Source organism: Musa acuminata, chromosome BXJ1-9 (assembly GCF_036884655.1).
Source record: "Musa acuminata AAA Group cultivar baxijiao chromosome BXJ1-9, Cavendish_Baxijiao_AAA, whole genome shotgun sequence".
NCBI lineage: Eukaryota > Viridiplantae > Streptophyta > Magnoliopsida > Zingiberales > Musaceae > Musa > Musa acuminata.
The window spans coordinates 16917235-17061413 of record NC_088335.1 but is presented as its reverse complement, the minus strand read 5'-3'; the positions used below and the strand labels follow the sequence as shown (position 1 = coordinate 17061413).

General features: G+C 42.3%; 4 protein-coding genes across 11 annotated transcripts; 2 read left to right on the top strand and 2 right to left on the bottom strand.

The window, feature by feature from the left end:
- Positions 1-39832: 39832 nt before the first annotated feature.
- On the top strand, positions 39833-43416 carry LOC103998404 (probable linoleate 9S-lipoxygenase 5). Its single transcript, XM_009419873.3, has 8 exons — positions 39833-40153; positions 40226-40515; positions 40778-41021; positions 41089-41430; positions 41513-41706; positions 41788-42092; positions 42163-42426; positions 42501-43416. Exons 1-8 carry the CDS (start codon positions 39973-39975, stop codon positions 43246-43248), a joined length of 2568 nt encoding a protein of 855 aa, XP_009418148.2. The 5' UTR covers positions 39833-39972; the 3' UTR covers positions 43249-43416.
- A 93-nt stretch (positions 43417-43509) lies between these two features.
- LOC135593395 (heat shock 70 kDa protein 8-like) lies at positions 43510-48213 on the bottom strand. 5 transcript variants are annotated; one of them, XM_065083385.1, is made up of 3 exons: positions 48035-48213; positions 47127-47199; positions 43510-45510 (listed from the first exon to the last, which is right to left on the bottom strand). In XM_065083385.1, the coding sequence occupies exons 2-3, from the start codon at positions 47132-47134 to the stop codon at positions 43743-43745; spliced, it is 1776 nt and encodes a 591-aa protein (XP_064939457.1). In that variant the 5' UTR covers positions 47135-47199; positions 48035-48213; the 3' UTR covers positions 43510-43742. The 5 variants fall into 5 exon arrangements, with proteins under 5 accessions (XP_064939457.1, XP_064939458.1, XP_064939459.1 ...); XM_065083386.1 differs by having other exon boundaries at positions 48040-48213; XM_065083387.1 differs by lacking the exon at positions 48035-48213 and adding an exon at positions 47285-47302.
- A 2191-nt stretch (positions 48214-50404) lies between these two features.
- Positions 50405-58185, bottom strand: LOC135593393 (cyclin-H1-1-like). 4 transcript variants are annotated; one of them, XM_065083382.1, is made up of 15 exons: positions 57916-58185; positions 57761-57846; positions 57462-57512; positions 57077-57155; positions 56840-56955; positions 56692-56765; positions 56269-56389; positions 56108-56176; positions 55885-55926; positions 53751-53828; positions 52995-53053; positions 52805-52889; positions 50996-51084; positions 50827-50904; positions 50405-50700 (listed from the first exon to the last, which is right to left on the bottom strand). In XM_065083382.1, the coding sequence occupies exons 2-14, from the start codon at positions 57818-57820 to the stop codon at positions 50829-50831; spliced, it is 999 nt and encodes a 332-aa protein (XP_064939454.1). In that variant the 5' UTR covers positions 57821-57846; positions 57916-58185; the 3' UTR covers positions 50405-50700; positions 50827-50828. The 4 variants fall into 4 exon arrangements, with proteins under 4 accessions (XP_064939454.1, XP_064939456.1, XP_064939455.1 ...); XM_065083384.1 differs by having other exon boundaries at positions 57930-58185; XM_065083383.1 differs by having other exon boundaries at positions 57761-57832; positions 57930-58184.
- Positions 58186-79271: 21086 nt separating this feature from the next.
- Positions 79272-82326, top strand: LOC135593392 (amino-acid permease BAT1 homolog). The gene is made up of 8 exons (XM_065083380.1): positions 79272-79602; positions 79685-79945; positions 80429-80447; positions 80517-80736; positions 80809-80990; positions 81126-81415; positions 81495-81624; positions 81701-82326. Exons 1-8 carry the CDS (start codon positions 79460-79462, stop codon positions 82046-82048), a joined length of 1593 nt encoding a protein of 530 aa, XP_064939452.1. The 5' UTR covers positions 79272-79459; the 3' UTR covers positions 82049-82326.
- The last annotated feature ends 61853 nt before the right edge of the window (positions 82327-144179 follow it).

Below are 144179 nucleotides of genomic sequence, written 5' to 3'. Positions count from 1 at the left end.
TTCACTTGTAATTAGGATTAGGATTAAGAGATAATCCTATATCCTGGTTAGGGGCCAACTGGGCCCAAAATTAGACTTGGTTTGGGCTAAATTTGAAGCCCAACAAGTGAACCGAAGGGTCTGGCGGTGGCACCGCCAGACTGGGCGGTTGCACCGCCTGGGCTGGGCGGTGGCACCGCCAGCATCGGGAACCCAAAGAGAATTCAAATTTTGGAGCCCAAATTTGAATCCTCTTGAGGCCTATAAATACCCCTCAAATCTCAGCTGAGATTACAACTTTTTTTAGCAGCAATTGTTTGAGAGAAAGGTCTTAGAAAAGTCTTTGCTAGTCTTGTTTTCAATTTGCTAGTGTTCACCTCCTTCTTTCTTGCTGAAAATCTGTAAGAGAGTGAACCGCTTGTAAAATGTTGTTAGAGGGGTATTTACCCTTCCCCTTCAAGAGATTTGCTAGTGGAAGGTGGGAGCCTCATCGAAGAGGGGCCTCGCAAGTGGATGTAGGTCATTTGACCGAACCACTGTAAAATCGGCGTGATCTCTGGTTTGCATTTACCTATTGTCATTTACATTACTGCAAACCATTTGCACTTTAATGCTCTACTTCTTTGTCTCCTTCTTACTTATCTCTTCAAGTTAAAACGCAATCGAAACGGTTTCAAACGAAAACGTTACTTTTATCGTACGAAGTTTCCGAAAGTATTTAAATCGTCAAAAGTTTATCACACTTTACCGCTGCACTAATTCACCCCCCCCCCCCCCCCCCCCCCCCTCCCCTCTTAGTGCCGCTCCGATCCTAACAGGACTTTACGTTAGGTTTCAATCTAATCCTAAATTATCTCATCTTAAAAGTGTTAAAAGAATATTTAGGTATTTTAAAGGAACTCCAAATTTAGGATTGTGGTATCCAAAATCTAAAAAATTTGATTTAATAGCTTATGCAGATGCCGATTTTAGCAGATGCAGGATAGATAGAAAAAGTACATCCGGAACATGCCAATTTTTAGGACATGCACTTGTTTCTTGGACTTCCAAGAAACAAAATTCAGTTGCACTATCTACGGTAGAAGCCGAATACATTACTGCAAGTGCATTCTGTGCACAAGTTGTTTGGATGAAAAACACATTAGAAGACTATAAAATTCCTAGTGCCATATGTCTCGCCAAAAATCCAATCAGCACTCTAGAACTAAGCATATTAATATTAGGCATCATTTCATACGCGATCATGTCCTTAACAATAATGTTGTTTTAGAATTTATTGACACAAAGCATCAATTGGCAGATATTTTTACAAAAGCCTTAAATGAAGACCACTTTGAATTCATTAGAAGGGAACTAGGCATGTTAAATTGTCCCTGAAAATAAGCTTGTTTGAATATATTTTCCGAAAAATGTCTCATCCTTTTCCGTTCTTCTATGAATTTGACTTCATCATTCTCCTTCGATTCAAAATGACATATTGAAGTACAACTTATTATCTTAACCTATCTTGAGTCAAACATCTCTGAAAAACAAAAGGGGGAAGAAAGGATTTTTTTTTTTTCTTCTTCCGCAGCATGCCAGCGGTGGCACCGCCAGAACCGGTGGTTGCACCGCCTGAGCGCTCGGGCGCCAGGCGGTGGCACTGCTCGGTTTGGCGGTGGCACCGCCCGAGGCACCCTTTAAAAACCGAAGGGTTAGGGCCGACGGTGACACCGCCCCCAACCCGTGAAGGCCTCCCTCAAACTCTCCCAAAATCTTCCTAACTCTCATTCTAACCTCTAGAAGTCTTGGAGAGGGATTCTTCTTGGTCCAAGCTCTCCATCCTCCAAGAAACACTCCATAAGGTAAAATCTTTCCTTCCTCTTCTTGTTTTACCTACTCATTACAATTTCATATTTTTTTCCCTATCATCTTGTCTAGATAATGGCTCCTAAGAGATCAAAAGGGAAAAGGATTGAAGGAGATTCATATGACTATGATCTTTTTAGATCCAAAGAAGATGCCCTTAGGTTTCCAAAATTTGAAACAAAATGTATCCATAAGGGTAAACACGTTGATCTCGATGAACTAGGAGACTTAGAACCCATTAGGTGGTTTGCTCATCTAGAGGCCCTACCTCTCCTACAAATAGATGAACCAATTTATCCTAGGTTAGTTAGGCTCTTTTATGCAAACCTATGGGTAGATAACGATAGCCTAAGTACTTACCTTTTAGGAACACAAATTAGGATTTCTGATAATACTATTTGTGAACTAATTGGAATCACTGAAAAAGATAGGGGCTGCTATTTTAGAGGTAAATGGAATGTTAATATAATCGGAGCAACTTACATCGAAGCTGTCGAAACTATTTTTACAAACTCGGACCTCGAAATAATACCCAAGAGTTGCGAACACTTACTACCTTTTAACTCTAAGATTCTTCATCATATCATAACAAGCATACTATTCCCTAAGCAATTTCATCTTGATGAAATGAGTCTAATAGAGATAAGCACCATGTATTGAATTATGACTGGTCAATATAACTATTTTGGATACTCAATACGGCAACACATGCAGGATATTACAGCTAAAGATACTATGTTGCCATATGGGGGGTTAATCACTAGATTTCTTCTTGCCTATGACATTTGCATCCTACCCAATGAAGAAACAATTCAAAGTGATAGATATAACATCATCAATAAAAATCTATTGAAAAGACTTAGGTGCACATTTAACAATGGAATATGGGTAAGGCAACCTAGAAGGACTGATCCTATTCCTCCACCAGTAGAACAACCAGAAACACCAATTTTTAGGGGAAATGAATCTCCTCCTCCTAGTCCCTTTGGCGCACCACCTTTAGCTCCTGTTTCATCCTCTGAAGGACTCATTATGGCGGAACTGTCTCAGATCAAATTCCAACAAGACCAACTCAAATCGCAGCAAGAACAAATTCAACTCCAACAAATTAAAATTTTGAAGGAACTACGACAAATGAATCAAAAAATAGATGTTATGTATCAGCACTATGGATTACCTCCTAAGGATTAATTGATGTATCTTTTTATTATGTTCTGTTTACTCTTAATATCAAGTTCGAAGCTTGTCATCTTTTGAACGAAAACTGAACTTTCTTCTTAGATGTATTTTTAAAATTCTGGATATATGCTGATTTTTTTTCTGGACGAATGCAGATTTTTTTTAGATGAATTCTGGATAAATATTTTTGGCAAATTTGAATGATTAATCTTAATGCTGGATTTTTTTTTCTCTATTGATTTGATGATCACAAATTGTGTGTTTCAAAGTCTCATCTCCTTTTTGTTGATGACAAAGGGGGAGAAAAGTGATGACTTGTACCATTTTGATAGCATGATTTATATGAATTGCAAAAGCTTGTGTGATACGAATGTCTTATATGCCTTGCAAAATCTTTGAGAATATCGCAAGATTGGTTGATCATATGAAATCATGCCTTACATTTATATCATGAAATTCATGTTGAAAATCTTTATCTCCTGTCGTAGTAAAAATTGTCTCTTATCATTTTGACTTGAAAATGATTTTCATCGAAGTTTCGTATTTACTTATGCTTAATGAGAATAACAATAAGTTCAACGGTCAAAACTTATCGATTTATGCTTGAATTCAATGGGATGAAATTCAAGTGTTTTTATCTTCTCATAATATGGCATATAGATAGAGGGAGTTATATTTAACTCTGTCATCAATTGATTGTCATCATCAAAGAGGGGGAGATTATTGAATCTCGGATTTTGATGATAAAATCAATTGATGGGTTAATTGATCTTATCCATATTATTGAGTTAAGTGTGCAGGATTAACTACTATAACCAGAAAATAGAAAGCAAGAATACCGGAGTCAAGTTCAATGGACGTTTAAGAGTCCGAAGAATCGTCGGAGATGTTGTCGGAACCAACCGAGAAGAAATCAGGAACCTGTCAGAATTTTCAGAAGTTCGCCGAAGGGATCGGCGGAGGTTCGCAGAGATCACCAAGAAGGCTCGGCTACTCGTTGAAGTCGTCACAAGATCGGGATCTTACTGGGAGTCCGTTGGAAGAAATCCGAGGGCATAACGAAAGTCCACCGGAAGTTCGTCGGAAAGCTTGCCGGAACGAGACTCGAAGTTCGCGGTTGAAAACTTGCTTGGGATGTTTTTAGTTATGTAGTTTACATATAATTAGGATTAGGATTAAAAGATAATCCTATATCCTAGTTAGGGGCCAACTAGGCCCAAAATTAGACTTGGTTTGGGCTAAATTTAAAGCCCAACCAGTGAACCGAAGGGTCTAGCGATGGCACCGCCCAGCACCCGAGAGCCAGGCGGTGGCACCGCTTGGTTGGGCGGTGGCACCGCCAGTCCACTGTCAGTGTCAGACACTGACAGGCGGTGGCACCGTCGGCATCGGGAACCAAAGAGAATTCAAATTTTGGTGCCCAAATTTGAATCCTCTTGAGGCCTATAAATACCCCTCAATTCTCAGCTGAGATTACAACTTTTTGAGAAGCAATTAATTGAGAGAAAGGTCTTAGAAAAGTCTTAGCAAGTCTTGTTTTTAATTTGCTAGAGTGTTTACCTCCTTCTTTCTTGCTGAAAATTTGTAAGAGTGTGAACCGCTTGTAAAAGGTTATAAGAGGGGTATTTGCCCTTCCCCTTCAAGAGATTTGCTAGTGGAAGGTGGGAGCCTCATCGAAGAGGGCCTCACAAGTGGATGTAGGTCATTTGACTGAACCACTTTAAAATCGGTGTGATCTCTGGTTTGCATTTTCTTATTGCTATTTACATTACTGCAAACCTTTTTAAGTGCTTCATTTCCTCATTACTTTTGCTACATATCTTTATGAACACATATTTAAGTTAAGCTTTTTAAGTTCGGTTATTATCATATCAAAAGATTTGTCGAAATGAAAATTTTAATCCGCTGCACTAATTCACCCCCCCTCTTAGTGTCGCTCCGATCCTAACATTGAGAAGGTGAATCACAGTAGCTAACTCAATGCAATGAGTGCAAACACTTCGAGTGCTTCAGAAGTATGAGCAAAGAGCAGGCAAAGGCTAGTAATCAGATCAATGTATGGAGTACAACCCTTGAGGAGGCAGGCAAAGTCAAGTAACCATTGTCTTCTCAACTCTTACAAGAATGGGTGAAACTGAGTACCCCAATTCTCTTATCTATCCAGCAGAGTACCCCAATTCTCAACTCTGCACAGGTTCGAAGACCCTTCGAAGATATTAGAAGACAATAGTTGTCAAATCCTCACCAATGGTGATTAGTGCTACTGAGAGTAGATTATCCGCTTCATTTCCCAACAGAATATCAATCGAAAGTGGAAGTGATGCGAATCTACTTAGAAATGACAACTAAGTGAAAAAAGAGTCAATGAGCAAATTTTGTAGAGGAAGGACCCAAAACTTCAGAAGTTTACGAGGTGATGCTCGTTAAAGCTCCAACTAGTATCCACCCAGTTCAAGCAACATGAGGCATTTGAGAGACTAGCGCATAGTAAGGATGGTCTTTTTCTTCATCTAGAGGATCCGTAGGAACCAACAGGGATCAACTCAACTCAGCTAACCCCACACTAGAGTCGGAGTCATTGGCGAGTTGAAGTAGTATGGTGGATCAAAGGTTCGACTACTCAAAAACAGCAGCGGAGAGTAGTTGAGAGCCAAGAGGCGCATTGCAGCTGGAGCAAAAGATTAAAGACTCAGCAAAGGTGAGGAGTTACAGTGTCGGCAAAGGCTTCGACGAGGATGTCGAAGGAATAAGTGGGGGAGAATGTCACGAACAAACTTCTTAACAGGATGTTTGATGTAATGCTTATGTATGTCCATGTCTTTTGGTATGTTTATACTTTGCACAACATGTAGAGGGGTGGCTGAAGGCTTAATAGTCCCATTTTAGTTGGGTTTGGTAGCCGCTTTAGGCTTGTAAATAAAGGTTGTATCATGTGGACACTTGTGAGAGATTTTCGATCTGTAGTGGACATTTTGACCCTTTGTTGTGCAACTGTTCAGAGCTTGTAAAGTCTGTTTGTAATTTGCATTGTCTATGAATTGTTTTCGGAATTGTTTACTTGTGGATCCCGAGTGAGGCATTTTCTTTAACCCGTTTTCTCTTTTGTGGATCCTAAGAGACCATGGGAGGCTGACCTTTATGGACGGACACGCAAGGGTGCCGCACGACTTGGGCAAAACTAGCTAAATCCGTGACATAGTGGAGCTACTATTGCATTAGATGCATATTATTTTGTTTCTTCTATTATCAAAAATATTATTTTTATTTTATATTTGGTAGTTAATGGATTTAAATTAGTTTTGTAGAATAACCGTTATTTAATATTATTAGATGATAATATTATCACGAGAGCAACATTGCAGAATGTTTTATTTATACTAAACACTATTCCATATATCATGAATGAAAGTGTGTCCCAAGAGGAAACAAGATGAAGTGAACAATGCATATGTGAGGCATTGCAGGCTAGGTCATATCCATGAGAGAAGGAGTCAAAAGTTGCTGAAGGATATATACCTAGATCCATTCGACTATGAGTCATATGTAACTTGTGAACCTTGCCTTCATAGAAAACTAACCAATTCTCCATTTAGTGGAACTGGAGAGAGAGCCACTGAGTTATTAGAACTCATACATAGTGATGCATATGGTCTCATATCAACTCTGGCCATAGGTGGTTACTCCTACTTCATTAATTTCACTTGCGATTTCTCTATGTATGGATATGTGTACTTGATGAAGTATAAGTTCAAAGCCTTTTAAAAATTCAAGGAGTATAAGAATGAGGAAGAGAACCAGACTGGAAAGAGTATTAAGACTCTTCGATCATATGAGGAGGTGAGTACTTGAGTACAAAGTTTACCTAGTTCCTCAAGGACCATGGGATTCTATTCTAATGGATACCACTTTGTACACTTTAGCTCAATGGTATATCAGAAATGAGGAATTGCACACTATTAGACATGTTACGGTCCATTATGAGTTTCTCGATTTATCCATCTTATTTTGGGGATATGCCCTGGAGTCCACAATTTACCTTTCGAACATAGTTCTAACTAAGTCGGTAGTGTCTACACCATATGAGATATGAAAAAAGAAGAATTCCGATTATAAGATTGTTAAGATTTAGGACTGTCCTCTCCATTTAGTGGAACTAGCGAGAGAGCCACTAAGTTATTGGAACTCATACATATTGATGCATATGGTCTCATGTCAACTCAGGCCATAGGTGGTTACTCCTACTTCATTACTTTCACAGATAATTTCTTTATGTATGAACATGTGTACTTGATGAGGTATAAGTCTAAAGCCTTTAAGAAATTTAGAGTATATGAATAAAGTAGAGAACCAAACTGGAAAGAGTATTAAGGCTCTTCGATCAGATGAGGAGGTGAGTACTTGAGTACATAGTTCACCCAATTCCTCAAGGACCATGAGATTCTATTCTAATGGATACCTCTTTGTACACCTTAGTTCAATGGTCTATCAAAAATGTGGAATTGTATACTATTATATATGGTATGATCCATAATGAGTTTCCCGACCTACCCGTCTCATTCTAGGAATATGCCATAGAGTCCACAGCTTACCTTCCAAACAGAGTTCTAACTAAGTCGGTAGTGTCTACACCATATGAGATATGAAAAGGGAAGAAGTTTGATCTTAATATTGTTAAGATTTGGGACTACCCTGTCCATATTAAGAGACATAACCCTGAGAAATTGGAATCTAGGATAGAGTGGGGTAAGTTCGTGGGATACCCTAAGGAAACTTATGAGTATTATTTCTATCACCCTAATGACCAAAAGGTCTTTATAGCTAAGAGGGCAGTGTTCCTTGAGAAGGAACACATTCTTGGTGGAGATAGTGGGAGCATAATAGAGTTGAGTGAGGTTAAAGAACATAACTCAAGCACCATTCTATAGCCTGAGTCTATTCAAGTATCTAACACACAAGTTCAAACTTTACTTAGGTCCAGTAGAGTATTTCATCCTCTTGAGAGATATGTAGGACATATTAGATAAGAGAATGTTGAGATTATTCATCCTCAGACTTATAAGGAGGCTACTATGAGTATAGACTCTCGGAAGTGGCAAGAAGCTATGAATTCTGAGATGAATTCCATATATTCCAATTAGGTTTGAAACTTAGTATCGTACCCATTGGTTGCAAGTGGATCTTCAAGAAGAAAATTGGAGTAGATGGAAATTTAGAAACCTATAAAGCGAGGCTAGTGGCTAAGGAGTATCGTCAAAGACAAGGTGTTCACTATGACGAAACCTTTTTACCCGTAGCCATGCTAGAATCCATCCAAATTCTATTACCTATTGTAGCACACTATGATTATAAGATTTGACAAATGGACATAAAAATCATATTCCTCAACGGCAACCTCGAAGAGGTGTATATGATGTTGTTGGGAAATCTGGGGTGATATCACATACACAGTAGAAGAATAAAAAATAAAATCATAAAATTCTCATAGAAAAAGGTTTCTTATCATTGTGCAAAAGATTAGCATGAAAAAACCGACGAAACCGAAAAATTACGCATATAAGAAAGATGTGTTATCTAGGGAGATCGTATATACCTGAAAACCTATAGATCTATGGGAGAGGGTAAAGGAAGTCAACTACCCTCCTATCTAGTAGTGATCCACATGGCAGGGGCTACAAAGACACTCCTCAAATTGTTGCCCAAATCTCTTCCACGCAACCAAGAAGGGGCTGCCACTTCTTGCTATCCACACACCCTAAATAGGGGCTGCAATATAAGGAGGAGAGGGAGAGAGGATAATAGGAGGAGGCAGCTAAACAGAACCCAGCCTATAGCCCTTTTGTTAAGATCGAGGCGGTAGAGGGGGGGGGGGGGTGAATTAGTGTAGCAGATAAAAATAATGTCGGTTCAAAATTTCATTTCGATTAAACCCATTTCGAAAAGATATTAACTTGAAATCATATGGGAGCATAGTGAAAGCAATAAGAAAGTAAAGTGGTTTGTAGTAAAGGTAAATTTCTAAAATAAAAATGCAAACTGATTTATAGTGGTTCGATTGTTGTGACCTACATCCACTTTTGATTCCTCTTCCGTTAAGGCCATCAGCTTCCACTATCGATGTTCCTTCAATGGGTGAAGATCAACTACCCTTACAACTCAATTCTTCATTTGACAGGTTTAGGAGAGAACATTTACAACCCCCTTCACTCCTCTCTTAAACAAGACTAACACTTACAGCTTGAGAGGAGTTCTCACAAGATTACAACAGCGTTTTTGTTTCTTTTTATTCTCAATTCTTGTGCATGTTAACCAGGGATAAGAGAGGTATTTATAGGCCTCAAGTGGATTCAAACTTGGAGCCTAAAAGAGTCTTATCCTCGATTTTCGGGGTACTAGCAATACAGTCGCCTATGTTGGGTGATACCACCACCTACAACACTGACACTAGGCGATACCACCACCTAGTCTAGCGGTACCATCTCCTAGAAGACTTTGTCTAGGTGATACCACTGCCTAGACTAGTGGTACCACTACCTGACATTGGGTGGTACCACCACCCAATCTTGCGATACCACCGCCTAACACAGTCTTGGAGACTGTGTCTCATAGACTAAGCCACCGATGGTGCCACCTATTGGGTCACTATTTAGGTCTTTCACTTGGCCTAACATAACCCAAACTTGGGCCCAATTGGCCCCTAATTGAGTTGGCCCAATTCCAACCCAATTATGTGCCAACTACGAATTTGAAGGCATACACTAAGCTAAATAAGTCCGGTAAGTCTAGGTTTCTTCCGGCGAACTTCCGACGTTCTCTCGGTAATGTTCCAGCGGACTCCCGGCAAGCTCTTGGACTTCACGACAATCTTCTTAGCGAGTTCCGATGAGCTTCTTTGGCAAGCTCCTAGACTTCTCGGTCAATTCCGACAGAACTTCCGATGAACGTTTAAACTTTCAACAAACTCTCAAACTCCCAATGAAATCTCGTTCTTGACTCCAGGACTTTATTTTATTTTATGTCATAATCGCTATTGTAATTAATCATGCACACTTAAAACCTACTTTAATCTAAATAATTATTACATAGCTTGAATTAAATGTTGTCTAGTACGTCATTGGTTCATCGACGCTTCATCCGATTCTTCAGCGCATCGTCCTCTCTTGCGGCATATTGTTCAATCAGCTAGTTAACCTCCGCAACTTTAATTTCCTTAGTATAATTTTCACTCTTCTTAGCCCGATGCTCGTACCCATAGCCCAAAGGCTTATGTCGATATGTCGACCGATCCTCTGGCTTGACGTCCAATCTTCTGACATGTTCCACTCCGGCCCAACATGATTCTTCCTGCTTTAATTGTCTTTCCTGATTGAAGCTTCATGCGTCACTCAAAATGCAGATCAGTTTATAAACACTATCAATTGATTTCATCATCAAAATATGAGATTCAACAATCTCCCCCCTTTTGATGATGATAATCAATTGATGATGGAGTTAACTTTAACTCCCCCTATCAATATGCCATATTGATAGAACCTTGAATTCAAGTTGAATTCAAGTCAAAGCAATATTTCATCATGAATATTTTTAAAATATAAAATCATCATTACATGCATGATTCTAAATCATCATTCATAAATATATCATACCATGCATGATCATCATCGTACCTTCTCCCCCTTTGTCATCAACAAAAAGGAGAAGTGCATCTATCAAGTTTTAGATATATGAAAGCTTAGCAATTTAGCAAATTTTTTATGACTTTAGAACATGCAAGCTAGTGAGTTCTTTCTTCTCTTTTGAGAAGTGCAAGCTAGCACTCATAGACCTAGAAGTTCCAGATCTAACACAAACAGTCATAGGGAGTGGCAACCAATTTATGAGGGCTATTGAGTGTCAATAAATGATCATTCACTCTCGGTGTCATGAGAGAAATATCTCATATGTTATTGCTTAGGCAAATCCCTAGCTAGGGTCATTCAGATTGAGAGAAAAAGAGTTCTCCAAGAGAATCTGATTTGAGTGAGACTCGAGTAGAAACCATATGGGCCTAGCAACACCATGCTTGATAATTGAGAATAGATATGTGTTAGGATCAAGAGCACTAAGAGGGGGAGGGGGGGTGAATTAGTGTAGCGGAAAACTTTCGACGATTAAAACTACGTTCGTACATTGAAATCCGATTTCGACGTAAAAGTCGTTTCATGCAGATAATAACTTTGAAAGCTTACGGAAATATATTTAAAATAAAGTAAGGCAGGAAGTTTGCAGTTAAGATAAAAATCGTAATGTAAGCGCAAACTAAAATATGATGTTCGTACGATAAAACCGATTTCTAACGTAAAACCATTTTCGGAAACTTAACTTGAAAGTGAGTTCGTAAAAGAGCAGAAGGCAGTAAGCTATTGAGGAGGTTTGCAGTAAAGGTAAAATGCTCAAAGTAAATGCAAACCGAGATTTAAAGTGGTTTGGTCAATCTTGACCTACATCCACTTTTGGCTTCCTCCACCAATGAGATCACCGATGTCCACTAGAGGCCTTCCTTCAATAGGCGAAGGCCAACCACCCTTTTACAGTTTCACTCCTTTTGACGGGCTTAGGAGACAACTCTTACAAACTTTTCTCTCCTCTCGCGAAAGATCAAAACTTGGAAAAAGAGGGAGGAGAACTTCTAGCCTTTACAACACTTTTGAGCTATAAAAATCATAGAGTAAGATTGGATTTTCAGTGCCCTTTCATGCAGGAAAGGGTGGGGTATATATAGGCCCCAAACTAGTTTGAATTTGGAGCTCAAAAACGTCTTTTCTTGGATTTCCGAGGTCCTGGCGGTACCACCTCCTGACTAGGGCGGTACAACCGCCTGGCAGCTCAGAGACTGAGCTTCTGGGTGGTGCCATCGCCTGACAGGGGTGGTTGCACCGCCCAGTCTCACTCGGAGACTGAGCCCTGGCGGTGCTACCGCCTGTCAGGGGCGGTTGCACCACCCAGTCTCACTCGGAGACTGAGCCCAGGCGGTGCCACCGCCTGCCTAGGGTGGTTGCACCGCCCAGCTTTCCTGGGAGACCCTCTCCTGGGCGGTGCCACCGCCGACCCTAGCGGTGCCACCGCCTAGTAGGAATTCTGGTCCGAATGGGTTAATCCATTCGGCCCAATTTGGATCTGTCAACGGCCCAATTGCCCCTAGATTAAGTTAATGGGATCACCTCCCATTCCTAACTTAATCTACATGCTAACTATGACAATTCTTAAGACATTTACTATAGCTTGCTCCGGTGTGTCAATCGCTTCTTTCGGCGAACTTCCAGCGAACATCCGACGAACCTTCGACGATGCTCCGATGGACTTCCGGCAAACTCCTAGACTTGCGACGATCCACTTGGCGAGTTCCGACGAGCTTCTTTTGGCAAGCTCCTGGACTTCTCGGATTTGTTCCCGTAGAACCTCCGATGACCGTCCGGACTTCCGTCGAGCTCTCGAACTCCCAATGTGATCATAGTCTTTGACTCCAGCTCAACTCCTACTGCATGTCTTACTTTCATCGTAGTTAATCCTGCACACTTATCTCAACATATGGATTAGATAACAAATGATAATTAACTTCATCATCAAAATCCGAGATACAATAATCTCTCCCTTTTTGATGATGACAATCAATTGATAACGGAGTTAACCTTAACTCCCCCTATCTATATGTCATACTTGAGATAAGTCATTCTTGAATTCAAGGCCTTTGAAATCAATAGACTTATTGATAAATTAAGAACTCTTAACCTTGTCAATTACTCCCATCATGATTCCTATCATGAAGTATCTTACTGAAAATGATGTCAAGACTTGACATTCATTCTCAAGTTTTACATTTCGAATATGAATGATTGTAGTAGTTCAACATAAGATATCAACATGTAAAATTAAGATACAAGTTCTTGATATCTTAATATGATGCAAAAATGGCATAATGCAAATATGGCAATCATAGTTATCATCGATTCATATATTTTCGATGATGCAAGCATGGCATAATCATAGCATCAATTCATATATCTCTCCCCCTTTGTCATCAACAAAAAGGAAAATGTATAAACAATTTTTAAGCATAAGTGCAGTTTTATTCATGTCATAACTAGGTTCATGTCATTTTCTAACAGTGAGTGATAGGATACCAATTATGCAAACATCTCAAGGAAAACATGACATGGAGATAGCTTTTAATACTTCTTCCTTTTCATTTGTTATTATCTTTTTGCATGAAGGAGGAAGGCTATTTGTGATACCAGCTATTTGTGAGTTTACTTTGAATGAAGTTAAAATCGAAGAGAGATTAAATCATATTCCATTTTTACAAGGATCAAGATATGTATGTGAAACAAATCCTTGTAAGTAAAAACACTATCATCCATATTTCAAAAAGGAATTTACACGCAGGAATCATTTTATCAAATTCATTTCTCAAAAAATATTTTTCACATGATAAGTGTATGAGAGATGTTTTTGCTAATTGATTCCATATGTCAAAAATCAATGATGAGAATCAAACTCGATATACATATGCTTATTAAGTTCGGAAATGGATAATGTATCGAGAAAATCCAATTGTTAGGATACCACTAGTTAAGAAAATCCGAAAATGAAATTAACACTTTCATGCATTCGGACAAGACTATAGTATAGATTTTCAAATACAATCACGAAGACAAAACATGCTCATTGTTATGAAAATTTTTGTATCCAAAAAATATAATTTCCAACATGCAATTTTAGGCATGTAATGGCAATCAAGTGATTTGATCATTCAATCAATAATGTCCGAAAAATGATTTTAACAAGTTTATGCATTCGGACACATTAACATTCCTAATTCTCTTCTAATGAAATCAAATTGTTCTTCGCTTAGAGGTTTTGTAAAAATATCAGCTAGTTGATGCTTAGTATCAATGAACTCTATGATTACATCATGATTAATGACATGATCTCGTATAAAGTGATGTCTAATATCAATATGTTTTGTTCTTGAGTATTGAATGGGATTCTTTGTTAAACATATTGCATTTGTGTTATCACATTTAATGGGAATGTTTTTAAGATAGACTTTATAATCTTCTAAGGTGTTTTTCATCTACACAACTTATGCACGGCATGCACTAGCTGCAATATACTCAGCTTCGGTTGTTGATAGTGCAACCGAGTTTTGTTTCTTAGATGACCAAGAAAAGCATACGTAATTAACTCAAAATTCTTAGATTTTGGATACCATAATCCTAGATTTGTGGTACCTTTAAGATATCTAAATATTCTTTTAACCGCTTTAAAATGAGATATCTTAGGGTTCGATTGAAACCTAGCACAAAGTCCTACACTGAACATGATATCTGGTCTAGTTGCAGTGAGGTAAAGTAAACTTCCTATCATACCCCTATAAGTTTTTTAATCGAAGCTTTCCCCACTTTCATCAACTTCTAACTTAGTGGAGGTGGTCATAGAAGTGTTAATAGCTTTTGAGCTATTCATATTAAATCTTTTAGCAAATCTAAGGCATATTTAGTTTGACTAATAAAGATGTCATTGCTTAGTTGCTTAATTTGTAAGCCTAAGAAAAAGGTTAATTCTCCCATCAAACTCATTTCAAATTCGAGACTCATGGTTTCAGCAAAAGATTCACAAAGAGATTCATTCGTAGTACCGAAGATAATATCATCAACATAAATTTGAACAATGAAAAATTATTTTCAAAATTTTTGATAAACAATGTGGTATCGACTTTGCCTTTTGTGAAATTATTTTCAATAAGAAAAGTACTTAATCTATCATATCAAGCCCTTGGGGCTTGTTTTAAACCATAGAGAGCTTTGGTTAATTTAAATACATGATTAGGGAGGGTTTTATTTTCAAATCCGGGAGGTTGTTCAACATAAACTTCTTCAGAAATAAAGCCATTAAGAAAAGTGCTTTTAACATCCATTTGAAATAACTTAAAATTGTTATTACTAGCATAGGCAAGGAGCATCCTTATGACTTCTAATCTAGCCACAAGAGCGAAGGTTTCTTCGTAATCGATACCTTTTTCTTGGTTGAAACCTTTGGCCACTAATCTAGTCTTGTTTCTAACCATGATACCAGATTCATCTTGCTTGTTTCTAAAGACCCATTTAGTACCAATAACTAAATGGTCATTTAGCCTAGGAACAAGCTTCCACACCTCATTTCTCTCAAATTGATTTAACTCATCTTGCATTGCAATAATCTATGAATTATCTTTCATGGCTTCGTCAATACATTTAGGTTCAATTTGGGAGAGAAAAGCGACGTTGGTACAGAAATTTTTAAGAGAAGAACATGTTTGAACCCCCTTAGATGTATCTCCTAGGATTAGCTCCTTAGGATGAGCATCTACATACTTCCAATCCTTGGATAAGGGTGTTTCGGAAGTGGATGCATCCAAGTTGCTAGTTGGAGAAGGGGTTTCATTTAAATTCAAATAATTAAAATTAACATCATCATCAAAATCATTTTCCTTGATTTCGGAAGTCTCATTGAAAACAACATGAATGGATTCTTCTATAATTAAAGTTCTTTTATTGAAGATACGAAAAGCTTTAGAAACCGAAGAATAACCAAGAAAAATTCCATCATCGGATTTAGCATCAAATTTTCCTAAGGCATCTTTTTCGTTCAAGATAAAACACTTACACCCAAAAACTTTAAAATATGAAACATTGGGTTTTTTATTTTTCCACAACTCATAGGGAGTTTTGGTGAGTGTCTTACTAGAACTCTATTCAAAATATAGTATACAGTGTTTACGGCTTCGGCCCAAAAGTATTTGGGTCGGCTATGTTCATTTAACATGGTTCTTGCCATTTCTTGTAAATTTCTATTCTTTCTTTCTACTACTCCATTTTGTTGAGGATTTCTTGGAGTGGAGAAGTTGTGGTTGTATCCATTAGATTCACAAAATTCTTGGAAATCACGGTTTTGAAATTCTCCACCGTAATCACTTCGAATTGACGAAATCATAAAACCCTTTTCATTTTGAACAAGTTAATAAAACTTGGTGAAATATTTAAAGTATTTATTTTTGTGTTTCAAGAAGTAAGTCCATGTGTATCTACTATAGTCATCTACAATGATAAAGGCGTATTTGCTACCTCCTAGGCTTGATGTAGAGATTGGTCCGAACAAATTCATATGGATTAATTGTAAGGGCCTAGAGGTGCTTATTTGATTCTTAGATTTGAAACTACTCTTAGTTTGTTTTCCTAATTGACAAGCATCACACACATTATCTTTGATGAACTTGATATGAGGAATTCCTCGTACAAGTTCTTTGGATGATATTTGAGTGATTAGTTTCATGCTAGCATGACCTAATCTCCTATGCCAAAGCCAAGCATCCTCATTCAAAACCGAGAAACACATTTCATTGCAAAGATCATTGATGTCAATGGTGTATACGTTATTCTGTTTTAATGCAATCATAGATGTGTTTTGGTGTAGTTTTTCAATGATGCAAGCATTAGATTCGAATTTGACGATATATCCTTTATCATATAATTGACTAATACTTAAGAGGTTATGTTTTAAACCATCAACTAACAAAACATCGTCAATAAAGAAGTTGGATTTGTTACCTATAGTTCATTTGCCAATGATTTTACCCTTGTTGTTGTCTCCGAAGGTGACATAGCTTTCGTCTATGCTAGTGAGCTTAGAGAATTGAGATGGATCTCCGGTCATATGCCTTGAGCATCCACTATCAAGGTATCATCTCTTGCTCTTAGCTTGTGATGGTGAATGTCTCTACAAGAAAGGATAATTTTTAGATACCCATTTACTTTTGGGTGCCTCAAAAACTGATCTACATTATTTATTATGTTGCATAGAGTCTATCATGGTTCCTTTAGGAACCTAAATCAGTTTGTTCGGACTAATTTTCTTAAATGGACAATGATATGTTTTATGTCTATGTTTGCAACAAAAGTTGCATTTGCTTTGGTGTTGAACATGTAAGATAGTGCCTTTTATGAAGGTGGTTGGATTTTGGTGAGGACTTCTCATAAATCTGATTCCACTTCTTTTGGGAACGTGACCCTTGTTTGCAAGGATCATGTTCAAAGACTTGCTACCAACCTTGAATTTCTTCAAGGTGTCCTTAAGTAGCAAGTTTTCCTTTTGAAGAGTTTCTAGATCATGGTATTTTTCACATTGAGCTAAACTATCATGATATTCAGTTTTTAATTTATCAAAATTGCTAACAAGACTATCATGCTTATTTTTCAGCAATTTATATTTTCTATTAATTGTTTTGTATTTATCAAATAAGTCATGAAAGGCATTTAATAATTCATCAAATGATAAATCTGCATCAATTAAATTTGTTACCTCTTCTCCGATGGCCATTAAGGCATAATGAGCAACTTGCTCGGTGTTGGACTCCTCTTCTTCAGATGCGCTCGAGTCATCCCACGTTGCTTTGAGCGCCTTTTTTTTTTATGTTCTCTTCTTGGCTTGGGGACAATCACTTTTGTAGTGTCCCGACTTTTTGCATTCGTAACAAATAACTTAGTCTTTTTTGTGTTCAAGTTTATTTTTTGTGTCACTTTTAAACTTGTTTCTCTTAATGAATTTTTTGAATTTCCTTGTTAGAAGTGCCAAGTCATCATCACAGTTCTCATCACTTGAGTTTTCTCTCAAGTGGTCATCTAAAGTTCTAAGTGTCATATCCTTCCTGTTCTTTGGAAGGATGTCTTCTTGCTCTTCATGAGCCTTGCAAGTCATTTCATAGGTCATTAATGACCCGATTAGTTCTTCAAGAGGGAAGTTGTTTAAATCTTTAGCCTCTTGAATAGCAGTGACTTTAGGGTCCCAACTCTTAGGAAGGGATCTTAGAATCTTATTCACGAGCTCAAAATCCGAAAAATTTTTGCCGAGTCCTTTTAGACCATTGACGACATCCGTGAAACGGGTGTACATGTCGCCAATAGTCTCGCTCGGTTTCATTTGAAAAAGTTCAAAAGAATGTATTAAAAGATTGATTTTTGACTCTTTCACTCTACTTGTGCCTTCGTGAGTCACTTCGAGTGTATGCCAAATATCAAACGCAGTTTCACAAACCGAAACACGATTGAACTCATTTTTATTAGGCGCACAAAATAAGGCATTCATAGCCTTTGCATTAAGAGCAAAAGTCTTCTTCTCCAATTCATTCCAATCGATCATTGGAAGAGAAGACTTCGAAAATCTATTTTCGATAAGATTCCAAAGTTCAAAATCCATTGAAATAAGGAAGATCCTCATTCGGGTCTTCCAATAGGTGTAGTATGTCCCATTGAACATGGGTGGACATGTAATAGAGTGGCCCTCTTGGTTTCCGGCGTATGCCATCTCTCTTGGGTTTTAATCCATTTGAGAGTTAACCCCGCTCTGATACTAATTGTTAGGATCAAGAGCACTAAGAGGGGGGGGTGAATTAGTGCAGCGGAAAACTTTCGACGATTAAAACTGCGTTCGTACGTTGAAATCTGATTCCGACGTAAAAGTCGTTTCATGCAGATAATAACTTTGAAAGCTTACGAAAATGTATTTGAAGTAAAGTAAGGCAGGAAGTTTGCAGTTAAGATAGAAATCGTAATGTAAGTGCAAACTGAAATATGATGTTCGTACGATAAAACCGATTTCCGACGTAAAACCGTTTTCGGAAACTTAACTTGAAAGTGAGTTCGTAAAAGAGCAGAAGGCAGTAAGCTATTGAGAAGGTTTGCAGTAAAGATAAAATACTCAAAGTAAATGCAAACCGATATTTAGAGTGGTTCGGTCAATCTTGACCTACATCCACTTTTGGCTTCCTCCACCAACGAGATCACCGACGTCCACTAGAGACCTTCCTTCAATAGGCGAAGGTCAACTACCCTTTTATAGTTTCACTCCTTTTGACGGGCTTAGGAGACAACCCTTACAAAGTTTTCTCTCCTCTCTTGAAAGATCAAAACTTGGAAAAAGAGGGAGGAGAACTTCTAGCCTTTACAACACTTTTGAGCTCTAAAAATCACAGAGTAAGATAGGATTTTCGGTGCCCTTTCATGCAGGAAAGGGTGGGGTATATATAGGCCCCAAACTAGTTTGAATTTGGAGCTCAAAATTATCTTTTCCCGGATTTCCGAGGTCCTGGCGGTACCACCTCCTGACTGGGGTGGTACAACCGCCTGGCAGCTCGGAGATTGAGCTTCTAGGTGGTGCCACCGCCTGACAGGGGCGGTTGCACCGCCCAATCTCGCTCGATGACTGAGCCCTAGCGGTGCCACCGCCTGTCAGGGGCGGTTGCACCGCCTAGTATCGCTCGGAGACTAAGCCCAAGCAGTGCCACCGCTTGCCTGGGGCGGTTGCACCACCCAATCTCGCTCGGAGACTGAGCCCAGGCGGTGCCACCGCCTGCGTGGGGCGGTTGCACCGCCCAGCTTTCCTAGGAGACCCTCTCCTGGGCATTGCCACCGCCGACCCTAGCAGTGCCACCGCCTAGTAGGAATTATGGTCCGAATGGGTTGATCCATTCGGCCCAATTTGGGTCTGTCAAGGGCCCAATTGCCCCCAGATTAAGTTAATGGGATCACCTCCCATTCCTAACTTAATCTACATGCTAACTACGACAATTCTTAAGACATTTACTACAGCTTGCTCTAGTGCGTCAATCGCTTCTTCCGGCGAACTTCCGACGAACCTCTAGCGATGCTCTGACGGACTTCCGGCAAACTCCTGGACTTGCGACGATCCACTTGGCGAGTTCCGACGAGCTTCTTTTGGAAAGCTCCTGGACTTCTCGGATTTGTTCACGCAGAACCTCCGACGACCGTCCGGACTTCCGTTGAGCTCTTGAACTCCCCACGTGATCATAGTCTTTGACTCCGGCTCAACTCTTGCTGCATGTCTTACTTTCATCGTAGTTAATCCTGCACACTTATCTCAACATATAGATTAGATAACAAATGACAATTGACTTCATCATCAAAATCCGAGATACAACAACAGGTCCAATGGATTTGATTCTCCTATATCATTTGGGAACTACGGCGTAGTGGCCTAGTACGTCCGCAGTCGATGAGTCACTGAGCTAAGAGGAGTTCTGACATGTATGACTCATGGCCAGCTTGAGATTGGGCCTAAAGGGTCACATACATATGGTAGGTGTTACGATGAGTAGAGGTTCAGATATGAGATATCCGTTGGAGCCCCTATCTTATTAGATATCCAATAAGCCTCTAAATTATTGGATCCTATGGATGAGATCCAATAAGAGCCAATAAGAGATTACTAAGTAGAGACCTATTAAGCTAAGAGGTTTGGGTAGTTGGATAGAGATCCAGTACCCAATAGGACAAGATCCATCAGGGTTAAGTTGATAGGGGGCCTCTATAAATAGGAGGGAACCAAAGGGCCACAAACTCTACCCTTTTGGATGCCACCTCCTATTCTCCTCTCCCCCTCTCCTCCTTAGCCAATAACCCTTGTTTAGGGTTTGTGGATAGCAAGAAGGGTTGATACTTTCTTGATCGCGTGGTGTACATGGAAAAGAGAATTGTGCAGAGATTTGAGAAGTGTCTTTGTAGTTTCTATAGTGTGGATTACTACTAAAGAGGAGGGCAATTGGCCTCCTTCATCCTCTCCAATAGATCTATAGGTTTATAAGGATATACAATCTCCCTAGGTAACACATCTTTTCTTATACGTGCATTTTTCGGTTTCACGGGTTTTTGCGCACCAATCTTCGCATGATGACAAGAGATTATTTTTCCGTGAAAATCTAAATTTTTTTTATTTCTATTCTTTCCTTGAGCATGTAATGTCGCCCGAAATTTCCCAATAATAACTTTACTATCAAGCATAAATCTAGTGTTTAAAACTTAATTACTAATATATTGAGTAGAATACATTCGTTATTATCAACTATGAAGTTAAAGTGGTTGGATTTAAAACATTCAAAGATCTCTATGAGAGTAATATAGATTTTAGCTCAATATGGCAGAATTATAAATCAGGTTCTTTTTAATAATTTTCTTCTTTAACGACTTTCTTTTTCGAGTTAATGCCTTGTATGTTCCATCTTATTCTTTGAGACAAGTAATTTTGGCTAATGCTCATGATGGTGTTTTAGGAAGATATTTTGGTATAGATAAGACTTTAGCTCTTGTTTAATCAAATTTTTGTTGGCTTAAGATTTTCAAAGATGTGTAGAGACTTATGAAGCAATGTCGAATATGTCATTTAGCAAAAACAAGAAGCCAAAATTCTAGTTTGTACACTCCATTACCTGTGCCTAGTGCTCTATGGGAGAATATGAGTCTTGACTTCATTTTGGAACTGCCAAAAACTCAAAATAATAAGGATTCCATCATGGTTGTTATTGATAGATTCTAAATAATGTCTCACTTTGTTTCTAACAATAAATCAAATGATACATCTCATATTGCTGATTTATACTTCAAGGATATTGTAAGATTGCATGAATTTGTACTTCAAGAACTATGGTATATGATCGAGATTTAAAATTTCTTAGTCATTTTTGGAGAACTTTATAAAAGAAGCTAGGTACATCTTTGAATTTCAATAGCTCTCATCATCTACAAACCAATGGGCAAACATAGGTAACGAACAGAAGCTTAGGAAACTTACTTATAAGCTACATTAGTAGGAACATTAAGCAATGGGATCTCATTCTTCCATAAATTGAGTTTGCTTATAACCGTTTCATGCATCAAAGCATTGGTAAGAGCTCTTTTGAGGTTATTCATAGTGCTAATCGTATTGGTCCTTTATACTTCCTTATTTTATAACTAAGCAATTAAGTAGAGATATCGAAGAGAAAGCTAAATAGATAAAGAAGTTGTATGAGAGTGTTAAAATAATCATTGAGAAGCAAAATGAGAGGTACATGCAAGCCGCCAACAAACACAGAAAGCATGTGAAGTTTAATGAGGGTGATTTGGTTTAGATTTATATAAGAAAGAAGAAGTTTCTACCAAGCAAATTTGAAAAATTAAAACAAAAGGCTGAAGGTCTATTCAAGGTGCTTTAGAGAATTGGCAAGAACGCTTATGAGATCGAATTATCTGGATATTATTTAGTGTCCCCAAAATTCAATATAGCTGATTTAAGTCCTTATCATGATGAAAGAACAAATAAGGACTTGAGGATAATTTTTTTCAACCAGGGGAGATTGATAACAGAGTCCCTAATTTCTTACAATTAGCTTATGTAAATCTTGATAATCCTATGGTATTTTTTACAACCCAAAATGCTTGTCTTATAGCCTTTAATCCAGACCTCTCAAATGTGATAACCCATGAGCCAAATGAGTTGCAAACCCATTTTTTAAACCTACATATGGCTCAACTTGATTGAATAGCCTAAATTGATTACTGAAGAGTTAAGGAGCATACCTTTTTGAGTTGAAAAAGCTTAAACTCTTAACTTCCCAACTAGTGGGCAGATTCAAAGAGAGTTAATTCAACTTTTCTTCATGACCAAAGAATGTAGCTTAGTTATCTACTATAAAGCAATAAATTTCATAGTTCTAAGGATTGTTTCATGTATTAGTATTTATTTTGATTTTTTAGAGTTAGAAAGAGTTTGAGAATCTGATTGTACTTACAAAAACACTTTTGAGTTCTCTTTTAGCTATATATCTTTTGGTTTCCTAAAGAGTGGTGGGTTTCGTCTCTGTATCTCTTGGATATTTCTTTGAGTCGTGAGTCATTTATTTTCAGTTCTATATCATTGTTTAGTATTCTTAAGGTGGTAAATTTTCTGTATCCCTTTGTGATTTTAAACTCGATGGTGAACTATTTATCGATTTTATAAAAGTATTATCTTGATTTTTTTTAATTCAAAGGACTTATTCCTACAAATACAACTATCAATCTTCAAATTTTATTCCTCATTATCCCAGTATCACTCAATCTTATATCATGCATTAAGCTTACAAAATCTATGGACAATAATGTCCATTTCAAAATTTCTCTTTATAACATATTTTTGTAAAACTCTTTTAAACTCTAAATTATCTTTAAATACGTACAAAACATGATGGTATTATTTGTCAAATATCATAAGAAAATTATTATTGAATATTATAATATCAACAAATTCTATATTTGATAAATTATTATTTGTCCAATGCATAGCTCATTGATAATAAATTTATCTTCATATGGATAGGGAACTAAAGTATTAAGGTTGAAACTGTTGAATCTCGGACTTTGATGATGAAACCAATCGATATGTGTTTATGTTTTAAACTGCATTTTGAGTGACGCAGGATGCTTCGATCAGGATGAGACAATTAAAGCAGGAAAAATCATGTTGTGCCGGAGGAAAACATGTCAGAAGATTGGACGTCGTGTCATGAACGGTCATCGCGCACCCACAACAACTCTGTTCAACGAACCGTTCGTCGCTCTCATCTATATGTACAGCTATTTGGCAGCCTGTTTTGCCTTGGTTTTGACTCATTTTGCTTGTGAAAATGTAAGTTCAAATAAGCTGCAACGTTACAAAGCGACCGCTCACCGAACCAAGCAAAACAGCCCCAAAACAGCTCTGTTTTCATGTCTCGCAGGCTGATTTCTGGAATCCACCTCCGCTCACCAAAATATCAGCCATCTCAGCCCCTTGGAACCCCCCGAGTGGCACAGGACTGGATGGGGCTTCAGTATAGTACCGGGCGTTGAACACTCCGTAAGTTCGCACGTTGCCTTGACGGGAACTTGTTGTCGCGCCCGGGACTCGGTGAGCAGCTGTTTATGGGCTTGCAGCTATTCGTTCAACCTTCTAAAGCCCTTGTTTTCCCCCTCTCTCTTTTCTCTTATACACGCAAGGTGCTCGCTGAATTGCTTGTAAAGCTTCCCCTTTTCGCGAGACTTCGGGACTTGTCCGTCGCTCGTTCTTTCGAACTAATCAACTTTCTCTTTTACATGTCCTTCGGGACCTGCAAGTAGTTGCAAGTGGGCTGATCTTTGTGGAGCAATATCGCAAGGGCGAAGCGCAACTTAGGCAACGTAAGCTAAGTTCGAGTCTTGGCCGCAAGAGTGCCTCACGCCTTAGGCAATTCCAGATGAGGCCGTGACATTGTGGTATCAGAGAGGGCAAGCACTTCTAGCGAGTAGCGAAGGAACTTCGCAACTTCGCCATAGCAAAGCATCGTGATGAATCAAGCAAGACGGGGCAAGTCGGACCCTTGCCCCAAGTAGCTGCAGGTGGGCTGCATGTGCACACTCGCTCTCATGCTGTTGGAGCCACTCAAGAGGAGCGCGACAGCGAACATGATAAGTGAGAATTTGGCTATTCTCCGCGAGTAGAGGAAGCACAATCTGGAGCACTAACAGGAAAAAAGAGTCACAAGAAGAGACTCACAACGGTGGAAACCTGCTTGGATTTCTTGAAGCGAGTGTGGAGGAACTCTACCATGGCCAACAAATGCTTGTCGGGATAGAGAGCTCGCAAGAGGAAGCAGAGTCCAGGATCGATAAGGTCGAGGCCCTGGTCGATCGACTGTCAGATGATACCAAAGACTCCATGTAACACCTGCAGGAAGTTGTGGCAGAACTCACTTCAAGGGTGACTATGCTCACTAGAGCACTAAATGCGGGAGGAAGCAACACTCGTATTGCACCACCACAAAATTTGAGGGCACCCGAGCCTCATGGATATGGAGGGGCCAAAGATGCCAAAGAGCTCGAGAACTTTATGTTCGATATGGAACAATACTTTCGAGCTACGAGGCCTGATTCTGAAGATACCAAAGTTTATATAGCAACAATGTATCTGAACGGAGATGCAAAACTTTGGTGGCGAACCCGCTGGGAGGAGATCCAACAAGGTCGGTGTCGGGTTGACACTTGGGAGGACTTGAAGCAGGAGTTGAGAACTCAGTTCCTACCGGAGAACACAGAGTTCGTCGTAAGAAGGAAGTTGAGACAATTCTGCCTGAGTACCACCATCCGAGTCTATGTGAAACAATTTTATGCACTAATGCTGGACATACAGGACATGTCCGAGAAGGACAAGTTGTTCAGCTTCCTCGATAGTTTAAAGCCATGGGCGTAACAAGAACTAAATCGAAGGAATGTTATCGATGTGGTCGGGGCAATTACTGCTGCAGAAAGGCTCACTGACTTTGTTTCCTCCGAAGACCCAGGGAGAAGGAAACAATCTTCAAGCAATCGCCCTCCAAAACATTCTTGAGGGAAGGAGCTCGGGGGCGAACAAAAGAAGAAGAGTTCCCATAAAGGGCCAAACCCGAAAAGCAAGGCCTCAAAACTTGGAGGATGCTTCTTGTGCGGAGGACCACACATGGTGAGCGAGTGCCCACAAAAACAGGCACTTAATGCTTTGACGGCTTCCATCCACCACCCCCCCCCCCTCCCCCCGATCGGACAAGGGCAAAGCTGTTGCTCTTAGTTCGAGCAGTTCTGAATCCAACAGTGACGACGAGGAGTCGCAAGGACCCCGGATGGGAGCAATACATTTGTTGAACACTATGCGGGGTCAAGTAGGAGAGAACATGAAGACAAAGTTACAAAAAGCAGGAAGTAGTGAGCTGATGTATGTGGACATTAAGCTAAATGGCCAAACGACCCATGCAATGGTGGACACGGGCGCTACCCACAACTTTATAGCCGATTGAGAAGCACAGCAACTTGGGTTGATCTTGGAGAAGAGCCCAAGTCAAATGAAGGCGGTGAACTCGGAGGCCAAGCAAATCTCTGGGTTAGCGAAGGGAGTCCCCATCAAAATCGGGACATGGAGCGGGAACACCAACATGATGACAGTGCCACTGGATGACTTCCAAGTGATTCTTGGAATGGAGTTTATGCACGTGGCGCAGTTGGTGCCAATGTCGTTCTTGAACTCCCTATGTATGATGGGAGGTGACGACCCCTGCATAGTTCCCATCTCTCGGAGAGGAACCAAGGAGCCCCAACACATATCGGCATTACAACTAAAGAAATGGGTGCGAAAAGGTGAATTAACATTTGTGGCTGCTATGAAGCTAGAGCCACTCGACAAGAAGGCCATTCAAGAACCTGCTGTGGTGGCGAACGTCCTGAAAGAGTTCAATGATGTTATGCCACCCGAGTTGCCGAAGACTCTTCCACCACGCAGAGGCGTGGATCACAGCATCGAGCTGGAGCCAGGAGTGAAACCTCCAGTGAGACCACCCTACCGCATGTCCCTGCCAGAGTTGGAGGAACTCAGAAAGCAATTAGGCGAACTATTAAGCGGTGGTCTCATCCACAGCTCTAAAGCACCTTTTGGAGCTCTAGTTTTCTTCCAGAAGAAACAAGATAAGAGCCTCTAACTATGCGTCGATTACCGAGCCCTTAACAAAGTGATAGTGAAGAACAAGTATCTCATCCCGCTCATCGCGGACTTGTTCGACCAGTTGGGCAAAGCCAAGTATTTCTCGAAACTCGACCTTTGGTCAGGGTATTGGTAGGTGCGCATCGCTGAAGGCGATGAAGCGAAGACTATCTGTGTGACCAGGTATGGAGCATTTGAGTTCTTGGTAATACCTTTCAGCTTAACCAACGCTCCAGCCACGTTCTGCACTCTTATGAACCAACTATTCAAGGAGTACTTGGACAAGTTCATGGTCGTCTACTTAGACGATATCGTCGTATACAGCCAAACGCTCGAGGAGCATGTCCAGCACCTTCGGACAATTTTCAAGGTTCTCAGGGAGAACACTTTGTTCATAAAAAGGGAGAAATGCTACTTCGCCCAAATAGAGATCTTATTCTTGGGGCATCGAATCGATAATGGTTCCATTCGCATGGACAAATCAAAAGTGCAAGCAATTGTGGAATGGCGAACTCCAAAGAAGGCGCTAGAGTTGAGATCCTTCCTTGGTTTCGTCAACTACTATCGACGCTTCATAGCGGGGTACTCAAAGCTTGCAACTCCACTTATGGAGTTACTGAAGAAAGAGTAGCCTTGGAAGTGGTCTAACAAATGTGAAATGGCATTCCAAGATCTGAAGGCTACTATTATGGAAGAACCAGTGCTCAAATTGTTAGACTATAGGGAGCCTTTTGAAGTCCATGCAGATGCTTTGAACTTCACTATTAGGGGAGTACTTATGCAGGAGGGTCATCCGGTGGCCTACGAGAGACGCAAACTCAACGAGACCGAGCGACGGTATCCAATGCATGAGAAGGAGATGATAGCGGTGATCCACTGTCTACGAGTTTGGTGACACTATCTCCTCGGATCGCGATTTGTGCTGAGGACGGACAACATCGCTCTGAGCTATTTCCAAACTCAGAAGAAGCTCTCCCCAAAGCAAGCGCGATGGTAGGACTTCCTAGCTGAATTTGATATGGCAATGGAGTATAAGCCTAGGAAGGCAAATGTCGTGGTCGATGCATTGAGTCGGAAAGTGGAGTATGTGAATGCTGCACAATTGGAGGGCGGAGGCCAAGCAAGTCAGTTGCACTCCAACTTCCTTTCAGGATCAGGGATGGACTGTATAGTGATCCCCAAGTAGTTATCCTGATGCAGCTCATCAAAGAAGGCAAGGCATGACGATTTTGGGTCCAGGAGGGACTCATTTACATAAAAGGGAATAGGGTTTATGTTCCCCGAGTGGACAATTTGAGGCGTGAACTCTTAAAAGAGTGTCACGATTCCCTTTGGACTGGACACCCAAGTATTCACAAGACGTTGGCTCTCGTGGAGAGGGCCTTCTACTGGCCGAAGATGGGGACTGATGTGGAGGAATATATTTGAATATGCCTTACTTGCCAACAAGACAAGGTGGAGCAACGGAAGTCGGTGAGACTTTTGGAGTCGTTGCCCATACCAAAAAGGTCGTGGGAGAGCATTTTCTTGGACTTCATATCAAGCTTGCCACTTGTAGGGAGACTCGGATCGATACTTGTGGTGGTCGATCGGTTTTCAAAGTATGCAACTTTCATTGCTGCTCCCCTACACTGTTCAGTAGAAGAGGCGGCTAAGTTGATGATGAAGGATGTGGTGAAGTATTGGAGAGTCCCGCATAATATTATTAGTGATCGAGACACTCGATTCTTAGGACGATTCTAGACTGAGCTATTCAAATTGTTGGAGTCAAAGTTATACTTCTCCACAAGCCTCCACCCCCAGATGGATGGCCAGACTGAAAGGATAAACTCACTCCTAGAGCAATATCTTCGGCACTACGTGAGTACCAACCAACGAGATTAGGTGAAGCTGTTGGACATTGCCCAATTCTCCTACAACTTGCAGCGGAGCTCTGTATCCAATAAGAGCCCCTTCGAGATCATTACAGGACAACAACCGTCGACTCCGCACACCATGGCAATTGGGTATACTGGGAGTAGTCCGTCAGCCTACCATTTCGCAAAGGAGTGGCATCAAAATACAGATATTGCACGGGCTTACTTAGAGAAGGCGGCAAAAAGGATGAAGAAGTGGGCAGACTTGGGAAGGTGATCGCAAGAGTTCAAAGTTGGTGATTTGGTGTTGGTAAAGCTCCAACCAGCATCACTCCAATTCTTTAGGAATAAAGTCCACAAAGGATTGGGGCGCAAGTATGAAGGGCCCTTCCCAATTATCAGTAAGGTAGGCAATGTCTCTTACAAGTTGCAACTGCCGGCGTGGTTCAAAATTCACAACGTTCTTCACGCCAGCAACCTAAAAACCTACCACTAGGATCCGCAAGATGCTTCCCGAAATGTTCCAACTCGGCTACCTCCCATCACAGCCTCCTACGAGAAGCGAGTTGAAACCATTCTGGCGGACTATAATATTGAATCTCGTATTTTGATGATAAAACTACTTGATATATGTTTATGATTTAATCTACATTTTGAGTGACACAGGATGCTTCGATCAGGATGAGACAATTAAAGCAGGAAAATCATGTTGTGCCGAAGGAACATGTCAGAAGATTGGACGTCGGGCCGGTGGATCGGTCGACGAATTGACAGAAGGCTTCGGGTCGTGGACTCGGGCATCGGGCCAAGAAGAGCGGGTATTGTGCCAAGGATATCGGAGTTGCGGAGTCAACTGGCCGATTGGACAATAGGCCATAGGAGAGGACGATGCGCCGGAGAATCGGACGAAGCGTCGAGGGACCAATGACATGCCGAACAACTTGGTTAATTGCTTAGGATTAATTGTCTCAATCGAAGTTTTATTTTACATATGTAGGATTAACTACGATGTAAGTAAGACATACAGCAGGAGTTGCGCCGGAATCAAGACAATGATCACGTTGGGAGTTCGAGAGTTCAACGGAAGTTCGGACAATCTTCGGAGGTTCTGCGAGAACAAATCTGAGAAGTCCATGAGCTTGCCAAAGAAGCTCGTCGGAACTCGACAAGTGGATCGTCGCAAGTCCAGGAGTTTGCCGGAAGTCCGCAGGAGCATCACCGAGGGTTCATCAGATGATCGACGGAAGTTCGCCGGAAGCTCGCCGGAAGAAGCGATTGACGCACCGGAGCAAGTTGCAGTAAATGTCTTAGGAAATATCGTAGTTAGCACAATGATTAAGTTGGAAATGAGAGGTGATCCCATTAACTTAATCTTGGGGCAATTGGGCCCCTGAAAAACCTAAATTGGGCCAAATGGATCAACCCATTCGGACCCTGATTTCTGGCAGGAGGTGCAACCGCCCAAGCCAGGAGGTGGCACCGCTTGGGCTAAGTCTCCGAGCAAGACTGGGCGGTTCAACCGCTCCAGCCAGGTGGTTGTTAGGAAATCTTGGGGGCGACATCACATGCGCAGCGGAAGAACAAGAAAACAAAATCCCTGATTCCCAAAGAGATGTTCGTCGTCGTGCGAAGATTGGTGTGCAAAATCCGCGAAACTTAAAACTGCGTATAGAGTAGGTTGTGTTACCTAGGGAGATCGTATATCCTTGTTTCCTTGCAGATCCTTAGGAGAGGGTGAAGGAGGTCAAGCGTCCTCCTCTCTAGCGGTGATCCACACAGCAGGGTTGCGACGACGCTCCTCAAAACTCCAGGCCTGCTCTGAGGTGGAGAGGAAGAGGAGAATAGGAAAGGCAAGCAAAGGCTCTAGCCTATGAGGCTCTGAATCCCTCCTATTTATAGAGGTCCCCTGTCAAACCCTAATGGGTCCTCCCCTAGTGGGTATTGGATCTGCATCCAATAAGACAAGGGCTCTGTCGAATATCTCATATCCGAACCTCTACTCATCGCAATGCCTACCATATGTGTGTGACCCTCTAGGCCCAATATCGAGCTGGCCATGAGTCATACCTGTCAGAACTCCTTCTAACTTAGTGAATTATTATCTCTGTAATAATTCACTTGACTCATCGACCACGGACGTACTAGGCCACTACGCCGTAGTCCCCAAACGATACAGGGGAATCCAATCCATTGGACATGTCTGTCCTCAGTTACCGTGTACCTATAGTCCCACATCCATCTAATATCCCAGAGACCGTATATCGAGCATGGTGTTGTCAGACCCATACGGTTTCTACTCGAGTCTCGCTTTAATCGGATTCTCCCGGAGAACTCTTTCTCTCTCAACCCGAATGACCCTGGCCAGGGATTTGTCTGAGCAAGAACACATGAGATATTCCTCTCATGACGCCGAGAGTGGATGATCCTCTATCGACACTCAATAGCCCTCGTAAGGTCGACTACCACTCCCAATGACTAGTTGTACTAGATCTGGGACAGCCAAACCTATAAGTCTAGTATCAAAGAGTGGAGCACTCATACAGGACATCCTTGGTGTCTCAAGTCTAAGGACCAGATATACCACTAGGACTACGGAATCGTTGTCTGACAATAAGGCATCATCAACCATCCAGCATTCCGTAAGCGGATCAATCAGTGAACTCATTCTCCAATGAGCACTTGTACTGTATCCCTAGTGTCCCTACACGAGCAATTATGAGACCAGCTACATCCATCATATGGACGGGTATACAGCACACCAGTCTGTCCGGTTATCACGATGACCCTCTCGAGTAACCTATGACCAGGATTATTTAGGATATGTGTTTAAAGGTGAATCGATCTCATTATCGTGATCTCATCACGATCCGATTCCCATTGCACAAATCCAAGGACATCACAATATATATATATATATATATATGCATTTAGGCAATAGTTATAAAGTGATATACGCCAAAATATAATAAGCAAAAAGATTATGTATCAAGTCACACGTGCCATAACTCACGTGATTAGCTTGTTGGGCACCTATGACTAGCAATCTCCCACTTGACCTAAAACTAATCACCTATGTGTCTGATCCTCATCAGACCCCTATGACGCTCAAAGACAATCTGAGACAACGGCTTTGTCAATGGATCTGCAATGTTATCTTCGGATGGAACTCTTTCCACTGCTACATCTCCTCGGGTTACGATCTCTCTGATAAGGTGGAACCTTCTCAGAACATGCTTAGATTTCTGATGAGACCTAGGTTCCTTTGCTTGAGCAATCGCCCCGTTGTTGTCGCAATATAGGGAGATCGGCTCCTCGCTACCCGGCACGACTCCCAAATTTGTAATGAACTTCTTCAACCAGACTCCCTCCTTTGCTGTATCTGATGTAGCAATGTACTCCGCCTCTATGGTCGAGTCAGCAGTGGTATCTTGGTTCGAACTCTTCCAGCACACTACTCCTCCATTCAAGGTGTGCACATACCCTGAATTCGACTTGCTATCATCGACATCAGACTGAAAACTTGAGTCAATGTAGCCTTCAACCTTAAGGCTATTACCTCCATATATTAGTAAAAGATCCTTAGTCCTTCTCAAGTACTTAAGGATACACTTTACTGCTTTCCAATGCTCCAAGCCTGGATCCGCCTGATACCTGCTCGTGACACTCAGAGCATGCGCTATATCAGGCCTAGTACATAGCATGGCATACATGATAGACCCTATTGCTGAGGCATAAGGTATCATATTCATGTTCGCCCTTTCTTCTGGAGTCTTTGGGGACATACTCGTAGAAAGCGATATCCCATATCTCATCGGTATGAGACCTCTCTTGGAATTTTCCATGCCAAACCTTTTGACAATGGTTTCTATGTACCTGGACTGGGACAAGCCAAGCATCCTCTTGGATCTATCTCTATAGATTCTAATCCCCAAGATATAGGATGCTTCCCCTAAGTCCTTCATGGAGAAGTGTCTAGATAACCAAGCCTTTACTGTGGATAGCATTCCTACGTCGTTCCCAATGATGAGGTTGTCATCCACATATAACACCAAAAAGGTGATAGCGCTCCCACATACCTTCCTGTACACACAAGGCTCATCTTCGTTCTTAATTAAGTCATAAGATCTGATTGCCTCATCAAATCTTATGTTCTAACTTCGGGAAGCTTGCTTTAGTCTATAAATGGATCTAAGCAACCTACACACCTTATCTGGGCAGTTCTTGGACACGAATCCCTCAGGTTGCATCATATACACCTCCTCCTCGAGGTTCCCATTAAGGAATACGGTTTTCACATCCATCTGTCAGATCTCATAATCATAGTGTGCTGCAATAGCCAATAGAATTCTGATGGATTTTAGCATTGCTACGGGTGAGAAGGTTTCGTCGTAGTCAACACCTTGCCTTTGACGATACCCCTTAGCCACTAGCCTTGCTTTATAGGTCTCTATCTTTCCATCTACTCTGATCTTTTTCTTAAAGATCCACTTGCAACCGATGGGTACAATACCTTCAGGCGCATCAACTAGGTTCCAAACCTTATTGGAGTACATAGAATTCATCTCAGAATTCATGGCTTCTTGCCACTTCCCGAAGTATATACTCATAATAGCCTCCTCGTAGGTCTGAGGATCAATATCCTTAACATCCTCTCCTCTAATATGTCCCACATATCTCTCAGGAGGATGGGATACTCTATCAGACCTGCGTAAAGTTGAAACTTGTCTATTAGGTACCTGAACAGACTCGGGCTGTAGAGTGGTGCTTGAGCTTGGTTCTCCAACCTCGCTCAACTCTATCATTCTCCCACTATCTCCGCCAAGAATGTGTTCCTTCTCAAGGAACACTGCTCTCTTAGCTACAAAGACCTTTTGGTCCTCGAGATGATAGAAATAATACCCATAAATTTCCTTGGGGTATCCCACAAATTTGCATCGCTCTGTCCTTGATTCTAACTTATCGGGGTTGTGTCTTTTAACATGGGCAGGGCAGCCCCAAATCTTAACAACCTTAAGATCATGCTTCTTCCCTTTTCATATCTCATATGGTGTAGACACTACCGACTTAGTTGGAACTCTGTTCAGAAGGTAAGCTGCGGTTTCTAGAGCATATCCCTAGAATAAGATGGGTAGGTCAGCGAAACTCATCATGGACTGTATCATATCTAATAGCATACGATTCCTCCTTCCAGAGACACCATTGAGCTGAGGTGTATAAGGAGGTGTCCATTGGGATAATATCCCATAGTCCTTGAGGAACTGAGTAAACTCTATACTTAAGTACTCACCTCCTCGATCTGATCGAAGAGTTTTGATACTCTTTCCAGTATGGTTCTCCACCTCATTCTTATACTCTATGAATTTCTCAAAAGCCTCGGACTTATACTTCATTAAGTACACATATCCATACATTGAGAAATCATCAGTAAAGGTAATGAAGTAGGAGTAACTACCAATGGCATGAGTTGACATGGGTCCACATACATCACTATGTATGAGTTCCAACAGCTCAGTGGCTCTCTCTCCAGTTCCACTAAATGGAGAGTTGCTTCGTTTTCCACGAAGGCAAGGCTCGCAAGTTGCATATGACACATAGTCAAATGGATCTAGATATCCATCATTTAGCAACTTTTGAATCATTCCCTTATGGATATGACCTAGCCTACAATGCCATAGGTATACATTGTTCATCTCCTCTCATTTCCTCTTAGACACTTACATTCATAATATGTGGAGTAGTGTCTTGCATAAACAAACATTTATGCAATATTCCTCTCGTCAATCTCCCCTCGGCTTTGCTAGAATTTACAATAAATTGTAGATGTGATAAAAAATACTGGTATCCAATACCAATGCACTATCACAAAAATCTGACAATTAGAGATTGATCATGAATGTACCTGAAGCTTCTCCAAGCTTCTATTTCGCCCTTTCTGCAAGGTACTCTTTGCAGTTTCTCTTCCAGTGCCCATATTTACCACGGTGGAAGCACTGGCCTTTGTCCTTTGCTGGGTCTTTCTTAGCAACCTTTGCTTTACCTGGTTTGCCCTTGCCCTTTCCCTTCTTAAGGGATCTTTCTGCTTTCCTTTTCTTTTTGGTCTCACTAGTGTAGAGAACTGGCTTCTCTTTCTTAATAGTACTCTCTGCCTCCCTCAACATATTGAGGAGCTCTAGGAGAGTCACCTCAAGCTTGTTCATATTAAAATTCATTATGAACTGTGAAAAGGAATCTGGTAGGGACTGAAGCACAATGTCCATATACAAGTTATCCTCTAGGACCATTCCTAGACCTGTGAGTTTCTCTATCCACTCAATCATCTATAGGACATGGTTCTGAACCGGTGTCCCCTCAGTCATCCTAGCGTGGAAGAGGCTCTTGGATATCTCATATCGCTGAGTCCTTCCCTGTTCCTCAAACAATTTGCGGACATGTAGGAGAATGGATCTAGCATCCATCTTTTCATGTTGTCTCTGTAACTCAGGAGTCATAGAGCCCAACATATAGCATTGAGTAAGAGTGGAGTCATCAATGTACTTCACGTAACGAGCGATCTCATCCTCGTTTGCCCCTTCTTCGGGCGTAGGCATCACTGTATCAAGGACGTACACGATTTTCTCCACTATGAGAATAATTCTCAAGTTACGGAGCCAATCCGTATAATTTGGACCAGTGAGGCGGTTGACATCAAGTATGCCACGTAAGGGATTTGAAAGCGACATTTTCTGAAAATAAAGATGCAGCAAAAATGAATAACATACAGATTTTGCAAGAAATAAACTATCAAGATATGGACTTATATCTTAATATGCTCCCACTATTTTACTAACGAGTCACGCGACACCCTGAGCATGTGAAACGGAAGTCTCCGGTAGACTTCTAGTGGGGATCAGGATCCAATCAGCGTCTTAGTGTAACCTCGAGAGACTCGACCAATCACACTAAGCCTAAAAGGTAGGCAACTCTTGCCGATCACAACTCCTTGTGATTCCCGTCCTGTTCGGCCTCCGAATCACCATGGCCTCGAGGGACTCGACCAACCATGATACTCGGTTAAGTCAACACCTTCGTTACAATTTGAGTCTGATTTGATGATATACCCTCGAGGGACTCGACCAAGCATACCATGCCCTCAGGTCACCGGTGACATCTCTATGTCGTAAGCAAGATAGCGAATCGCGATATAGGTGAGTCTCGAGGGACTTGACCAACTCAACCTACACCGGGAATCGATTCCTACTTATAACGATGGAAGGCCACGTGGGTCAATCTAATTGCCTCACATTTACTGACTTAATATTATCGAGAGATATTTCTATGATTTGGTCTCCTAATATGACATATCACACATATATATATTTAATATATATCTACATCGCATGTAAATATATATACATATCTAGTATGTGTATAAGCAATCACACCAGATGATCATGGACCACAACCTAATGTGATTAGGCCCGAGCCAGTAGGCCTAATCACTCACATCAAGATCTATGTGTGCAACGGTGCATCTCCATGCCCTGTGATCGTCCATCTCGTCCTCGTCGGTTCCAACGACATCTTAATGCATCTTGATGCATCGCGATCGTCCGTCTTGTGGGTCCCGCTATCGCATCCACGCTCCCGCTGCGCCTCCTCATGTGATTATAACTTAATCATAGGCACGCAGGCCCGACAATAAACGAGAAATATAATGGAGGCTCACAGACCTCAATAATAATAATCACAAGTACACACATCACACGGTCTATGATCATCCGTCCACACATCATACATCACATGTATAAATAATCATCATCATGTAGGACTACTAGATAATAATAAAAATAATAATCAAATAAACTTTTTAATTAATTAATATTTTCAGAAATCAGGGACATATAGGAAATTTTTGAATTCATAGGGGTATTTTCGTAATTTGGACAAAAGATAGAAAATGGAATTTCTCAAATTCCGAGGGGTAAAACTGTCTTTTTCCTAGAAAACCCTAATGCCATACTCCCCTTTGCTGCCGCCGCCGCCACCCTACTGGCGGCGGCCTGTGCGGCGGGGCGAGGGCGCTGCCCTCGCCTGCAGGCGGCACGCCCGCTGGCGGCGCTGCCGCTGCGGGTGGGCGCCCCTGCGGGCGGTTCTGCCGGTGGTGCTGCCCCTGCAGGTTGGCGCCGCCGGCTCCGCGGGCGGTTCTGCCCGCGGGGCATCGCCCGCAGGCGGTGCTGTCCCGACGGGCGGCCGCCCCTGCGGGGGGGTTTCCCCCGCGGGAGCAGCAGCGGCAGGCGCCGCTGCCCAGCGGCGCCTCACCCTGCGGGAGAAGCGGCCGCAGGCGCCTCTACCCGCTGGCTGCCAGTCCCGCCGGACGCAAGCCTGCTGCAAGCAAGCCGCCGGCCGGCTGCTGCAGACGCAGCCCCTGTGCTGCCCGCCTTCGGCTGCGCTGCACGCACGCAAAATCGAGGGCAGCAACTGTTGCTGCCCTTCCTTGTTTTTGCGTCAACGATTTTGACGTCAAAATTTTTCCTAAACACAACGCACGCAGTTCAAAACCAATCATTCGCACGAACAACCTGGCTTTGATACCACTGTTGGGAAATGTTAGGGGCAACATCACATGCGCAGCGGAAGAACAAGAAAACAAAATCCCCGATTCCCAAAGAGATGTTCGTCGTCGTGCGAAGATTGGTGCGCAAAATCCGCAAAACTTAAAACTGCGTATATCTCCTCTTCTCTAGCGGTGTAGCGGTGATCCACACAGCAGGGTTGCGACGACGCTCCTCAAAACTCCAGGCCTGCTCTGAGGTGGAGAGGAAGAGGAGAATAGGAAAGGCAAGCAAAGGCTCTAGCGCTCTGAATCCCTCCTATTTATAGAGGTCCCCTTTCAAACCCTAATGGGTTCTCCCCTAGTGGGTATTGGATCTGCATCCAATAAGACAAGGGCTCCGTCGGATATCTCATATCCGAACCTCTACTCATCGTAATGCCTACCATATGTGTGTGACCCTCTAGGCCAAATATCGAGCTGGCCGTGAGTCATACCTGTCAGAACTCCTTCTAACTCAGTAAATTATTATTTCTGTAATAATTCACTTGAGAATCAGCGTCACACGTTTATTTTCGCTAAGGGAGAAACTTAGATCGAGAGCATGTGATGCTTAAGTTAATAAATATTTATATATTATTCAAAATTTTGAAATGTCAGAATATATATATATATATATATATATATATATATATATATATATATATATATATATATATATATATATATCTTGTACCTGAATAGTTCACTATTTTTATAACGTAGAATAGAGAAAAATTCTCCTAATAATCTATCATTTGAAAAATATTTTCTATTAAGAATTATGTTTACTCGACAAGTCTTGCTTTATGATATTATTGTAGGTAGATAGACCTGTCAGGTCGAGTTTTGATTGGACTCGACAAAGATTTATGCATATATGAACAATACAAGAATTCTTTGGGTTCGATTTAGTTAATAATTTGTGGTGGATAATCATTCTTCCTGATTCTTCTACGAGAGACTGGATGCTACGAAATCTTCTGACGGTCACTTCTTCTTTCATCAGGACCGATCGATGGATCCTCCTTCCTGATTCTTCTAAGAGAGAGTGGATGCTACGAAGTCTTTTGATGGTCACTTCTTCTTTCATCAGGACCGATCGATGGATCCTCCTCAAGCCTTCCGCCCGAGGCTTGCCTAATTAATTAATCAATTAATTAATTAATTGTCTTCTTGTTGGATGCTACGGAATCTTCGGATCGTCACTTGGTTTTATCAGGAGGACCATGCCTGCCTAATTGTCACGTCACGGTGAAGGACGGAAGGAGTCGTCCATGATGGCTGCACGCAACCACATTGGTGACTTTGACTTCCCCATCTCCTACCTTTGCTTTCGGTGGCAGCTTTCTGCCACCAAAATATACGAAGAAGCTCCGTAGAAAGAATGCTGCTTGCTACGGCGTAAATGAGTCGATGCAACGACAACTCAACCCATCGCCGACGCGTTTCTTCTCTTCTCTCTGCCTCATTTCCTTGTTCTTCGTTTGCTTTCATCAGCCTTCCCATCGCTGACGCGTTTCTTCTCTTCTCTCTGCCTCATTTCCTTGGTATTCTTTTGCTTTCATCAGCCTTCTATCTCCTTCATGCGCGTGAATCAATCGATCGATTAGGATAATCGATGAAGTACGATTGTGTTTGTTTGAATCCAGCTGCTTAGTGCTAACAAACATATGTGATTTTTTTTTTTCATCAAATTAGTATAAAAAATACTATATATATATGTCGGTTACATGATTCTTTTATCTCTTAATCATGTGATATTCTGTAACCTCTTTTAAATAAATACATGAATATTTTTTTCATGACAAATGTTTATGTTTAGAACTTGTAGTTGGAGTAATTGGAAAAATAATTCTAATTTTTACAAGAGTTTATAAATTTTGATCTTTTAATTACTTCTTCAATAGAACAAAAATTGCTTTATATATATATATATATATATATATATATATATATATATATATATATATATATATGTATGTATGTATATATATATATATATATATATGTATGTATATATATATATATATATATGTATGTATATATATATATATATATATATATATATATATATATATATATACATATATATATATAAATACATATATATATATATATTGTACCTTATATTAATAAAATATTCTAGAATCATCATCCAAATCCCCGATACGAAGACCTACATCCATAGCTATTCTTTCAAATCCATCATATAATGGAGAAGAATTCTTTCTTATTAGCCTAGTAAAACACCATGAAATCTAAGGCAAACCCTAATTCTTGAGATTGATTGTTTTTCTTCAAGTGATGAACTTATAATAATAATTAACAGGGAAAAAGACTCAAGAGTCACGTAAAAGTGTTTCGAGGTTAAATTTAGATTATACCTTTTAACGCCTTCTTCTTTCCCCCTTTTAAGCTCGCTCTCAAACCACTATTTTGTTTTATTTTGTTGACTTGTACATCATCTCTTCTCCCTCAAGCTTTTATTGTGAACGTCACAAATGAACCCTATCGCATGCCTTCGGCATGTTTACAAGAAAAGCACTATTCTACTCACACTCCAAACTCTTTTTTTTTTTTTTTGCCATTCGTATAAAAACAAGGGTTAGATGAAGATTTGTCCGATCCAACTCGATGAGAAAGACAATCAGACCTGTGTCACCATCGAATTATTAATAATTTTTTTCTTAATATTCTATAGATAACTTAAGGATATCTACAAGATTTCGTCCAATATGGAGCCCACGCTTGTCTTGTCGAACGCATCATCACTTCTCGTGTGCTGCTGACTAGGCTCGCCTATCAATTTGGACTGAAACATGAGGGTCCAACTTGGAATTACATACAAACGATCATATTTGTCGAACCGAATAGTATTATTTATTATACATGTCAACATGCCTACTACCAATGGTTACATACCTCAAAGAAACATAAAGTAGAGAGAAAGATGAAAAGGAGACCATCACGTGATATAACGAGGGAAAGAAAAAAAAAAAAACAAAAACAAAAGAGGGCCATCAAACAGACATTCTCCCCGAGGGAGAGGAAAGTGCCAAGAAGATGATGAACGCTCCACCTCCATGCTATATACATCCCCTACTCCATCCCTAACCCTCCCCACCATTGACTTCTCCTCCTCTTTCAGTCCTCCCTTCTGCTTCCTTAGCCCCTCCCATTACGGTAGAGACAACGATGATCCGAAGCAACATCCTTGGCGGCTCCAAGGGCATGGCCGTGAAGGGCACGGTGGTGTTGATGAGGAAGAACACCCTCGACTTCACCGACTTCACCGCCTCCCTCCTCGACGGCGTGCAGGAGCTCCTCGGCCAGCGCGTCTCCCTCCAGCTCGTCAGCGCCACCGTCGGCGACTCAAGTACGTGCTCCCAGCATGCTCCTCGCTCCACTTTCATGGCTTCTGCTGCATCCTGATCGGTCTTCTTGTCAGAACATGGCAACAGGGGGATCGTCGGAGAGCCAGCCTACCTGGACGGCTTCGTCAGCAAGCTTCCGTCCATCGCCGCCGGGGAGTCCACCTTCGACGTCACGTTCCACTGGCAGGAGAAGAACGGCGTCCCTGGCGCAGTCATCGTCAAGAACAGGCACGCGTCCCAGTTCTACCTCAAGAGCATCACCTTGAAGGACTTCCCTGGGAAGGGCCGGATTCACTTCGTCTGCAACTCCTGGGTCTACTCCGCGGACAAGTACAAGTATGACCGGGTCTTCTTTGCCAATACTGTGAGTAATCAACAGCTTTCCTTGCTCGCTTTCGTCCAGGGTTGAGCAGGTCTCTGTGGCGGCCTAAAAACCACCGCGGGAGTGGTTGAGACCTGCCGGTATTTAATGCAACGTCATGACGTGAGATGACAAGATCTCTCTCTCTCTCAACCTTAGTTATTGATGTGACATGACCTTGACCAATCTTCCACCGATTGTTGCGCAGAACACCACCATTTCAACCTTCGAACTCCCCTTTAACCATGTCATGACACTGTTGCAGGCTTACCTCCCCGGGGAGACGCCGGCCCCACTGAAGTCATACAGAGAAGACGAGCTCCTGAACCTGAGAGGCGAGGATGTCACCGGGCAGCTTCAAGAATGGGACCGCATCTACGACTACGCGTACTACAACGATCTCGGCAACCCCGACAGTGACGCAGCTCTCGCTCGGCCGGTGCTCGGTGGCTCGTCGGAGTATCCGTATCCCCGCCGTGGCAGGACCGGCCGGCCACCCACAAAGACTGGTAATTCTGCCAAGAATGCAAGAATTCAGTGTAACACTCAGCGCTGATTCTACTTTTCCTGCAACAGATCCCAACTCCGAGAGCAGACTGCCACTGATCAGCCTCGACATCTATGTCCCTCGGGACGAGCGGTTCGGACACCTCAAGATGGCCGACTTCCTCACCTACGCCCTCAAAGCTCTAGTTCAGGCGGTGGTTCCAGTTCTGGAAGCCATAGCCGATGAAACCCCCAACGAATTCGACTCGTTCGAAGATATTCTGAAGCTGTACGAGGGTGGGCTACCAGTGGCGAAAGTTCCCCTGCTTGATGAGCTCAGAGACCGGATTCCTTTCGAGATGATCAGGGAGCTCTTCCGCACCGAAGGCAACCAGCGTTTGCTGAAGTTACCAATCCCCCAAATCATCGAAGGTACATTAATCTCGAGTCCCAAGGAGCTTAGCGGATCATTCCGGTCCATAACCTTCAAACGAGCCATCCTCTGTTTCTGTAGTCAACAAGAACGCTTGGAGAACGGACGAGGAGTTTGCTCGGGAGATGCTGGCTGGCGTCAACCCTGTGATCATTAGAAGGCTGGAAGAGTTCCCCCCAGTTAGCAAGCTTGATCCCAGCAAGTATGGCAACCAGAACAGCAGAATCACAGCAGCCCACATCGAGCACAACCTCGAAGGACTGACAGTCGATCAGGTACACGTAACGAGACGTTTGCGGATTCAGGTCTCATCTGCGAAACGAGCTCATCTTCTCTACGGGTTTCGCTCTTTTCAGGCGTTGGGTGGCAACAGGCTGTTCATCTTGGATCACCACGATGCTCTGATGCCGTACGTGAACCGCATAAACTCCACCGCGAGCAAGATCTACGCTACCAGAACTGTCTTATTCCTGAGAGACGACTCCACTCTGAAGCCACTGGCGATCGAGCTCAGCTTGCCGCACCCCGACGGAGAACAGCATGGTGCGGTCAGCGAGGTGTACATGCCAGAAGAAGCCGGTGTTGAGGGATCCATTTGGGAATTGGCCAAAGCCTATGTCGTCGTCAATGACTCCGGCGTTCACCAGCTTATCAGCCATTGGTGCTCACTCTGTTCTCTGTCTCCTCTGATAAGATCTGGAAGTAGATCTGATTCATCCCTGTGCTTTCAGGCTAAACACCCATGCGACGATGGAGCCCTTCGTCATCGCGACGAATCGGCACCTGAGTGTCCTCCACCCCATCCACAAGCTTCTCACTCCCCATTACCGCGACACCATGAACATCAACGCTCTGGCTCGGCAGATACTCATCAACGCCGGTGGCATCCTTGAGGCCACAGTCTTCCCGGCGAAGTACGCGATGGAGATGTCGGCCGTGGTCTACAAGAACTGGAATTTCGTCGAACAAGCCCTCCCGGCTGATCTCATCAAGAGGTGATCGCAAGTCAAACACATCTTCCTGTTCTTCTTCCTCGTGCCTAGGCTTGATAGAGTCTATTTCGCTTCAGGGGAGTCGCCGTCAAGGATTCGAACAATGAACTCCGCCTACTGATCAAGGACTATCCTTACGCCGTCGACGGCCTAGCGATATGGCGCACGATCGAGACGTGGGTCACCGAGTACTGCGCCATTTACTACCCCAACGACGCCGTGCTCCAAGCCGACGTCGAGCTGCAGGCATGGTGGAAGGAGGTCCGGGAGGTCGGCCACGGCGACAAGAAGGACGAGGCCTGGTGGCCGCAGATGCAGACGGTCTCCGAGCTAACCCAGGCATGCACCACCATCATATGGGTGGCCTCGGCCCTCCACGCCGCCCTCAACTTCGGGCAGTACCCCTACGCAGGCTACCTCCCCAACAGGCCCACCATCAGCAGACGCTTCATGCCGGCGCCAGGCACGCCGGAGTACGAGGAGCTGAAGGCCCACCCTGACAAGGCGTTCTTGATGACCATCACCAGCCAGCTGCAGACCATTCTCGGGGTGTCACTGATCGAGATCCTGTCGATGCACTCGTCCGACGAGGTGTACCTCGGTCAGCGGGACACGCCGGAGTGGACGACGGACCAGAGGGCGCTCGTGGCCTTCAACAGGTTCGGGTCGACACTGAAACGCATCGAGGACGAGATCATCGGGAGGAACGGGGACGAGAGCTTGAAGAACCGGAATGGTGCCGCGCAGGTGCCTTATACGTTGCTCTTCCCCACCAGCGAGCGTGGGCTTACCGGAAAGGGAATTCCAAATAGCGTGTCCATTTGAGGAGGGAAGCGTGTCAACCCTGCTACGCTCTCTCTCTCTCTCTCTCTCTCTCTCTCTCTCTCTCTCTCTGGACGACGACCCGGCTACTCTCTCTCTCTCTCTCTCTCTGTGTGCTGTACTAAATACGCTCTAATTATTAGAAGCATAGAGATGGAATATGCGTGTCCACTGGTCCTCTTCAATAGTAGCATCGCATGCAACAGGGATCAAATGGCTTCCTGGTTTCCTGTGTGTGCGTTAGTTTAGTTTTGCACATGGAGGGAAACAAAATAGGGCATTTCGAGTCTATAAACAAATTGAACTACCGATACTACATCCATCAATCAAGACACAAACAGCAATCTACAACACCTTTTGCACACGATCACACACTGCATCTGCAACTTATTGATGAACACAGGGATCATAGAGTCTCCCAGTTTACAGCTATCATCACAACGTTGCTACAAACGAAAATATATTCCCGTCAGAGATCTCCCATGAGCTGATACAGTTTATTGTACTTTCTGCGGCTGCAACTCTTTTGGGATGGTAGTCAAATCCAAAGCAGAGCCATGAGTCTTCACAAGAGCCTGTGCGCACCAACCATGAGCATCATCCAATGTAGGCATTCTCACTTCGAAGAAAGGTGAGTTGGCACGGTCTGTGCCCAGCATCATTGCACCAGCAAACACTCGAAGCGTGTTCGCCGCATCGATATCCATGCAGACACTTATCTCAGCAGTCCCTTTCGGCGCCAGTGGAATCGCCGTCACTTTGAAGTAGCCCATCAGATGGTTCTCTTCCACCATCTTCCCATCCCCTTCGTAAACAACAATCAGGGCTTCGGTCTGGCCATCCTGAGTGGTCGTGAAGATCGTGCTCTTTCTTACCGGTATCGCCGTGTTCCTCTGTATGATTGGCACAAATCCTCCACCATGAACTCGAATTCCTAGGCTTAGCGGAGTGGCCTGTATGGTGAGCATATCCAAGCTTCCTGAAGGATCGGTAATTCCAGAAGCAACAGCTCCTTCAAGGGCTGCACCGGTAACTGCAGCCTCGAGTGCATCCATGCCTTCATATTCCTTCTCTTTCTTACACAACCCCAATACCAAACTTCTAATCTTCGGAATTCTAGAGCATCCTCCTACTAGTATGACATCATTTATGTCTTCTGCAGCTAGTTTGGAATCAGCCAGGCACAGCTTTATAAGCTTCTCGCAAATCTCAAACACATTTCTGTTTACCTCCTCAAATTCCGACTGATGCAGGACTCTCTGCATCTTTGTCCCATCACCCAGGTCCACATTTATCTGAACACTAGATTGGGTAGAGAGCCTGTGGATAGCATCTTGTGCCGCAATTCGTAGCAGTCCCATGGACCTTATCTTGTTCGTATCACGGTTTGAGTAAAGGCTGTCAAAGTTTGGCAGAAGGTGATACAAGACATTCTTAAGTATATCCTCTCCACCCAGGGTGCAGCCTTGCATTGCTTTGATTTGGGAAACTCCTCCTGCAGTCGCAGTTGTAGCAACATCACAGTAGCCTGCACCCATATTGAATATAAGAGCAACTTTCTCACAGCCACTTCCCATACCTCCATGCAAAGATTGTTGCTGTTGTTGTTGTTGTTGTTGTGCATACAGTAGTGCCACAGCGGTTGGCTCCGGCATCAGCCTCAGCACATGTAATCCAGCCATTGCGCAGGCTCGCTCAACCCTTATCTGCTGAAACCGGTTAAAAGAGACGGGGATAGTAAGAACGACATTTCTAATTAGGCGCTTGAGCTGGACCTCTGCCATAGTTTTTAACTCCACCAAGAATATGGCAAGTACTTCCTCGGGTGTGGTAGACCTCCAGACATTGTTAACTAGAGCTGCGATGAATGGTTTGACGCCAATGCCCAAAGTCTGTACAACAAAAGGGAGGTTCTTGCTAGCATGAACAATTGGGTCTGTATCTGCTCTCCCAATTAGGCGCTTCATGTTGAAAATTGCACTTCCAGACAATATTTCTTTTTCCTCATATGCTGTTTTGTTGCTTGCTCCTCCAGAGGACGCTTCTCCAGAGGACGTATCATCCTTGAACATGACATATGAGCGCATAGACTTTTGCTTTCTCGTGTTTCTAAGAAGTTCCACTTGTGCACCATTCCATACTGCGATACTACATTTTGAGGTCCCAACTTCGATTCCAATTGCAAGATCATGAAATGCCGATTGTGATTTGTCGTCTCCGGTTGTTTCACTATCTGAAGCTACCGTGTATGGTTGTTCAGCCATCCTGAATAAGGAGATCACAAGTAAATCAGTCCTCCAAACCAGGCACTGATGTTTAACAAATCATAACAACAAACATTATGTTAGACTACTTCCAAGATAACTTGAAGGACTACACGTCACCATCTAAATCGATAGATAAATGCCAAGGCCAACTACTGTATATACTAATCAACATATTATCCATACTTACTAACTGATTTGATTATCCAAAGGAGAGCAATAGTTTCTCGAAAAAAATTCATTCTTCAGCTTTTTTCTGATGTTTGTTGTCATTAATTGAGGACATAAAACAGAGAAAGCTAATACCAACTAGAAACATCTCTACCATGCGAATCTCATTTTCTGAGAAGATCAATCCACTTGCATAATTCTTTGACAATGAATGATCAAGTCTCTAATTTACTTTACTTTTCTGCTGATCAATGTTGGTTATGGACATATGCTTTGTTTTATGGCTTTGTGATGTAGGAGCCCCTGCAACTTGGGACCGATTAATGGATGCTTAGTGTCCATATAACTCTATCAATGACTACTACATTCCGTGTTATCATGTCCTTATTTTAGAAACATTTGATTGGTCGTTTTCTTCCTCAGATTGCAAAGGACGAAACAAATGCAACATTGAATGTCATCCTCATGTAGGTTTAGCGAAAAACATAGAATCTCAAACAATAGCCCTATTATGATGCTTCCCATGTAGTTGCCTCAGTCTGAGTTCTCTCGCTTCCTTTTACATTTCAACTTTGCATGGATTCATAAACAAAAATAGAATGAGATGCTGTGTTCAGTGCAAATCAACAGACGGACCGATACCTAAATAAAGTAGTGTATTATCAATTACGTTACAATATTACTAAGGAAAAAAAAAATTAAAATGATTACTCTATTGGTATCTCTTGGTTATCGTATGAGTTGAATTTATTAACATCAGTTGGCATGATTCAGCATTTGAAGCTTTTCAGAATCAACAGAGGAAAAGAAGCCCAGCGAAATAGTAAAGTTGTGGTGGCCTTCAAGCAGGGATGTCAACAGCACATACTAGCTTATGATCGCAAGGAGAAATCTTGTCCACAGAAGATCGATCAAACTCACAGTTCTGGGCTAAAAGGATTACAAAGATCTAACTAATGTTATGTTAATCTCAGGGCTGAGATAATTATAGCCGAGATTAATCTAACTTGAGCATCTCTATCTCCAACTTAGAATGATGTAGATTCATTGTAATACCAAAAATATAAAGAACATCTTATGGCAACATGTTACCCATTCTAGCAATAGGGAAAAGGAAAAGAAGAACAACAACTCTAGCTCTCCGTAGTGCTTAAAGATATGAAGTCACACAATTTCAAATAATGTGATTAAGAAGTCATCAGGTACTCAAGCCCATGCTCAACATTCACGCAATTGATAAGCCAAATGAAAATTGGTGATCCAATTATTGTGTTCTATTAAGAGAACGAGAGCCATCCAATATGAACATCAAGGCAAAATAGGAGAAAGCATCCATATGAAGCATTGCAGTGAAAGGACCGAAATCATTATTCTCGTTATAGAAAAGAGTTCAAAAATGAGTCTAGCGAAAAACGGAACATGGATCAATGATATTGCTTTACGAACCGTTCCATTTACTCGGCTCCAAGGAACCTGGATTGAAGTACTCAGAATTGTCTCATCCTGAAGGGATGGGTTCCTAGATCGACAGAAAAGCCAATTAGAATTAAGATTCATCCCTTATCTGAAAGTATCTTTATTGCTTGATGCATGGGCAAACCAACTATTAGCTACATGTCTGATGACTACTTGATGTCAAATTTGTGCCCAGAACTGCATCCTTTCCAAGAAAGAACTTCTTACATACATGAACTACTTCATATTTTGATGATGAACAGACATGATGTCAAATTTGTGCCCAGAACTGCATCCTTTCCAAGAAAGAACTTCTTACACTTTACATACATGAACTGCTTCATACTTTGATGATGATCAGAAGTCAGATTCACAAAAGACAACCCCATGACTAAATTCACCATGGTTAGAAGATAAAAACCCTGATACAAGGTCAGAAACGGTGAAAGGATTCATTCACTACGACAAAAGCTCCAGAAGAGCATTAGACCCCAACATCAAAAGAGGGAAACAAAGGCCAAAGGGCACTGATTATTTAAGAAAATGTGCAGCAGTAAACTAGGCTGCATCTCGTCATTAAAAACAGGATTCAAGAAGATCGACAGATGAAACGAGGATCCCAATCACCATACCATCTAATGCAAGAAAATCTGAAAACATTCGGACCAATCCAGAAATGAAAGTAAACCAAAACAAATCGAAAGCCTACTCATCCTGACAATTAAATCAAGTTATGACTACGATTCCAGAATAAACGAGTTCCCCACGTGGTATACTGACCCCCATCCTCGAGATTGCAGAGGGAAACAACAGTAACAAGCACAGTGAAGAACACAACATAAAGCAGACATTCACAGGAAATCAAGAGAGAGGAAACGGAAGTGGAGGCTTCTTCTTACTTCACCTAGGCCGATGAGATCCGCCGAGGGTGGCAAACCTGGGAGTTTGGAAGGGGAAGAAAAGAAGAGGAGGAGAAGAGAGATAAGGCGCGGGGAGCTTCTGGAGAGGGCGGGAGGCAAGCGGCGGGCGCCACCTGGGATCGTTCTGGTACCCAAAGCGGCATAAGTCGCTTCCAGAAGGGAGAGCTTCGTGGGCTTACAAAATCTAAAAGAAGAGTAATGTCCCGACATGGTCGTCCGACCAAAAATCTAGCGGAGGCGACAAAATCTTGTCTTCATCCGAGAGAAGGCGTCCAAAATCCAGAACAGATCTTACAGGATCCAGCGAGAAGGAAAAAAAAAGTTCACCCGCCTTTCATCTTTTTTTCTATTTAAGTGTTCTATCGAGTCATAATATATATATATATATATATATATATATATATATATATATATATATACATTTTTATAAAAAAAAATGATAAATAGTAAAAATAATATCCGAATTCAGAATCTTAAGATAAAAATATTTTTTAAGAAAAGAATCTGGTGGTACATCACCGGATCTATTTATTTAAGATATAATTATGATACAATTTAGTTTTAGAATAAATATAATACGAAGACTCGCCCTCCTCCTCCACGTGACATTGATTCAATCCAATAAATAAAATTTGAAGATGCCGGTAGAAGATTGTGTAGAAGCAAGTATAGTGGCTAATCTGTTTTAATTTGAAGGGTCAGATTGATAAGGTGTTCTCGTCATATTGAGGAATGGAATAAATAAATAAATAACTAATCTGTTGATGTCTCATATGTGGCAGTTCCATCCATGCAGGAGGTTGCACCAAAGTTACCATTACTTTGATGCAGAAATAACGACACAAGTTTATTTGGGTATTTGAACTGTGAAAATTGGACTGTCTGTCCGTCGAATGATTTCTTTTTTGTTTTAATGGATTGTCTCATAAATATATGGGCTCAAAATTAGATTCCGATGTCAACTTGAGCTGAGTCAGTATAGAAAAAGAAGTAGTATCCGAGTCGGTTTGGGATTAGGATACTAGATAGATTCCACTCTATCTCCCAACCGTAATCGAATCCTAGACCTCCTTGGATTACGACTCGCCCGGTGTTTGTTTCCCTTCCGTTTCTATATCATCTCCCATCGCCTCCCTCGTCTCTCTCTCTCTCTCAGTCTTCGACTTCTCCTCCTGCGCTCCCTTTCTCTCGTTCATCCTTTCCTCGTCCTCCTCCTCTCTCTCCGTTGCGGAAGAAGTCGAAGGAAGCCATGAAGATGCAGCGCTCGCACGGCAACACCGCAGTTCATCTCCAAGTTTTTGCTCCTCTCGCAGGCCAAGAAGCGGCAACGCAGCATCCCCTCGCGCGCGTCGAGCTCCGCATCTCCAAGATCGATGGCTCCTTCCGAGGCCCGGGGCTCGTGCAGGCGTTCGACGCGGCCGACATCGTCCTGCCTCTCGCCCACCTCGTCCACCCCGTGTTCGGCCCTCAGCAGGTGACCCACGTGCTCGCCCACCACCTCCCCGGCGACGTGGAGCTCTGGGCCCAGGAGATCTGCTCCTTCGCGGCTCAGGCCGCCGCTGTCGCCGTGACGTTTCTCGCCGGTCGCCGGCTCGTCCTGGTTGCAGACATGACCATCTTTACCGACAAGAAAGCGTCATCCGCGTTTATTGGCACGGAATCAGTGGACGATGTGTTGGTGCTCAACGATGGCCAAAGCCGCAAATTCAGCGACAAGGAAGCATCGTCGGAGTTTGTTGACGCAGAGTGGGTGGACCATGTGTTGGTGTTCGACGACGACGACGGCTGCCAAAGCCGTAGGATCTGAGAGTACTCGATCGTCATAGCAGTTGAGAGTGCATTGCTGCCTCCGATCGAAGTATGCCATATAATTTTTTTGTTTTTACAAGTGATAAAAACGGAATTGAAGGTCAAAATTTTATGATAAACGATATTGGATGCGGAAGGAAGCATATCATATGATTGGCTTAACATTGTTCAAATCATACATTTAGCAATCAATTTTTTTAGCAATAATATCCTCCAAGAATTGATATTTGCACATCCAACCTTCAAAAAAATCCTTTTCTCCGCTAATTGTTCTCTGATTTCGAAATACGTATCAAGCCTTGTGTAATAGAAAAAAGAAAAAGAAAAAAAAAAACCACCCTCACGAAAACTCATTACGATGCTAAGATATGAAAATTTATTGTAAATATATTATGATTTATTTTTTGAAACTCAAATATACTAATGTCAACCAATGTTAGAAATATTTAGCCTTTATAGTTTATTATAATGGCCAACATGCTGCTACTTCCAAGCTTTGCAAGGTGTCAATTTCAGAAAGGAAAAAAGAGAGCCACACAAAACAAGGCCAAAAGTTTTTTTTCCCTCAAATTGGCCAAAGTCGAATGAACCTGAGAAACAGATGTGATGTAAGAGAAAATGGTTCCATCTGGCTCGATAAAATACGTGCCCACAAAATGACTCAACACCTCAAGTACTTGAACCAAAACAATGACTCAATAATCAATCACAATTGATATACGAAAATGGCCCACAAAAAATTGCACCAAACAGAGGTAGGGACCATGGTTCATAATAACTGAGGATGTTGGATGCAATATTGTGCACATCCTCCACTGCAGTGCAGAACTTGCTACCTGCAAACGTCAAAAAAATTGAGAAAAGAGTAAAAGAAGAAGAAGAAGAAGAAGAAGAATTAGGAAAGATCAAAATAATGAAGTTTTCCTGTGGACTCTGACTCTAGATAATTGTATGGGATGTACATTTATGCACGTGCTCCTTGCATCTCGCTTGCTGTTCTTTTTGATTTGTGCTTCGATCTTTTCTCACGCTTCTTGTTTCTGCAGAATATGCCCATATAAGAACAAGAACAGTAAGATAATGAAAAATCCACGAGAAGCATCACAGTAGATGGCATAATAGAGGGCGTACTCGTCTTGAGAGCTTGGATCCCAGCAGCTTTTCAGTTTCCGATCAATGTGCCTCATGTCCTTCGCTGTCGGTATGTTAAGTTTACCTACCTGCAAGAAGTTGTTGACAGATCAGAAACAGAACCCACTGAGCCAACAGCAAGATTTCCACTAATCTAGGAGAGAATTCATTCGGTCTCAATAGCAAAACTTTCCATAATTTTAGCAATGTTATTAGCAAGGCCGAATGTTTTAAGCCTATCCTTGGTGATGGCAATCTTACAAAGCTCCAACATGTATGGTCAATTTACTGTCATTTTCTATGCTAGCAAAGGAGACGAAAGTCTCGACATGCTTCAGTGAGGACACTGGATTTGAATAGTGATGAGTTTCAATAGCCTACCACTGCCAGGCTGACACTGGTTTCCTAAGAGAGAGATGATAATAAAATAAATACTATGTTTTAAGTTTTAAAATTCTATGATGAAGGCCTCTTTATGTATATCCTACAAGAACTAGAAAATGAATTACAGAGATCAAGTATGCACCAGGGAAAGTAACTGCTGCTAATGGGAGGTTGAAACAAGTTGATTAAGAGAATTGATTCAACTGTTTTGTTAAGGTAATAGAATAAAAAACCAACAGCTCAGGTGGCTTTACATGAAGTCATGGGGAAAAAAAAAAATTAGAAGTCAAACTATTCTAACCAACAAAAAGAGACAGTATCATGAAGCTACCAAAACTGGTAAGGGACACAGGCCAACAGTTTTACTATTAAGGAAACTCAAATTCTATATTATGAATAACTAAGATATACATTGCGGACGCTTACCATCAAAATATGGAGAAAGAACTCTAAAGAATTTAATAAATTAAACCTGAGCTTTCGACAGCATATGCCAAATCCACAATCCTAGAAGAATGACAACTTCAATTATAGGAACAAATCAGTGAGACTTTTGGTATTTAGTCCTAAAGGAATTCCTTCTTAAACATGAGCCAATTAATCCTTACTCAAGAAAGATGAGATCTATTTAAACCTCAATTTTCTAGAGCGATAGATGCTAATATTTAAAGACATACCCAAAATACTAAGAACATATCAAATTATGTGCTAAGTTTCTTCTCATGATCACAAAATTTATTCCTACAATGTATAATCAATCTGCTCCTTGCTTTTCATTTGCTGTAACACCATCAGACTACAGGCAGTCCTTGTGTGAACGATGATACTACCTACTAGTATATTGAAGACCCACAACTGCAAGCATCAGATATGTAGAACTGTTGAAGGTCCCATGATTGAGTGACTTTTGTGTCAGCTATCATCTTAAAGATTCATGCACCATATAAAAAATAAGTCACGCTTTTAACAATTTTGTAAATTTATCAGCCTCACTCATTTATATGTAAACTTTATGTCCCCTTACCTTTTGAGGGACATTAGCAGAAAATTAATTAAATCAGCTTCTCAGAAGGCAGTTCTCATACAAACTTGTTTCAGAACAGAGTTGTATGTGCTCGGAATTAGACATGAAAAACCATTATGTTAAGTAGTGACAGTGTCCTAAGAACCAGTGCTAAAGACAAGATATTGATAACTCAATTTGCACTGGTATCTGCAGATCTGATAAAATTTTAACCTAGAAAGAAGAATGAATAAGTTGCACAAAATTATGCATCAAAACAATCAGGTCCAGAATCATGCAGAAAAGTAATTCATCAAAAACCAAGTATAATTGCTATGGCATTGCAGTTAACTTCCACTGGTACTTTGGCAACCAAAACACCACCAAGAATGATAAAACTTCTCAACTTTGATGACAATTACCAATGTATCAATGGACTTCAAAGATTCAAATAGCTGAGAAGTAGAGTACGCAGAGTGCTGTCGAGATAGTAGGATATTCAAATATCTGCAATATTAATTGAACATGGCATATGTCATAACCTGGAACCAAAAGTAAAAAATATTCTCGCTTGCCAAAATAAGAGAAAAATTCACAGAAATATTCAAGTACCTTTCAAAATCGAGGACTCCGTGCACCTCATTTGCCCTATGCAAGGAAGCCAGTGACAACTGAAAAGCAGCAAAAAGGTTCTTTAGAAGACCTCATAATACATCAATGTAGATTTGGGGAAAGATGCTTACAATTTAAAATTAATGAGAATCAAACATTTTAGAATTACAACATATTTGGTTACACGTGGCCAACAGGTATTTGTGAAGACTATGATAGTAAAATATTTTAATATCTCATTAATCCTTTTTTATGAAAAATTTCATTATATTAAATGGTATACTTGAGGCTCACACGTGGTCTCAAACCTAACCTATCACTTGTATAATAATGTACTAACTAATCGGATGTCTCAATAGAAATAATATCTCATTAATATCTAATTAATCATAATTCAATCACAAAAGGATTAAGCACAGAGTCAAGCATTTCAACTATAGGAGCCTTCATACTAGCATGATGTCTCTCCAATCAAGAATCACATGGACCATATCAGGTTCAGCACAAAACAGTCTGGGAACATGTCCATATAGCCAAGAAAGGAATAACAAGGAGCATGCCAGATGCTAGAAATGTGGAGTTTCATAGCCCAGTTTCTTAGGTATAATGTCCTCTGACATGACACTCCGAAAAAAAAGCCATTATAACAAAGATTGGCAAAACTTTTTTTAAAAAGGAAGCCATTGATGCTTCACTTGAAATTAAGAAAAAAAATAATAACCTTGCATGAAATTGGAGTTGGAATAAGCATATCACCTGCCCAGGAGGATAGAGAAGAGGTGCATCAGTCAGCATTATCCGGTCTACCTCTGCATTAGCAGTTTGCAGGAAGTTCTTGAAATGCAATTGGAGGGAATTAGTGAAAATCTTAAAAGCAAAGGCATGCAAGTCTTACTTACAAGCACTCAGATGCTATATGATTGATACATTTTTTACTATCAAAACAAGATAACTACTAACAATGTATGCTTTAACAATCTAATTTAATCAAGCTTCACAAAAACTGGACTTGCACGCACATCTATCCATGCAGACAAATATGCTTAAGCAACATTATTACATCCTTTTACCAATAATTTTTCCTTGACACTAACAATATACTTCTGTTGTTATACAATCACCTTACAGGAACCAGATAGTTGAAAAAGTCAAACAAAATCCTCAAATTAAGCTTTTCTTACAATTAACTGAAAACTACAGCCAAAATGGACTGAAAGTTTCACATAATTTGCTAAATTATTGTTCGAACCTGACTTGTAGTTCTGTTAGAAAACCTTTGGCATTAGTCTCACTGAACCAAAAGAAAAGGGAAATACAAAGTGGCATATGTCCAAATTTAGTACCAGTAAAACTCTGGGTAGGTCTTCAGGGGAAAGGATTCAGATGTATGACTAATTTAATGCAATAAGTGGGTTAACATGTACAATTATGATACAGTGATGCTGCTTTTTTATACTAGAAATAGCAGTGGGCTGTGACCAATGCACTATCTCATTAAGAAAAATGTAGAGAATGTGTAAGATTTTATAATTAAGGGAAGGGCAATTATGGGTACAAACAAGTCGGGGAGAGTCATAAATAGGGAAAGGCTGAGAGGACATTATTTTAGAAAGAAGATTCTTTAGCAGGTCTAGGTCATGAGCATTTAGCATAGAAAAAGACTTCCATCACTGAAAAGTTTTTGCATTTCTTGCAGTATCTATAATGGAAGAGTTGTTTCTGCCAAAAGATTTTCTTGCTCTGATATCTGCAAATGCACCATTGGAAGAAGATCCTGATACTGTTCCAAAATGACATTGCTTCTTCTGGTATGCAGTGTAAATTTAAGATCACAATGTATTTTACAGTCTCTGTAATGGAGCTAAAGATAACTGTTTCGGGTACTGAACCTATTTCGGTGATCTATCAGACTAGTACATACTGATCAATACTGGTGTACCATGTGTCAATACACTGGTCCATACCAGCATTTTGGAGAGAAAGACAAAAGAGAAGAGGAAGGGTGGGTGGAGGAAGAAAGGAGAAAGGAAGGAAGGAGAGACAGTGGAGGAAGAGGAAGAAGAAGAGGAAATGGTGGCAGAGGAAGAAGAAGAAAGAAGCAGTAGAGGAGAAGGAAGAAGGAATAAGAGGAAGAAGAAAAGGAAGCGATGGAGGTGAAAGAAGAAAGAAGAGGAGAACAGGTGTAAGAACACCTGGAGAGATAGAAGAATCATGGCAATGGCGATGGCAGTAGCATCACGAGACGATGACAACAATGAGAAGAAGAATCATGTGACATTGAATGACAGCGATGGCGATTGTAGTGTCACGAAAAGAAGGCTGATACGACATTGAATGGCAACAACAACAACGATGGTAGAGTCGCAAGAAGAGGGGCTTGTGCGAGCCCTAGTTGTTATTTTAGTTTTTTTTTTAAACGTTGGGTTGGACGAGCCCCATCATTATTTTAGGTTTTCTTTTTTATTTTTTCCTTGAGTTGGACTGAACTGCCCGAAACGGGAGTGGGCCACATATCGGTCCAAATGCAGACCAGTATGTACCAGCCATTTCATACTGTTTCAGGCGGTAAGACAGTCCTTGAATGGAGCTATGTTACTTGAAGCTACAATCAAGTAGGAGATGGCTAATGGTTCCATGATATTCTCCAACAGCAATTGATAGTATAAACCCTTCTTGATAATGTTGTTTATAGATGTCTATAATTGTAAATTGTTGCACCATATCTATTCTCCAATACAGTGTTGGAAATTCAGCACATAGCAATGGGTATGAAACTAGTCTATAAACAAAATAATGATGAAAATGATAAATTTTTTTGACATATGTCATGCAATAGAACCCAGCACTAATAGTACCAAGCTTGATATTAGTTAACAGCAAAAGGATGTACCTTGAACTTCTCCTGCTCTTCATCCCTTGCATGACAAAACTCCTTCACAATCAAGACAAAGAGTTAGTCATTGATAATCATCATAGCAGGTGCTGCAAAATTTTGCATTAAAATCAAAGCATAATCAAGCAAGAAGGCAAACAATCTAAAATGCCCAAGCTGAAACTCTTTTTCACGCAAAAACATGTTCTGTAAATGCATTAACAGAAACAGGAAATTTCACCTGCATGTCCTCAATGAAACCTTCAACTGACCGATACGGAGCATATACAATTAAATCAAAACCAAGACTCTGAAATTGGTCGACATCAGAGAAAGGCAATATGAAGAAACAAGACAAACATAATAAAGTATCTGGAATATAAATTTGAAATAGATATGCACCTGATAAACAACCATCTCATTATTGAGAATAATCTGATGATCCTGCTGAATTCCTTTCCCAAGTTCCTCAGCTGATACATGATTTTCTTCTACTTTGCAGGAAGCATATATGCAAGTTAGCCTATTGTTTGCACAAGAAAAAAGAAACCTTGATTATACATTTAGAACACATTATGAACTCACCTTAATGAAAGCTTAAACAACCAAGGAAGATAAACCTAAGGAAGTGATTATTTAAAAAGGTATCAAAACCTCAACTGGAATTCTTAAGGTATAAAGTGTTCCAACATGAAGTATACTTTTTTTTCTTTTTTCTCGAAGTGCAGAAGCAGTCCAAAATTAACAACCTAGCCTTAAAAGTAGCTATATTCAGAAAAATTATATAAGCTATGAACAAACCAACATTGTAACTTATATTCTTACATTATATGTTTTGGGTGATGCTCCATTACAGACCACTGCAAATAGAATCTTTTAAAGTACATAATTGCTGTTGCCTGCATGGTAAAAGCACAATTTGCATGAGATCAGCTATTCTACCATGAGTACAGAAATAAATAAATAAATTTACCTGAATCTTGTGTGGAAATTTGAATGCTAGACAAACTTCTTGGATTTTTTGCTCATAGAAAATACGCATATGTTGTTCCTCTTCACAGTTAAGAGGCTTGGGAAGTGAGCGCTCAGCTGAGAGAATATGACGCAAGATTGCCAATGTTATAAAAATCCATCATTAATGGCCATACAATGAAAAAGTAGATAAAGGAGACATATACCAAAGCAAAAGTAGAGATTTGCAAGATGTTACCATTATCTTTCTGGTCAAGTATAGGTTCAGCATATGAGACTGACCCATCAAGATGAACTTCCAACCGTGTCACTCCAAACTACATGAAAGATTAGGTAATCTAGACCAGTATTGATAAGCATATTTAAAAGGTTATCACAAAGCAGATAAAGAAGTGCAAAACTTTTAAGCAGCGAAGGGAAAAGAATGATGATAACGTCCACCAAAATAAGCAAGATTCTAAACATAACAGCTACTTAGGAGTTGTATAAAGTTTAATTGGGGCACCTGAGTAGCAAATATACAGTTTAATTGGGGCACGTGAGTAGCAAATATACGATTGACAAAGCTATTACTAGTGCACCAATAGGAAGGGGCAAAAAAGCGCCAGCTTTACTGAAAACACCTGTTCGAGCGACTTAGTGGCTCTTTGGTTAGCAGCCTCACGCTTCTCCAACTGTAAGAAGAGCAAAATATTAAGCATTTATTACGACGGAAAAAATTTTATGATAATATCAAATAAAAAGGATCAGAATCATATGGACTCGCAAAGCCCAGCAAACATAAGAACAGGTTTCTAGTCAAGAACAATTTCCGATAAAGAAGCTACTTTGATCCCAAAGATCGTGACTTTTTCGAAATCTCCGATAACTACCACACTTAGGCATTGATGAAACGGAGAAACAACAGAACGACTGCATATACCAATTCCTGAGGTGAAAAGATCCACCTCGACCGATGGGTAGAGGTCTGGAAGTCCGCCATTGCTGCTCCCAACTGGAAAAGACCCTCTAGATGAAACCTTGGATGAGGAACATATCAAGAAAGTTGGGGATCGATGGTCGGGTTATAAGGGAAACCTTTGATTACAAACCCACACGAGGATCGACTTCTGCTCGCAAGCTTCTCTAAACCCTACGATACAAAAGCCATGGATCGATGAGGGCGTATTCGACAAGCGTCACCGCTCTACCTCCGCTTCCTAGGGCAGTGGAGGCAGAGGTTAACGGTGGACGGCGGACGGCGAAGTAGGGCTTCGGCGTCGGACGACGGCAGAATCGGATGGGGGAAATCGCGCTGTTCTTGTAGCGCCAGCTCCACGGGTGACACGCAGAGGCCCGTCCGTCTTTAAGCTATTACAACGGGCCGGACGCACAGCCTATGTTGGGCTTGGTAAGGGCTGCCGGGTAGAAGTAAACAGGGCATGGTAATGGCTACAGGGGAACTTGAGCTAAACGGATCCCCAGATAATAGGGGCATTTCAGTCAAGTAGCTGGAATAAATTTATTTTGATTTAAAATTTTAAATTGTGACCCAAAAAAGTTGATCAAATAGATATAATCTCAAACTCATTAAACTAAGATAAATTATACGTTCTGATTATTCTTTTTATCCTTTCATGACTTTATTAATTTATCTAGATATTATATGTTATTGTACAGCTGATATATCTCATATTCGGTTTCGGTAATACAGTATTTTTTTTTATCACGTGATTGATCCTCCCTCATGTGTTTTTAATTATACATTAAATATATAGTTTCAAAAAGATGTCAAGCAAATTCTGCTAGATATCTATCTTCGCTCATCCATCCAAAGAGTAGTGTAATACGAGGGGAAAGTGTTTTTTTGACTTGGCTAACCCTCATGAGGAATGACACTACATTTACATGAAAAACTAGAACCAAACTTTCTCTTCAAATTTCGTAAAGATTCATAATTTTGGACATCATCAACGATAGTTATGAAAGTTAGGCAAAAAAAGAAAAAAAAAAGGAATTTGATTGATGGGTGCATTGTCAATGTATAGAATGGGTAAGTCATGGATGAACATGAATTTTCTTCAGCCTTCTTGCTTCTTAGGATAGTTCTCAATCTGACTGTGGCTACGTAGTAGAGAAAACACTTTATGTTTCTTAATTTTTTTTCCAAAAAAAAAACTAATTAAGGAGAAACAAGAGGAGTACGAGGTTTGTCGTCAACAACAATCTAAAAATGAGAAGATTATATATATATATATATATATATATATATATATATATATATATATTAGCAATGAGAAGATTATGTAATTTTAGAAAAGTGTTTATATATGTTTCAAGCCTAAATATATTTCCTATAGTGTTTTTCATCTTGCGTTTGTTATTTATTTTTATAGTATTTTCATCAACAATCTAAAAATGATATTTTGTGAGTTTATACAAATTCATCGTGGAGGCCATAAATATTACCAAATTATTGAATCAAGATTTTATTCGTTTAGATAATTTTGATGGAATGAATTTTTTCCATTAGCAAGATAAAATGAAGTTCATGTTGACTACTTTGAAGTTCTTCTATGTGCTTGATCTAAATCTTCAACCAATTCCTTATCCGACCGATAATGACACCGATGAAGTCAAGACTAAACAAAAGAAGAGAAATAAAGATGAAGTTATGTGTAGAGGACACATTCTCAATGCTCTTTCGAACCGGCTTTATGATCTTTATACAATGGAACCATTTACAAAAGTACTTTGGAATGCTTTGGAATTCAAGTATCACGAGAAGAAAGGAACAAAGAAATTTTTAATTTTTAAATATTTTGATTATAAGTTTGTGGATGACAAGTAAATCTTGACACAAGTGCATGAGTTGTAGGTCATTGTTAATCAATTGAAGGCAAACTTCATGAACCTTTTCAAGTAGAGGTTATAATAACTAAGTTATTTTCATCTTGGAAAGGGTATAGGAAGAAGATTTTGCATTACTACAAAGGTATCACTTTAGAGTAAATTTAAAAATATCTTCAAATCGAGGAGAAATTGAGAATGAGAGATAAGCGTGAGAACTCTTTTAGCAATATAAAAGCAAATGCTATAAACAAACCTAAGAATTCCAACAAAAATAAGCAAAACAAGAAGAATCATTTTGGCCCCAAAAGGGATCAAAGAAAATTCAAGAAGCCAAATAGTAGAGGTTATTTTGTTTGTGGAAAACCTAGTCATTTTGCTAGGGACTATAGATTTAAAAAAAATTAAAAATCGAAAGTCAACTCGGTTGAGAGAGATGATAATATAATCGCTATGGTGAGTGAAGTGAATGCCATATTTGGTAAGGTTTTTAGTTTATGGTATGATACTTGTGCTACCATCTATGTTTGCTATGATAAGATACTCTTCAAGACTTACAAAGAAATCACAAATGGGCAAGAGATTCAAATGGGAAATGAAGTTCGTTCTAAGGTGATTGGCAAGGGAAATATGAAATTCATTTTCACTTTGGAAAAGAAAGTCATTCTTACTAATGTTCTTCATGTACTAGATATGAATAGAAATTTAATGAGTAAGAATCTCCTTAGCAAACTTAGAATTAAATCTATATTTGAATCCGAAAAATTAATTCTATTCCGTAATAGAACTTTTATTGGAAAAGACTATTCCGTTGAGAGAATGGTCAAATTATCTTGACAATGATTCTAAATTTAATAAAGATGTTACTTTTGTTTATATTGTTAATTCTTATTCATTATGACATGATAGATTAGCACATATTGGAACTAGAACTAGCATCATTAAAAGAATAGTTAAGTATGACTTAATAAATTATCATTTTAATGATCTTAATACATGTAAAATTTATATTAAATCAAAGATGATGAAGAAACCCTTCAAAAGTGTTGAAAGGTATACTAATTTGTGAATTAAATGACATATTAACAAGAGGAGGCAATAGATATTTCATTACTTTTATAGATGATATGTTTAGGTTTACATATGTTTACTTATTGAAACATAAAAATGATGCTTTTAGTGCTTTTAAGACATATAAAGTAGAAGTTAAAAATGGAAAGAAAATTAAAGTTTTAAGAAATGATAGAGGAGGAGAATACTTTCCTAATGAATTTAACTTGTTTTGTGAATAATATGACATAATTTATGAATGTTTAGCACCTAGAATACCTAAGCAAAATAGATTAGCAGAAAGAAAAAACAGAAGTTATCTAGAGATGATTAATGAAGAAAAAATAGAAGTTATCTAGAGATGATTAATGCTGTGTTATTGCATGCTAAATTTTCTTATAATTTATGGGGAGAAACTTTATTAGTTGCATGTTATATTTTAAACAGAATTCCCTCTAAAAAGAATAAGATCTCTCCATATGAGTTATGAAAAGGAAAACAACCTAACATTGATTATTTTAAAGTGTGAGGGTGTCATAAATATTATAAGAATAATGATCCTCAAAGGACAAAGCTGGAACATAGAGGAATCAATATGCATTTGTAGGCTATGCCTCAACTAGCAAGGCTTATAAACATATTAATTTGGAGTCTAATATCATAATAGAATCTCGAGATGTGGAGTTCTTTGAATACTTATTGACTTCAAGTAATAATGTTTATCCTCCAACTAGTGAAGAATCAACGATGGAGACATCTCAAAAGGTTGGTGCGTAACCTAATATTCATTTGATTGGATATCAATCAAGTTCACAAGAGATTAAAGAGCAATCTCATGAATTAAGGAAAAGCACTTGTGTATGGAAAGCAAAAACATTAATATCAGATGATATTGATTTATTTTCTTTTACCTTATAGAAGGAACTATTGAGAGAGTCTTAATAACAATTCCTCTTATTTTATAAGTGAAAGATGATCTTAAAATGTTTAAAGAAGCTATGGCCTCTTGTGATGCTGTTTTCTGGAAAGATTCTATTAATGATGAGATGGATTATATTATGTCAAACTACATTTGAGAACTTATCGATTTACCTTTTGCTTCTAAATTTATTAGTTGTAAATGCAAATTTCCTAGGAAATATCATAGATGGTACTCTCCAAACATTCAAAACAAGGTTAATTGCTAAAAGATTTCGACAAAAGAAGGAATAGATTACTTTGACACATATGCTACTATAGCTAGGATCACATCTATTAGAATTATTTTTGCTTTAGAATTAATTTTTTATCTTTATGTTCATTAAATACATGTCAAAATGATATTTTTAAATGGAGACCTCGATGAGGAGGTATATATGGGACAACTCGAAGGTTCTTTTTTTTATCGGGAATGAATATAAAGTGTGTAAACTTATTAAGTCATTATATGGTTTAAAGCAGGCTCCAAAATAGTGACATGAGAAATTTGATGCAACAATTCTTTCTAATGGATTTATTTACAATGTTGTGGATATATATATTTATCTTAAAACTTGTGATAGCTATATAGTGATAGTTTGCCTTTTATGTTGATGATATACTAATAGTGAGCAACAACATGAAAGGTATTGTAGAAACAAAGAGGTTTCTATCTTCAACATTTAAGATTAAAGATCTTGGCAAGTTGATACCACACTAGTATCAAGGTAAAAAGAAATAATAGAGGATATGTTTTGAGTCAAACTCATTACATAGAGAAAGTACTTGAGAAATTCAGTCATTTAAAAATCAAAGAAGCAAATACCCTATTTAGGGCAAGTATCAAATTAGTTAAAAATTTTGGAAGAACAGTAGCTGAATTAGAATATTCAAGTGGTATAGGAAGTCTTATATATGCAACTCAGTGCACAAAAACCTGATATAGCATTTGCAGTTAGTAATTGAGTAGATTTACTAGCAATCCAAATATAGACCATTGGAAGACTATTGAAAGAGTTCTTGGGTACCTTAAATGGGCAAAAGATTATGGCCTATAATACTTAAAATTTCTTACTATTTTAGAAGAATATACTAAGTAAGTTGGATATCGAGTTTTGGAAATAACAAATCCATTACTAGTTGGGTGTTCACCTTGGGAAGTGACATTGTTTCTTGAAAAAATAAAAAGAAATGTGTATAACTCACTTAACTATGAAATTTGAATTTGTTGTTCTAGCAAAAGCAAGAAAGGAGACTGAATGATTGAGGGACTTTTTATTAGAGATTTTATTGATGTTTAAGTGTATGAATTCAATTTCTATACTTTATGATAGTCAAGCCACTTTAGCTCATGTGTATAATGAAATATATAATGAAAAATCAAAACACATAAGTCTTAAACATGATTATGTTGTTGAATCTCATATTTTGATGATAAACCAATTAATAATTATTTATATTTTAATCTACATTTTGAGTGGCGTAGGATGCTTCGATCAAGATGAGACAATTAAAGCAGGAAAAATTATGTTGTGTCGGAGGAATATGTCAGAAGATTGGATGTCAGATCGGTGGATCGGTCGACGTATTTATAGAAGACTTCGGGCTGTGGATTCGGGCATCGGGCCAAGAAGAGTGGACATTGCGCCAAGGATATCGGAGTTGCGGAGTCAACTGGCCGATTGGGCAATAGGCCACAAGAGAGGATGATGTGCCGAAGAATCGGACGAAGCGTCGAGAGACTAATGATATACCGGACAACTTGATTAATGCTTAGTATTAATTGTTTAGATTGAAGTTTGTTTTACATGTACAGGATTAACTACGATAGCAAGGCATGAAGCAAAATGAAGTCCCGGAGTCAAGGACACGATTACGTTGAGAGTTTGAGAGTTCGTCGGAAGTCCGGACGTTCATCGGAAGTTCCGGAGGAACCGGCCAAGAAGTCTTGGAGCTTGCCAAAGAAGCTCATTGAAACTTGCCAAGAAGATCGTTGTAAAGTCCAGGAGCTTGCCGGGAGTCCACCAAAACATTGCCGAGAGATCGTTAGAAGCTCGCCGGAAGAATAGACTTACGGACTTTGTTTAGCTTAGAATATATTTTAGGAATCGTAGTTAGCATGTAATTAGGCTTGGATTGAGCCAACCCAATTATGGGCCAGCTAGGCCCATGTAAGAACTGTGTTGGGCCCAATAAGAAGTCCAAACAATGCCCCAAGAAGCCTCACCGTGGCATAATCTTCGAGACTGTGTCAAGCAGTGGTACCACCAGTCTGGGCGGTTGTACCTGTTGGGAAATCATAGGGGGGGGCGACATCATATGCGCAGTGGAAGAACAAGAAAACAAAAATCCCCGATTCCCAAAAAGATGTTCATCGTCGTGCGAAGATTGGTGCGCAAAATCCACAAAAACACAAAAACTGCGTATAGAGATTGTGTTACCTAGGGAGATCGTATATCCCTGTTTCCTTGCAGATCCTTAGGAGAGGGTGAAGGAGGTCAAGCGTCCTCCTCTCTAGCGGTGATCCACACAGCAAGGTTGCGACGACGCTCCTCAAAACTCCAGGCCTACTCTGAGGTGGAGAGGGAGAGGAGAATAGGAAGGGCAAGCAAAGACTCTAGCCTATGAGGCTGTGAATCCCTCCTATTTATAGAGATCCCGTGTCAAAACCCTAATGGGTCCTTTCCCTAGTGGGTATTGGATCTGCATCCAATAAGACAAGGGCTCCGTCGGATATCTCATATCCGAACCTCTACTCATCGCAATGCCTACCATATGTGTGTGACCCTCTAGGCCCAATATCGAGCTGGCCGTGAGTCATACCTGTCAGAACTCCTTCTAACTAAGTGAATTATTATCTCTGTAATAATTCACTCGACTCATCGACTACGGAAGTACTAGGCCACTACGCCGTAGTCCCCAGACGATACAGGGGAATCCAATCCATTGGACCTGTCTGTCCTCAGTTACCATGTACCTATAGTCCCTCATCCATCTAATATCCCAGAGACCGTATATCGAGCATGGTGCTGTCAGACCCATACGGTTTCTACTCGAGTCTCGCTCTAATCGGATTCTCCCGGAGAACTCTTTCTCTCTCAACCCGAATGACCCTGGCCAGGGATTTGTCTGAGCAAGAACACATGGGATATTCCTCTCATGATACCGAGAGTGGATGATCCTCTATCGACACTCAATAGCCCTCGTAAGGTCGACTACCACTCCCAATGACCAGCTGTACTAGATCTGGGAACAGCCAAACCTATAAGTCTGGTATCAAAGAGTGGAGCACTCATACAGGACATCCTTGGTGTCTCAAGTCTAAGAACCAGATACACCACTAGGACTACGGAATCGTTGTCTGACAATAAGGCATCATCAACCATCCAGCATTCCGTAAGCGGATCAATCAGTGAACTCATTCTCCAATGAGCACCTGTACTGTATCCCTAGTGTCCCTACACGAGCAGCTATGAGACCAGCTGCATCCATCATATGGACGGGTATACAGCACACCAGTCTATCCGGTTATCACGATGTCCCTCTCGAGTAACCTATGACCGGGATTATTTAGGATATGTGTTTAAAGGTGAATCGATCTCATTATCGTGATCTCATCACGATCCGATTCCCATTGCACAAATCCAAGGACATCACAATATATATGCATTTATGCAATAGTTATAAAGTGATATACGCCAAAATATAATAAGCAAAAAGATTCTGTATCAAGTCACACGTGCCATCACTCACGTGATTGGCTTGCTGGGCACTTATGACTAGCAATCTCCCACTTGACCTAAAGCCAATCACCTATGTGTCTGATCCCCATCAGACCCCTGTGATGCTCAAAGACAATCTGAGACAATGGCTTTGTTAGTGGATCTGCAATGTTATCTTCGGATGGAACTCTTTCCACTGCTACATCTCCTCGGGTCACGATCTCTCTGATAAGGTGGAACCTCCTCAGAACATGCTTAGATTTCTGATGAGACCTAGGTTCCTTCGCTTGAGCAATTGCCCCGTTGTTGTCGCAATATAGGGAAATCGGCTCCTCACTATCCGGCACGACTCCCAAATCTGTGATGAACTTCTTCAACCAGACTCCCTCCTTTGCTGCATCTGATGCAGCAATGTACTCCGCCTCTGTGGTCGAGTCAGCAGTGGTATCTTGCTTGGAACTCTTCCAGCACACTGCTCCTCTATTCAAGGTGTACACATACCCTGAATTCGACTTGCTATCATCGACATCAGACTGAAAACTTGAGTTAGTGTAGCCTTCAACCTTAAGGCTATTACCTCCATATACTAGTAAAAGATCCTTAGTCCTTCTCAAGTACTTAAGGATACACTTTACTGCTTTCCAGTGCTCCAAGCCTGGATCCGCCTGATACCTGCTCGTGACACTCAGAGCATGCGCTATATCAGGCCTAGTACATAGCATGGCATACATGATAGACCCTATTGCTGAGGCATAAGGTATCATATCCATGTTCGCCCTTTCTTCTGGAGTCTTTGGGGACATACTCGTAGAAAGCGATATCCCATGTCTCATCGGTATGAGACCTCTTTTGGAATTTTCCATGCCAAACCTTTTGACAATAGTTTCTATGTACCTGGACTGGGACAAGCCAAGCATCCTTTTGGATCTATCTCTATAGATTCTAATCCCCAAGATATAAGATGCTTCTCCTAAGTCCTTCATGGAGAAGTGTCTAGATAACCAAGCCTTTATTGTGGATAGCATTCCTATGTCATTCCCAATGATGAGGATGTCATCCACATATAACACCAAAAAGCTAATAGCGCTCCCACTTACCTTTCTGTATACACAAGGCTCATCTTCGTTCTTAACGAAGTCATAAGATCTGATTGCCTCATCAAATCTTATGTTCCAACTTCGGGAAGCTTGCTTTAGTCCATAAATGGATCTAAGCAACCTACGCACCTTATCTGGGCAGTTCTTGGACACGAATCTCTCAGGTTGCATCATATACACCTCCTCCTCCAGGTTCCCGTTGAGGAATGCGGTTTTCACATCCATCTGCCAGATCTCATAATCATAGTGTGCTGCAATAGCCAATAGAATTCTGATGGATTTTAGCATTGCTACGGGTGAGAAAGTTTCGTCGTAGTCAACACCTTGCCTTTGACGATACCCCTTAGCCACTAGCCTTGCTTTATAGGTCTCTACCTTTCCATCTACTCCGATCTTTTTCTTAAAGATCCACTTGCAACCGATGGGTACAATACCTTCGGGTGCATCAACTAGGTTCCAAACCTTATTGGAGTACATAGAATCCATCTCAGAATTCATGGCTTCTTTCCACTTCCCGGAGTCTATACTCATAATAGCCTCCTCGTAGGTCTGAGGATCAATATCCTCTACATCCTCTGCTCTAATATGTCCCACATATCTCTCAGGAGGATGGGATACTCTATCAGACCTGCGTAAAGTTGAAACTTGTGTATTAGATACCTGAACAGACTCGGGCTGTAGAGTGGTGCTTGAGCTTGGTTCTCCAACCTCGCTCAATTCTATCATTCTCCCACTGTCTCCGTCAAGAATGTGTTCCTTCTCAAGGAACACTGCTCTCTTAGCTACAAAGACCTTTTGGTCCTCGAGATGATAGAAGTAATACCCACAAGTTTCCTTGGGGTATCCCACAAATTTACATCGCCCTGTCATTGATTCTAACTTATCGGGGTTGTGTCTTTTAACATGGGCAGAGCAGCCCCAAATCTTAACTACTTTAAGATCAGGCTTCTTCCCTTTCCATATCTCATATGGTGTAGACACCACCGACTTAGTTGCAACTCTGTTCAGAAGGTAAGCTGCGGTTTCTAGGGCATATCCCCAGAATGAGATGGGTAGGTCAGCGAAACTCATCATGGACCGTACCATATCTAATAATGTACGATTTCTCCTTTCAGAGACACCATTGAGCTGAGGTGTATAAGGAGGTGTCCATTGGGATAATATCCCATGGTCCTTGAGGAAGTGAGTAAACTCTGTACTTAAGTACTCACCTCCTCGATCTGATCGAAGAGTTTTGATACTCTTTCCAGTCTGGTTCTCCACCTCATTCTTATACTCTCTGAATTTCTCAAAGGCCTCGGACTTGTACTTCATTAAGTACACATATCCATACCTTGAGAAATCATCAGTAAATGTAATGAAGTAGGAGTAACCTCCAATGGCATGAGTTGACATGGGTCCACATACATCACTATGTATGAGTTCCAACAACTCAGTGGCTCTCTCTCCAGTTCCACTAAATGGAGAGTTGGTCAGTTTTCCACGAATGCAAGGCTCACAAGTTGCATATGACACATAGTCGAATGGATCTAGATATCCATCATTTAGCAACTTTTGAATCCTTCTTTCATGGATGTGACCTAGCCTACAATGCCATAGGTATGCACTGTTCAACTCATCTCGTTTCTTTTTGGACACATTTATATTCATGATATGTGGAGTGGTGTCTAACATAAATAAACCATTATGCAATGTTCCTTTCGTGATGATCTTATCATCTAATAATATCGAACAACCATTGTTCTCAAAAACAAATTTATATCCACTAACTGTTAAACATGAAATGGAGATAATGTTTTTGATAATAGAAAGAACAAAATAACATGCATCTAATGCAATAAAAGCTCCACTAGGCAGATGTAGGGCGACCTCGCCAACAGCTAATACAGCAACTTTTGCTCCATTACCCATCTTGAGGTCCATCTCGCCTCTCTCTAGTCTCCTAGGCCTTGCCAGAACCTGCAACGAATTACATATATGATAAGCACTACCGGTATCTAATACCCATGTGTTATCATAAGAGTCTGACAAATGGAGACTGATCATGAATGTACCTGAAGCTTCATCAAGCTTTTGTTTCGCCCTTTCTGCAAGGTACTCTTTGCAGTTTCTCTTCCAGTGCCCATCTTTACCACAGTGGAAGCACTGGCCTTTGTCCTTTGTTGGGTCTTTCTTAGCAACCTTTGCTTTACCTTGTTTGCCCTTGCCCTTTCCCTTCTTAAGGGACCTTTCTGCTTTCCTTTTCTTTCTGGTCTCACTAGTGTAGAGAACTGGCTTCTCTTTCTTAATAGTACTCTCTGCCTCCCTCAACATATTGAGGAGCTCTGGGAGAGTCACCTCAAGCTTGTTCATATTAAAATTCATTATGAACTGTGAAAAAGGAATCTGGTAGGGACTGAAGCACAATGTCCACACACAAGTTATCCTCTAGGACCATTCCTAGACCTGTGAGTTTCTCTATCCACTCAATCATCTTTAGGACATGGTTCTGAACCGGTGTCCCCTCAGTCATCCTAGCGCGGAAAAGGCTCTTGGATATCTCATATCGTTGAGTCCTTCCCTGTTCCTCAAACAATTTGCGGACATGTAGGAGAATGGATCTGGCATCCATCTTTTCATGTTGTCTCTGTAACTCTGGAGTCATAGAGCCCAACATATAGCACTGAGCAAGAGTGGAGTCATCAATGTACTTCACGTAGCGAGCGATCTCATCCTCGCTTGCCCCTTCTTCGGGCGTAGGCATCACTGTATCAAGGACGTACACGATTTTCTCCGCTGTGAGAACAATTCTCAAGTTACGGAGCCAATCTGTATAATTTGGACCAGTGAGGCGGTTGACATCAAGTATGCCACGTAAGGGATTTGAAAGCGACATTTTCTGAAAATAAAGATGTAGCAAAAATGAATAACATGCAGATTTTGCAAGAAATAAACTATCAAGATATGGACTTCTATCTTAATATGCTCCCACTATTTTACTAACGAGTCACGCGACACCCTCAGCACGTGAAACGGAAGTCTCCGGCAGACTTCTAGTGGGGATCAGGATCCAATCAGCGTCTTAGTGTAACCTCGAGGGACTCGACCAATCACACTAAGCCTAAAAGGTAGACAACTCTTGCCGATCACAACTCCTTGTGATTCCCGTCCTGTTCGGCCTCCGAATCACCATGGCCTCGAGGGACTCGACCAACCATGATGCTCGGTTAAGTCAACACCTTCATTACAAGATGAGTCTGATTTGATGATATACCCTCGAGGGACTCGACCAAGCATATCATGCCCTCAGGTCACCGGTGACATCTCTATGTCGTAAGCAAGATAGCGAATCGCGATATAGGTGAGTCTCGAGGGACTCGACCAACTCAACCTACACCGGGATTCGGTTCCTACTCATAACGATGGAAGGCCACGTGGGTCAATCTAATTGCCTCACGTTTACCGACTTAATATTATCGAGAGATGTTTCTATGATTTGGTCTCCTAATATGACATGTCACACATATACATATTTAATATATATCTACATCGCATGCAAATATATATACATATCTAGTATGTGTATAAGCAATCACACCAGATGATCATGGACCACAACCTAATATGATTAGGCCCGAGCCAGTAGGCCTAATCACTCACATCAAGATCTATGTGTGCAACGGTGCATCTCCATGCCTTGTGATCGTCCATCTCGTCCTCGTTGGTTCCGTCGACATCTTGATGCATCTCCATGCATCACGATCGTCCGTCTCGTGGGTCCCGCTATGGCTTCCACGCTCCTGCTGCGCCTCCTCATATGATTACAACTTAATCATAGGCACGCAGGCCCGACAATAAACGAGAAACATAATGGAGGTTCGCAGACCTCAATAATAATAATCATAAGTACACACATCACACGGTCCATGATCATCCGTCCACTCATCATACATCACATGTATAAATAATCATCATCATGTAGGACTACTAGATAATAATAAAAATAATAATCAACTAAACCTTTTAATTAATTAATATTTTCTGAAATCAGGGATATATAGGGAATTTCTCAATTCCTAAGGGTATTTTCGTAATTTGGACAAAAGACAGAAACTGGAATTTCTCAAATTCCGAGGGGCAAAACTATCTTTTGCGCAGAAAACCCTAATACCCTTTCCCCTTTTCGCTGCTGCGCCGCCGCCGCCGCCACCCTGCTGGCGGCGGCCTGTGCGGCGAGGGCGAGGGCACTGCCCTCGCCTGCAGGTGGCACGCCCGCTGGGGTCGCTGCCGCTGCAGGTGGGCGCCCCCGCGGCGCCTCTGCCCGCGGGCTCAGTGGCCGCAGGCGCTTCTACCGAGCGGGCTCCCAGCCCCGCCGGCCGCAAGCCTGCTGCAAGCAGACCGTCGGCCGGTTGCTGCAGGCACAGCGCTTGCGCATGCGCCGGCGCTGTGCTGCCTGGCTGCGGCTGCGGCTGGCTGCAGGCATGCAGATCGAGGGCAGCAACTGTTGCTGCCCTTCCTTGCTTTTGCGTCAACGATTTTGACGTCAATATTCTTCCTAAACACAACACACGCAGTTCAAAAACCAATCATTCGCACGAACAACCTGGCTCTGATACCACTGTTGGGAAATCATAGGGGGGGCGACATCATATGCGCAGCGGAAGAACAAGAAAACAAAAATCCCCGATTCCCAAAAAGATGTTCATCGTCGTGCGAAGATTGGTGCGCAAAATCCGCAAAAACACAAAAACTGCGTATAGAGATTGTGTTACCTAGGGAGATCGTATATCCCTGTTTCCTTGCAGATCCTTAGGAGAGGGTGAAGGAGGTCAAGCGTCCTCCTCTCTAGCGGTGATCCACACAGCAGGGTTGCGACGACGCTCCTCAAAACTCCAGGCCTACTCTGAGGTGGAGAGGGAGAGGAGAATAGGAAGGGCAAGCAAAGACTCTAGCCTATGAGGCTGTGAATCCCTCCTATTTATAGAGATCCCGTGTCAAAACCCTAATGGGTCCTTTCCCTAGTGGGTATTGGATCTGCATCCAATAAGACAAGGGCTCCGTCGGATATCTCATATCCGAACCTCTACTCATCGCAATGCCTACCATATGTGTGTGACCCTCTAGGCCCAATATCGAGCTGGCCGTGAGTCATACCTGTCAGAACTCCTTCTAACTAAGTGAATTATTATCTCTATAATAATTCACTCGACTCATCGACTACGGAAGTACTAGGCCACTACGCCGTAGTCCCCAGACGATACAGGGGAATCCAATCCATTGGACCTGTCTGTCCTCAGTTACCATGTACCTATAGTCCCTCATCCATCTAATATCCCAGAGACCGTATATCGAGCATGGTGCTGTCAGACCCATACGGTTTCTACTCGAGTCTCGCTCTAATCGGATTCTCCCGGAGAACTCTTTCTCTCTCAACCCGAATGACCCTGGCCAGGGATTTGTCTGAGCAAGAACACATGGGATATTCCTCTCATGATACCGAGAGTGGATGATCCTCTATCGACACTCAATAGCCCTCGTAAGGTCGACTACCACTCCCAATGACCAGCTGTACTAGATCTGGGAACAGCCAAACCTATAAGTCTGGTATCAAAGAGTGGAGCACTCATACAGGACATCCTTGGTGTCTCAAGTCTAAGAACCAGATACACCACTAGAACTACGGAATCGTTGTCTGACAATAAGGCATCATCAACCATCCAGCATTCCGTAAGCGGATCAATCAGTGAACTCATTCTCCAATGAGCACCTGTACTGTATCCCTAGTGTCCCTACACGAGCAGCTATGAGACCAGCTGCATCCATCATATGGACGGGTATACAGCACACCAGTCTATCCGGTTATCACGATGTCCCTCTCGAGTAACCTATGACCGGGATTATTTAGGATATGTGTTTAAAGGTGAATCGATCTCATTATCGTGATCTCATCACGATCCGATTCCCATTGCACAAATATAAGGACATCACAATATATATGCATTTATGCAATAGTTATAAAGTGATATACGCCAAAATATAATAAGCAAAAAGATTCTGTATCAAGTCACACGTGCCATCACTCACGTGATTGGCTTGCTGGGCACTTATGACTAACAGTACCGTCCCTAGCAGGGTGCCAAGTGGTGGTACCGCCTGTCTAGGTGATGGTACCACCTAGCACTATACCCCAGGTGGTGGTACCGCCAGACCTGGGCGATGGTACCGCCCAACGTAGGCAGTGGTACCGCCCATGCCTAGGGAACCCGGGATGAGATGTTTTTAGGCTCTAAGTTTGAATCAACTTGAAGCCTATAAATATCCCTCTCATCCCTAGTTAAAATACACAAGCTCAGAGAGTCTAAAAGTAAAGAAATGCTATTGCAATCACTTTAGAATTCCCTCTTCTACTCTAAGTATTAAATTTCTGTAAGAGAGGAGTCTGAGTGCTTGTAAGGGTTATCTCCTAAACTTGATAAAAGGAGAAGAGGGGTGTAAAAGGTGATTGGTCTTCGCCTATTAAAGGAAGGCCTCTAGTGGACGTCGGTGACGTTGTTGGAGTAGGAAGCCAAAAGTAGATGTAGGCCAAGATTGACCGAACCACTCTAAATCTCGGTTTGCATTTACCTTTTGCTATTTATCTTAACTACAAACTATCTCTATTGCTTTACATCAACTACACTTTCGTATACTTTCAATTTAAGTTAAGTTTTCAAAAATGGCTTTACGTCGAAAATGGTTTTATTGTACGAAAGTTTTTAAATCGAGACATGATTTTATCACCGCACTAATTCACCCCCCCCCCCCCCCCCCCCCTCCCCCCCTCCCTCTTAGTGCGACCCTGATCCTAATAATTGGTATTAGAGCCATGGTTTTCTAATTTGGTTCAACACCCAAATAGAAATGGCTCATTTCAGCTTTCAAGAGGGTCAATCTCTCATTCGTTCGTCCTTTTTCAATGGGACGGACTACACTTATTGGAAAACTCGAATGAGAGTTTTCTTACTTTCGTTGGATTTGAATTTATGGCATATTGTTGAATCCGGTTTTAAAAGATATTCTCTTCCAATGAACAATTGGAATGATTTGGAGAAGAAGACGTTTTCTCTAAATGCAAAGGCTATAAATGCCTTGTTTTGCGCCTTAGATAAAACGAAGTTTAATCGGGTTTCTTTGTGCAAAACAACCTTCAATATTTGGCATATTCTCGAAATCACACACAAAGACACAAGTAGTGTAAAAGATTCTATAGTAAATTTTTTTATGCATGATTTTGAGATGCTTTGTATGGAACCAAGAGAGACTATTGGAGACATGTACACCCGTTTTACGGATGTCGTCAATAGTCTAAAAGCGCTTGGTAGAAGTTTTTCGGATTTTAAACTCGTAAATAAGATTTTACGTTCTCTTAATAAAACTTGGGACTCTAAAATAACGGTAATACAAGAGGCCAATGATTTGAACCGTTTTTCACTCGAAGAACTAATAGGGTCATTGATGACCTATGAAATGACGTACAATGCACGTGAAGAACTTGAGAACTACCTTCCAAAGAACAGGAAGGATTTGAGACATAGAACATTTGAAGACCACTCGAGCATCAGCTCAAGTGATGGTGAACTTAAATTACACATGAAACAAAAATTAAAGAACAGAAAAAATTGAACTATTTACTTTGAATGCAAGAAGAAGAACACAAATTGGGATAAATCGAGCTCCTCCGAAGACAAGGAGAAAATCAACAAAGGCGAGGTGGCAAACTACGCCTTAAAAATTAATAATGTGTATCATGTTGATTTCCATTGTTATTTCACGATTTTGATTAAATGAAATCATGTTTGATTTGAAGTAATGCATAATAATATAATGAAAATATTAAATATTTTTATAACATGATTGACGATTTTATGCATGAGATGTTAAGGTTATACATGATGATTTTTATAATTTAGTGGTCTTGATAGTTTTCATGACGAAATTCATTTTCTGATCCTAAACGTTGATGCATGGTTTTAACATAAGAACAAATATTTGAGCATGCTAATAGAAAATCAATCACATGAATTAAAATAACTAAAAATGGAAAAGTATTTTTCTTAAAAATTCTTTTTCTCTATCTTATTGACTTTAATGAATCTATTTGATCATCTTGAAAGTGATTTTGATGATTTTGATGATTTGAATGAGTTTCATCTAACCACGTTTTTTATCTTGATTTTTGAGAATTATAACTTGAAAATTTTTTTATAAATCAAGATTATCTATTATGATTCTTTCTTTTCACTATTTGAGTTATTAAAAAAGAAACATAATATGTCTCTTGATATTCAAAATTTATGTTCACTATTTATGCATCTCATCGCCAATATTCTTTTTGATATTCCTTATATGATGATATGAATACATAAAACACTCATGATATGATTTTTATACAATTCTGTGTATTTATAAAATATTTATCTCATCACCTAATTAATTTTCTTGATATTCCTAATGTGATGAAATGAAATTATGTATGAAATACAAATGAGAAGTTAATGATCATGCATGATAGGATGTAATGAACTTTGACATTTAGATACCATCATTTAAAAAGCTATGATCATGTTGCTAAAATGATGTATCATGAATGCTTAAATATCATGTATGATAGGCTCATAATGATAATTGATTTATTTATATCATGCATGAAAAATGAAATGTATGGTTTTGAAAATGTACATGTTTTAATTTGAAAATATATTGATGCACAAATAAGATTGATACTTACTTTTGTCATAATTGATGCTAATGTGCTATCTTGAATTGATGTAAAGGGTCATCTCAAAGAGAAATTAGCTAGCTTACATAAGTCAAGAAAATACAAATACTTGCTTACTTTCTTACACATCTAAAGAGAAGCTATTATTAGCTTGCACAATTCAAGAAGAAAGCAAAAATTAAACTTCTCAAAAGAGAAGAAATTGTTATCTTGAACAGCACCGATAATTGTTAGCTTGAAATCTCAAGAAAATGCAAAAATGTGCTATCTTACCTATCTCAAGGTGCTAAATATGCTAAACTTGTACTTTGCAACGGAAGCAAAATTGCAAGTTCAAACATTACAAAGGAAGCAAAAATTTGCTAGCTTACAACTTGCATATTTCAAGAAGCAAGAGTTGCTTTCTTGAACATCTCAAAACTGCTAGCTTGTATATTCTAAAATGTTATAAAATTTGCTAGCTTGTATGTTGTAGAAATTATTATCTTACTGCCTTGCATATATATGATAATAGCAAAATTTGCATAATGATAAAACTGAAAATTATATTTATTATGCAACGATTTGAACTCCTACTTCTAAACACATGAGAATTGTACTTCTCCTTTTTGTTGATGACAAAGGAAGAGAAGTATGTTGATGTCATACATGATTTAATCATGACATATTGCTTGGATTTTTGAATCCAAGAGTTTCTATCAATACGGCATATTGATAGGAGGAGTTTGGTTATACTTCGAGAGTTAAGGTTAATTCCGTTGTCCATTGGTTGTCATCATACAAAAGGGAGAGATTATTGAATCTCATATTTTGATGATGAAACCAATTGATAATTATTTATATTTTAATTTACGTTTTGAGTGATGCAGGATGCTTCGATCAGGATGAGACAATTAAAGCAGGAAAAATCATATTGTGCCGGAGGAACATGTCAAAAGATTGGACATCGGACCGGTGGATCGGTTGACGTATCGATAGAAGGCTTCGGGCATCGGGCCAAGAAGAGCAGACATTGCGCCAAGGATATCGGAGTTGTGGAGTCAATTGGCCGATTAGGCAATAGGCCGCAAGAGAGGACGATATGCCGAAGAATCGGACGAAGCGTCGAGAGACCAATGACATGCCGGACAACTTGATTAATGCTTAGTATTAATTATCTAAATTGAAGTTTGTTTTACATATACAGGATTAACTACGATAGCAAGGCATGAAGTAAAATGAAGTCCCGGAGTCAAGGATGCGATTACATTGGGAGTTCGAGAGTTCGTTGGAAGTCTGAACATTCGTCGGAAGTTCTGGAGGAACTAGCCGAGAAGTCTCGGAACTTGCCAGAGAAGCTCATTAGAACTCACTTAGAAGATCGTCGTGAAGTCCAGGAGCTTGCCGGGAGTCCACCGAAACATTACCGAGAGATCATCGGAAGTTCGCCGGAAGAATAGACTTACGTACTTTGTTTAGCTTAGAATATGTTTTAGGAATCGTAGTTAGCATGTAATTGGGCTTAGATTGGGCTAACCCAATTACGGGCCAGCTAGGCCTATGTAAGAACTGTGTTGGGCCCAATAAGAAGCCCAAACAATGCCCCAAGAAGTCTCACCGTCGTGGCACAGTCTTCGAGATTATGTCAAGTGGTGGTACCGCTAGTCTGGGCGATTGTACCACCCTTGGAAGGGTGCCAGGCGGTGGTACCACTAGCCCCCAAGTAGTGGTACCACCAAATCTAGGCGTTGGTACCGCCCAGGGCAGTGTCAGCCAGACTGACACTAGGCAATAGTACCACCGCCCATGCTTAGGGCGGTGGTACCGCCCAGGGCAATGTCAGCCAGACTGACACTAGGCAATGGTACCACCCATGCCCGGGGAACCCGGGATGAGATATTTTTAGGCTCTAAGTTTGAATCAACTTGAAGCCTATAAATACCCCTCTCATCCCTGGTTAAAATGCATAGAGAGTCTAAAAGTGAAGAAACACTATTGCAATCTTTTTAGAATTCCCTCCTCTACTCTAAGTATTAGATTTCTATAAGAGAGGAGTGTGAGTACTTATAAGGGTTATCTCCTAAACCCAGTAAAAGGAGAAGAGGGGTATAAAAGATGATTGACCTTCGCCTTTTGAAGGAAGGCCTCTAATGGACTTCGATGACCTCGTTGGAGGAGGAAGCCAAAAGTGGATGTAGGTTAAGATTGACTGAACCACTCTAAATCTCAGTTTGCATTTACTTTCTGCTATTTATCTTAATTGCAAGCTGCCTCCATTGCTTTACATCAACTATACTTCCGTATGCTTTCAATTTAAGTTAAGTTTCTAAAAACGGTTTTACGTCGAAAATAGTTTTATCGTACGAAAGTTTTAATCGAGACGTGATTTTACTACTGCACTAATTCACTCTATTGCCAACCCTGATCCTAACATATGTGAAAAAATTAATCAAGAGTCGGATTATTTCACTCACATTTATGAAAACAAGTGAGAATTTGGATGATCCGTTCACCAAATGTCTTACAAGAGAAGTTGTAAGATCAACATCAAAATGGATGAGACTAAAACTCCTTGAATAAAAGATCCACCAATGATAGCAACCCTACTCAATATTATAAAATGAGTAATAAAGAGTTCAAATAGTAAGAATAAGTCATTGACATATAGAGTTACTCAATACTTTGAAATATTTTACTAGTCCTATCTAAAGATGTTAAAATGCTAGTTGTCATCGAATGTGAGTTAAGTTAATTATACTCTTAATAAAGTTCAATCAGGATAAATATCTCAAAAGGTGATAAAAATACAATAAAAACTTCACCTATATGAACTTAGAAGTGGTGCTGCTTCGATTGAGTATTGGAGTTTCTCTCGTAAAAGTTCATAAACTTGAATTAGCCCAAGGCCATATTAGGGTTAACCGAGAATTTATGAGAAATACAAGGATGTTGTATTTATGTGTGTGGTATCATCGATATTTTCATTAGGAATAAAAAATTCAAAGCTTTTATGCTATTTGGGATTTCGACTTCACTTTGTAATACTTACACTAAGGTAATATTCAAATCGAAAGATATATTACTTTATTCATAAATACTATTTAATCACTTAGAGAAAATTTTTAAATTTGAACAAGTGAGAGATTGTTATAAATTATTTAAATTAAAAAAATTTCTTTTTAAAAGAGTTATTTGAATAGTGATTTCTTTTTTAGTTATTTTTCAAACATTATTTTTTGTGAAAATATCTATAAATAAGTATTTAAGTGTAAATTATGAACAACATCATTTTTCTTTAAAGATTAGATATTCTTTAAAGATTTTTATTGAGAAGATGATGTAAATATTATTTTTAAGAAAATTTTTATATACTTGTTAAGCCTAAATATATTTTCTATACTATTATTGATCATGTATTTGTTATTTGTTTCTATAGTGTTTTCATCCTTCTTTGTTATATTTTTCAACAGTTAGCTGGCTGGCCGACTATCCAGTTGGCAGCTAAGTTTGCTTCTCTAAAAATATGCTCCACTCTTTAATAACATAAAAAAAAATTGAAGCAAAACCTGTATGTACAGTATTGACGATATTTCAAGTTGGCAAGGAGGGGCTCTTTTAAAGTAACAAATTATATTAGATTGGACTAATTTGATTCCGGCATCAACTTGCTCGGACCGGTTGTCATCCACACAAACTGTATATGTAATCGATCTACTAGCAAAAGAGACACTTGTGTTTCTTGGGAAGCAATCTACTTGGACCCGTAAATTCCAAGTACGGTATGCCAAAGTGACCAGCTAAGACACCTACCTATCCAGATAACTTAGAAGAATGTGTGATAACTAAGAAGATCCTAAGGAGGAGGAGTCGTATAAGATTTGGATTCCTTTGTGTTGGCATGATGACCATTGAATTGGTGGAATCGAATTGGTCTCGATGAGCCCCAGTTTCCAAGTCTCCTCCATCTTTTGTTTAAATCGGTGCGTGTAGATTGCGGCTTCACAACCATTCACATGTTGGTATAAGTCATCGACTTTTATGTCCTTTTCGCTAGCCATTCCCATCTTTCGAGGATCAAAGATTCCCGTATCTCCACCATCCCTCGAATTGAATATTGGCTCTTACACATCGCAGCGCAAGAAGACTTCACGCAGTCAACTGGTTGGTTGTTGCCTTGGATCGAAGGTCGTGATTCCAGCCTGCAAGGAGTTGCTTGGGTGATTGCCATATCTCCTTCCCAAGAGAGGGCGATGGCCCGGAAGGAGGAGGAGGAGGAGTTGGGGGAGCGTAATGGATCCGCCAGGATTGACATCAGGAGCGCTACTCCTGCCGACTCCGGCCATGCCCGGCTGCACCAGCTCGGCTACAAGCAGGAACTCAAGCGTGATCTCTCGTAAACCTTCTCGACTCCGGCCATGGCTTGGCTTACCCTACCTTCTTTGTTGTTCCTGGTTCATCATCCTGTTCCCTTGCAGAGTGCTGTCCAACTTCGCCTTCTCCTTCTCCATCATCTCCGTGCTCACCGGCATCACTACACTGTACAACACCGGCCTCCGGTTCGGCGGGACGGTCACCATGACCTACGGCTGGTTCGTGGCGGGGATCTTCACCATGTCCGTGGGGCTCTCCATGGCGGAGATCTGCTCGTCGTACCCCACGTCCGGCGGCCTCTACTACTGGAGCGCCAGGCTCTCAGGGAAGCAATGGGCGCCCTTCGCGTCATGGATGACCGGCTGGTACTGCTCTTCTCGTCTTCCTTCCTCGAGCTTTGTTGAACTGTTCCATCTTAGTTTCATCTCTTGCTTGTTCTGTACTGGATGTTAATGAAAAGGAACAATAGGAATCATGCAAAAGAACCTGGAATATACTGATTCTGATATTTCAATCCAATTAGTCTTTTGCTCAATTGATTTCACCTTTGTCTGATGATTGGTTCAGTGATCCCATCATCTCAGTTTGGCTTTTGTAGTTTCTGGCTATAATGCTTCTGAATCTGAATGACCTTAACAGAGAAGACAATCCGTATCCATCAAATTACTTGCTATTGCCAACCATTGTTCATTCTTAGCAGTACAAAATCTCATAAAATGCATTAACTGAGTTTGGATCATCTCTCATGTCATCATTAACAAGGAAATCACAAGTCTATTTTGATGATCTTCCAGTTTATACATTAACTTATGCTAAAGCTTTAACATTTTTCATTTAACTTCATGCAGGTTCAACATTGTAGGCCAGGTAATTAATTCTTGATTTGTTGATATATTATTCAAGTTCATCAGAGGTGTCAAAGAAACTGTCTTGCAGTGGGCTGTTACAACCAGTGTAGACTTCTCATTAGCTCAATTGCTTCAAGTAATTATCCTGCTCAGCACTGGTGGAAACAATGGAGGAGGATACTTCGCTTCCAAATATGTAGTCATTGGTTTCCATGGGGGCATTCTCTTAGTTCATGCCATAATAAACAGTCTTCCTATATCTTGGTTATCATTCGTTGGACAGTTAGCTGCTGCATGGAACGTAATAGGTATGAATGCATTTAGTGTCTTCATTGTTCCATATTCATCATGCAGATGCTTAATATAATGGCTTTCTTCAGGTGTTTTTGTACTTATGATCCTCATACCTACCGTTGCTACCGAAAGATCCAGTGCCAGATTTGTCTTCACTCATTTCAACACCCAAAATGATGCTGGAATCCACAGCAAACTTTACATCTTTGTTTTAGGACTTTTGATGAGCCAATACACATTGACAGGATATGATGCATCTGCTCATATGGTACAAATCCTTGTCTAAACCGATACCTCTGTGTGTAGTTTTTGGGTTTCCATGATTGTTTGTGTTCTATTGAGCTTATCTCAACATTGTTCTTGAGGAAATGTTCCAAGCTACTACTCAGATTGTTGTTTTCAGACAGAGGAAACGAAATCTGCAGACAAGAACGGCCCGAAAGGAATCATTAGCTCTATCGGCATATCGATCGTCGTCGGCTGGGCTTACCTGCTCGGAATCACATTTGCAGTCACCAACATTCCCGACCTCTTGAGCATTGACAATGATGCTGGAGGTTATGCCATTGCTGAGGTATTCTATCTGGCCTTCAAGAACAGATATGGCACGGGCGTTGGGGGAATCATTTGCTTGGGAGTTGTGGCCGTCGCCATATTTTTCTGTGGCATGAGCTCAGTGACAAGCAACTCCAGGTAAACATCTTCCTCTCCGAGTGATCGCTGAGCTCTGTATCAACAACTCCTTTTGGTTCACTTGCTTTCTTGAGTTCAGGATGGCCTACGCCTTCTCGCGAGATGGAGCGATGCCTCTGTCCTCGTTTTGGCACCGAGTGAACCGACAAGAGGTCCCCATCAACGCGGTTTGGCTCTCTGCTTTGGCCTCCTTCTGCATGGCACTGACGGTATGTGTCTATCATCTTGGTGCTCTGCAATCCTCGCTCATGGCGGATCTCAACCTCACTCCGTTAGTTGTTGCAGTCTCTGGGAAGCTTGGTGGCGTTCCAAGCGATGGTGTCGATCGCCACCATCGGGCTTTACGTTGCGTACGCGATGCCAATCTTCTTCAGGATCACGCTGGCACGCAACTCCTTCGTTGCAGGGCCCTTCAGCCTCGGTCGATATGGCGTGATGGTGGGTTGGGTTGCAGTTCTTTGGGTGGCGACCATCACGGTCCTCTTCTCCTTGCCGGTTGCGTACCCCATCACGAAGGACACTCTCAACTACACCCCGGTGGCGGTCGGCGGCCTGCTCATCCTCACCGTGGGATCATGGCTGCTGAGCGCAAGACACTGGTTCAAGGGGCCCATCACAAACATCAACACTTGAGAACTGAGTCGTCGTCGTCTTCCTCATTGGTTACAGAAAGCACAGTAAAAAGTTGTAGTTCTCAGTGACTGTTACAGGAATATGAGCCATTACATTACACCAACTTTGTGCTGTGCCATGTTACATGCAGCAGGAAGAACATGAGGAGAACAGAGTTGTTACGCTTCAAATTGAATTGTTGACTTGCCATGTAAAAGAGGACTCCCTCTGGTGGATCACATCTTTCACTGTACAATTTAACAGGAAATATAAGCATCAACTCAGTGACTTTAGGTGAAGAGGTGACATAGATCAAATAAACTTTGGCATTTCCATGTCACCAGCTTATGCTCACATCAAATTTAGGATGTGATGTTAGTCACCTTAATTTGCAGAATAAGATGGTTATCATCAAGTTCAAAGCTCAAGCAGTCTTCATGCACTTGATTCTCGTGAGATGGTTGAGAACATAGAGATTTCATAAGAAAGAAATCCTCTCTTTCAGCATGTATAAATAGACACCATATGTAACTAATTGGAATGTGTATTTCTTTGCCTTTACGATTTCATTTTTCTTTCTATCATGGTATCAAAGCACTAAGAAAAGCAAGGCTTCGCCCCTGCTTTCGACGAACGACCATCGCCACTGCAGCCACATTCCCAAGCGAGGTTTCGCTCACCTCCCACCTTCCACCTTCAACTCTTGCGCTATCTACTCTGTTGCGACCGCTCGGCTTCCTCGCGCTGGACCAGGCTCGCCACTTCCTTTTGTTTCGCTCGTGGGCTCCGCTAGTGCTGTGGAGAACTCCTTGTGTAAATCCGATGATCTCAACGTCGAACTCACCCTCGGAGTCTCTCTGTCACGTCACGTGTCGAGCCCTCCCTTCTCCTCCTCTTCTTTACAGCCCACCAGTATTTGCAGACTAACTTGCTGCCGCCTTTCCCTCCCGTCTTGCATGTTCCTCATCCCCCGACGGGCGCCTCTCCCTCAAGGATGAGGGTGGAAACGAAGTGTGATGTGCGGGCCCTACCAATGCCTCCGTCGTCACTGTCCTTAACTCCGGCAACGTTGTCCTTACTACCTCCGGTGATATCCTATGGCAGAGCTTTGATCTTCCTACTGACATGCTCCTGCCAAGTCAAGTCTTGGTCCCGGAGAGGACCTCGTCTAGGTGCAGGACTACCATCACTTCCCTCCCTGCCTTTGATTAGTGATCTGATCACTCAGCGATCAGATTCCTATCACTGCCAGGGGTAGGCGCTACATCCTGCTCCACCACTGCATCCTACTCCACCTTCTTCGCCTTGACAAGTAGTATCCGGAACCATTTCCACGCCACTTGCTACATCACTGCATCGCTGCTATGCAAACGATAACAATGATCCTCAATGAGAAAGTACGCAAGTCTTCTCCTTCAACGAAGACCTCATTTGCCAACAACCTGCTAGTCATAGGTGCCCAGCAAGCCAATCACGTGAGTGATGACACGTGTGACTTGATACAGAATCTTTTTGCTTATTATATTTTGGCGTATATCACTTTATAACTATTGCATAAATGCATATATATATTGTGATGTCCTTGGATTTGTGCAATGGGAATCAGATCGTGATGAGATCACGATAATGAGATCGATTCACCTTTAAACACATATCCTAAATAATCCCGGTCATAGGTTACTCGAGAGGGACATCGTGATAACCGGATAGACTGGTGTGCTGTATACCCGTCCATATGATGGATGCAGCTGGTCTCATAGCTGCTCGTGTAGAGACACTAGGGATACAGTACAGGTGCTCATTGGAGAATGAGTTCACTGATTGATCCACTTACGGAATGCTGGATGGTTGATGATGCCTTATTGTCAGACAGTGATTCCGTAGTCCTAGTGGTGTATCTGGTCCTTGGACTTGAGACACCAAGGATGTCCTGTATGAGTGCTCCACTCTTTGATACCAGACTTATAGGTTTGGCTGTTCCCAGATCTAGTACAGCTGGTCATTGGGAGTGGTAGTCGACCTTACGAGAGCTATTGAGTGTCAATAGCTCTCGTAAGGTCGACTACCACTCCCGGCGTCATGAGAGGAATATCCTATGTGTTCTTGCTCAGACAAATCCCTAGCCAGGGTCATTCGGGTTGAGAGAGAAAGAGTTCTCCGGGAGAATCCGATTAGAGCGAGACTCGAGTAGAAACCGTATGGGTCTGACAGCACCATGCTCGATATACGGTCTCTGGGATATTAGATGGATGAGGGACTATAGGTACATGGTAACTGAGGACAGACAGGTCCAATGGATTGGATTCCCCTGTATCGTCTGGGGACTGTGGCGTAGTGGCCTAGTACGTCCGTAGTCGATGAGTCGAGTGAATTATTACAGAGATAATAATTCACTGAGTTAGAAGGAGTTCTGATAGGTATGACTCACGGCCAGCTCGATATTGGGCCTAGAGGGTCACACACATATGGTAGGCATTGCGATGAGTAGAGGTTCGGATATGAGATATCCGACGGAGCCCTTGTCTTATTGGATGCAGATCCAATACCCACTAGGGAAGGACCCATTAGGGTTTTACACGGAATCTCTATAAATAGGAGGGATTCACAGCCTCATAGGCTAGAGTCTTTGCTTGCCTTTCCTATTCTCCTCTCCCTCTCCACCTCAGAGTAGGCCTAAAGTTTTGAGGAGCGTCGTCGCAACCCTGCTGTGTGGATCACCGCTAGAGAGGAGGACGCTTGACCTCCTTCACTCTCTCCTAAGGATCTGCAAGGAAATAGGGATATACGATCTCCCTAGGTAACACAATCTCTATACGCAGTTTTGTGTTTTGCGGATTTTTGCGCACCAATCTTCGCACGACGACGAACATCTTTTTGGGAATCGAGGATTTTTATTTTTTTATTCTTCCGCTACGCATATGATGTCGCCCCCCATGATTTCCCAACACAACCCACCTCAGGTGACACTGATCTGCACCAACACCTCTTCCTCCCTGATCATTGTCATCGCTGTGGACTTCTAGTTGCTCCCGCATATTGGTACATGTCTTTCATATGTCCTCATCATCTACCTCTGATGCTCCAATTATTGTTCCCGTAAGGAACCATAGTACTTTCCTACATATATGCCTTATCTCCATAAATGCAGCAACCCTCATTCCCTTCAAATTATCTAAAGGTGGCAACTATGCATCCTGGCGTGCTAAATTCTCTAATATATTATTTGGCTATGATCTTCTATGCTATGTTGATGGCTCTCTTCATTGTCCATTGGCGATGCTCAACATCCCAAACGCACCTAGTCCAATATCAAATTTGGACCACAAACTATGGTTACGCCAGGATCGTCTTATCCTTCAAGCAATTCAAGCTTCGGTCACTGGATCCCTCATTTCTTCATGTGACACTACTGTCGAAGCTTAGTGCAAGTTGCAAACCACCCTAGCCAATCATTCCCGCACTCGCATGCTTAGTCTCCTATCCAGTCTCATGAAGATAAAATAAGAGGGAAGTATTGTTGTTGATTATCTACACAACATAAAGATTATCATTAATAACTTGGCCTTGATAGGTCATTCCCTCAGTGAAGTGATGAAGAAGTTACTGTCCATATCCTCAACAACCTAGGAGATAGGTACAAGGAATTGATAATAGCAATACGGGCACATGATTCATCAGTGTCATTCGAAGAACTCTACGACAAGCTGTTTGATTTTGAGATATATCTAAAGTGTGAGGACAAACAGCCAAGACCATCCATCATAGCTCAAGTCAATAAAAAATCTACAAGGAGGGGCAATCCGTATAACAAGATTGTCAACAAAGGTTTGACCAAGACGCCTTCTGAACCTATGAGCTCCAAACAAATCATTCCTCCTCCTCATCATCAATATACCAATAACACAACCTACAGTTCCTAGACATCCAATGATATCATGTTCAAAAAGTGATATCTTTAAACTATGTCAAGTTCTCGACCTACATGCTATCACTAAATCCTCTCCTGAGACCAGTGAACCTACCACAATTACTCAAGCCCAAAAATCTCCACATTGGCGTAAAACCATGTGTGAAGAATATGATGCTCTACTCCATAACTCCATATGAATTCTTGTACCTTTTCATCCTACATAAAACATCATCAGGTGTAAATAGGTCTTCCGAATTAAGTGGAACCTCGATGGGTCCGTTGCTCGATATAAAGCACGTTTAGTAGCCAAAGGGTTTCATCAACGACCTGGAGTTGACTTCATAGAGACTTTTAGTCCTATAGTTAAACCTATAATAATTTAGCTCATTCTAAGTTTGGCCATTTCCAAAGGCTGGCACATACGATAATTGGACGTTAACAATGCCTTTTTACAAGGGACTCTAACTGAAGATGCATTTTTACAGTAACCCCTTGGCTTTGTTCATCACAGTATCCGAGACATATCTGCAAATTACAAAAAGCTATTTATGGACTCCATCAAGCTCTAAGAGCTTGGTATACTGAACTTAGATTATTTCTGATATCAACTGGCTTCATCAATTCCAAGTCTGATACCTCTTTATTCCTACGACAACAATATGGAAATACAATATATCTTCTAGTTTACGTAGATGATATTATTGTCACAAGCAATGATCCCTTGGAGATTCAGACATTTCTAACGTAATTGGCTGATCGATTCTCCCTCAAAGATTTAGGACCCTTGAGTTACTTTTTGGGAATGGAAGTAACATTTACATCCTCAGGTCTCCTCCTCTTATAGAGAAAGTATATTCAAGACTTATTATCAAAGATAAATATGCAGGATGTGAAAGAAGTTGCTACTCCTCTTTCTACTAGTGAATCACTCAAATTATGTGATGATAGTCCTACTACAGACTCAACTCAATACTGACAAGTACTTGGCTCCTTACAGTACTTGGCTCTCACTTGTCTAGATATCTCATTTGCAGTAAATAAATTATCTCAATACATGCACCAGCCTTCTGCTATACATTGGTCTACGGTTAAATGAATTTTACGATATCTTAAAAGGACCCTCAATCATAGTCTCTTTCTCTGCAAAACCACTCCACTTCATCTTTATGCCTTTGTTAATGTTGATTGGATAGGAAACTTTGATGATAGAACCTCCACGTTAGGGTATGTTGTCTTTCTTGGGTCTAATCCAATCAGTTAGAGTTCTAAGAAGTAAAAGACAATCGCCCGGTCTACAACTGAAGCTGAATATCGTGTCATTGCTATCGCTACTGTTGAACTCAATTGGCTTACAAATCTCCTCAAGAAACTCAGAGTCAGCTCTACCCTTACTCCTATAATATATTGTGATAATATTGGAGCCACCTACTTATGTGTCAAACTAGTGTTCCACTCACGCATGAAACACATTGCCATCAACTTTCACTTCGTGTGAGATCAAATTGTCAGACATCAACTTTGTGTCTCTCATGTCCATACGACTGATCAACTAGCAAACTCACTCACGAAGCCTCTAGCCCACAAACTATTTTTGGGGCATGATAACAGAGAGATTTCCTTTGATAATAGAGAGATTTCTTAAACTGCATAGCAGATGAGATTTCCTCAACTGCACGAGGAAATCTCGCTGCTCAATCAAGAAAATCCTCTCTAAAGTATCATGTATAAATAGACACCATATGTTATTTATTGGAATGTGCTTTTCTTTGTCGTTACGATTTCATTCTTCTTTGTGGTGGAGGCCTAAGCGATGAGATAAGGGCTCAACAAAACTTTCACAAGAGATTAAGCCTAAGCAGCTGTTCTTGTGAAATCCAGTAAGCAAGAAAACTTTCACAATGAGGGACTAATCCAGCTGTTCTTACCTTGTCAATCCCTCTGATCATATTAGTTTGTGTTGTCCATAGGGAATAATCAATAATATTTGTGCTGACTAACTAACTATGAACGTGGCCGACATCTCTCTTTTTTCTGTGTTTATTTTACAATTAAGAGTTCCTTCCTCAACTCCAACATACTAATGTGGAGTTGGCTTCGATCCTTTTTCAATTGATTGACCATAGAGCTTTTGCTATAATTACATGGGTTCAAACCTCATAATTCACTCCAATCTTACTTCTGTGAGTGTATATTGAGCCATTCATTAGACAATCACTTTCATCGTCACCAAAAATTATCCTTTCTGTTACAAGTCTCATATAAATTTTATTTGATTTTCTTAGAAAATGTTTATTTTTTGAGTAATATTTTTTAATTGATACCTCTTTTTCTTTTTCACAATCAATTATCTCTTATTTTAAAATTTTTAAAAATACTCCTTCAAAAGTTATCTTATGTTTTTCCATAGGGTGGACCAATTAAATTGGATGGATCAGTTGGTTTTGATCCAATGGGACGATTTAAGACTTTTACACTGTTAGGGTTAAGGCTTCTTTTTTTTTTTTTTGATTAGATAGTATGAATTTGAATGAATGAAAGAATTAGGAAAATCATATTATTATAGTGTTTTTATGTTAAAATTACAATGATTTTCGAATACCAATGAAAACATTATAAGGACTTCATAAAAACACTGTTAAGATATCTTATTTATCACTTATATGAAAAACATGATACGGATGATGTCTGATTGTAATTGTTTAGATGATATATATCGAAATGAATGAAAAAATTATGGAAATAAAGCAATTACAATGATTTAATGTTAACTTTAAAATAGTATTTTAGAATACGAATAAAAACAATGTAAAGACTTTATAAAAACACTGTAACAAGTGAAAACACTACAAGTATTTCATAGTATTTTTATGTTAACTCTATAGTGTTCTCTGATTACGAATGAAAACACTATAAAGACTTTATAAAAATACTATAATGATATCTCTTAATCATTAGTATAGAAAACATGATGTAAGTGATGTCCTATTACAATTCTTTAGATGATTTATATTAAAATGAATGAAAAAAATAAGAAAAATGAAGCCTTTTTATATTAACTTTATAGTGTTTTCTATATATGAATGAAAACATTATAAAGACTCTAATTATTTACATGGTATGCACTAGAATGAATGATAAAATTAGGGAAATGAAGTTTTTATATTATTTTTATGTTAATTTTATAGTGTTTTCTGTATATACATGTAAACACTATAAAGACTTTATAAAAACATTGTAACGATATCTTTTATCTCTTCTTCCAAAAACATAATGCAAATTTTTATGCAAGTACTTTTATCACTCATTTTCTATGTTTTTTTAATGTATATTTATGTTTGTGGGGACGATGTTTAATCAAATGAGAAGTGTCCAACCGGATATGAGTGGTCAACATGTATAATTGATAGAGATGTCACTCATCTAGGGATACAAACAACTAAGTGCTAGTTGAGTCATATAGATTTGACTTGAATGACTCATGTTTTTTTATATAAAAATAAAGATATTGATGATATAACTGAAATTGAATTGACTGATAAATGTATAACAAATGAAGTTAAAGGAAACATTAATAGAAATATATATATACAATTTATGATGTTGTTGGTGAGGTTATCTATATAGATGAGTTGTATAGAAATATGTTGGGAGTCAAGCACGATAGAGATAGCTAGGAAGCCCAGGGAATCCGCTCGACCACCATGTATATAAATGTATAACAAATGAAGTTAAAGGAAACATTAATAGAAATATATATATATACAATTTATGATGTTGTTGGTGAGATTATCTATATAGATGAGTTGTATAGAAATATGTTGGGAGTCAAGCAAGATAGAGATAGCTAGGGTCCACGATGGTCAAACAGCGCCATCCAATGCATGCACTGTATGTACGATAGGTTCAACGTCTTCATTAGAATTTATACCTTCATGGGAGTCCACATTCTTAGCTTTCGGCTCCTCTCCAATTGATTCAATCATCAGAAGTTGCCTTTGTTTACATCGGTGCTCCATACTCCATTTTTCATCATAGTACAAACCCTTTGCTGATCTTTCATTGAGTTCTTCTTGGGTTAGTCTTCGGGTGTCAAGGCTTTGGTTGAGAATAGATGGGGCTAGTGGCTTACTAATCATCTGGTTGTTGTCACTTCTGTTTCCATGATTTTCCCTGTTGATTTTTTTCTCATGTAGATGTGTGAATGAGATCGCAGCTATCATAGTGCGGGGTTGACGAGCCTTAACTTCACACCGAATCTCTAGAATAAGCCCTTCAATAAATGTATCCAGAAGTTGTCGTTCCAACTAATCTCTAGCTTGATTTGACAATCTTTCAAACCTACTCTGATATTCCAACATTGTAGAAGTCTCACAAATTTTGGCGAGCTGTCCATCCACCTTCATGTACGAGTAGATTGTGTCACAATCTTGGAGCCCTTTTTTAGTATTTCCATATATGTGCAATGTAGAACTTGAGCTCCCACCTCGTTAAAATTTACTAAGGCTCCCCAGTAAATCCTTTTTGAAATCATTAAGTACTTCTTGTATTCGGTTCTCAATTCTAATTTCCAATGCTTCCATTTGTGTTTTTACTGAGTTATCAGTGGCCATTTCGTAAGATTGCAAATCTGTAATCTCAACTCCTATTTTTGGTGTTGGTCAAGGGCATCAATCACTACCCTATTCAGTGCCGCTGTTGTGACGTAGTCGGTGGCAACACTATGGGAATGAAGGGTTGCTGCGAGGATGCGGGGATGTAGCTGCGGTCGCCGCGTGGGAGGCAGCGATGCTTGTTGCGGTTGCTGCGTAGAGGGATCGCTGTTGCTGAGGGCTTGGAGGCAGTGATGGTGGTGCGGCTGGGGCAGCACCGCCAAGGGCTCACCACTGCGATGGCTGTGACGGTGCGGAAGGAAGGCAGCGTTGCTCTGTTTCTGTCACACTGCGGAAGGAGGCACTGGTGAGAGGCAACAATGCTTGTTGCAGTCGCTGCATGGAGGGATCGCTACTGTTGAGGGCTGGGAGGCAGCGATGGTGGTGTGGTTGGGGGCAGCGCTGGCAAGGACTCGCTGCTGTAGTGGCTGCGATGGAGGAAGAGTTGCTGCCTTATGTTTTTGTCACTGTGTGAGATAAGAGCACCGAGGCTGAAAGGCGACGGTTGTGACTGCTGTGACCCAAGGAAGCAATCGCCGAGCAGCCGGGTTGAGGCTACGGTGATAGCAACCAACAACTGCAGCAGCGGAGGCAGAATAAGAGGGAGGTGGCGTTGAAGCGGTTGGGGTTGAGGCTGCAGTGGTGGCAATCGGCGGCAGCGGCAAAGATGCAGAGCAAGGGGGCTGCAGCAACGGTGCAGATCGAGGGGGTTGAGGTGAAGGCTGCGGTGGCTGGTAGCAACAGTCGTTGTTGGCCGGAGCGCAATGGCGGTGGTGGAGAAGGAGGCAGCGAGGGTCGTGGCAGGCTGGGCGGCGAGCGACGTCGTCACTGGCTGGGCAGCAGTGGCGACGGTGGTGGCAACCGGCGTTCGCAACAGCAAGGGGGTCCGCGACTGCGGCAATAAGGGGACCCGCGACTGCGACGGTGGTAACTGCCCTGTTTCCGTCCCCACGGATGCAAAGCAAGGGGGAGCAGCGGTTGGGAAGCGAGCAGGAGCAGTGGCTGGAAGGCGATGGCGATGGCGGTGGCTGGAAACAAAGCAGCAGATGTGAGTTGCCCGTGATTGCCCTGTTTCGGTTACAAAAGATGCAGAGCAAGGGGGAGCGACGGTTGGGAGGCGAGCGGTGGTCGTCGCACGGTGGCCCGCAGCAGCGATGGGTCAACTAGGCGGCGACGACGCTAGAGGGGAAGAGGAGTGCTCGAGGCGGCACGGCTGGTGGAGGCACGGCTATGATCGACAAGGGGCTACGGCAACAGAGGAACTATGTTTCTGCAACCGTTGCAACAAGGGGCTGCGGCAACTGGCGACTGCGGCTGTGACCCAAGGGGGGCATAGATAGGGTTGCGGCTGGGAGGCGGTCGGTGGACTTTGGCCGGAAGTGGGGCAGAGTCGGTTGCTGGTCGGAGAGCAGTTACGGGCAGCGGGTGGGCTGGCCGGAAGCAGGGGAAGCAGGGGTGCGTGGCTGCGGTTGATGCTTCTTCTTCTCTCTTTCTTTTTTTTTTTTTTTTTTTTTTTGATAGCTTCGTTGCAGCGAGAACGCCAAGGATCGCTGCTCTGATACCAAATGATAAGACCCTAAAGTCTTATCATTTGGTATCAGAGCGACGATAAGACTTTAGGGTCTTATCATTTGGTATCAGAGCCTATGATAAGACTTTAAGGTCATATCATTTGGTATCAGAGCCTAGGGTCTTATCTTTGGTATCAGAGCAACGATCCTTGGCGCAGCCCGCTGCAGCCTTACTTCCCTTCTTCCCCACCACCACTACAAGGCAACTCTTTCTTCACCGTTGTCGCTGTTTCCCCTGCCAGCGACCTTCGTGTTGAATCTCGTATTTTGATGATGAAACCACTTGATATATGTTTATGATTTAATCTGCGTTTTGAGTGACGCAGGATGCTTTGATCAGGATGAGACAATTAAAGCAGGAAAATCATGTTGTGCCGGAGGAACATGTCAGAAGATTGGACGTCGGGCCGGTGGATCGGTCGACGTATCGACAGAAGGCTTCGGGCAGTGGACTCGGGCATCGGGCCAAGAAGAGCGGTTATTGTGCCAAGGATATCGAAGTTGCGGAGTCAATTGGCCGATTGGGCAATAGGCCGCAGGAGAGGACGATGCACCGAAGAATCAGACGAAGCGTCGAGGGACCAATGACATGCCGGACAACTTGGTTAATTGCTTAGGATTAATTGTCTCGATCGAAGTTTTGCTTTAATTGTGCAGGATTAACTATGATAACGATGAAGACATAAAGCGAAACAAAGTGTCGGAGTCAAGCGCGAAGGATTTTTTGCAAGTTCGAGAGTTCGACGGAAGTCCGAAAGTTCATCGGGAATGCTACCGGAACTAGCCGAGAATGAGTTGGGAGCTTGCCGAAGGATTTTCGGAAGCTCGCCGGAAGGTTCGATGGAAGTTCGCAGAGCTCGCCGAGAAAGATCGGAGCTTGCCGAAGAAGCTCGTTGGAACTCGCTAAGATCAAATCGTAAAGTCTAGGAGCTTGCCGGGAGTCCGCAGAATGGTTTCCGAGAGTTCATCGGAAGACCGCCGGAAGTTTGCCGGAAGCTCGCCAGAAGAAGTCTTGACTTGCGGACTTTGTAATAGCTTAGAAAATGTCTTTAAAATCATAGTTAGCACGTTAATTAGGGTTAGGATTAGGTGTTAATCCTATAACCCAAGTAGGGGCCAATTAGGCCCAAGTTCGGACTGGTTTGGGCCAAGTTTGGAGCCAAACCAAGTGAGCTGAAATAGTGAAAGAGGTGCAACCGCCTAGGCCAGGAGGTGGCACCGCCTGGGCTAAGCCTCCCAGCGAGACTGGGCGGTGCAACCGCCCCAGCCAGGAGGTGGCACCGCCTGAGCTCAGTCTTGGAGCTAGACTGGGCGGTGCAACCTCCCTGATAGAGAGCACCGCCTGAGCTCAGTCTTCGAGCTCTGGCAGAGAGGTGCAACCGCCTTAGTCAAGAGGTGGCACCGCTTGGGGCTCAGTCTCCGAGCCAGACTCAGGAGTTGCAACCGCCCCTGACACAGAGGTGCGACCGCCTGGGCTCAGTCTTCGAGCTCTGCCAGGCGGTGCAACCTCTCCAGTCAGGAGGTGTAACCGCCTGATCCCGGAATTCCGGGATTTGATCGTTTTGAGCTCCAAATTTGAATTGGGTTGGGGCCTATAAATACCCCACCCATTCAACACTGAAAAGATACAGACCTACACCGAATTCTTGATCTTTTCTGTGATTCTAAGAGCTCAAATTTGTGAAAAGTCCTAAAGTTCTCCTCTTTCTGTTCTTCAAGTCTTGAGTTGTAAAGAGAGGAGAGAAAGGTCCTGTAAGGGTTATCTCCTGAGCCCATCAAAAGGAGTGAATCTGTAAAAGGGCAATTGGCCTTCGCCTATTGAAGGAAGGCCTCTAGTTGATGTCGGTGACCTCGTTGGTGGAGGAAGCCAAAAGTGGAGTAGGTCAAGACTGACCGAACGACTCTAAATCTCTGGTTTGCATTTATTTTGAGCACTTTATCATTACTGCAAACCTCCTACATAGCTACTGCTCTCTGCGCCTTTACGAACAAGTTTCTAAGTGCTGATCTTTCCGAATCTGCATTCAGACGTAAATCGGTGTTTTCATACATTACAGTTTACGTTTACGTTTTGATTCTGCAAAACTATCTTCTGCGCTATTATGAACGAAGTTTCTAAGTTCAGATCCCTTTAAAACTATGTTTTAGATGTAAACTACTTTTAAACGTAAAACTACGTTTAGACGTAAAACTGTGTTTAGACGTAAAACTACGTTTAGATACAAACTGCACTGCGCTTAGATACAATCTGATCTTAGACGCAAACTGCGCTTAGACGCAAACTGCGCTTAGACGCAATCTGCATTTAGACGCAAACTGCATTTAGACGCATACTACGTAAACTACGCTTAGACGCAAACTGTGTTTAGACATAAACTGCACTTAATCATAAGTATTCTTAGAATCGACTTTTGCATCAAAATAGTTTTTATCAAATGAACGCAACTTTCGTTTTTAATCGCTGAAAGATTTCCGCTGCACTAATTCACCCCCCCCCCCTCTTAGTGCTCTCGATCCTAACAATTGGTATCAGAGCGGGGTATTTCTCATTTCGGATTTACACCCGAGAGAAATGGCTCTTCAAGAGGGCTTTTCGGTCTTTCGTCCACCATTCTTTAACGGATTGGACTATACTTATTGGAAAACTCGAATGAGAGTTTTCTTGATTTCTCTAAATCTGGATTTATGGAATATCGTTGAAAACGGTTTTCAACTTCCCTCTAAACCGATGAACGAATGGTCGGATTTAGAGAAGAAGTATTTTTCTTTAAACGCAAAGGCTATGAATGCCTTATTTTGCGCTTTGGACAAAAATGAGTTCAATCGGGTTTCTTTGTGCGAAACGGCTTTCGATATTTGGCGCACTCTTGAAATCACGCACGAGGGAACTAGTAGAGTCAAAGACTCGAAAGTTAATATTTTACTGCATGATTTCGAGCTTTTTCATATGAAACCAAGCGAAACCGTTGTTGACATGTACACCCGTTTTACGGATGTCGTCAATGGTTTAAAATCACTTGGTAAAAGCTTTTCGGATTTTGAACTCGTTAACAAAGTTTTGCGCTCACTTTCTAAAACTTGGGATTCAAAAGTAACTGCTATTCAAGAATCGAAAAACTTGAACCAATTTCCACTTGAAGAACTAATTGGTTCATTGATCACATATGAAATGACGTGCAATGCACGTGAAGAACTTGAGAACCACCTTCCAAAGAACAGGAAGGATTTGGGACATAGAACATTTGAAGACCACTCAAGCATAAGCTCAAGTGATGGTGAACTTAAACTACAAATAAAACAAAAATTAAAAAGTAAAAAGAACGGAACTACTTGCTTTGAACGTAAGAAGAAGAACAAAAATTGGGATGAATCGAGCTCCTCCGAAGACGAGGAGAAAATCAACAAAGGCGAGGTGGCAAACTACGCCTTTACGCCTTTCGACGCTGAGGTAATCAAAATGCCTTTAATTTACTTTGAAATTACATGATGCTTAAAGCATTTTTCTTTTTTATTTAATTTTCTTGAAAATCACATGTTTAATAATTTTATAATGAAAATACAAACAATTTGGAATCATGCTTATCATTCTAGTAATTTTGAAAATAATCATGAAAATTGCATGTTTATGATAAACAAAATGATTGTGATTAAAAATACCTTATGAAATTATGCTTAATTTGAAGTTATGATTAATGAGTATATATTTTTTATGTATGATGATTCTTGATTATCGATTTTCATGATAATAACAGTGGCTTTAAAAAAAAAGTTGATGCATGTTTTCATTTGACATAAATGAAAAGGCATACTAACATGAAATCGATCACTTAAGATGAAACACTTAAAAAAGGGGAGAAATATATGAATTGATGCTATAAATACTATGCTATGATTATCCCATGCTTGCATCATCAAGAGATATATGAATTGATATGATTGTCATATTTGCAATGCTTATATGAATTGATGCTATGATTGCCAAATTTGCATTATGCCATGTTTGCATCATGCGTTAAGATATCAAGAACTTGTATCGTAATTTTACGCATTGATATCTTACCATGTGATGAAATGCTACAATTGATGAACACTTGAAATGTAATCCTCTATCTTATTGATTTTTCAATAAATCTATGTTTGTCATATATGAATTTATTGAATGTAATTTTGAGGATGATTTCAGATTTGACAAATGCTTGATTCGTATTTATGACATAAGATACACCTTAAATATGAATCATGCTTCAATCTGATTAAATGCTTCAATCATTTTTTATCTCTAGAGTTCTCGATTTTGATGAAATACAAGTGATAAATTCATTTATGATATCTTGTAAATCACTTGAATTATGAATGAGTTTTTTATGATGTGTTAAAAGAATCACTTAAAAAGAAAATGCTTTTCCCATCTTATCGAGATTAATGATTTCATGATATTGTGTGAATCTTGAAATTAATTTTGATGAAATAGTAATAACATTATTCATGTTATGAATCTTAAAAATGATAATATGCTTCATGTGATAATATGAATACATGAAACACTTATGATATTCCGTGTATTCATAAAATATTTATCTCATCATCCAATAACTCTTCTTGATATTTCTTATGAGATGAAATGAAATAATGCATGAAGTACAAATGAGGAGTTAATAATCATGCATAATAGGATGTAATGAATTCTGACATTTAGATACCATCGTTTGAATATCTATGATCATGTTGCCGAAATGATATATCATGAATGCTTGAATATCATGTTTGATATGCTCATGATGATGATTGATTATTCGTATCATGCAAAAAAAAAGAAAAAGAAAAAATGAAATGTAATGTTAATGAATTTGTGCATTGAAACTATAATGATGCACAAATAAGAATGATTACTTACTTTTGTCATGATTTAGAAATTGATGTAAAGGGTTTTTCCCTTCTTTTTGACAATGACAAAGGGGGAGATAGATTGTTAGCACAATTCAAGAGAAATGCAAAAATTACAAAAGAGAAGAAATTGCTATCTTGAACATCACCGATAATTGCTAGCTTGAAATGTCAAGAAAATGCAAAAACTTGTTTATTTTCTTGCACATCTAAAAAGAAGATGCAAATGTAACACTTGCCAAATTGTTTGCTTGCCTCATGTAAAACATTATCTCTTGCTAGTTTGGCATTTTGCTAGCTTGCACTTTGCAAAGAAAGCAAAAATGATACTTCTCAAAAGAGAAGAAAGAGCTTGTTATCTTGAACATCACAAGCTTGCCAAACAAAAATTGCAAAAGTGCTATCTTGCCTATCTCAAGAAGCAAAAAGTTAACTTGTACATCTAGCAAAACTTATATTTCAAGAAGCAAGAGTTGCTTTCTTGAACATCTCAAAATTGCTAGCTTGCGGGCCTTAAAATGTAGAAATTTTTTGCTAGCTTGTATATGGTAAACTTGCTATCATACTACCATGATGATGAGCATGCCTTATCTTCATGATTATATTTGAAAAACTATGGCAAAAATATGTCCGAATGATTAAACCTGTTAAAATTATTTTTCGGACTTTTTTGATTGAATGATCAAATCACTTGATTGCCATAATGATTTTACACAATTACTTGCCATGATTACATGTTGAAAATTATGTGCTTGAATACAAAAATTTCCATGATAATAAGCATGTTTTACCTTCATGATTGTAATTGAATATCTCTAGTAAAACCCTGTCCGAATGTATAAAAGTGTCAAATTTCATTTTCGGATTTTCTTGATCCTAAAAGTGTCATGAATGCCATATTATGATGAGATATCAAAAGCAGCATTCATATGAATAGGTGCTATGAATGTCATATCATGTTAAGATATCAAGAACTTGAATCGTAATTTTACATGTTGATATCTTACCATATGATGATAGCAAACTTGCATGATGATAACAATAGATATTATGTTTTTCATGCAATGAGTTAAACTTATATCACAAACACTTGATTGTGATACTTCTCCTTTTTGTTGATGACAAAGGGGGAGAAGTATGATGTTATGCATAAGTTTATGCATAAGTTTATGATGACGTGTTGCAAGTATTCATGATGAATATTGCAATGACTTGAATTCAGTTTGAATTTAAGGTTTTATCAATATGGCATATTGATAGGGGGAGTTTGTTTAAACTCCGGGAGTTAAGTTTAACTCCGTCATCAAATGGTTGTCTTCATTAAAAAGGGGGAGATTGTTGAATCTCGTATTTTGATGATGAAACCACTTGATATAAGTTTATGATTTAATCTGCGTTTTGAGTGACGCAGGATGCTTTGATCAGGATGAGACAATTAAAGCAGGAAAATCATGTTGTGCCGGAGGAACATGTCAGAAGATTGGACGTCGGGCCGGTGGATCGGTCGACGTATCGATAGAAGGCTTCGGGCAGTGGACTCGGGCATCGGGCCAAGAAGAGCGGTTATTGTGCTAAGGATATCGGAGTTGCGGAGTCAATTGGCCGATTGGGCAATAGGCCGTAGGAGAGGACGATGCACCGAAGAATCAGACGAAGCGTCGAGGGACCAATGACATGCCGGACAACTTGGTTAATTGCTTAGGATTAATTGTCTCGATCGAAGTTTTGCTTTAATTGTGCAGGATTAACTATGATAACGATGAAGACATAAAGCGAAACAAAGTGTCGGAGTCAAGCGCGAAGGATTTGTTGCAAGTTCGAGAGTTCGACGGAAGTCCGAAGGTTCATCGGGAATGCTACCGGAACTAGCCGAGAATGAGTTGGGAGCTTGCCGAAGGATTTTCGGAAGCTCGCCGGAAGGTTCGATGGAAGTTCACAGAGCTCGCCGAGAAAGATCGGAGCTTGCCGAAGAAGCTCGTTGGAACTCGCTAAGATCAAATCGTAAAGTCTAGGAGCTTGCCGGGAGTCCGCAGAATGGTTTCCGAGAGTTCATCGGAAGACTGCCGGAAGTTTGCCGGAAGCTCGCCAGAAGAAGTCTTGACTTGCGGACTTTGTAATAGCTTAGAAAATGTCTTTAAAATCATAGTTAGCACGTTAATTAGGGTTAGGATTAGGTGTTAATCCTATAACCCAAGTAGGGGCCAATTAGGCCCAAGTTCGGACTGGTTTGGGCCAAGTTTGGAGCCAAACCAAGTGAGCTAAAATAGTGAAAGAGGTGCAACCGCTTAGGCCAGGAGGTGGCACCGCCTGGGCTAAGCCTCCCAGCGAGACTGGGCGGTGCAACCGCCCCAGCCAGGAGGTGGCACCGCCTGAGCTCAGTCTTCGAGCTAGACTGGGCGGTGCAACCTCCTTGATAGAGAGGTGGCACCGCCTGAGCTCAGTCTTCGAGCTCTAGCAGAGAGGTGCAACTGCCTCAGTCAAGAGGTGGCACCGCTTGGGGCTCAGTCTCCGAGCCAGACTCAGGAGGTGCAACCGCCCCTGACACAGAGGTGTAACCGCCTGGGCTCAGTCTTCGAGCTCTGCCAGGCGGTGCAACCTCTCCAGTCAGGAGGTGCAACCGCCTGATCCCGGAATTCCGGGATTTGATCGTTTTGAGCTCTAAATTTGAATTGGGTTGGGGCCTATAAATACCCCACCCATTCAACACTGAAAAGATACAGACCTACACCGAATTCTTGATCTTTTCTGTGATTCTAAGAGCTCAAATTTGTGAAAAGTCCTAAAGTTCTCCTCTTTCTATTCTTCAAGTCTTGAGTTGTAAAGAGAGGAGAGAAAGGTCCTGTAAGGGTTGTCTCCTGAGCCCATCAAAAGGAGTGAATCTGTAAAAGGGCAGTTGGCCTTCGCCTATTGAAGGAAGGCCTCTAGTTGACGTCGGTGACCTCGTTGGTGGAGGAAGCCAAAAGTGGAGTAGGTCAAGACTGACCGAACCACTCTAAATCTCTGGTTTGCGTTTATTTTGAGCACTTTATCATTACTGCAAACCTCCTACATAGCTACTGCTCTCTGCGCCTTTACGAACAAGTTTCTAAGTGCTGATCTTTCCGAATCTGCATTCAGACGTAAATCGGTGTTTTCATACATTACAGTTTACGTTTACGTTTTGATTCTGCAAAACTGTCTTCTGCGCTTTTACGAACGAAGTTTCTAAGTTCAGATCCCTTTAAAACTGTGTTTTAGACGTAAACTACTTTTAAACATAAAACTACATTTAGACGTAAAGCTGTGTTTAGACGTAAAACTGCGTTTAGACGCAAACTGCACTGCGCTTAGACGCAATCTGATCTTAGACGCAAACTGCGCTTAGATGCAAACTGCGCTTAGACACAATCTGCATTTAGACGCAAACTGCATTTAGACGCAAACTGCGTAAACTGCGCTTAGACGCAAACTGTGTTTAGACATAAACTGCACTTAATCATAAGTATTCTTAGAATCGGCTTTTGCATCAAAATAGTTTTTATCAAATGAATGCAGCTTTCGTTTTTAATCGCTGAAAGATTTCCGCTGCACTAATTCACTCCCCCCCTCTTAGTGCTCTCGATCCTAACACTTCGACCACCGCTCGACATCCTCGCTGCCCCATCTCGTTCAAAAAAAAAAAAAAGAAAAAAGAAAAGAAGAAACACGAGAGGAAGAAGAAGCCGCAGCCACCCCTGCGTCCCTTGCTTCCGGCCAGCCCACCCGCCGCTGCTGCTCTCTGGCCAGCGCCCACCATCGCCTCGCTTCTCGGCCGACGACCACCGTCGCCGCTGTTCCCCGGCCAGGAGACGACGCCGCCAACGTTCAGCCGCAACTCTAACCGGTTGCCGCAGCCCCTCGTTGCAACAATTGCAGAAACAGAGTTCCTCTATTGCCGCAGCCTATCGTCGAACGCCGCCACGCCTCGAGCGCCGTCACCTTCCAGCCGACCCACCACCACTGCCAGCCACCGTGCGGCGACCGCTGCTCGCCTCCCAGCCGCCGCTCCCCCTGGCTTGGGCGAGAACGACCGCCGCCACTCCCCCTTGCTCTACCCCCTTGTGACCGAGAAATAGGGCAATCCTCTTGCTGCTGTGAATGCCGGTTGCCACCACCGTCGCCACTGCTGCCCAGCCAGCGACGACGCCGCTCGCCGCCCAGCCTGCCACGACCCTCGCTGCCTCCTTCTCCACCGCCGCCGCTGCGCTCCGACCAGCAACGACTGCTGCTGCCAGTCACCGCAGCCTTCACCTCAACCCCCTCGATCTGCACCGTTGCTGCAGCCCCCTTGTTCTGCATCTTTGCCGCAGTCGCCGGTTGCCACCACTGCAGCCTCAACCCCGGCCGCTTCAACGCCACTTCCCTCTTGTTCTGCCTCCACTGCTACAGTTGTTCGTTGCCATCACCGCAGCTTCAACCCGGCTGCTCGGCGATTGCTTCCTTGGGTCACAGCAGTCACAACCGTCGCCTTTTAGCCTCGACGCTCTCATCTCACACAGTGGCAAAAACATAGGGCAGCAACTCTTCCTCCATCGCAGCCACTGCAGTGGCGAGTCCTTGCCGGCGCTACCGCCAACCACATCACCATCGTTGCCTCCCAGCCCTTAGCAGCGGCGATTCCTCCACGCAGCGACTACAGCAAGCATCGTTGCCTCTCACCAGCTCCTCCTTCCGCAATGTGACAGAAACAGAGCAACGCTGCCTTCCATCCGAGCTGTTACAGCCATCGCAGTGGTGAGCCCTTGGTGGTGCTGCCCCAGTCGCACCACCATCGCTGCCTCCAAGCCCTCAGCAATAGTGATCCCTCTACGCAGTGACCGCAACAAGCATCGCTGCCTCCCACGCGGCGACCGCAGCTACATCCCTGCATCCTCGCAGCAACCCTTCATTCCCATAGTGTTGCCACCGACTGCATCACAACAGCAGCACCGAATAGGGTAGTGATTGATGCCCTTGACCAACACCAAAAATAGGAGTTGAGATTAAAGATTTCCAGTCTTACGAAATGGCCACTGATAACTCAGTGAAAGCAAAAATAGAAGCATTGAAAATTAGAATTGAGAACCGTTTACAAGAAGTACTTAATGATTTCAAAAAGGATTTACTGGGGAGCCTTAGTAAATTTCAACAAGGTGGGAGCTCAAGTTCTACGTTGCACAGATATGAAAATACAAGAAAAAGGCTCCAAGATTGTGACACAAACTACTTACACATGAAGGTTAAATTTCCGAGATGGAAAGATGGGGATCCGACCAGTTGGATCTCTAAGGCAGAAAATTTTTTCCATTTTCACAGAACCCCAGAAGAATCCAAGGTAGAAGTGGCCTCAATCCAGCTCGAGGGAGATACACTCCAGTGATATGATTGGTATGAAACTTTCCACGGAGTTTCTTCATGGGAGCAGTTCAAAAGAGGGCTTCTTGTTCGCTTTGGCCCATCCGAATATGAGAATGTTGATTACTAGCTCGCCAAAATTCGTCAGACTTCTATAGTGTTAGAATATCAGAGTAGGTTTGAAAGATTATCAAATCAAGTTAAAAATTGGTCGGACCGATAACTTCTGGATACATTTATTGAAGGGCTTATTCCAGAGATCCGGTGTGAAGTTAAGGCTCGTCAACCCCGCACTATGATAGCTGCAATCTCATTTGCAAATCTACATGAGAAAAAAATTAGCAAGGAAAGATCAGCAAGGGGTTTGCATTATAATGAAAAGTGGAGTATGGAGCACCAATGTAAACAAGGGCAACATCTAATGATTTAGCCAATTAGAGAGGAACCGAAAGCCAAAGAGTTAGACTCCGATCATGAAGGTGTGGAAACTGATGAAGATATTGAAGCCATCACACATACAGTGCATGCATTGGCTAGCTATATTAACCCACAAACTATGAAAATTGGAGGAACTTTGAAGCATCAACCTGTGACTATTTTTATTGATATAGGTAGCACTAATAATTTTATGGACAGGAAAGTTACAGCCCAATTAGTCCATCACATTGAAGGCTGTGATATATTCAAAGTAAAGATCACTAATGAACGGATTTGAACTTGTGATAGCAAAGGCCAGGAGTTTCTTGCAATGATTACTACACTACTAAAAGACTGACCTGTTGCTTACACTATCAAAAAGCGGAGACCATACTTACTTGATCAACGGGTTGTGATGCATTGCAGATAGCCTATGACTGAAGTTCTGAAAGAGAAGCTCCCCGAGATTGATGCTACTCAGCCTTGAGGACAAGGCTGATTTGAAGAGGGAGGAACTGTTAGGACCCTTTTTCTAAGCTTTTGAATAATGTTTATTGAGTCTATTTGGTCCAGTTGTTTATTGAGTCGGTTTGGTTTAGTTAGAGTCAAGTAGAGGTTTATTTAATATTTATTTATTATTAGAGTTCAAGTCCTGATGAACTTTGGGTGGAACTCTATAAATAGGGATGTAACTGCTTCTTTTCAGTTATCTATGAAAAATACTATTCTGTCTTTGGACAACCCTAGGAAGCCGATCCCCTCGAAGTGATCAAGGAGGGCCGATCCCCTCGAAGAGATCAAGGAGGCCAATCCCCTCGAAGCGATCATTATCATCCTTATTTCTCCCCTTTCTCTTTTTTTTTTTTACGATAAGACTTTAGGGTCTTATCATTAGCGATCCTTGGCGTTCTCGCTTTCCCATCATGACGTCGCTCTGATATTGTTAGGATCCTTTTATTTTTTCTTTTATTTTCTACGTATTTATTAAGTCTGTTTAGTTTAGCTAAAGTCGGAACTATATAAATAAGGATGTAACTGCTTCTTTTCGATCATCTATGAAAAATATTATTCTGTCTTTTGACAAACCCTAGGAGGCCGATTCCCTCGAAGCGATCAAGGAGGGCCGATCCCTTCGAAGCGATCAAGTAGGCCGATCCCCTCGAAGTGATCATCCCCTTTCTCTTCTTCTATTTTACGATAAGTCTTATCATTTGGTATCAGAGCGGCGATCCTTGGCGTTCTCGCTGCAATGTAACAAAAAATAAAAAAAACAAAACAAAAAAAAGGGAGAAAAGGGTTGTTACCCGGCGACCACCGAGAATTCCCTGCTTCCCTTCTTCCCTACTGCCGTCCCTGCTCTCCGGCAGGCCGCGCCCTCCCTTGCTGCCTCCTTTCCACCACTGTCGCTGCTTCCCGATCGATCGACCAACATCACCGCTGCCCCCCCCGCCGATGACCTCTCCTCCTCGCTTTCCCATCTCGCTCGAGCGAGAAGGATCACTGGCGCCGTCTCCATGCCAACGGACCACCCCTTCGTCGTTGATACTCCCGACGACGCTGCCCTAACTTCTCTACCACCATGAACCCGCCGGGTCGCAGCTGTAGTCGCCGATTTGTCACGACCTTAGCTGGAATTGCCTAAGGTGTGAGGCACCCTTGCGGCCAAAGACGCGAACTTAGCTTGCGTTGCCTAAGTCGCGAGTTACTGTTAGGATCGGAGCGGCACTAAGAGGGGGGGGGGGGTGAATTAGTGCAGCGGATTAAAACTTCGATTTTAACAAAATCTTTCGTACGTTAAGAACGAAACTTGAGAAATTTAACTTGAAGGCGTATTCTTAAAGTTGTGCAGCAAGAGTAATAAGGAACTAAAGCAGTAAGAAGATTTGCAGTAATGTAAATGACAATAATAAAAAGCAAACCAGAGATTACGCCGATTTTTAGAGTGGTTCGGTCAAATGACCTACTCCACTTGCGAGGCCCCTCTTCGATGAGGCTCCCACCTTCCACTAGCAAGTCTCTTGAAATGGAAGGGTAAACACCCCTCTTACAACCTTTTACAAGCAGCTCAACCTCTTACAAATTTTCAATAAGAAAGAAGGAGGAGAACTCTCTAGCAAATTGAAAACAAGACTTGCTAAGACTTTCTAAGACTTTTCTCTCAATCAAAATGCTTCTCAAAAGTTGTAACCTCAGCTGAGATTTGAGGGGTATTTATAGGCCTCAAGAGGATTCAAATTTTGGGCTCCAAAATTTGAATTCTCTTAGGGTTCCCGGTGCTGGAGGTTCCACCGCCTAGCCAGGCGGTGCCACCGCCCAGCGCTCGGGTGCTGGACGGTGCAACCGCCCAGCCAAGGAGGTGTCACCGCCTAGCCAGGCGGTGCCACCGCCTGGCTCTCCAATTCATTTGTTTGGCTTAATTTTAGCCCAAACCAAATCTGACTCTGGGCCCAGTTGGCCCCTAACCAGGATATAGGATTATCTCTTAATCCTAATCCTAATTACAGGTGAACTACATAACACAAAAAAAACATCCTAAGCAAGTTTTTTAACCGCGAACGTCGAGTCTTGTTCCGGTGAGCTTTCCGACGAACTTCTTCCGACGGACTCCCTGCAAGCTCCCAATCTTTGTGATGACTTTAACGAGTAGCCGAGCCTTCTTGGCGATCTCCGTGAGTCTCCGACGATTTCTTCGGCGAACTTCCGACACGTTCCCGATTTCTTCTTGGATGGTTCCGGCAGCATCTCCGATGATTCTTCGGTCTCTTAAACGTCCATCGAGCTCGACTCCGGTATCCTTGCTTTATGTTTTCTGGTTATCGTAGTTAATCCTGCACACTTAACTCAATAATATGGATTAGATCAATTAACCCACCAATTGATTATATCATCAAAATCCGAGATTCAACAATCTCCCCCTTTTTGATGATGACAATCAATTGATGACGGAGTTAAATATAATTCCCCCTATCTATATGCCATATTATGAGAAGATAAAAAATACTTGAATTCCATCCCATTGGATTCAAGCATAACCCGATAAGTTCTAATCGTAGAACTTATCGTTATCCTCATTAAACAATAGTAAGTACGAAACTTCGATGAAAATCATAAGTTAAATGATACGGGACGAATTTTGCTACGACAGAAGATAAAGATTTTCAATATAAATTTCATGATATCAATCTTGTGATATTTTCAAGGATTTGCAAGTCATATAAGACATTCATATCACACAGAAGATAAAGATTTTCAATATAAATTTCATGATATCAATCTTGTGATATTTTCAAGGATTTGCAAGTCATATAAGACATTCATATCACACAAGTTTTTGTAATTCATATTAGTCATGCTATCGTTCTGGTGTAAGTCATCACTTCTCCCCCTTTGTCATCAACAAAAAGAGACAAGCCAACTAATTGATGATCATAGAAAAAGGTTTAGCATTTATCAAAGTTCATCATTCAAATTTGCCAGAAATAGTTTATCCAAAAGACATCATCATCTATGCAGATTAAGACAGTAGTTATCTAAAAGGAAAGATCAGCTATCGTTCAATCGATGACAAACTTGAACTTGTTTTTAAAAGCAAACAGAACAGAATAAAAAGATACATCAATTTAATCCTTAGGAGGTAATCCACAGTGCTGATACATGATATCTATTTTTTCATTCATCTGTCATAGTGTCTTCAAAATTTCAACTTGTTGATTCTGAATTTGTTCTTGCTGTGATTTGATCTGAGATAGCTCCGTCATAATGATATCTTCAGAGGAGGAAACAGGAGCTGAAGGTGCTTCGCCAAAGGGACTAGGAGGAGGAGATTCATTTCCTATAAGAATTGGTGTTTCGGGTTGTTCTATTGGTGGAGGAATTGGATCCGTCCTTCTAGGCTGCCTAACCCATATGCCATTGCTAAAAGTGCACCTAAGTTTTTTCAGCAGGTTTTTATTTATTATGTTATATCGATCATTTTGAATAGATTCTTCATCGGGTGGAATGCAAATGTCATAGGCATGAAGAATTCTAGTGATTAACCTCCCATATGGCAATATAGTATCTTTAGTCATAATATCCTGCATGTGTTGGCGAATCAAGTACCCAAAACAATTATGCTGACCGGTCATAATCCAATACATGGTTCCTATCTCTAGTTGACTTATTTCATCAAGATGAAATTGTTTGGGGAATATGATGCTTGTGATAATGTGATGAAGAATTTTAGAGTTGAAAGGTAGTAAGTGTTCACAGCTCTTGGGTAGGAAGTCAAGGTTTGGATTTGCAAAAATTGTTTTTGACGTCCCATTTACCTTTAAAATAGCATCCCCTATCTTTTTCAGTTATGCCAATTAGCTCACAAATGGTGCTATCAAATATTCTAATGGGTGTTCCTAGAATGTAAGTGCTTAGGCTATCATTGTCTTCATATAGGTTGGCATAGAACAATCTCACTAACCGTGGATAGATTGATTCATCTATTTGTAGTAGAGGTAGAGCTTCTAGGTGTGCAAACCACCTAATGGGTTCTAAGTCCTCTAGTTCATCCAAATCAACGTATTTTCCCTTATGGACACATCGTGTTTCAAATTTTGGAAAGCTAAGGGCTACCTCTTTTGATCTAAAAAGGTCATGGTTATATGAATCTCCTTCAATCCTTATTCCTTTTGATCTCTTAGGAGCCATTTTCTAGACAATCATGATGATGAAATTGTGAAAAATAAGCAAGAGAAAGAGAAAAGAAAAGAGGGATTTCAAGTGTTACCTTGTGGAGATTATGTTGAGAGATGGAAAGCTTGGACCACCAAGAATCCTTCTCCAATGTTTCTAAGAGTTAGAATGAGAGTTAGAGGGAATGGGAGAGGTCTTTCTTCGGGTTGGGGGCGGTGTCACCGCCGGCCCTAACCCCTCGGGTTAAAAGGGTGACTCGGTCGGTGTCACCGCCTGGCGCCCGAGCGCTAGTCGGTGCAACCGCCGGATTTGGCGGTGCCACCGCTGGCATCACGCGGAGGAAAGAAAAAAAATTTTCTTCCTTCCTTTTGTTTAGCTTCTTCCCTCAAGATCATAATTTATACTTTAATGGATCATTTTGAATTGAAGAAGAAGGAAGAATTCAAATTCATAAACGAAAGGAAAAGAACGAGTCCTTTTTGTGAAGTTCATTTTAGAGACAGTTTAGCATGCCTAATTCCCTTCGGATGAATTCAAATTGGTCTTCATTCAAAGCTTTTGTAAATATATCTGCTAATTGATGCTTTGTGTCAATGAATTCTAGAACAACATCATTGTTAAGAACATGATTGCGTATGAAATGATGCCTAACGTCGATGTGCTTAGTTCTAGAGTGCTGAATTGGATTTTTAGTAAGGCATATGGCACTAGTATTATCGCATTTTATGGGAATATTTTCAAGGTGAATTCCATAGTCTTCTAATATATTTTTCATCCAAATTACTTGTGCACAACATGCACTTGCAGCAATATATTCGGCTTCCGCCGTAGATAGTGCAACTGAATTTTGTTTCTTGGAAGTCCAAGAAACAAGTGCATGTCCTAAAAATTGGCATGTTCCGGATGTACTTTTTCTATCTATCCTGCATCCGCCAAAATCGGCATCTGCATAAGCTATTAGATCGAATTTTTCAGATTTTGGATACCACAATCCTAAATTTGGAGTTCCTTTAAGATACCTAAATATTCTTTTAACACTCTTAAGATGAGATAATTTAGGATTAGATTGAAACCTAGCGCAAAGTCCTACACTAAACATAATATCCGGTCTAGTCGCAGTGAGGTAGAGTAGACTACCTATCATTCCCATATATGTTTTTTGATCGAAACTTTCACCATTTTCATCCATATCTAACTTAGTCGCAGTACTCATAGGGGTGTTTATTGCTTTTGAATTATCCATGTTAAATCGTTTTAACAATTCTAATGTATATTTAGATTGGTTAAGAAATATACCATCACTAAGTTGTTTGATTTGTAATCCCAAAAAGAAAGTTAATTCACCCATTAAACTCATTTCAAATTCAAGACTCATACATTTGGCAAATGATTCACATAGTGATTCATCCGAAGAGCCAAACACAATATCGTCAACATAAATATGCACAATAAAAAAATTATTTTCAAAATGTTTAATAAATAATGTAGTATCAACCTTGCCTTTGGTAAAATTATTTAAAATAAGAAAGGAACTAAGCCTTTCATACCAAGCTCTAGGAGCTTGTTTTAAGCCATAGAGAGCTTTAGTCAATTTGAATACATGATTAGGAAGAAGAGAATTTTCAAATCCGGGAGGTTGTTCGACAAATACTTCTTCGAAAATAAAACCATTCAAGAAAGCACTTTTAACATCCATTTGAAATAGTTTAAAATTATTACTACTAGCATAGGCAAGGAGCATCCTTATGGCTTCTAATCGAGCCACGGGAGCGAAGGTTTCTTCGTAATCGATACCTTCTTCTTGGTTGAAACCTTTGGCCACTAATCTAGCCTTGTTTCTAACCACGATACCATTTTCGTCTTGCTTGTTTCTAAAGACCCACTTAGTACCTATGACTAAGTGGTCACTTGGTCTAGGAACAAGCTTCCATACCTCATTCCTCTCAAATTGGTTCAATTCTTCTTGCATTGCAATGATCCAAAAATCATCTTTTAAGGCTTCGTTAATGCATTTAGGTTCAATTTGAGAAAGGAAAGCGGCGTTAGCACAGAAATTTTTGAAAGAAGAACGAGTTTGAACCCCTTTTGATGTATCTCCTATAATTTGCTCTTTTGGATGAGCATCTACATACTTCCATTCTTTTGGTAAAGAAATTTCGGAAGAAGATGCATTCAAATGGCTATTTTGAGGAGAGGGTTCATTTAAATTCAAATTATCAAAACCAAGATCATCATCAAAATCATTTTTTTTTAAATCGGAAATTTCATTAAAAACTACATGAATAGACTCTTCAATTACTAAAGTTCTTTTATTAAAAACCCGAAAAGCTTTAGAAACGGAAGAGTAACCAAGAAAGATGCCTTCATCGGATTTAGCATCAAATTTTTCTAAAGCATCCCTTTCATTTAAAATAAAGCATTTACAACCAAAAACTTTAAAATAGGAGATGTTTGGTTTTTTGTTATTCCATAATTCATAGGGAGTTTTGGATAAGGATGGTCTTATTAGGACTCTATTCATGATGTAGCAAGCCGTATTTACGGCTTCGGCCCAAAAGTACTTAGGTAAACTATGTTCATTCAACATAGTTCTTGCCATTTCTTGTAGGTTTCTATTTTTCCTTTCAACTACTCCATTTTGTTGAGGATTTCTTGGAGTTGAGAAGTTGTGATTGTACCCATTACTTTCGCAAAAATTTTGAAAGTCATGGTTTTGGAATTCACCACCGTGATCACTCCGAATTGATGAAATCATGAAGCCTTTTTCGTTTTGAGTGAGTTTACAAAATTTAGAGAAACACTTGAAGCAATCACTTTTGTGAGCTAAGAAATAGGTCCAAGTGTATCTAGAGTAGTCATCCACAATCACAAAAGCATATTTGCTTCCACCTAGACTTGTTGTATCAATTGGTCCAAATAAGTCCAAATGGATCAATTGTAATGGTCTAGTAGTGCTAATTTGATTTTTTGGTTTGAAGCTTGTTTTTATTTGTTTGCCTAGTTGACATGCATCGCATACTTTATTCTTAATAAACTTTATATTTGGAATTCCTCGTACTAATTCTTGAGATGAGATCTTAGATATTGTTTTCATGCTTGCATGGCCTAATCTCCTATGCCAAAGCCAAGCATCATCATTTACGGCGGAGAAGCACATTTCATTACTTAGTTCATCAAGATTGATGGTATAGACATTATTTTGTTTTAAAGCAATCATAGTCATGTTATGATTTGGTTTTTCAATAATGCACATATTTGATTCAAATCTAACGATGTAACCTTTATCGCATAGTTGACTAATACTCAAGAGATTATGTTTCAATCCATCAACTAGTAAGACATCATCAATGGAAAAATTAAATTTGTTACCAATAGTTCCCTTGCCAATGATTTTGCCCTTGTTGTTGTCTCCGAAGGTAACGTACCCTTCTTCTTTGCTAGTGAGCATAGAGAAATGAGATGGATCTCCAGTCATATGTCTTGAGCATCCACTATCGAGATACCATCTCTTGCTCCTAGCTTGTGGGTTTGTCTACAAAAGAGGATGATTTTTAGGTACCCATTTGATTTTGGGTGCCTCAAAAATTGACCCACTAACTTTGTTATTTATGATTGAATTCTTTATAGTTCCTTTAGGAACCCATATTAATTTTTGTGAACTAATTTTCCTAAATGGGCATTTGTAGGCAATATGTCCGGATTTGCAACAAAAGTTGCATTTCATATAAGAGGAAACATGTAATGTAGGTCCTTTTATGAAAGTGGTAGGATTTTGATGTAATCCTTTTACAAATCCAATTCCATTTCTATTTGTGATGTGACCCTTGTGTGCAAGGATCATATCTAATCCTTTGCTACCAACCTTAAACTTGTTTAAGGTTTCCTTAAGAAGCAAATTTTCATTTTTTATTGCTTCTAAGTGCTCACACTTAGAGCATGGAGGAGTTTGAAGACTATCAAACTTATCTTGTAGCAAAGCATGCTCTTTCTTTAAGATACTTAACTTCTTGCTAACAGTTCTACATTCATCAAATAATTCATGAAAAGCGATAGATAGTTCTTCAAAAGATAAATCTTCATTAAATAAATCACATACCTCTTCTCCTAACGCCATTAGCACGTAATGAGCAACTTGCTCGGTGTTGGACTCCTCTTCTTCGGATGCGCTTGAATCATCCCACGTTGCCTTGAATGCCTTCTTCTTTGATGTTCTCTTTTTGGCTTGAGGACAATCGTTCTTATAGTGTCCCGGTTTTTTGCATTCATAGCAAATCACTTGGTCCTTCTTTTGTTCAAATTTATTTTTTGTATTATTTTTAAATCTGTTCTTTCTTAAATATTTTTTAAATTTTTGAGTCAAAAGTGCAATGTCATTGTCACTATCCTCATCACTTGATGTTCCTTTCAAGTGGTCTTCTTGTGATTTGAGTGCCATATCCTTCCTGTTCTTTGGAAGGGGGTTCTCGAGCTCGTCATGAGCTTGACATGTCATTTCGTAGGTCATTAGAGACCCAATGAGTTCTTCAAGAGGGAATGCTTTAAGGTCTTTGGCCTCTTGAATGGCCGTAACTTTTGGATCCCAACTTTTAGGGAGGGATCTTAATATTTTAGTTACTAGTTCAAAGTTAGTAAAATCTTTACCAAGAGCTTTGAGTCCATTGATGACATCCGTAAACCGGGTGTACATGTCTCCGATGGACTCACTTGGTTTCATTCGGAAAAGTTCGTAAGAGTGCACAAGGATGTTGATTTTGGACTCTTTCACTCGGCTAGTGCCTTCATGAGTGACCTCAAGAGTTCTCCAAATATCAAAAGCCGAATCACACATTGAAACACGATTAAATTCGTTTTTGTCTAGTGCACAAAACAAGGCATTCATAGCCTTTGCATTTAAAGCAAAAACCTTCTTCTCCGATTCATCCCATTCGCTCATCGGAAGAGAAGATTTATGAAATCCATTCTCGACAATAGACCAAAGCTCAAAGTCCATAGAAATGAGGAAGATTCTCATGCGAGTCTTCCAATATGTGTAATCCGACCCATTAAACAAAGGTGGTCGTGCAATAGAATGGCCCTCTTGCATGCTGGAGTAAGCCATCTCTCTTGGGTATTAAACCAAATATGAGAGATAACCTTGCTCTGATACCACTTGTTAGGATCAGAGCGGCACTAAGAGGGGGGGGGGGGGGTGAATTAGTGCAGCGGATTAAAACTTCGATTTTAACAAAATCTTTCGTACGTTAAGAACGAAACTTGAGAAATTTAACTTGAAGGCGTATTCTTAAAGTTGCGCAGCAAGAGTAATAAGGAACTAAAGCAGTAAGAAGATTTGCAGTAATGTAAATGACAATAATAAAAAGTAAACCAGAGATTACGCCGATTTTTAGAGTGGTTCGGTCAAATGACCTACTCCACTTGCGAGGCCCCTCTTCGATGAGGCTCCCACCTTCCACTAGCAAGTCTCTTGAAATGGAAGGGTAAACACCCCTCTTACAACCTTTTACAAGCAGCTCAACCTCTTACAAATTTTCAATAAGAAAGAAGGAGGAGAACTCTCTAGCAAATTGAAAACAAGACTTGCTAAGACTTTCTAAGACTTTTCTCTTAATCAAAATGCTTCTCAAAAGTTGTAACCTCAGCTGAGATTTGAGGGGTATTTATAGGCCTCAAGAGGATTCAAATTTTGGGCTCCAAAATTTGAATTCTCTTAGGGTTCCCGGTGCTGGAGGTTCCACCGCCCAGCCAGGCGGTGCCACCGCCCAGGGCTCGGGTGCTGGACGGTGCAACCGCCCAGCCAAGGAGGTGTCACCGCCCAGCTAGGCGGTGCCACCGCCTGGCTCTCCAATTCATTTGTTTGGCTTAATTTTAGCCCAAACCAAATCTGACTCTGGGCCCAGTTGGCCCCTAACCAGGATATAGGATTATCTCTTAATCCTAATCCTAATTACAGGTGAACTACATAACACAAAAAAAACATCCTAAGCAAGTTTTTTAACCGCGAACGTCGAGTCTTGTTCCGGCGAGCTTTCCGACGAACTTCTTCCGACGGACTCCCTGCAAGCTCCCAATCTTTGTGATGACTTTAACGAGTAGCCGAGCCTTCTTGGCGATCTCCGCGAGCCTCCGACGATTTCTTCGGCGAACTTCCGACACGTGCCCGATTTCTTCTCGGATGGTTCCGGCAGCATCTCCGATGATTCTTCGGTCTCTTAAACGTCCATCGAGCTCGACTCCGGTATCCTTGCTTTATGTTTTCTGGTTATCGTAGTTAATCCTGCACACTTAACTCAATAATATGGATTAGATCAATTAACCCACCAATTGATTATATCATCAAAATCTGAGATTCAACAGTTACCCTTGTGGCAAAGATGCGAACTTAGCTTGCGTTGCCTAAGTCGTGCTTCGCCCTTGCAATATTGCTCCGCAAGGATCAGCCCACTTTGTAACCTCTCGCAGGTCCCGAAGGACCTGTAAAAGAGAGAGAGAGTTAGTTCGAAAGAACGAATAACGGACAAGTCCCGAAGTCTCGCGAAAAGGGAAGCTTTACAAGCAATTCGACGAACACCCTGTGTGCATAAGAGAAAAGAGGGAGAGGGAGAAAAACAAGGCTTTCAAGGATGAACGAACAACTACAAGCCCACAAACATCCACTCACCTGGTCCCGGGCGCGAAGACAAGTTCCCGTAAAGGTCACGTGCGAACTTGCGAAAGAGATCTCAACGCCCGGTATATAACCGAAGCCCCATCCAGCCCTATGCCACCCGGGGAGTTCCTGGGGTCTGAGATGGCTGATGTTTTGGTGAGCGGAGGCAGTTCTCCGCAACCCTCCCGCGGCACGCGAAAACGGAGCAGCTTTGGGCTATTTTGGGGCTGTTTTGCTCGGTTCGGTGAGCGATCACTTTGTAACACTGCAGCTTGTCCGAACTTACATATTTACAAGCAAAATGACCCAAAACCAAGAGAAAACATGCTGTCAAGCAGCTGTACATGCAGGTGTGAGCGACGAACGGTTCGTTGAACGGAGTTGTTGCGGGTGCGCGACGACCGTTCGTGACATTCTACCCCACTTAAACTGTCGACGCCCTCGTCGACGCTTGTTGGTAGTTATTGATGACTTCTTCTTCATGTCGCAGGGTGTCTTCAGGCTCCCAACTGGTTTCAGTTCGGGGAAGCTTTCGCCACTTCACCAAGTACTCTGTCTGCTCGGCTCCGTTGGGTAGCTTTATCTTGCGGTCTGCCAGAATGGTTTCCACTCGCTTCTCGTAGGAGGCTGTGATGGGAGGTAGCCGAGTTGGAACACTTCGGGAAGAATCTTGCGGATCCAAGTGGTAGGCTTTTAGGTTGCTGGCGTGAAGAACGTTGTGAATTTTGAACCACGCCAGCAGCTGCAACTTGTAAGAGACGTTGCCTACCTTGCTGATAATTGGGAAGGGCCCTTCATACTTGCGCACCAATCCTTTATGGACTCTGTTCCTAAGGAATTGGAGTGATGCTGGTTGGAGCTTTACCAAAACCAAATCACCAACTTTGAACTCTTGCGGTCGCCTTCCCAAGTCGGCCCACTTCTTCATCCTCTTTGCCGCCTTCTCCAAGTAAGCCCGCGCAATATCTGCATTTTGATGTCACTCTTTTGCGAAATGATAGGTTGATGGACTACTCCCAGTATACCCAATTGCCATGGTGTGGGGAGTCGATGGTTGTTGTCCTATGATAATTTCGAAGGGGCTCTTGTTGGATGCAGAGCTCCGCTGCAAGTTATAGGAGAATTGGGCAATGTCCAACAGCTTCACCCAATCTCGCTGATTGGCACTCACGTAGTGCCGAAGATATTGCTCCAAGAGCGAGTTTATTCTTTCAGTCTGGCCATCCGTTTGGGGGTGGAGGCTTGTAGAGAAGTATAACTTTGACCCCAACAATTTGAATAACTCGGTCCAGAATCGTCCCAGGAACCGAGCGTCTAGATCACTAATGATATTGTGCGGGACTCCCCAATACTTCACTACATCCTTCATCATCAGTCTGGCCGCCTCTTCTGTTAAACAGTGTAGGGGAGCAGCAATGAAAGTTGCATACTTTGAAAATCGATCGACCACCACGAGTATCGATCCGAGTCCCCCTACAGGTGGCAAGCTTGATATGAAGTCTAAGGAAATGCTCTCCCATGGCCTTTCTGGTACGGGCAATGGCTCCAAAAGTCCCACCGGCTTCCGCTGCTCCACCTTGTCTTGTTGGCAAGTAAGGCATGTTCGAACATATTCCTCCACATCAATCCCCATCTTCGGCCAGTAGAAGGCCCTCTTCATGAGAGCCAACGTTCTGTGAATGCCTGGGTGTCCAGCCCAAAGGGAATCGTGACACTCTTTTAAGAGTTCACGCCTTAAATTGTCCACTCAGGGAACATAAACCCTATTCCCCTTTGTGTAAACAAGTCCCTCCTGGACCCAAAATCGTTGTGCCTTGCCTTCTTTGATGAGCTGCATCAGGATAACTGCCTAGGGATCACTATACAGTCCATCCCTGATTCGGGAAAGGAAGTTGGAGTGAAATTGACTTGCTTGGCCTCTGCCCTCCAGTTGTGCAGCATTCACGCATTCCACTTTCCGACTCAGCGCATCGGCCACGACATTCGCCTTCCCAGGCTTGTACTCCATTGCCATATCAAATTCAGCCAGGAAGTCCTGCCACCGTGCTTGCTTTGGGGAGAACTTCTTCTGAGTTTGGAAATAGCTCAGGGCGATGTTGTCTATCCTCAGCACAAATCGCGATCCGAGGAGGTAGTGTCGCCAAACTTGTAGGCAGTGGATCACTGCTATCATCTCCTTCTCATGCACTGGATACCGCCTCTCGGTCTCATTGAGTTTGCGGCTCTCGTAGGCCACCGGATGACCTTCCTGCATGAGTACTCCCCCAATAGCGAAGTTCGAAGCATCTGTATGGACTTCAAAGGGCTCTCCATAGTTTGGCAATTTGAGCACTGGCTCTTCTAGAACAGCAGCCTTCAAATCTTGGAATGCTATCTCACATTTGTCAGACCACTTCCAAGGCTGCTCCTTCTTCAGCAACTCCGTCAGTGGGGTTGCCCGCTTCGGATATCCCGCAATGAAGCGTCGATAGTAGTTGACGAAACCAAGGAAGGATCTCAACTCTGGCACCTTCTTTGGAGTTCGCCATTCCGCAACTGCTTGCACCTTCGACTTATCCATCCGAATGGAGCCATCACCGATTCGATGTCCCAAGAATAGGATCTCAATTTGAGCAAAGTAGCATTTCTCCCTTTTTACGAATAAAGTGTTCTCCCTGAGAACCTTGAAAATCGTCCGAAGGTGCTTGACGTGCTCATCGAGCATTTGGCTATAGACAACGATATCGTCCAAGTAGACAACCACGAACTTATCCAAATACTCCTTGAATAGCTGGTTCATTAGAGTGCAGAACATGGCCAGAGCGTTGGTTAAGCCGAAAGGCATCACCAAGAACTCAAACGCTCCATACCTGGTCACACAGGTAGTCTTTGCTTCGTCGCCTTTAGCAATGCGCACCTGCCAATACCCCGACCGAAGGTCGAGTTTTGAGAAATACTTTGCTTTGCCCAATTGGTCGAACAAGTCCGCAATGAGCGGGATGGGATACTTGTTCTTCACTATTACTTTGTTTAGGGCTCGGTAGTCGACGCATAATCATAGACTCCCATCTTGTTTCTTCTGAAAGAGAACTGGAGCTCCGAAAGGTACTTTAGAGCAGCGGATGAGACCACCGCTTAGCAGTTCACCTAACTGCTTCCAGAGTTCTGCCAACTCTGGCGGGGGCATGCGGTAGGGTGGTCTCGCTGGAGGCTTCACTCCTGGCTCCAGCTCGATGCTGTGATCCACTCCTCTGCGTGGTGGAAGGGTCTTCGGCAACTCGGGTGGCATAACGTCTTTGAACTCTTTTAGGACGTTCGCCACTACTGCAGGTTCTTGAATGGCCTCCTCGTTGAGTGGCTCTAGCTTCATAGCAGCCATGAATGTCAACTCGCCTTTTCGCACCCCTTTCTTCAATTGTAATGCCGAAATGTGTTGGGGCTCCTTAGTTCTTCTCCGAGAGACGGGAACCACGCAGGGGTCATCGCCTCCCATCATACATAGGGAGTTCAAGAATGGCATCGGCACCAACTTTGCCGCGTGCATAAACTCCATTCCAAGAATCTCTTGGAAGTCGTCCAGTGGCACGGCCATCATGTTGGTGTTTCCGCTCCAAGTCCCGATTTTGATAGGGACTCCCTTCGCCAACCCGGAGATTCGCCTGGCCTCTGAGTTCACTGCCTTCATTCAGCTTGGGCTCTTCTCCAAGGTCAACCTAAGTCGTTGCGCTTCGCGATCGGCTATGAAGTTGTGGGTAGCGCCCATGTCCACCATTGCACGGGTTGTTTGGCCATTCAGCTTGATGTCTACATACATCAGCTCACTACTTCCTGCTTTTTGTACCTTCGTCTTTATGTTCTCCCCCACTTGACCCCGCATAGCGTTCAACAAACGCATTGCTCCCATTCAGGGTCCTTGCGACTCCTCGTCGCCGGTTTGTCATGACCTTAGCTGGAATTGCCTAAGGCGTGAGGCACCCTTGCGGCCAAAGACGCGAACTTAGCTTGCATTGCCTAAGTCGCGAGTTACCCTTGTGGCAAAGACGCGAACTTAGCTTGCGTTGCCTAAGTCATGCTTCGCCCTTGCGATATTGCTCCGCAAGGATCAGCCCACTTTGTAACCTCTCGCAGGTCCCGAAGGACCTGTAAAAGAGAAAGAGAGTTAGTTCGAAAGAACGAGCAACGGACAAGTCCCGAAGTCTCGCGAAAAGGGAAGCTTTACAAGCAATTCGACGAACACCCTGTGTGCACAAGAGAAAAGAGGGAGAGGGAGAAAAACAAGGCTTTCAAGGATGAACGAACAGCTGCAAGCCCACAAACATCCGCTCACCTGGTCCCGGGCGCGAAGACAAGTTCCCGTAAAGGTCACGTGCGAACTTGCGAAAGAGATCTCAACGCCCGGTATATAACCGAAGCCCCATCCAGCCCTATGCCACCCAGGGAGTTCCTGGGGTCTGAGATGGTTGATGTTTTGGTGAGCGGAGGCAGTTCTCCGCAACCCTCCCGCGACACGCGAAAATGAAGCAGCTTTGGGCTGTTTTGGGGCTGTTTTGCTCGGTTCGGTGAGCGATCGCTTTGTAACACTGTAGCTTGTCCGAACTTACATATTTACAAGCAAAATGACCCAAAACCAAGAGAAAACATGCTGTCAAGCAGCTGTACATGCAGGTGTGAGCGACGAACGGTTCGTTGAACGGAGTTGTTGCGGGTGCGCGACGACCGTTCGTGACATTCTCCCCCACTTAAACTGTCGACGCCCTCATCGACGCTTGTTGGTAGTTGTTGATGACTTCTTCTTCATGTCGCAGGGCGTCTTCAGGCTCCCAACTGGCTTCAGTTCGGGGAAGCTTTCGCCATTTCACCAAGTACTCTGTCTGCTCGGCTCCGTTGGGTAGCTTTATCTTGCGGTCCGCCAGAATGGTTTCCACTCGCTTCTCGTAGGAGGCTGTGATGGGAGGTAGCCGAGTTGGAATACTTCGGGAAGCATCTTGCGGATCCGAGTGGTAGGCTTTTACGTTGCTGGCGTGAAGAACGTTGTGAATTTTGAACCATGCCGGCAGCTGCAACTTGTAAGAGACGTTGCCTACCCTGCTGATAATTGGGAAGGGCCCTTCATACTTGCGCACCAATCCTTTGTGGACTCTGTTCCTAAAGAATTGGAGTGATGCTGGTTGGAGCTTTACCAACACCAAATCGCCAACTTTGAACTCTTGCGGTCGCCTTCCTAAGTCGGCCCACTTCTTCATCCTCTTTGCCGCCTTCTCCAAGTAAGCCCGCGCAATATCTGCATTTTGATGTCACTCTTTTGCGAAATGATAGGTTGATGGACTACTCCCAGTATACCCAATTGCCATGGTGTGGGGAGTCGATGGTTGTTGTCCTATGATAATTTCGAAGGGGCTCTTGTTGGATGCAGAGCTCCGCTGCAAGTTATAGGAGAATTGGGCAATGTCCAACAGCTTCACCCAATCTCGCTGATTGGCACTCACGTAGTGCCGAAGATATTGCTCCAAGAGTGAGTTTATTCTTTCAGTCTGGCCATCCGTCTAGGGGTGGAGGCTTGTAGAGAAGTATAACTTTGACCCCAACAATTTGAATAACTCGGTCCAGAATCGTCCCAAGAACCGAGCGTCTCGATCACTAATGATATTGTGCGGGACTCCCCAATACTTCACTACATCCTTCATCATCAGTCTGGCCGCCTCTTCTGCTGAACAGTGTAGGGGAGCAGCAATGAAAGTTGCATACTTTGAAAATCGATCGACCACCACGAGTATCGATCCGAGTCCCCCTACAGGTGGCAAGCTTGATATGAAGTCTAAGGAAATGCTCTCCCATGGCCTTTCTGGTACGGGCAACGGCTCCAAAAGTCCCACCGGCTTCCGCTGCTCCACCTTGTCTTGTTGGCAAGTAAGGCATGTTCGAACATATTCCTCCACATCAATCCCCATCTTCGGCCAGTAAAAGGCCCTCTCCACGAGAGCCAACGTTCTGTGAATGCCTGGGTGTCCAGCCCAAAGGGAATTGTGACACTCTTTTAAGAGTTCACGCCTTAAATTGTCCACTCGGGGAACATAAACCCTATTCCCCTTTGTGTAAACAAGTCCCTCCTGGACTCAAAATCGTCGTGCCTTACCTTCTTTGATGAGCTGCATCAGGATAACTGCCTGGGGATCACTATACAGTCCATCCCTGATTCGGGTAAGGAAGTTGGAGTGCAACTGACTTGCTTGGCCTCTGCCCTTCAGTTGTACAGCATTCATGCATTCCACTTTCCGACTCAGCGCATCGGCCACGACATTCGCCTTCCCCGGCTTGTACTCCATTGCCATATCAAATTCAGCTAGGAAGTCCTGCCACCGTGCCTGCTTTGGGGGGAACTTCTTCTGAGTTTGGAAATAGCTCAGGGCGATGTTGTCTATCCTCAGCACAAATCGCGATCCGAGGAGGTAGTGTCGCCAAACTTGTAGGCAGTGGATCACTGCTGTCATCTCCTTCTCATGCACTGGATATCGCCTCTCGGTCTCATTGAGTTTGCGGCTCTCGTAGGCCACCGGATGACCTTCCTGCATGAGTACTCCCCCAATAGCGAAGTTCGAAGCATCTGTATGGACTTCAAAGGGCTCTCCATAGTTTGGAAATTTGAGCACTGGCTCTTCTAGAACAGTAGCCTTCAAATCTTGGAATGCTATCTCACATTTGTCAGACCACTTCCAAGGCTGCTCCTTCTTCAGCAACTCCGTCAGTGGGGTTGCCCGCTTCGAATATCCCGCAATGAAGCGTCGATAGTAGTTGACGAAACCAAGGAAGGATCTCAACTCTGGCACCTTCTTTGGAGTTCGCCATTCCGCAACTGCTTGCACCTTCGACTTATCCATCCGAATGGAGCCATCACCGATTCGATGTCCCAAGAATAGGATCTCAGTTTGAGCAAAGTAGCATTTCTCCCTTTTTACGAATAAAGTGTTCTCCCTGAGAACCTTGAAAATCGTCCGAAGGTGCTTGACGTGCTCATCGAGCGTTTGGCTATAGACAACGATATCGTCCAAGTAGACAACCACGAACTTATCCAAATACTCCTTGAATAGCTGGTTCATTAGAGTGCAGAATATGGCCAGAGCGTTGGTTAAGCCGAAAGGCATCACCAAGAACTCAAACGCTCCGTACCTGGTCACACAGGTAGTCTTTGCTTCGTCGCCTTCAGCAATGCGCACCTGCCAATACCCCGACCGAAGGTCGAGTTTTGAGAAATACTTTGCTTTGCCCAATTGGTCGAACAAGTCCGCAATGAGCGGGATGGGATACTTGTTCTTCACTATTACTTTGTTTAGGGCTCGGTAGTCGACGCATAATCGTAGACTCCCATCTTGTTTCTTCTAGAAGAGAACTGGAGCTCCGAAAGGTACTTTAGAGCTGCGAATGAGACCATTGCTTAGCAGTTCACCTAACTACTTCCGGAGTTCTGCCAACTCTGGCGGGGGCAGGCGGTAGGGTGGTCTTGCTGGAGGCTTCACTCCTGGCTCCAGCTCGCTTCCAGAACATCCAGGCGGGTTTCCACCATCGTGAGTCTCTCCTTATGACTCTTTTTCCCAGTTAGCGCACCAGATTGCACTTCCTCCGCTCGCGGAGAGTAGCCAACTTCTCGCTCTTCCTGTTTGCTGCCGCGCTCCTCTTGAGCGGCTCCAATAGCATGAGAGCGAGTGTGCACATGCAGCCCACCTGTGGCTGCTTGGGGCAAGGTTCCGGCTTGCCCTGTCTTGCTTGATTCGCCACGATGCTTTGCCATGGCGAAGTTGCAAAGTTCGTTGGCTGTTCGATCGAAGAGCTTGCCTGCTCTGATACCACAATGTCATGACCTTAGCTGGAATTTCCTAAGGCGTGAGGCACCCTTGCGGCCAAAGACGCGAACTTAGCTTGTGTTGCCTAAGTCGCGCTTCGCCCTTGCGATATTGCTCCGCAAGGATCAGCCCACTTTGTAACCTCTCGCAGGTCCCGAAGGACCTATAAAAGAGAAAGAGAGTTAGTTCGAAAGAACGAGCAACGGACAAGTCCCGAAGTCTTGCGAAAAGGGAAGCTTTACAAGCAATTCAACGAACACCCTCTGTGCACAAGAGAAAAGAGGGAGAGGGAGAAAAACAAGGCTTTCAAGGATGAATGAACAGCTGCAAGCCTACAAATAGCTGCTCACCTGTTCTTGGGCGCGAAGATAAGTTCCCGTAAAGGTCACGTGCGAACTTGCGAAAGAGATCTCAATGGCCGATATATAACTGAAGCCCCATCCAGCCCTGTGCCACCCGAGGGATTCCTGGGGTCTGAGATGGCTGATGTTTTGGTGAGCGGAGGCAGTTCCCCGTAACCCTCCCGCGACACGCGAAAACGGAGCTGTTTTGGGCTGTTTTGGGGTTGTTTTGCTCGGTTCGGTGAGCGATCGCTTTGTAACGCTGCAGCTTGTCCGAACTTACATATTTACAAGCAAAATGACCCAAAACTAAGAGAAAACATGTTGTCAAGTAGCTGTACATGCAGGTGTGAGCGACGAACGATTCGTTGAACGGAGTTGTTGCGGGTGCGCGACGACCGTTCGTGACAGGTTGGCCCCCTCCTCACGGCGACCGAAACAGGGCAACTCATTGTTGCTGCCCTTGTTTCCAGTTGCGCCTCCACCAACCGCGCCTCCTCCATCACTCCTCTTCCCCTCGAGCGCTGTCGCCCCACAGCTGACCCATCACCGTTGTGGGCCATCGTGCGACGACCGCTGCTCGCCTCCCAGCCGTCGCTGCTCCACCTTGCTCTGCATCTAACCGAAACAGAGCACACTTGCTCTGCCCTAGTTTTCAGTCGCGCCACAGCTGTGTGGGGTCCCTTGCTGCTGCCAGCTGTCGCCACCGTCGCTGCTACTACCAGCTACTATGCAGATGCCCTTGACTAGACATCAGAAACAAGAACTGGGGATTACCGACTTGCAATCGTACGCAATGGCTACCAATAACTCAGTGAAGGCACAAATGGAAGCGTTGGAAACCAGAATTGAAAATCGGCTACAAGAAACTCTTCATGATTTCAAAAAGAGCTTATTGGAGCATTTTAGCGAGTTTCAACAAGATGGGAGCTCAAGTTCTACGCTGAACAGATCGGGAGATATAGGAAAAGGGCCCCAGGATGGTGACACACACTACCCATGTATCAGGGTAGAATTTCCACGATGGGAAGATGGGGATCCGACCAGTTGGATCTCTAGGGCGGAAATTTTTTTTTGTTTTCATAGAACCCCAGAAGAATCCAAGGTAGAAGTGGCCTCAATCCAGCTCGATGGAGATGCAATCCAGTGGTATGATTGGTACGAAACTTGCCATGGAATTCCGTCGTGGGAGCAATTTAAAAGAGGACTTCTTGTTCGCTTTGGCCCATCCGAATATGAGAATGTTGATGGCCAACTTGCCAAAATTTGTCAGACTTCTACAATGTTGGAGTATCAGAGTAGATTTGAAAGATTGTCCAACCAAGCTAGAGATTGGTCAGAATGATAACTTCTGGGTACATTTATTGAAGGGCTTATTCCTGAGATCCAATGCGAGGTTAAGGCTCATCAACCCCGCACTATGATGGCTGTGATTTCATTTGCATGCCTACATAAAGAAAAAATCAGTGTGGAATATCGTCGAAATAGAGGTGCCAATAAACAGGTGATTAGCAGGCAACCTACCTCATCTACTCCTAGTCGAAACCACAACACTAGCAGACTAACTCGAGAGGAACTCAAAGAAAGGTTAGCGAAGGGTTTGTGCTGGCATTGCGATGAAAAGTGGAGTAAGGAGCATCGATGCAAACAAGGAAGACTTTTGATGATTGAACCGATCGAGGATGAACCAGAAGTAGAAGTATCAGATTCCGATCATGAAGAAGTGGAAACTAATGATGATGTTGAAGCCGTCACACATACAGTGCATGCATTGGCTGGCTACTCTAATCCACAAACTATAAAAATTGGGGGAACTCTGAAACACCAATCTGTCACTGTTTTGATTGATATGGGTAGCACTAATAATTTTATGGATAGAAAAGTTGCAGCCCGATTAGCTTACCACATCGAATGTTGTGACAAATTTGAAGTCAAGGTCGCTGATGGACGGATTTTAACTTGTGACAGCAAGTGCTCAAAAATAAAACTAATTTTGCAAGGTCAAGAATTATTTGTGGATTTATTTTTATTACCCTTGGAAGACTATGAAGTGGTGCTTGGAATTGAATGGCTATCAACCCTAGGTGATGTCTCCTAGAATTTTTCTAAACTGACTATGAAGTTCTTTATTAATGGAAGACAGGTGACTCTCAAAGGAAGACGTGGAGGTAAGGTTACAACTATCACTAGCCATCGGATGGAGCGGGTCCTTCGGAAGACACACACCGGATTTTTGGTGCAATTGCATAACATTGAAAAGGAAATGACAGTGAACATTCCCATTGGAAATATTGAATCATTGCTAACAGAGTTTGTAGATATATTTGCAGAGCCACACGGACTTCCACCTCTTAGATGTCATGATCATCGGATCCCACTATTACCCGAGAAGGCACCAACTAATGTCCAACCCTATAGATATCCACATTTTCAAAAGGCAGAGATAGAAAGGATTGTCACAGAGATGCTCAAAACAGAAGTTATACGAGTTAGTGTTAGCCCATATTCTTCCCCAGTCTTACTAGTCAGAAAGAAGGATGGCTCATGGCAGATGTGTGTCGACTATCGAGCACTTAACAACATTACAGTGAAAGATAAATATCCTATTCCAATAGTGGATGAACTGTTGGATGAATTGGGAGGAGCTCAGGTCTTCACTAAATTGGACATACGATCGGGCTATCATCAAATCAGAGTACATGAAAGGGATGTTCAGAAAACTGCCTTCAGGACACATAATGGCCATTATGAGTTTCTAGTAATGCCTTTTGGGTTAACCAATGCGCCCTCTACCTTCCAGAATTTAATGAATGATATATTTCGGGCTCATCTCCATAAGTTTATTTTGGTTTTCTTTGATGATATTTTAATATACAGTCATTCTCTAGAAAGTCATTTATTACATTTATGAATTGTCTTTAATATTTTTTGTGAGCATGGTCTTTTTGTCAAGAAATCCAAGTGCAGTTTTGGGCAACCTGAGGTTGAGTACCTCGGCCATATCATATCTCAAAAGGGTGTTGCAGTTGATCCTTCAAAAATCCAAGTGATGACAGACTAGCCAATTCCAAAGTCAATCAAAGCTTTAAGGGGGTTCTTGGGACTAACAGGCTATTATCGAAAGTTTGTGAAGAATTATGGCAAAATTAGTACCCTCTTGATGTCACTTCTAAAGAAAAATGCATTCAGATGGTCAAAGAGGCAACTCAAGCATTTCAATTCTTGAAAACTGCAATGACTACTACATCCTTGCTAGCTTTATCCGATTTTAATAAGATGTTTATGATTGAATCTGATGCTTCTGGAGCTGCAATAGGGGCTGTATTAATGCAGGACGGTTGGCTTATCGCTTATGCAAGTAAGGCTCTTTCCCCTTCTCATTTGAGTTTATCTATTTATAACAAGGAGATGCTAGCTATAATACATGCAGTCACAAAATGGAGACCCTACCTAATTGGTCGACGGTTACAAATATGCACTGATCATAAAAGCCTCAAATATTTTCTAGAGCAAAAGATTTCTTCTCTAGAGCAACAGAAATGGGTCACAAAGCTACTGGGATTCGATTATGAGATCATTTATAAAAAGGGGAGTGAGAATTTAGTAGCAGATGCCCTCTCACGCCTTCCAGAACAAGCTGAACTAGTAGCCATTTCTATTCCTATTTGCGAGACTTTGAAAGTTATCAGAAGGGAATGGACAAATAATCCTGAGATCCAAAACATCATTAAAAGATTAGAAGAAGCCCTAGGTTCTGTCTTAAATTATAGTTGGGATTCGGTGGACTTACGCTATAAAGGCCGAATAGTGGTTGCCCCACATTCTTCTCGCCAGGCAATAATTCTGAAGGAGTTCCATTCATCACAAGTTGCTGGTCACTCGGGATTTCTCTGCACTTATAAGCGAGTTCGACAACTTTTTTACTGGAAAGGTATGAAAAATTTTATCAAGAAATTTGTTACTGAATGTGATGTTTGCCAACGTCATAAAAGTGAGACAGTAGCCACCCTAGGCTTACTACAGCCCCTCCCTATTCCTGATGCTACTTGGACCGACATATCTATGGATTTCATTGATAGTCTCCCATCATCTCAAAGAAAGAGTACTATACTTGTAGTCATGGTTAGACTTACAAAATATGCTCATTTCTGTGCTTTACGACATCCTTATACTACTGCAAGTGTTGCTCGTAATTTTGTAGAAAACATAGCTAAATTACATGGGAGCCCCCGTTCCATTGTTAGTGATAGAGAAAAGATATTTACTAGCTCCTTATAGATAGAACTTTTTCGTTTACAAGGTACTCAGTTGAATATGAGCACTGCTTATCATCCGCAAACAGATGGCCAAACTGAAGTGGTAAACAGGTGCCTAGAAAATTTCCTCTAATGCTTTACTAGCGACAAGTCGAAGGAATGGGTCAAATGGCTTCCCTGGGTAGAGTGGTGGTATAATACCCTTTTATACCCAAGGGGAGGCAGAGCCTCGAAGCGATCAAGGAGGCCGATCCTCTCGAAGCGATCATTATCATTCCCTTTTCTCCTCTTTCTTCCACGATAAGACTTTAGGATCTTATCAATTGGTATCAGAGTGACGATAAGACCTTTAGGGTCTTATCATTTGGTATCAGAGCCTATGATAAGACTTTAGGGTCTTATCATTTGGTATCAGAGCGACGATAAGACCTTTAAGGTCTTATCAATTGGTATCAAAGCGACGATAAGACTTTAGGGTCTTATCATTTGGTAACTGAGCCTACGATGTGAGTTGCTCGTGATTGCCCTGTTTCGGTTACAAAAGATGAACAGCAAGGGGGAGCGGCGGCGATGGAGAGGCAGCGGTGGTGGCGCGACTGGGAGCAGCGTCACCAACGATCGCCGAGGAGGAGAGGCCGAGCGACTGCGATGCGACACAAGGGGAGGCGGGCGACGGTAGTAGGGCTGGGATAGATGCTGGCAGCGTCGTCTCCTGGTCGGGGAACAGCGGCGGCGGTGGTCGAAGGTCGCTGGCCGGGGAAACAGCGACAACGGTGAAGAAAGAGTTGCCTTGTAGTGGTGGTGGGGAAGAAGGTAATCAAGGCTGCGACGGGCTACGCCAAGGATCGTTGCTCTGATACCAAATGATAAGACCTTAAAGTCTTATCGTTGCTCTGATACCAATTGATAAGACCTTAAAGGTCTTATCGTCGCTCTGATACCAAATGATAAGACCCTAAAGTCTTATCGTAGGTTCTGATACCAAATGATAAGACCCTAAAAGTCTTATCGTCTCTCTGATACTAATTGATAAGATCCTAAAGTCTTATCGTGGAAGAAGAGGAGGAAAGGGAATGATAATGATCGCTTCGAGGGGATCGGCCTCCTTGATCGCTTCGAGGGGATCGGCCTCCTAGGGTTGTCCAAAAACAGAATAGTATTTTTCATATATTACTAAAAAGAAGCAGTTACTTCCCTATTTATAGAGTTCCACCCAGAGTCCATCAGGACTTAAACTCTAATAATAAGTAAATATTAAATAAACCTCTACTTGACTCTAACTGAACCAAACCAACTCAATAAACAACTGGACTAAACAGACTCAATAAACATTATTCAAAAGCTTAGAAAAAGGGTCCTAACAGTTCCTCCCTCGTCAAATCAGCCTTGTCCTCAAGGCTGAGTAGCATCAATCTTAGGGAGCTTCTCTTTTAGCACTTTAGCCATAGACTATCTGCAACGCATCACAATCCATTGATCAAGTAAGTATGGTCTCCACTTTTTGAGAGTGTAAGCAATAGGTCGATCTTTCAGTGTAGTAATCATTGCATGAAACTTCTGGCCCTGTATAATCAATTTTATCTTTAAACATTTGCTATCACAAGTGAAAATCCGTCAATCAATGATCTTTACTTCGAATCTGTCATAGTTTTCAATGTGATGGGCTAATTGGTCAACAGTCTCACTATCCATAGAATTGTTAGTGCTACTAGTATCAATCAAAACTATAACAGGCTGATGTTCCAGAGTTTCGTAAACTTCCATAGTTTGCGGGTTAGAGTAATCGGTTAATGCATGCATTGTATGTTTGGTAGGTCCAACCTCTTCATTAGAATTTATACCTTCATGATCGGAGTCCACATTCTTAGCTTTCGGTTCCTCTCCAATTGGTTCAATCATCAAAAGTTGCCCTTGTTTACATCGATGCTCCATACTCCATTTTTCATCATAATACAAACCCTTTGTTGATCTTTCCTTAAGTTATTCATGGGTTAGTCTTCGGGTGTCAAGGCTTTGGTTGGGAATAGATAGGGCTGGTGGCTTACTGATCATATGGTTATTGTCACTTCTGTTTCCATGATTTTCCCTGTCGATTTTTTTCTCATGTAGATGTGCAAATGAGATCGCAGCTATCATAGTGCGAGGTTGACGAGCCTTAACTTCACACTGGATCTCGGGAATAAGACCTCAAATAAATGTATCCAGAAGTTGTCGTTCCGACCAAGCTTTAGCTTGATTTGATAATCTTTCAAACCTACTCTGATATTCCAACACTGTAGAAGTCTGACAAATTTTTGAGAGCTGTCCATCCACCTTCATGTATGAGTAGATTGTGTCACAATCTTGGGGCCCTTTTCTAGTATTTCCAGATCTGTGCAATGTAGAACTTGAGCTCCCACATTATTGAAATTTACTAAGGCTCCTCAGTAAGTCCTTTTTAAAATCATTAAGTACTTCTTGTAACCGGTTCTCAATTCTAATTTCCAATGCTTCCATTTGTGCTTTCACTGAGTTATCGGTGGCCATTTCGTAAGACTGCAAATTTGTAATCTCAACTCCTATTTTTGGTGTTAGTCAAGGGCATCAATCATTGCCCTATTCGGTGCTACTGTTGTGACTAGTCGGTAGCAACACTATGGGAATGAAGGGTTGCTGCGAGGATGCGGGGATGTAGCCGCGGTTGCCGCGTGGGACGCAGCGATGCTTTTTGCGGTCGCTGCATAGAGGGATCGTTGTTGCTGAGGGCTTGGAGGCAACAATGGTGGTGCGGCTGGGGCAGCACCGCCAAGGGCTCACCGCTGTGATGGCTATGACGGCGCGGATGGAAGGCAACGTTGCTCTGTTTTTGTCATACTACGGAAGGAGGCGCTAGTGAGAGGCAACGATGCTTGTTGTAGTCGCTGCGTGGAGGGATCGCTGCTGCTAAGGGTTGGGAGGCAGCGATGGTAGTGTGGTTGGGGGTAGCGCTGGCAAGGACTCGCCGCTGCGGTGGCTGCGATGGAGGAAGAGTTGCTGCCCTGTGTTTTTGTCACTATGTGAGATGAGAGCGCCGAGGCTGAAAGGCAACGGTTGTGACTGCTGTGACCCAAGGAAGCAATAGCCGAGCAGCCGGGTTGAGGCTGCAGTGATGGCAACCAACAACTATAGCAACGGAGGCAAAACAAGAGGGAGGTGGCGTTGAAGCGGCCGGGGTTGAGGCTACAGTGGCAACCGGCGGCAATGGCAAAGATGCATAGCAAGGGGGCTGCAGCAATGGTGCAGATTGAGGGGGTTGAGGTGAAGGCTGCGGTGGCTGGCAGCAGTAGTCGTTACTGGCCGGAGTGCAGCGGCGGCGGTGGAGAAGGAGGCAGGCTGGGCGGCGAGCGACGTCGTCGCTGGCTGGGCAACAGCGGCGACGGTGGTGGCAACCGACGTTCGCAGCAGCAAGAGGATTGCCCTGTTTCTCGGTCACAAGGGGGCAGAGCAAGGGGGAGTGGCGGCGGTCATTCTCACCCGAGCCAGGGGGAGCAGCAGTTGGGAGGCGAGCAGCGGTCGCCGCACGGTGGCTGGCAGTGGTGGTGGGTCGGCTGGAAGGTGACGACGCTCGAGGCGTGGCTACGATCGACGAGGGGCTGCGACAACTGAGGAAACTCTATTTCTGCAACCGCTGCAAGGAGGGGCTGCGGCAACCGGCGGCTTCGGCTGTGGTGCCAGTAGTCCTTCTCGCTCGAGCGAGATGGGGATGCGAGGAGAAGAGGTCGCCGGCCAGGTGATTGAGCGGCAGCAATGCGGTTGGGAAAAGTGGTGGTGACGCAGCTGGGAACAAGGGCAATCCATGAGTTGCCTTGTTTCGGTCGTCGCGAGGAGGGCGACAATTGGCGGCTACGGCTGCGACACAAGGGGAGGCGGGCGGCGGTGGAGAGGCAGCGGTGGTGGCGCGGCTGGGAGCAGCATCACCAATGATCGCCGAGGAGGAGAGGTCGAGCGGCTGCGCTGCGACGCAAGGGGAGGCGGGCGGTGGCAGTAGAGCTGGGATGGACGCTGGCAGCGTCGTCTCCTAGCTGGGGAATAGCTGCGGCGATGGTCACCAGCCGGGAAGCGGGGCGATGGTGGGCGCTGGCCGGAGAGAAGCTGCGGTGGGTGGGCTGGTCGGAAGCAGGGGACGCAGGGGTGGCTGCGGCTTCTTCTTCCTCTTGTGTTTCTTCTTTTCTTTTTTTTTTTTTTTTTTTTTTTGAAAGAGATGGGGCAGCGAGGAGGTCGAGCGGTGGTCGAAGGTCACTGGCCGAAAAGCAGCGCCGGTGGTGGAGAAGATGCAATGGTGGTCGACGCAGGGAAGCAAACGTTCCTTCTCGGTTGAGAAGGAACAGCGTGCGGGGCTGCTGGCTTCACCCTTTCTCACAAATATTTTTTTTTTTTTTGAATGATAGCTATGGCAACACAGCGAGAACGCCAAGGATCGTCGCTCTGATACCAAATAATATGACCCTAAAGGTCTTATCGTCACTCTGATACCAAATGATAAGACCCTAAAGTCTTATCGTAGGCTCTGATACCAAATGATAAGACCCTAAAGTCTTATCGTCGCTCTGATACCAAATGATAAGACTTTAGTTTATTTTCTGCATATTTATTAAGTCTATTTAGTTTAGCTAAAGTCGGAACTCTATAAATAGGGATGTAACTGCTTCTTTTCGATCATCTATGAAAAATATTATTCTGTCTTTTGACAAACCCTAGGAGGCCGATCCCCTCGAAGCGATCAAGGAGGGTCGATCCCCTCGAAGCAATCAAGGAGGCCGATCCCCTCGAAGTGATCATCCCCTTTCTCTTCTTCTGTTTTATGATAAGACTTTAGGGTCTTATCATTTGGTATCAGAGCGGTGATCCTTGGCGTTCTCGCTGCAACATAACAAAAACAAAAAAAAAACAAAAAAAAGGGAGAAAAGGGTTGTTACCCGGCGACCACCGAGAATTCCCTGCTTCCCTTCTTCCCCACCACCGCCCCTGCTCTCCGGCAGGCCGTGCCCTCCCTTGCTGCCTCCTTTCCACCACCGGTGCTGCTTCCCGATCGATCGACCAATGTTGCCGCTGCCCCCCCAGCTGGCGACCTCTCCTCCTTGCTTTCCCATCTCGCTCGAGTGAGAAGGATCACTGGCGCCGTCTCCCTACCAACGGACCACCCCTTCGTCATTGATACTCTCGGCGATGCTGCCCTAACTTCTCTACCACCGTGCCCCCATCGGGTCGCAGTTGAAGCCGCCGGTTGCCCCCCTCCTCACGGCGACCGAAATAGGGCAACTCACTACTGCTGCCCTTGTTTCAAGTCGCGCCTCCACTAGCCGCGCCTCCTCCAACACTCCTCTTCCCCTCAAGCGTCGTCGCCGCCCAACCGACCCATCACCGCTGTGACCCACCATGCTGCTAGTCATAGGTGCCCAGCAAACCAATCACGTGAGTGATGGCACATGTGACTTGATATAGAATCTTTTTGCTTATTATATTTTGGCATATATCACTTTATAACTATTGCATATGTGCATATATATATTGTGATGTCCTTGGATTTGTGCAATGGGAATCGGATCGTGATGAGATCACAATAATGAGATCGATTCACCTTTAAACACATATTCTAAATAATACCGGTCATAGGTTACTCGAGAGGGACATCGTGATAACCGGATAGACTGGTGTGCTGTATACCCGTCCATATGATGGATGTAGCTAGTCTCATAGCTGCTCGTATAGGGACACTAGGGATACAGTACAGGTGCTCATTGGAGAATAAGTTCACTGATTGATCCGCTTACCGAATGTTGGATGGTTGATGATGCCTTATTGTCAGACAGCGATTTCGTAGTCCTAGTGGTGTATCTGGTCCTTAGACTTGAGACACCAAGGATGTCCTGTAGGAGTGCTCCACTCTTTGATACCAGACTTATAGGTTTGGCTGTCCTAGATCTAGTACAGCTGGTCATTGGGAGTGGTAGTCGACCTTACGAGGGCTATTGAGTGTCGATAGAGGATCATCCACTCTCGGCGTCATGAGAGGAATATCCCATGTGTTCTTGCTCAGACAAATCCCTGGCTAGGGTCATTCGGGTTAAGAGAGAAAGAGTTCTCCGGGAGAATCCGATTAGAGCGAGACTCGAGTAGAAACTGTATGGGTCTGACAATACCATGCTCGATATACGATCTCTGGGATATTAGATGGATGAGGGACTATAGGTACACGGTAACTGAGGACAGATAGGTCCAATGGATTGGATTCCCCTGTATCGTCTGTGGACTACGACGTATTGGCCTAGTACTTCCGTAGTCGATGAGTCAAGTGAATTATTACAGAGATAATAATTCACTGAGTTAGAAGGAGTTCTGACAGGTTTGACTCACGGTCAGCTCGATATTGGGCCTAGAGGGTCACACACATATGGTAGGCATTACGATGAGTAGAGGTTCAGATATGAGATGTCCAACGGAGCCCTTGTCTTATTGGATGTAGATCCAATACCCACTAGGGGAGGACCCATTAGGGTTTGACAGGGGATCTCTATAAATAGGAGGGATTCCGAGCCTCATAGGCTAGAGCCTTTGCTTGCCTTTCCTATTCTCCTCTTCCTCTCCACCTCAGAGCAGGCCTGGAATTTTGAGGAGCGTCGTTGCAACCCTGCTGTGTGGATCACCGCTAGAGAGGAGGACGCTTGACCTCCTTCACCCTCTCCTATGGATCTGCAAGGAAACAGGGATATATGATCTCCCTAGGTAACACAATCTACTCTATATGCAGTTTTTAAGTTTCGCGGATTTTGTGCACCAATCTTCGCACGACGACGAACATATCTTTGGGAATCGGAGATTTTGTTTTCTTCTTCTTCCACTACGCATGTGATGTCGCCCCCAAGATTTCCCAACAGTGGTATTGGAGCCAGGTTGTTCGTGCGAATGATTGGTTTTGAACTACATGTGTTGTGTTTAGGAAGAATTTTGACATCAAAATCGTTGACGCAAAAGCGAGGAAGGGCAGCAACAGTTGCTGCCCTCGATCTGCATGCCTGCAGCCACCTGCAGCGGCAACCGCAACCGCAGCCAGGCAGCACAGCGCCGGCGCATGCACAAGCGTTGTGCCTGCAGCAGCCGACCGGCGGTCTGCTTGCAGCAGGCTTGCGGCCGACGGGGCTAGCAGCCCGCGGGTAGAGGCGCCTCCGACCGCTGAGCCCGCGGGTAGAGGCACCGCGGGGCAGCAACGCGGGCTGAGGCACCACAGGGCAGCGGCGCTTTTCTTGCCGTTTTCTAGGCAAAAGATAATTTTGCCCCTCGGAATTTGAGAAATTTCAGTTTTTATCTTTTGTCCAAATTATGAAAATACCCCTATAAATTCAGAAATTCCCTATATGTCCCTGATTTCAGAAAATATTAATTAATTAAAAGGTTTAGTTGCTTATTATTTTTATTATTATCTAGTAGTCCTACATGATGATGATTATTTATACATATGATGTATGATGTGTGGACGGATGATCATGGACCGTGTGATGTGTGTACTTGTGATTATTATTATGGAGGTCTCCGAGCCTCCATTATATTTCTCATTTATTGTCGGGCCTGCGTGCCTATGATTAAGTTGTAATCACATGAGGAGGCGTAGCGGGAGCGTGGATGCGATAGCGGGACCCACGAGACGGACGATCGTGATGCATGAAGATGCATCAAGATGTCGACGGAACCGACGAGGATGAGATGGACGATCACAGGGCATGGAGATGCACCGTTGCACACATAGATCTTGATGTGAGTGATTAGGCCTACTGGCTCGGGCCTAATCATATTAGGTTGTGGTCTATGATCATCTGGTGTGATTGCTTATACACATACTAGATATGTATATATATTTACATACGATGTAGATATATATTAAATATGTATATGTGTGACATGTCATATTAGGAGACCAAATCATAGAAACATCTCTCGATAATATTAAGTCGGTAAACGTGAGGCAATTAGATTGACCCACGTGGTCTTCCATCGTTATAAGTAGGAACTGATTCCCGGTGTAGGTTGAGTTGGTCGAGTCCCTCGAGACTCACCTATATCACGATTCGCTATCTTGTTTACGACATAGAGATGTCACTGGTGACCTGAGGGCGTGATATGCTTGGTCGAGTCCCTCGAGGGTATATCATCAAATCAGACTCATCTTGTAACGAAGGTGTTGACTTAACCGAGCATCATGGTTGGTCGAGTCCCTCGAGGCTATGGTGATTCGGAGGCCGAACAGGATGGGAATCACAAGGAGTTGTGATCGACAAGAGTTGCCTACCTTTTAGGCTTAGTGTGATTGGTCGAGTCCCTCGAGGTTACACTAAGATGCTGATTGGATCCTGATCCCCACTAGAAGTCTGCCGGAGACTTCCGTTTCACGTGCTGAGGGTGTCGCATGACTCGTTAGTAAAATAGTGGGAGCATATTAAGATAGAAGTCCATATCTTGATAGTTTATTTCTTGCAAAATCTGCATGTTATTCATTTCTGCTGTATCTTTATTTTCAGAAAATGCCGCTTTCAAATCCCTTTACGTGACATACTTGATGTCAACCGCCTCACTGGTCCAAATTATACGGATTGACTCCATAACTTGAGAATTGTTCTCACAGCGGAGAAAATCGTGTACGTCCTTGATACAGTGATGCCTACACCCGTAGAAGGGGCAAACGAGGATAAGATCGCTCGTTACGTGAAGTACATTGATGACTCCACTCTTGCTCAATGCTATATGTTGGGCTCTATGACTCCTGAGTTACAGAGACAACATGAAAAGATGGATGCCAGATCCATTCTCCTACATGTTCGTAAATTGTTTGAGGAACAGGGAAGGACTCAGCGATATGAGATATCCAAGAGCCTCTTCAGCGCTAGGATGACTGAGGGGACACCGGTTCAAAACCATGTCCTAAAGATGATTGAGTGGATAGAGAAACTCACAGGTCTAGGAATGGTCCTAGAGGATAACTTGTGTGTGGACATTGTGCTTCAGTCCCTACCAGATTCTTTTTCACAGTTCATAATGAATTTTAATATGAACAAGCTTGAGGTGACTCTCCCAGAGCTCCTCAATTTGTTGAGGGAGGCAAAGAGTACTATTAAGAAAGAGAAGCCAGTTCTCTACACTGGTGAGACTAGAAAGAAAAGGAAAGCAGAAAGGTCCCTTAAGAAGGGAAAGGGCAAGGGCAAACCAGGTAAAGCAAAGGTTGCTAAGAAAGACCCAGTAAAGGACAAAGGCCAGTGCATCAACTATGGTAAAGATGGGCACTGGAAGAGGAACTGCAAAGAGTACCTTGCAGAGAGGGCGAAATAGAAGCTTGGAGAAGCTTCAGGTACATTCATGATCAATCTCCAATTGTCAGATTTTTGTGATAGTGCATTGGTATTGGATACCAGTATTGCTTATCACATCTACAATTTATTGTAAATTCTAGCAAAGCCGAGGGGAGATTGACGAGAGGAATATTGCATAAAGGTTTGTTTATATAAGACACTACTCCACATATCATGAATGTAAGTGTCTAAGAGGAAACGAGATGAGGTGAACAGTGTATACCTATGGCATTGTCGGCTAGGTCATATCCATGAGGGAATGATTCAAAAGTTGCTAAATGATGGATATCTAGATCCATTCGACTATGTGTCATATGCAACTTGCGAGCCTTGCCTTCGTGGAAAACTGACCAACTCTCTATTTAGTGGAACTGGAGAGAGAGCCACTGAGCTGTTGGAACTCATACATAGTGATGTATGTGGACCCATGTCAACTCATGCCATTGGTGGTTACTCCTACTTCATCACCTTTACTGATGATTTCTCAAGGTATGGATATATGTACTTAATGAAGTACAAGTCCGAGGCCTTTGAGAAATTCAGAAAGTATAAGAATGAGGTGGAGAACCAGACTGGAAAGAGTATCAAAACTCTTCGATCAGATCGAGGAGGTGAGTACTTAAGTACAGAGTTTACTCAGTTCCTCAAGGACCATGGGATATTATCCCAATGGACACCTCCTTATACACCTCAGCTCAATGGTGTCTCTAAAAAGAGAAATCGTACGTTATTAGATATGGTACGGTCCATGATGAGTTTCGTTGACCTACTCATCTCATTCTGGGGATATGCCCTAGAAACCGCAGCTTACCTTCTGAACAGAGTTCCAACTAAGTCGGTAGTGTCTACACCATATGAGATATGGAAAGGGAAGAAGCCTGATCTTAAGGTTGTTAAGATTTGGGGCTGCCCTGCCCATGTTAAAAGACACAACCCCGATAAGTTAGAATCAAGGACAGAGCGATGCAAATTTGTGGGATACCCCAAGGAAACTTGTGGGTATTATTTCTATCATCTTGAGGACCAAAAGGTCTTTGTAGCTAAGAGAGCAATGTTCCTTGAGAAGGAACACATTTTTGGCGGAGACAGTTGGAGAATGATAGAGTTGAGCGAGGTTGGAGAACCAAGCTCAAGCACCACTCTACAGCTCGAGTCTGTTCAGGTACCTAATACACAAGTTTCAACTTTACGCAGGTCTAATAGAGTATCCTATCCTCCTGAGAGATATGTGGGACATATTATAGGAGAGGATGTTGAGGATATTGATCCTCAGACCTACGAGGAGGCTATTATGAGTATAGACTCCGGGAAGTGGCAAGAAGTCATGAATTCTGAGATTGATTATATGTACTCCAATAAGGTTTGGAACCTAGTTGATGCGCCCGAAGGTATTGTACCCATCGGTTGTAAGTGGATCTTTAAGAAAAAGATCAGAGTAGATGGAAAGGTAGAGACCTATAAAGCAAGGCTAGTGGCTAAGGGGTATCGTCAAAGGCAAGGTGTTGACTACGACGAAACCTTCTCACCCGTAGCAATGCTAAAATCCATCAAAATTCTATTGGCTATTGCAGCACACTATGATTATGAGATCTGGCAGATGGATGTGAAAACCGCATTCCTTAATGGGAACCTCAAGGAGGAGGTGTATATGATGCAACCTGAGGGATTCGTGTCTAAGAACTACCCAGATAAGGTGTGTAGGTTGCTTAGATCCATTTATGGACTAAAGCAAGCTTCCCGAAGTTGGAATATAAGATTTGATGAGGCAATCAGATCTTATGACTTCGTTAAGAACGAAGATGAGCCTTGTGTGTATAGGAAGGTAAGTGGGAGCGCTATCACCTTTTTGGTGTTATATGTGGATGACATCCTCATCATTGGGAACGACGTAGGAATGCTATCCACAGTAAAGGCTTGGTTATCTAGACACTTCTCCATGAAGGACTTAGGGGAAGCATCCTATATCTTGGGGGTTAGAATCTATAGAGATAGATCCAAGAGGATGCTTGGCTTGTCCCAGTCCAAGTACATAGAAACCATTGTCAAAAGGTTTGGCATGGAAAATTCCAAGAGAGGTCTCATACCGATGAGACATGGGATATCGCTTGCTACGAGTATGTCCCCAAAGACTCCAGAAGAAAGGGCAAACATGAATATGATACCTTATGCCTCAGCAATAGGGTCTATCATGTATGCCATGCTATGTACTAGGCCTGATATAGCGCATGCTCTGAGTGTCACGAGCAGGTATCAAGCGGATCCAGGCTTGGAGCATTGGAAAGTAGTAAAGTGTATCCTTAAGTACTTGAGAAGGACTAAGGATCTTTTACTAGTATATGGAGGTAATAGCCTTAAGGTTGAAGGCTACACTGACTCAAGTTTTCAGTCTGATGTAGATGATAGCAAGTCGAATTCAGGGTATGTGTAGACCTTGAATGGAGGAGTAGTGTGCTGGAAGAGTTCCAAGCAAAATACCACTGCTGACTCGACCACAAAGGCGAAGTACATTACTGCATCAGATGCAGCAAAGGAGGGAGTCTGGTTGAAGAAGTTCATTACAGATTTGGGAGTCGTGCCAGGTAGCGAGGAGCCGATCTCCCTATATTGCGACAACAACGGGGCGATTGCTCAAGCAAAGGAACCTAGGTCTCATCAGAAATCTAAGCATGTTCTGAGGAGGTTCCACCATATCAGAGAGATCGTAGCCCGAGGAGATGTAGAAGTGGAAAGAGTTCCACCCGAAGATAACATTGCAGATCCACTGACAAAGCCATTGTCTCAGATTATCTTTGAGCGTCACAGGGGTCTGATGGGGATCAGACACATAGGTGATTGGCATTAGGTCAAGTGGGAGATTGCTAGTCATAGGTGCCCAGCAAGCCAATCACGTGAGTGATGGCACGTGTGACTTGATATAGAATCTTTTTGCTTATTATATTTTGGCGTATATCACTTTATAACTATTGCATATGTGCATATATATATTGTGATGTCCTTGGATTTGTGCAATGGGAATCGGATCGTGATGAGATCACGATAATGAGATCGATTCACCTTTAAACACATATCCTAAATAATCCCGGTCATAGGTTACTCGAGAGGGACATCGTGATAACCGGATAGACTGGTGTGCTGTATACCCGTCCATATGATGGATGCAGCTGGTCTCATAGCTGCTCGTGTAGGGACACTAGGGATACAGTACAGGTGCTCATTGGATAATAAGTTCACTGATTGATCCGCTTACGGAATGCTGGATGGTTGATGATGCCTTATTGTCAAACAGCGATTCCGTAGTCCTAGTGGTGTATCTGGTCCTTAGACTTGAGACACCAAGGATGTCCTGTATGAGTGCTCCACTCTTTGATACCATACTTATAGGTTTGGCTGTCCCAGATCTAGTACACTGGTCATTGGGAGTGGTAGTCGACCTTACGAGGGCTATTGAGTGTCGATAGAGGATCATCCACTCTCGGCGTCATGAGAGGAATATCCCATGTGTTCTTGCTCAGACAAATCCCTGGCCAGGGTTATTCGGGTTGAGAGAGAAAGAGTTCTCTGGGAGAATCCAATTAGAGCGAGACTCGAGTAGAAACCGTATAGGTCTGACAATACCATGCTCGATATACGGTCTCTGGGATATTAGATGGATGAGAGTCTATAGGTACACGGTAACTGAGGACAAACAGGTCCAATGGATTAGATTCCCCTGTATCGTCTGGGGACTACGGCGTAGTGGCATAGTACTTCCGTAGTCGATGAGTCAAGTGAATTATTACAGAGATAATAATTCACTGAGTTAGAAGGAGTTCTGACAGGTATGACTCACGGCCAACTCGATATTGGGCCTAGAGGGTCACACACATATGGTAGGCATTGCGATGAGTAGAGGTTCAGATATGAGATGTCCGACGGAGCCCTTGTCTTATTAGATGCAGATCCAATACCCACTAGGGGAGGACCCATTAGGGTTTGACAGGGATCTCTATAAATAGGAGGGATTCAGAGCCTCATAGGATAGAGCCTTTGCTTGCCTTTCCTATTCTCCTCTTCCTCTCCACCTCAGAGCAGGCCTGGAGTTTTGAGGAGCGTCGTCGCAACCCTACTGTGTGGATCACCGCTAGAGAGGAGGACGCTTGACCTCCTTCACCCTCTCCTAAGGATCTGCAAGGAAACATGGATATACGATCTCCCTAGGTAACACAACCTACTCTATACGCAGTTTTTAAGTTTCGCGGATTTTGCGCACCAATCTTCGCACGACGACGAACATCTCTTTGGGAATCGGGGATTTTATTTTCTTGTTCTTCCGCTGCGCATGTGATGTCGCCCCCAAGATTTCCCAACACGTGCGATGACCGCCACTCGCCTCCCAGCCGCTGCCGCTCCACCTTGCTCTGCATCTAATCGAAACAGAGCACACTTGCTCTGCCCTAGTTTTCAGCCGCACCATAGCCGCGTGGGGTCCCTTGCTACTGCTAGCTGTCGCCATCATCGTTGCTACTGCCAGCTACTGTGTAGATGCCCTTGACCAGACATCAGAAACAAGAACTGGGGATTACCGACTTGCAATCGTACGCAATGGCTACCGATAACTCAATGAAGGCACAAATGGAAGCGTTGGAATCCAGAATTGAAAATCGGCTACAAGAAACTCTTCATGATTTCAAAAAGAGCTTATTGGAGCACTTTAGCGGGTTTCAACAAGATGGGAGCTCAAGTTCTACACTGAACAGATCGGGAGATATAGGAAAAGGGCCTCAGGATGGTGACATACACTACCCATGTATCAGGGTAGAATTTGCACGATGGGAAGATGGGGATCCGACCAGTTGGATCTCTAGGGCGGAAAATTTTTTTCGTTTTCATAGAACCCCAAAAGAATCCAAGGTAGAAGTGGCCTCAATCCAGCTCGATGGAGATGCAATCCAGTGGTATGATTGGTCTGAATCTTGCCATGGAATTCCATCGTAGGAGCAATTTAAAAGAGGACTTCTTGTTCGCTTTGGCCCATCCGAATATGAGAATGTTGATGGCCAACTCACCTCGAAGTGATCAAGGAGGGTCGATCCCCTCGAAGCGATCAAGGAGGCCGATCCCTTCGAAGCGATCATTATCATCCCCATTTCTCCCCTTTCTCTTCTTCTTTTTTTACGATAAGACTTTAGGGTCTTATCATTTGGTATCAAAGCGACGATAAGACTTTAGAGTCTTATCATTTGGAATCAGAACCTATGATAAGATTTTAGGGTCTTATCATTTGGTATCAGAGCCTACGATAAGACTTTAGGGTCTTATCATTTGGTATCAGAGCAACGATGCTTGGCGCAGCCCGCTGCAGCCTTGCTTCTCTTCTTCCCTACCACCACTACAAGGCAACTCTTTCTTCACCGTTGTTGCTATTTCCCCGACCAGCAACCTTCGACCACCGCTCGACATCCTCGCTGCCCCATCTCGTTCAATAAAAAAAAAAAAAGAAAAAAGAAAAGAAGAAACACAATAGGAAGAAGAAGCCATAGCCACCCCTGCGTCCCCTGCTTCCGGCCAGCCCACCCGCCGCTGCTGCTCTCCGGCCAGCACCTACCATCGCCCTGCTTCCCGGCCGGCGACCACCGCCGACGCTGTTCCCCGGCTAGGAGATGATGCTGCCAGCGTCCAACCGCAACCCTAGTCGGTTGCCGCAGCCCCTCGTTGCAACGGTTGCAGAAACCGAGTTTCTCTGTTACCGTAGCCTCTCGTCGATCGCCGCCACGCCTCGAGCGCCGTCACCTTCCAACCGACCCACCACCACTGCCAGCCACCATGCGGCGACCGCTGCTCGCCTCCCAACCGTAGCTCCCCCTGGCTCGGGTGAGAACGACCGCCGCCACTCCCCCTTGCTCTGCCCCCTTGTGATAGAGAAACAAGGTAATCCTCTTGCTGCTGCGAACGCCGGTTGCCACCGCTGTCGCCACTGCTGCCCAGCCAACGACGACGCCGCTCACCATCACCGCAGCTTCAACCCGGCTGCTCGGCAATTGCTTCCTTGGGTCACAGCAGTCACAACCGTCGCCTTTTAGCCTCGGTGCTCTCATCTTACACAGTGACAAAAACATAGGGCAGCAACTCTTCCTCCATCACAGCCACCGCAACGGTGAGTCCTTGCCGGCGCTGCCCCCAACCACACCACCATCACTGCCTCCCAGCCCTTAGCAGCAGTGATCCCTCCATGCAGCAACTACAACAAGTATCGTTGCCTCTCACCAACGCCTCCTTCCGCAGTGTGATAGAAATAGAGCAACGCTGCCTTCCATCTGTGCCGTCACAGCCATTGCAGCGGTGAGCCTTTGGCGGTGCTGCCCCAGCCGCACCACCATCGCTGCCTCCAAGCCCTCAGAAACAGCAATCCCTCTATGCAGCGACCGCAACAAGCATCGCTGCCTCCCACGCGACGACCGCAGCTACATCCCCGCATCCTCACAGCAACCCTTCATTCCCATAGTGTTGCCACCAACTGCGGCACAACAGCAACACCGAATAGAGTAGTGATTGATGCCCTTGACCAACACCAAAAATAGGAGTTGCGATTAAAGATTTGCAGTCTTACGAAATGGCCACCGATAACTCAGTGAAAGCACAAATAGAAGCATTGGAAATTAGAATTGAGAACCATTTACAAGAAGTACTTAATGATTTCAAAAAGGACTTACTAGGGAGCCTTAGTAAATTTCAACAAGGTGGGAGCTCAAGTTCTATGTTGCACAGATATGAAAATATAGGAAAAAGGCTCCAAGATTATGATACAAACTACTTACACATGAAGGTGGAATTTCCGAGATGGAAAGATAGGGATCTGACCAGTTGGATCAAAAAGGCAAAAAATTTTTTTCATTTTCACAGAACCCCAGAAGAATCCAAGGTAGAAGTGGCTTCAATCCAGCTCAAGGGAGATACACTCCAGTGGTATGATTGGTATGAAACTTTCCACGGAGTTCCTTCATGGGAACAGTTCAAAAGAGGGCTTCTTGTTCGCTTTAGCCCATCCGAATATGAGAATGTTGATTACCAGCTCACCCAAATTCGTCAGACTTCTACAGTGTTAGAATATCAGAGTAGGTTTGAAAGATTATCAAATCAAGTTAAAGATTGGTCGGACTGACAACTTCTGGATACATTTATTGAAGGGCTTATTATAGAGATCCAGTGTGAAGTTAAGGCTCATCAACCCCGCACTATGATAGCTGCGATCTCATTTGTAAATCTACATGAGAAAAAAATTAGCAAGGAAATATCAGCAAGGGGTTTGCACTATGATGAAAAGTGGAGTATGGAGCACCAATGTAAACAAGGGCAACATCTAATGATTCAGCCAATTAGAGAGGAACCGAAAGCAGAAGTGTTAGACTCCGATCATGAAGGTGTGGAAACTAATGAAGATATTGAAGTCATCAAACATACAGTGCATGCATTGGCTAGCTATATTAACCCACAAACTATGAAAATCGGAGGAACTTTGAAGCATCAGCCTGTGACTATTTTGATTGATACAAGTAGCACTAATAATTTTATGGACAGGAAAGTTACAGCCCAATTAGTCCACCACATTGAAGGCTGTGACATATTCGAAGTAAAGATCACTGATGAATGGATTTTAACTTGTGATAGCAAAGGCTAGGAGTTTCTTGCAACGATTACTATATTGAAAGACTGACCTGTTCCTTACACTATCAAAAAGTGGAGACCATACTTACTTGATCAATAGGTTATGATGTGTTGCAGATAGCCTATGAGAAGTTCTGAAAGAGAAGCTCCCCGAGATTGATGTTGCTCAGCCTTGAGGACAAGGCTGATTTGAAGAGGGAGGAACTGTTAGGACCCTTTTTCTATGCTTTTGAATAATGTTTATTGAGTCTGTTTGGTCCAGTTGTCTATTGAGTCGGTTTGGTTCAGTTAGAGTCAAGTAGAGGTTTTTTAATATTTATTTATTATTAGAGTTCAAGTCCTGATGAACTCTGGGTGGAACTCTATAAATAGGGATGTAACTGCTTCTTTTCAATTATCTATGAAAAATATTATTCTATCTTTGGACAACCCTAGGAGGCCGATCCCCTCGAAGTGATCAAGGAGGGCCGATCCCCTCGAAGTTATCTAGGAGGGCCGATCCCCTCGAAGCGATCATTATCATCCCCATTTCTCCCCTTTCTCTTCTTCTTTTTTTATGATAAGACTTTAGGGTCTTATCATTTGGTATCAGAGCGACAATAAGACTTTAGGGTCTTATCATTTGGTATCAGAGCCTATGATAAGACTTT

What these genes read in the sequence shown, in the direction of transcription:
- LOC135593392 (XM_065083380.1), top strand. Translation starts at nt 79,460, where the DNA reads ATGGCCCGGAAGGAGGAGGAGGAGGAGTTGGGGGAGCGTAATGGATCC. An exon ending in GAACTCAAGCGTGATCTCTC is followed by an intron (nt 79,603 to 79,684) that starts GTAAACCTTCTC and finishes GTTCCCTTGCAG; the next exon opens with AGTGCTGTCCAACTTCGCCT. An exon ending in CCTTCTGCATGGCACTGACG is followed by an intron (nt 81,625 to 81,700) that starts GTATGTGTCTAT and finishes TAGTTGTTGCAG; the next exon opens with TCTCTGGGAAGCTTGGTGGC.
- LOC135593393 (XM_065083382.1), bottom strand. Translation starts at nt 57,820, where the DNA reads ATGGCGGACTTCCAGACCTCTACCCATCGGTCGAGGTGGATCTTTTCA. An exon ending in GTTTCATTGAGGACATGCAG is followed by an intron (nt 55,927 to 56,107) that starts GTGAAATTTCCT and finishes TTGATTGTGAAG; the next exon opens with GAGTTTTGTCATGCAAGGGA. An exon ending in AAGAGCAGGAGAAGTTCAAG is followed by an intron (nt 53,829 to 55,884) that starts GTACATCCTTTT and finishes TTGCATTTCAAG; the next exon opens with AACTTCCTGCAAACTGCTAA.
- LOC103998404 (XM_009419873.3), top strand. Translation starts at nt 39,973, where the DNA reads ATGATCCGAAGCAACATCCTTGGCGGCTCCAAGGGCATGGCCGTGAAG. An exon ending in CGCCACCGTCGGCGACTCAA is followed by an intron (nt 40,154 to 40,225) that starts GTACGTGCTCCC and finishes TCTTCTTGTCAG; the next exon opens with AACATGGCAACAGGGGGATC. An exon ending in CCGGCCACCCACAAAGACTG is followed by an intron (nt 41,022 to 41,088) that starts GTAATTCTGCCA and finishes TTCCTGCAACAG; the next exon opens with ATCCCAACTCCGAGAGCAGA.